The sequence below is a fragment of the Erigeron canadensis genome, chromosome 3, assembly GCF_010389155.1.
Source record: "Erigeron canadensis isolate Cc75 chromosome 3, C_canadensis_v1, whole genome shotgun sequence".
Taxonomy (NCBI): domain Eukaryota; kingdom Viridiplantae; phylum Streptophyta; class Magnoliopsida; order Asterales; family Asteraceae; genus Erigeron; species Erigeron canadensis.
The window spans coordinates 27,364,869-27,509,047 of NC_057763.1; the positions used below are offsets into that span (position 1 = coordinate 27,364,869).

Sequence of the window (144,179 nt, forward strand, 5' to 3'; positions counted from 1 at the left end):
AATAGGTCAAAGTCCACTAATACTAGTCAACCTAATGCATAGCTACGGCCAAGTACCACTTGGGTTGTAGCTCATCCTCTCCAGGCCGCAGCCCCTTGGTTGCTTGGTCATAGCTACGGCCAGACACCTAGGCCGTAGCCTTTCCCTAGCAAGCCGCAACCTTCCTGCTGCTGGTTGTGACTATAGCCAAGGCTTTAGGCCGGAAGTTCCAGGACGTCGGTTATAACGACGTCTAACAAACGCTGCAACAACTTTGTCTCTTTCTCACAATAGACAAATGCTTACTTATAAAACGACACACCGAATAAACGTCTACCTGCAGATCAAGCGTCACGATTTGGGACCAATGCACACGTCTACCTTCAGGACGAGCGTCATGGTTGGGGACCAACATGCTGACCTACCCTTGACCTCTATAAATACCCCTCCATTGTCCTACTTCTAGGACCAATGAACAACACACAAAAACACACACACACACACACACACACTTCACACTTGGTGGCGTGAGATCAACACCTTGATTTCACACCAGTTGGGAATTGCCAGCAAGTCCAAAGTATCTTTCAAACCCCTTTTTCCATACAAGATTAACTCTTAGACCTTAAGTGAGATTCCTTGCTTAAACAATGGAGTAATAATTAAGAGAGCTAGCTTTGCAATTGATTAATAATGCTATACTACTTGTCAAATTTCTGTTGCCGAAACGAGATGATGTGGGATTATGGGTTAATTAAACTTATTATATAATCGTATACGATGACTTTATGTGTATGTAAATTAAAGTACTCAAATTCGTGTTCTAACTTACATTCGATCATTCTATTACGTTTTTAGTTTTTGCTGCTTCTTTGTGTTTCTAATTTTTATTGTTATTGTGTTTCTTAACTTCTATTCTATTACAAGGTCAAAATTGAAACATATGATATTTACATGATAGAATTTTGTCCATCTTCTTTTTATTATCTGTGATCCATAAGGAACATATGGAACACAACCAATTAGGGTTGAGCATGGGTCAGTTTTAGTCGATCTAAAACTGAAACTCAAACCAATCTGTTTGGTTTTTAGAAAACCAAAACTATTGGTGTACCTAAAAAAGAACATGGATAAATTCTACTCTAGCGGTCAAGGTCAGAGCTTTTAGGGTTTATTTGTTTTTCTAACCATTATCTGACTCAATTAATAAAGTGATTGGATAGATAAATAATATCGGTATGGATTAAATTTTATATAAATGATGAAAAACACCTCCAATCTTTGCATAAGGTGAAAATTTAACCTTTTATCTCTATTTCTAGAAGTAAATGTGTTAATCATTTAATCAAGTTATGCTACTTTGAAAAACGACATGGATTGTTTCTTAATTTTTTTTATTTTACTAATAATCCCGTTACCAAACACATGTTACAATCTCGTTGTAACTTTATTTCAATTATTAAAAGTCACCATCATAATTCATACAACACGAAAGGAACCAAAAAGTGTGGAAATGGAGGGAAACCAAACCAAAATAAAGGGAAAAAAAAAAATCAAGATAAAATAAACTATAATTGCCACACACTACTCATATTAAAAACCTACTTTTTCCCTCATTCATTCATTCAAAACAACATAAAACAAAAAAGTCAAAATAAAAACAAAACACACCAACTATACATCCAGTCTACACATACAATGGCGACACCTGAGAAGACGGCGGCGACGGTGGCCGGAGAATACGAAAACCAGTCAAAACTATATGAAGCATACAATGAACTACATGGGTTAGCCCAAGAATTTGAGACACCATTTGATGCACCGGCGGTGTTGGTGGTGGGGCATCAAACTGACGGAAAAAGTGCATTGGTTGAAGCTTTAATGGGGTTTCAGTTTAATCATGTCGGTGGGGGTACGAAAACAAGGAGGCCTGTTACACTTCATATGAAGTTTAATCCTGAATGTGATGAACCTGTTTGTCATTTGGTCTGTGACAATGATTCTTGTGTTGTTCAAGAAAAATCTTTGAAAGAAGTTCAGGTATATTGAAATTTCATATTCTCCACACTGTCAAACTTGGTATATCAGTGTTCCCTTTTAATGTTCCCCTAAATGTTAGAAATTGGTTTTTTGTTATCTCTTTGGGAGCGATAATAATTTTTGGCTCAAATTTTCCTTCATCGTGTACTTGTCTCAGGTTGACCATTTGTGTTGGTTAGTTTGATTAATGTTCAATCAAAATGATGTAATTGGTATGAATGTTGAGACTGTGAGAGCCTAATCATTTATGCAACTTGTGATTTATTTGTTGAGGTGTGTAACTATTAGCACTGAGAGCAAGTAATGAGTCTTTTATATACTTTGCCCAGAAAAAATATGTTTATATTAAGACGTTTTTATTATTCTATCATGATAACTAAATCTTGTTTATTACTATCAGATTTTTTATTTTTATTTTTTATAAATGCCTAGTTAGGGAACTAAACTACTATGTCTTTAGTAAATATTCTCTAGACAATGGACTTTTTAACAGTTAGCATCTGTACATACTAGAGATCATACATGTAATTAATACTCATTATGTTGGCGATCATTATTTAGTCTTTTTGTGACATTACATAGGAATACATAGAAGCTGAGAACATGAGACTAGAGCGTGAAACCTGCCAGTTTTCTTCCAAGGAGATAATTGTCAGAGTTGAATACAAATACTGTCCAAATCTTACCATTATAGACACTCCTGGTCTTGTTGCCCCTGCACCTGGACCAAAAAACCGAGCATTACAGGTAAGTTTTTGATAATAATGGAGTATATGTGCGCATTTAATGCTCTTCCATTAAAAAGTAGAATTCTTGATCATTAAATGTCTTAATTATATAATATATATAGGCTCAATCTCGTGCCGTGGAGTCTTTAGTTCGTGCAAAAATGCAGCATAAGGAGTTCATTGTACTATGCCTTGAAGATTGCAATGACTGGAGCAATGCAACTACTAGAAGGGTAGTCATGCAAGTATGTGCTTTTGTTGTACCAGATTCTGCTAATTAGTCCTGACTGACATCTAATGATAGTTATGGAACCAGAGGTGGCAACATGGGTTGGTTGGATAAGCCAAATAGGGTTTGGGTTGAAACATGACATGTTTTAGTAATGATCCAAAGAAGCCTGGTTGGATGTGTTTGGTTAAATGCTGTCCTGGCAACTTTTTTTTTTTGTCCATTTGTGCTAAGCTATGAACTGTTATTACCAATAAGATATTATTACAGTGATAAGTTAAACCCGTATATATCACAAGAGCTATGCACTAAAAGTAGACTTTGGGTGACTTTAGTTTCAACCAATAATACAACCCAAATCAACCCAGTAATAAGTGATTGACTGATTGGGTCGAAATTTCAACCTCTAAATGGAGGATAAGGGATTATTGATTTGAATAATGAAGGTCTGCTACTTGTCAAGGTTAAATATTTATGTGACTCGTTTGCAGATTGATCCTGAACTTTCCAGGACTGTAGTTGTCTCAACTAAGTTGGATACCAAAATACCTCAGTTCGCACGTGCTTCAGATGTTGAAGTTTTCCTTTCTCCACCAGCTTCCGTACTTGATGGTTTCATGCTTGGAGATTCACCTTTTTTCACATCTGTACCATCAGGACGAGTTGGTTCTGAACCTGAATCAGTTTACAGATCCAATGATGAGTTTAAACAGGTATTCCCTTCAATTCTTGAGAATAATAAATTGGGCATATTTTCCTTACCTATTCTGTAAATAATATCAATATGAATGTTATGGTTTATCTAATCAAGTATGTTAGAGTTAGACTACATGTAACAAAAGGGTGGGTTGGGTTTTGGGTCAAAATGGGTAAGTAATTAGTGCGAGTTAGACCGGGACAGGTCCTGCTGGGCTTACCCATAAACACTTTGTTATATATGTATTACTATTATAAATAAAAATGTGTGGAAAATGAAGACGATACAAAAACTAAATCGATTAAATCACCCATAGTTTATGTGACGATTTAGGTATTTAAATACATTTCGGATGGCTTTGACCCATTTGATCCACTTCCTTTCAGCTAAATCTTTTGACTTGAACCTGTTTGAAACTGAATGAACCCAGCGCAATCAATCTTTGGGCAAATGGGATTAAATTGCTATTCCAAGTTTTACCTTGAAGTTAACTCTTAGGCAAATATCTCTTCAAATACATAGTTTGGGTCATAGCCATGGACAAATGCACAACTTAAATATCCTCTCTTACTGACAAATCGGTAAATTTAAAGTTATCAGCCCATTTAGTAAGGAACGGGTCGTTTCTGATCGTTTATCTCTAATATGTCAAACGAGTTATATAAAAAGAAACAGGTTCAACGGGTCAAACAATGCCAAAAGTCATTAGAAGTGTATTGTATTGCTGTACCTGGGCTGTGAGGGCTCTCAGCCACATGGATAATTCAATGTGCACCATAAATGATCATCTTGCCCAGAAATGACTTGGAAAAATAGGGAAATTCCAATGAATTGGGCCTTTGATATCAAATAGAGTGTTATCTGATCCCTAAGTTTTCTCGACCTACCCAGTCCTGTATGGTCTTAGATACAGGTACCCTTTTGTTTATTAATGTATAAAGCTTCTTAGGTCATTTTATTCAAAAAATTTCTCTAATCACATTTGATACACTAGTTTTTCACATGAAGTTCAAAAATTTTTACAGAAAGTGTTTTGAGTCAGTTACCAGACCTACCTAACCCACCCATTCGCCACTTCTACTTAATATGAAGAAATGAGAAAAGGACCACTGTAAGTATTCATATTCTCTATTGTTGTAGGCTATTTCTCTAAGAGAGATGGAAGATGTTACATCTTTGGAGGAAAAGCTTGGTCGCTCTCTATCAAAGCAAGAAAGAAGCAGAATAGGAGTTAGCAGCCTAAAGTTATTCTTGGAAGAATTGCTGATGAAAAGGTACCATGTCTTTAGTACACTTATCAGGCTAGAAACATTATTACTGAATTCTTCTTTTTTAAGTGTTTGACTTCTACTTGCTTTCAAGGTATATGGATAGCGTTCCCTTGATCATTCCTCTTCTTGAGAAGGAGTATCGAGGTACCACTCGGAAGCTAAATGATATCAATCAGGAACTCAGGTTTACACTTACTATGAGTTTTTAGCTTCATGTTTTTTAGTTTTTGAATATTATCTATACTACATTATAAAGCATTTACTCCCTCCTTTTTTTTCAACTAAATATCTGATAACCCCAAAATACCCATCTCGGTTGTTTACTAATTTACACATATCCACCTAATATACCTATAATACCCTTAATGAAATTATTTACAACATACATCCCTCAACCATAGCTATCAGTACATTACCCCTTTTACATCAATCACTTTTTTATTAATAACCACACTGCTACCGCCACCAACGCCGCTACCGTTGCATCGCACGTGCATTTGGCTAGTATAATAATGGAAATTGATAATAGTACCACATCTCTTTATAAATCTACCATTATTGCGTATTATATATTTGTATCGTCTGCTATAACAGTTGTACAGTGTGGTACATTAATAAAAAATAGTGCTACTAATATGGGCTCCCTATAATAATAGGAACCTGAGGTTTTTAAATTAAATCAGTAATTTTTGTATATATATATAGAGGGGACAATCAAATAAGAACAGTCTTAAAATAAGAACGGTGAGAACACTTAAAAAACATCACTTTTATGCATTAAAAGTCCATAAACTAACATAGTGCTTAACTAATTATCATTATTTAAGTGTATAACAACACATTGGCCTGTCAAAATCAAGAAAATCATGTTTTTTGTTTTGTGCATCCATCTTGGATGCATATTCTTCAAAATGATGCATCCACCAAAAAACGTGATTTTTTCGATTTTGACGGATCAATGTGTTGTTAAACAATTAAATAATGATAATTAGTTATGCACTATGTTAGTTATATGGACTTTTAATGCATCAAAATGATGTTTTTTATGTGTTCTCACTGTTCTTATTTTAAGACTGTTCTCACTGGAGTGTTACCCTATATACAGATATATGTATATATATATATATGTAGATGTAGATATTACAAAAAAAAAGGGTAATTGGATGGGAACTCCCTGATCCCATGTACCATTTGGTACCCACTAATCCCCCAGCTAGGCTAGTGTCCAGGTGAATCTCAACCACTTAATAATCCCCTGATTATCTCAAGTTTGCCTTTGGCAAGACTCGAACCCAAGACCTCTCCTGGAAAGTGGTGGCTGGTGGCCTATGTAGATATTACAAGTGATAAACTTCTTTTGCTTTTGATGTTCTTGTAGTGCATTAGATGAAGTAAAACTAAAGGAGAAAGCAAGAGCTTTTCATGTTCTTTTCCTGACCAAGGTTTCATTCATGTCGAATTTTCTTTGATTATATATTTCTGTAATGTTTGGTCTTTTAACTCTCTTTATTTGTATCACAGTTATCACTGTTATTAAAAGGGTCAGTTGTTGCACCTCCGGATAAATTTGGTTAGTAAATTTTCCCGGACTTACAAAGCTTTCCTGTATTTCCCATCCTTATTCCGTAAAAATTCTCAATATTGATCTCGGACATTTAGCATACATAATACTCAGTTGTTTTGTTTTTCTAATGGTTGTAGGGGAAACACTTCAAGATGAGAGGGTTAATGGAGGAGCATTAATCGGTATTGATGGCTCTCAGTTTCCACTCAAGCTGATACCTGTAAGCTTTGAAAGTCTATAATCCCATTTCCTTTTCGGGTTGCTGATGAATTTTTGTTGACTCATTACAATCTATGCTTAAAATGATTGTTTTGGAGTCAACATGCCTTTGCCCTTGCGGTATCAAGGTGGCCCATCAACCAAGAAGTTGTGGGTTTAAGTCTCAAACTCTCACTTGAGTTATAGGTATATTAAAAGTTGTGTAATTGTTTGTGAGCCTTTGCCTTTCAAAAAAAATGGTCAATATGGAAATAAACCAGCTATTCGTCTCGGTATCTATATGCACTTCTAGTGTGGATTTGAGGTGGCATCTGTGACCCACTTATAAATGGGTCAATTGGGATATGTTTTATATCAAAAGGGTCAAATATGGCATAATTAAAACTAGCCTTAAGGAAAAGGGGGGTTAAATAGCTAATGAAAAAAAGTTAACTTAAAAGGAAATGGACTTTGAGCTTCACTTAAAGTATATTGTGTAAACAAGTTAAATCTTTCATTATCAGATTATTATGCGAGTTATATAGTTTTTCACATATGGTTTATTATAAAAGACATTAATTATTTTGTTCAAACAGTGTTTCGGGTCAACCCAACCTGGCCTGTTTAGTCCCCACCAACATACACACCAGATGAAAACAAACAATTTTTTGCCATCACTACTTGTATCAAATGGGAAATTGTTCTCCTTGTATTCAGAATGCAGGCATGCGTCTATATGGTGGTGCTCAGTATCATCGTGCTATGGCTGAATTTCGGTTTGTCGTTGGAGGGATAAAATGCCCTCCAATTACACGTGAAGAAATCGTAAATGCATGTGGAGTGGAAGATATTCATGACGGAACAAACTACTCTAGGTCCCTCCCATTCAATTTTTTATCTTTGATAATCCTTCCTGATTTTCTATCTTATTAGCTTACAACTTCCTGTATATCTGTTAATCCTTTTCTGATTTTCTATTCTATTAGCTTAAAAGTTTCTGTATATCTGTTAATCCTTTCTTCCCTTGTTTTAAAACTCTAGGACTGCATGCGTTATTGCTGTTGCAAAAGCTCGTGATACTTTTGAACCTTTTCTTCATCAGGTATATTCATTCTTTTTGTTTTATTTATTAAATCTGCATGTTTTACTAAATTTCTCCTTTTTTTACAGTTGGGTAGTCGGCTTCTTTACATTCTTAAGAGATTGCTTCCCATCTCCGTTTATCTTCTTCAGGTAGGGCCTCTGTAAATTACAGTGATTTTTGGATATGGGTTTTGGAAGCTGGTTATAAAATATTAAATAATGAGAATTATATAGTCAAAATTAATAAAACGTGTTGTAATGCATAGGATATAGTTTTTTGATTTGCTTCGGCTGTTTGAAGTTGTAATAATCAGATAAATTGGCTATTTAGCTGATCGATTTGAGTTCAAGTTATCTAAGAAACTAAAATGTGACAAAGATTTCTCTATCAGTTATAATAATTTTAACATAATGTATATATTAATAATATTATTAGTTTTTTTATTTCAAAAGTTTGTCATTTAGTTTTCCAACTACCGATAAAAAATGTGAGTGAATTTTCTTTAAAATTGATGTAAATAAGAAACTCAGTTATTTAATCAGTGTTGTTGTATGTTTAAAACTGATTTAGTAGTAACAAGACAAGCGCAGTAACTTTATTCAAAAACTCGCAACCAGTAGTACCAACCTAAAGTTGCTATATCAGTAATCTGTTTCTAAACACATTCAAACACCTCCAATATTTTGATGCATTTCACTTCTAATACAACTCATTCACTACCCCTCACTGTTACAACAGAAAGAGGGAGAATTCTTGAGTGGCCATGAAGTTTTTCTGAGACGTGTGTCTTCCGCATTCAATAACTTTGCTGAATCCACTGAGCGATCTTGCAATGAAAAGTAACATATAATTACTTCGTATTACTCCATCTTGTTCGCTTCATGGTATTCTTTATAACTTATTGAACTATCTACAGATGTATGGAGGATTTAATAAGCACCACACGCTATGTGACCTGGTCCCTACACAATAAGGTTGTTATGAACATCAATCCCTAATTGAATTTGTTTTCATATCTTCTCAACTTTTAAATTGTTTTGCAGAATCGAGCTGGGCTACGTCAGTTTTTGGATTCTTTTGGTGGAGCAGAACAGCCTGGAAATGGTGGTAATTTTTTACGTTTTGCATTCTTGCTGTCGTTCTCTGTTGTCTTCATTTACTTTGGTACCATTGATGTGTTTCTAAAGAAATAAAGTTATGGTTATGGTTATGCAAGGATGAATGAGAATGTATGAAGTCCACAATAGGAAGAGAAGAGATAATTGAGGAGAATAGTAGATACTCAGCCAATTTGGAGTAGCATTATCTTTAACGGGTCAAATGAGAATATAATTTGGAGTATGCATTACCTTTAAAGGGTCAAATGGCTAAACGGTTTTACTTGAGAAAATGGTAATTGGGGTTGAAACTGAAAGGGTTTAAATATGACTGTTTTCTTAATGTGTAAAACCTTCTGAATCTTGCTCAAATGTCTAGATTGTTATTGTGATATTATAGTTTTGTTAAATTCTGTTTGACACTACGTTTTGATAATATATAAGGTTTGGGTAAAAAGTGTCTCAGGTCAACCGACACTGACCTGATTAACTTGTACCCAAAATACACGTTTTCACCCGCCTATTTGCCACCTTTTGGAAATATTTAACCAAAGAAAAACCTGGCTCTAAATTTAAGACCTTGTTTGATCTTAGGTACTGACTCGAGTACGAGTGTTCAGACCACAGAAACAAGATTGGCAGATCTTTTGGATAGCACACTTTGGAACAGGAGGCTAGCCCCTTCGTCTGAACGCATTGTTTATGCTTTGGTACAACAAATATTTCATGGCATCAGAGAATATTTCCTGGCTTCAGCCGAGTTAAAGGTGATTGTTTACATGCTATATGCCTATTTCAATCTTCTAATACTCCAAGGCAGGTGTATCATTCATTCATACCAGAATGGCTCATATATACATAAATATTAATGTTTCCTTGCAGTTCAATTGCTTTTTCTTAATGCCGGTTGTAGACAAATTGCCTGCACTCCTTCGAGAGGATCTAGAATCCGCATTTGAGGATGATCTAGATAATGTTTTTGATATTACTAATCTACGGCATTCATTAGGGCAACGAAAGCGAGAAACCGAAATTGAGATGAAGCGGGTATTTATACATATTATATCCATATTCCCAATGTGATTAGACTTTTTGACTATAGGTGGAAGAATGATCTGGTCAAAATTACCAGGGGCAGAGGGTTGGGTTGTCACAAGACTAATTGTTGTCCTATGTTTACGTAAACAATTAGTTTGTCAAATATGATTAAAAAAGTTACGTTATTTCACTAACACTCTAAATTCTTATATACAAATGTTAGGATATTCCAATAAGAAGTAAATTTAGGCAACTTGTGATCTCTTGACCTGTTCAACCCGTTTTTTAAGCTATAATTTGTGTTGTGCCACTGGAGATAAAACATAAACATAACTTACATTGGCCCATTCTTAAGTAAATGGGTCATAATCGTCACATTTGATCACAATGAATCACATTGTGATCTACTTTTATTTGATCTTGGCATGCTTGCAGATACAGAGGCTTAAAGACAAATTTAGAAAGATCCATGAGCAACTTAGTTTACATCAAGTAATGCCATGACCAGGACCTTTTCTATAAGATGCGAGTTCAGACTTCCATCATTTCAAATTATGGTAAATCGGCTAATCAATCTTTAGTGTTTTATGTATAAACATACAATAGATGACTAGATGTGATGGCTACTTCAATATTTGTTTGAATCATGAAGTTATGTTTGCTTTGAAGATTAATGAGCTCGACTAACAACTCATCTACAAGTACAAGATAGAATTATTCTTAGATCAGGGTAACTTACACATCTTCAATGTGGTTTCCTTGCAGATATCGTCCCCGTCGTGAAGACGTGAAGTAAATACAGACTGCCCCTATGGTGATTCTATTTTTTTTCCTTTAAATTTGTAGCCAAGTAACCTAAAATGATCGAAGTACCTTTATCTCTACATGATATCTATCTGGTAACCAAATATCATGTGTACAAAAGCCTATGTGATCTCTTGCTGCATTGGAAATTTGTTTTCAAACATAGCTATTATAGTTTATAGTTTATAAATTGTGTTTTTAGATGGCTGGCCGTTGTTTATTGACATAATCACTCAGCAATTATCCCAAATTAAACTTGAATTAATGGCTTAATGCCCACTTAGTAAAATAGCCCAATGATTACATTCATGTTACGTGTCTAAGCTCTCTTTTGAACCATCATTCCATTCTACACAATAAGTCAATAATGCAAGCCGTCGATTTGAATCAAGGTGCCTCATTTCAACTTTCAAGCGGTGATTAAACGTGGATATGTATATACATATAGCCATCAACCATCTCCAATGCAACCTCTATGCCTCGAGTTTTCGGTCTGTAGTGTCGGGCTCTTCAACATGATGTGTTTGAGGGTCAGCGATATGGCTATGGCATTGGTTGACCAATGTTAGTTTTTCTTAGTTTTGTAACGGGATATAATTTTTAGAACACATGAGGCTCTCTAGCGCAGACCCGGTTAAGACAATGTAAGCTAAATCTCCGGTTGCGAGCAAATGATTCACACCTTTCAAAAAATATATATATATATATATATATATTATTGTTGTCAGCATAACGACACAATTTTTAACACCCAAAAGATAAGGGTATTCGCGGTTTCGTTTTTGATGAATACGGGAACCGGACCGGTAAATATATTTTGTGAAATTTTCGAAGCATACCGGCCATTTAAGTGGAGGCGAATGGTTAGACTGGACCATTGAAAATCCGGTCCGATTTGTTGGTTTTGCGGCTTTCACATTTACGATAACTTTTTGATGTCTACAGTTACGAGATTGGATGAGGCCGCAGAACAAAAGCACACCCAGTAATCAAATGAAGCACGTGTCAAAATTAAAAGAAAGAAAATACAAAGGGTCTGTTTGGCAAGGGGCTTTTAAGGGCTTTTAGGAGCTTAAAAGCCCCGAGCTTTTAAATATAAGCTCATTAGCCCTGTTTGGAAACGCATTCAAATTTAAAAGCCACAGCCCCAAAAAGCCCCGAAAGGTCTTTAAAATAAAAGCTCGTAGGAAGAGAGTTGAAAAAAAGCCCCAGCCCCTAGCCCCAACCTCAAGCTCCAGCCCCAAGCCCTTAACTACAGCCCCAGCTCCAAGCTTTTGTGCCAAACATACCCAAACTTTGAATGCTAAGAATGTCTATGGAAAATATGCAACCACTTGACATGATATTCTTCTTTTTAATGTTTTCCTAATGTAGTGTTCTTTTAATTAATATGTGTGTCTTGTAATTAAAATTTGGTAGTAGAATGTGGTTGGGGGTAAAGAATGGGTTAAGCGTGATAAACATGTGATAGTAATAGTCATTTTTTAGGGTCATGAATATTACCATTGGGACCAATGGTTTAAGATTGAGGATATTTATATACATATAACCACCTTAAGATCGAGAATATCGCGGTTCATGGCGCAAAAGGAATACAAAAGTGAGAGATTCATTTAACTAGTTATTAAATTACAATATAAGCTCTATAAATTAATATCCGATAAATTAATAACTTTGACAAAATTAATAATTTGTTTGGTCTTAAGTTGGGACCAGTATAAAATTGGACACAAATCTATAAAATAATAAAATATTCCAAAGTTCTAATATTTTTTTTTTGTCTAAAATGAATCTACAGTCCCTTGTTTCTTTTTTTTTTAACTTTAAATCCATGTCGAATTTGTATACATCTTTAAATTTCTCCATTACACTTAAAACTTGATACATTGTCTTATTGTATGGTAACAAAAAGTTGTGAAACGTTGTTGTTGCCGCTTGCAATGCTTTTTTCCGAGTGATCTGTTTCAAAACTACTGTATCATCCTCAACTTTGTCATTAACTAGATTTTAAACAGTATCCGTCATAATTTCTTCAATGTTTCGAGCCTCATAACATTCTTTATTTTCACGAGGATAATCTCGCAATGCATTTACATCCGTTTTGTGCTAATAATGAATACCCGTAATCAAACTCTCAAGCTCCGAATGTCTTCTCCGGAGTTTACGTCGTTTAAATTACTTGAGCCGGTTGGATTCATCGAGCGAATTTTACCGTGTCGAAAGTAATTTGCTATGGACTCTTGATTCATTTAATGTGTGAATATATATTATACATGAAAATTTTGAAGGGAATACGTAAACCTCTTTAAATAAATAATTTATTAATTTATCGATATAATAATATCTCGTTAAGTTAATTGAATATTTTAGTCTCAACATTATTAATTTATACATGTTTTACACTACATTTATTGGATGATTTAACTTATTTAAACTTGCAAGCCTGAATGTGTATGTAAGTATGAACATGTCCCATTAAAGTCTATGAGAGTTTATATGGAATTTACTATTTTAAATTCATAGCCTTCGAAAGAGAATAATTATGAATTCACTCGATTTTAAGTTTTTAATCATCTTGACAATATTGGTGAGATTCTTCTTTGGACATGATAAAGTTTATATTGTTATAAAGCTAAGTTTATATAATGTAATGGTTTATAAAAAGTAATGACATAACGTTGCGGTGTTGTGGACTTAAAAAAAGTCCAAAACTGGTGCTCTTAGAGCATATGGCCGGTATGGGTTCGGGTTGGGGTTTGATGTGGGCGAGGACCGAGGTGGTGTTAATAATCAATGACACACCACATTGTTCAACATAAAGATGCATGCCATGAGGCTTCGTCCAAAGACCTCATGGCGTAGAGGATAAATGTAGGTCAATTTTCGTGTAGCTTGTAATTGGACGTAACGTTTTCTGATTTTTTTGAAATTAAATCATTCTCTTAATAGATCTCTTCTTGTCCTTCGATCTTCAAAGAATGCAGCATTGTATTATTGTAAGTTTCTTGTTCCAACATTTCTTTTTACAAGTTCTAAATTTTAATGCAGACATTCTTCCCTCCTATACATTTGCAACTCATTCTTTCTAAAATCGGTCATCCCCATATAGAGCGGTTTTCTAGTTCTCACACATAATATACAAATAGCGCCAGAGGTGGTTTGGGGACTTAAAGATAATTATGGGTATAAATAATGTATGTGTAATAAGATAAAAATGATGTAATGTTGATATGATATCCGTGGTTGTTGTGGGTCAAAACTATCATATTTAGATCTCTAATGGAACAAAATATTTGTAGCTAAAATAAGTAGTCGTCTAATTAATTGATAAAATCTTTAATTTGATACGAAGGACTTGTAATAACTAGATAAATGAATTAACTTCATCATATAGATCACTCTGATATAAGTTTCTGTCTTATGACGTGACAGTTTTTTTAGAATATAATTATCTAACTAACCTAATACCCGTATAATGTACGATATCTAAGTATATTTTATCATAAAGAAATTCGAATATGTTTCCATCCATGAGTTATATATAAATTGTGGGTTAAAGTAAACTGATGATCGAAACTAAGTTATAATAAACAGTATTCATAAATATAAGAGTGAATTTCATATTTCCCCTTCTTAAACCATACAAATATCATATATACCCAACTCAAATACATAATATCATATTTCCCCTTCTTAAATGCTATAAATATCATATATACCTAATTAATAATTTAATAGTATTTAAAGTTCTTTAATAATTGTTAACTCGATTTTATACATTAGCTACCATTATACTTTTTTCATTTTCTCTTTTAAACACCAGTATCATTTACAGTTTTACACAATGAGCTATCAAAATTAAATAATGAATCAGCTAATTTGTATAATCTAATTTACAAATAATTTCTAACTTCAAAGTTTATTAAAAAACTAAAATATAATTAAAGTTCTTGAATAAAAAGTGAACCTAAGACACACGAGAAATGCATGCGAATTTTTAGACGAACAAGATAAAACAATTCATTATTATTGAAATGGCATTAATGAATAGTTTGATTATTACAAATACAAATGTTATGAATTTGATCCAAAATATTACTATGACATAAGAATTTGGTGAAAACGTGAGATATAAACCATACATATCATGTTATGACACTCATATCCTAAACATGAATTTAAATACTATCAAAAACTACTCATTGCATTTTATCTGTCAACTACTCACTTATACGTATCACATTGCAAAAAAATTCACATATACTTGTTTGTCAAGATCAATAGATAAATAAAATAGTCGAGAGTTTTGTTTTTCTTAAGAGAAAGAAAGATTAAAATAGCCATTAACATAGTTACAAATAATTGTTAAGTGTTTTAATTATTTAAAAATTATTAAATTTATTGAATTGGGTATATAAGATATTTTTAGAATTGAAAGAGGGGAAATATGATATTATTTATTTGAGTTGGGTATATATGATATTTGTATAGTTTAGGGAGGGGAAATATGAAATTCACTCTAAATATAATATATGTTTAGTTAAAGTTTTGGATTTACCTTAGATTTTTACAACCACATCAAAATCAGAACCTGTAAGCATAGTGGATGATGACAAATAACCTTGTGACTTTCGATCGTAAACTTAAATTTTTGAAGTCTTCATGGTAATAAATTATTATAAGTAATATAAATATATGAGTTAAAGAATTGAGAAATAAAAAAAGATATTTTTATTAGTGAGAACACGATCAATCAAATAAGGTTATGATGAGTTTTGTATCTATAAGCTAATAATTAGACTTTAATTATAAGTTTATTAAGGAATTTGAATCTTTATACAATTAAAAAGCTGATTTAATATAATAAATAAATTAAAAGGACACGTATCGATCCAGTATTACGCTATGTATCGTTTCAATAACATCTCAATCTTGTTTTAGTTTATTTGTAGATGTTAATAATTATTTGGATAAGTCTAAGTTGGATATAAATTGTTTTGTTATTATTATCCACATACCAATATTAGTAATCAAACTATAGGTATTGATTATAGTTTGATAGAAAATGACATCCGATATTAACACTAAGATCGAGTCACATAATACAATTTGTCCTTTTGCTATTCTCTCTATCCAAACTCTAATTCCATTATATCTTAAACAACCATGATTGAGATGATTCGTAATAAAACATTTACCTAGCTTGATCAAAAATCAAACTTCCAAAAGTTTCATTTTTTGCCGCAACTTGTGAGAGTGACATGTAACTTAATTAGCTGCCCATATCAAGTATCATGGTTCATGATGGAACACCTCTATCAACTTGTCATTCCTCAACACCACAAATTTCGAATTCATTTAACACATGGCAACATCCAACATGTTATGATATTATTTAGCGTTTTGTAAATAGTTATATAACTTTTGTGTGTTAGCTATTGATATATTCGGTTGGAAAAAAAAGGTTGTTTAGCCCGACAAACTATTATAAATCGACTAAAATGAAATAAATATGATTTAATAACATATACTCTAGTTATAACATCAATTTTAGTATTTTATATGATTTGAACAACGATAAAAACCTAGAAAACCAATGATTGGTTAACCTTTAGTATTTTACTAATTGTTCAACTAAGAAAGATAGGATAAACCATTGTTAGTGTTGGTATGGAATTGAAACTAAAGAAATAGTTAGGCTAAAAGTACTGATAGGGAGATCACATAATGGCATGAGTAAGGATGAAGTTTGAGTCTCCTTACCACTAAGAATGAAGAGAAAGGACTAATCCACCATATCCACCAATTGCTTTTATGTATTCACGAGTCTTTTAAAAGTGCCTCTTTTTAAATATCTTTGCTTAGTGAAACAATTAAAAAATATTCAAGGGAAGCAAAACCAATAGATTAAAAAAAGTGTTAAAAGTAAGAGAATGTACAAGAATCAAGATAGAGATAGATCGACTATTATCATGATATCGTTAGCAAATTGCATTTTTTCCCCCTGTGTTATCACCCAATACGCAAGCGTAGTCAAAAATCACTTATTGTTGCAACAGTAGTCCTATTTTAAGCATTTGGTTGCAAATTAAATCCAAAGAGTAACAATCTTTAAGTTTTAAGCCGTTAATGGGACGGTGTGCTAAACACATGATGGGTATATGTGTAATTTAACCTCCCAACTACCTTTATACAGTAAATCTTTTTAACCTTATTGGATTTAATGGATGTCTAATTAAAGCAATATATTTCTCATGGAAGTGATAGTGGTGTTCTGTTCGAGGAAATCAAAGTGGACTGGTGGTGGTGAATTGCATCTAATTATTGTCTGGGAGTAAAATTGGGTTGATAATGTGGAAAGTTAATAATACAACACACATATATATATATATAAATTGAAATAAAAAATGTTAGACCATATTTATATATATTAGGTGATTGGGGGCTAAACTACATATTTACCCATCACGTGTATAGCACATGACCCCGCTAATGACTTAAAACTAACAGATTGTTACTTTTTGGACCCAGATTGCAACCAAACGTCTAATATAGGACCACTGTTGCAATGATAAGTGATTTTGGAGTGCGCTTGCAAATTGGGTGATAACACAGAGACCAAAAATACAAATGACTCTACTTGTATAAACCACTTGTTTAGAGTCATAACATTTAAAATTTTAGAAACATAATAAATATTAGATACTGAATTATCATTTTAGTTAAAACTATTATATAGTATTAGTTAATATCTAACAAGTTAATATTATTTTATTTTTTTAAACTAACGAGTTAATAGTTATTAATATTTTTGAACAAGTTAATATTAATTGATTAATTAATATGTAACTTTAGTATTCAGTTCGATATTTTGTTTTTGTTTTACATATGTTCAGTCAAAATTACAATATTTTAAATTCGTGAAACTACTATGAAGCCTTCAATTGTAGCACGACTCTAAATCCAGTAGGATAAGGTTGAAAAAGAAGAAAGTGTGAAAATGGTCGATGATAAGCATGGATTGAAGTTGAATTAATTCTAATGGAGAGATGAATTAATTTTACATGTAATTATTGCTTCTTTTGTTCACACCTTCATCATTCTTTGTCAATTCACTATTTTGGATTGATCTTTTACCTAACCATGATTTTTGGCCTACTTAATTACCTTTGACCTTCTTTTTTGTCAAATACTTGTTTACAAAGTCGGCTTCAATTGGATCCATTCTAGTTTCACAAATAGGATTGTATCATTCAAATAGGGTAGTTTCCTTTCCACACTATCGGCCCTAAAGTATCAAATTCAAAACCATGATCATTAAATGTATGTAGCTATGACTAAATTTGGCGGGACCCTTTTTGAGGGTTACTAAAGAAATTTGAAAATGAAGGATAACAACGATCTTATAAGATAAAAGGGTACTTAACTAGGTTGTAAATAAATCGAATTCTATACATGCATTTTTTTTTGGTAAAAGGTTTCCCTGGTTAGAATTATATTACCCACAACTAAAGTTCAGGCGTCTAGCTGAGTTGCTAGAACGACTATTACAGACTCATGCACATCATGCACCATAAAAAATAAAAATACCAAGACCAAGTACCACCACTTAGTCACGTTACAAGCTAACAAATACAAGCATCCACCATGATACAAATGAGTTAAGCTAAGTTAACTTAAGTAAATGGAAGTTCCCAAGCAGTTAGGAATCTTTCCACTCTTCTAGTCTTCCTAAATCAGAATGTCATTAACTTTAACCTCACGGTATTAATAATAGTCATCCCAAGCTGCGCTTCCGACCTTTTCTTCTTTTTAAATAACCAGATGTTTCTCTCTTGCCATAAGAAATATGTTGAGGCAACCAATACAAGTCTTGTAACAATACTATCCATAGAACGGGTACCACTTGCTAAAATTTGACTCGCCAATATCAAATCCCAATATATAGGTAGTTGTTGGATTACTGCTTTCCTTTGAACCTTTAGCCAAACCTGTTTGCCAAACGAACATTCAAAATATAAATGTGAATGTGAATCACGTTCCATCTTGCATAGTGAACAAACAGGCTCATATTGAGAAACTCCATTTATCTCCCATGATCTTAGTTGATCCTGAGTTTTCAGTTTGCCCTTAATAACGAGCCAAAGAAGAAATGCATGCTTTGGAATATTATGGTTAAACCAGACCACATGACACCAAGGCACCTTTGGCTCCCTAACACGAATATCCTCCCAAACAATTCCAACTGAATAATGATGATCAACGGCATTTTTATCTCTCCAAAATACGACATCCCTAACATTAGAATCAATACTTGGTATGCTTGCATTAGGAAATTTGTTATTCCGGCTTCTAGGCCAAGTCCACGAGCCATTAGAGATCAGATCAGCAACTTTAGTAGACGAATTGTAACCAGCTCGAGAAATCATTCTGGTAGTTAAATGCTCTGCTAAAGGACTATGCGTACACCAATTGTCATACCAAGCCGACACTGAATTCCTATCTCCCACTTTATACCACATAAACCTTCTTATCAAAGGGCGAATCTGAAGTATTTTCCTCCATCCCCATGACATATTTCTAGTACAAGTAACGTCCCAGAAGTTCTTACCCCTTAACTTATATGTATGAATCCAACGAACCCATAACGATTCTTTATGTGTTAGTATACTCCAAATTTGAAATGACATTAAAGCCACATTAAACTGAACCATACTGCGAATACTTAAGCCTCCTTCGTCTTTAGGAATACATCCGAGTCCCATGCAACTTTTGATTTTCCTCTTTTCATGGGACCTTGGCACCATAGGAACCCACGAACAATCTGCTCAATCTCTTTAATAACACGGGTAGGGAGAATAAAAACAGAAGACCAATACACATATAATGAAGAAAGAACTGATTGAATAAGCTGAAGTCGACCTGCAAAGGAAAGAAACTTGTTTTTCCAATCCAAAACCATTTTCTGAATTTTCTCAATGAGTTCTTTACAGTCTCTTGCCATTAATCTGGTCGACACTAAAGGAGCACCAAGATATTTCACAGGCAGCCTACCCTCCTGAAATGGTAAAATTTGAAGGATAGAAATCTTGACATGATTCAGAACGTTGGCAAAGTATGCTGTGCTTTTAGGAATGCTAGTAGCCAAACCAAAAACATTTTTAAATTCATCAAGAGCATTAGATATCACCCTAACCGAATCCACATCAGCATAAGAAAATATGAATAGATCGTCGGCAAAACAGAGATTGACAAGATTTAGAGTATCACAACGAAGATGATACCTGAATGAGTCGGACTGCTCAACATTACGCTTCAATATAAGAGTCAAAACCTCCATGACCAAAGTGAACAAATAAGGTGACAAAGGGTCACCCTGTCGCAAACCCCTTTTACCACTAAAAAATCCATACAAATTACCATTAATGCTAATAGAGAACGAGGTAGAAGCAACACATTCCATAATCCACGAGACCATTTTTTCATGAAAACCGTACCCAACAAGAATGTTCTTCAAAAAAAACCCAATCAACGGTGTCATAAGCTTTTTGTATGTCAACCTTAAAAGCACAACGAGGTCTACCTCTATCTAAATGATAGTTATGCATGATTTCATGTGTTAGGAGGATATTATCGGAAATTCTTCTACCGGGAATAAAGGCTGACTGGTTAACACTAACAAGGTCCCCAAGCGAATTTTTAATCCAGTTAGCTATAATCTTTGTGATACACTTCAGCAGAACATTACACAAAGAAATGGGTCTATAAGCAGTCACTAGTGAAGGGTTTTTAACCTTCGGGAGAAGTGAAATGATTGTGTGATTTAACTCTTTTAACAATTTCCTTGAGCGGAAGAAATCCTTAACGGCATCTACAACATCAGAACCAATCACATTCCAAGTTTCTTTAAAAAACATTGCAGAAAATCCATCCAGGTCTTGGAGATTTGTTATTACCCATAGAGTATGCATTTCCTAATACATAATTGAATTAGTTATACCAAGAAACATGGACATGAAGTGTACCAAAACACATTCCATTATCTCAATTTCTCCTGATTTTGCATTACATTTAAAGATCTACCGAATGCACTCGATTGATAGTTGGTGCATCCTTTCTTGTAGAGATGGAGCCAATTTTTTTTTTCGAGGATACAGTTTTAAAAGTTGTTTGTCATACTTATAAAAGTCAGATCCGAGAATGTAAAAAATAATTAGGCCTTAACTCGAGAATGAAAAATGGACCCTTAAAAGTTGTTCTCCACACCGGATATAACAATTATATTTAAAAGTACTAGTTTTTTAATAAATAAAGATCACACGTGTCAGACAAGGTCTTATTAAATGAAAATATAATGAATCATAATGCAGAAACCCGAAAAATATATTTTTTTAATGAAATAATTAGCTTGTATGTATTTCAAATGGAGCGATATATCTCAAAATTAATATTTTTGATGACCAATGACTTTTAAAAATAAACTTATGACGTTGAAGGTAACATATGTATGTATTTATTATTTATTTTTTTTACTTTTAAAAAAATTACATATGTACCATTTAAAATTTAAAAATTTACATTGTACTAAAATTAAATTGGGAGTAGCTGACCCCCACTGTCCATGTAGTAACTTGGTGCTTGATTGTATGTATGGCTATGGCTATCATTGTCGTGTTCGTCTATTAGAGATAGGGTATGTGGTCAAATTGTGTTTTTTCAAAGAGAAAGGTTAACATAGAGCCATAATACATAACCCATCATTTTGTTAGCATTTATTTGGGTAACTTTAGTATTTCGATCTCTTGTCTAAAGTCTAAACAGGGTTACTTGTAATTCTTAGAAATTACTACATACATGTGACCCAAAAATCTCCAGCATATGTTAAAAAGTGGCCATGTTTTTCTTACCATACTCATTGTGTTCTTCAAATTCAAGTCATGTGTGTTTTACATTGACTTTGAGAAGGAATTATAAGCAAGTGTCTCATATCACTTGGCAATTAATATTAGTTTAACTTTTGCTTGTCTCCTTAAAACTTATCACTCTACTATTTACATTTATTAGTTTCATTATATTGCAAACCAAATCATATCCCAACACAATCTACGGTAAAGCTTTTTAATTGATCGGTGTGATCATAAATAGTAAACTAATTTATAACTGTTAGAGCAATTTGACTCCGCATATCCAGATATTAAGCTTTAATCATTTTAATTACTTTAAAAGATCGACTTGTGTCATCATATAATCTAATCTAATCTAATAAATTAGAGTATATACCATGAATACGTTCTAACCTTAGTATACCTTCTCTTCTCCAAGTTACGTTCGAATCGTTTGTAAAAGCAAACAACCATTTAGCACTGTCATCCTAGATGACCACGTTTAATTAACTCGTCTAGGATGTAATCAGAATTCTAATCATATGCTTAAGAGTATCAAAGCTAACCATGCTCTTGGTCCTTGGCTAGTTGGCTTGATCCAAATCTAACCCCAATTTTTTTCTTCATCTTCTTCCTTTTTTTTTTTACAAATCCGTCTCACTTTGCAAGCCAACGAAATTTAAAGTGACCATGTGTTTTGTGGGTAGCCCAAGAGCATAGGTGGAACTACACTGAATTTAAGGGTAGTAGGGTTCCTGGGTCCTCTAGATTCATTTATTTTTTTTATTTTTATTTTTTTAAAATAGTATACATTTTATTGCTTTTATTTAATAGCCGTTAATGGAACTAACTCTGACAATTGAAAGACTTTTTTAAGAAAAACAAAAACTTATAAACGTGCTTGAGCAATTAATGAGATATGAAAACGACAAAAATTTTTTTGTCGAAAACTGTTAAAATTCGTTAAAGATGGCCAAAAATCTTTTAAAAAATTAGTAAAAATCGTAATAATCCATTAGTTATCATTACTTTACACCGATACAAAGTTAGCGATGAAAAATTTGTGCTACGAGTGAGTTTCAATCCTAGTTTCTGCTATGGGCGAACCTCCGTGATCACATGTTTTTTGTTGGATGCATCAATTTTGATGAATATGCATCCAAGATACATGTACAAAACAAAAAACATGTGTTTTCAATTTTGACGGATTAATGTGTTGTTAAACACTTAAATAATGATAATTAATTATACAATAAGTTAGTTTTATCAACTTTTAATGCATCAAAATGATTTCTTAAGTATTCTTACCCTGTTTTTATTTTAATGGTGTTCTTATTTAATATATATATATATATATATTATAGGGAAAAGTGAAGGTGGTGTTGTTATGCGCCCAACTTGGATGAAATTCTTCTCACATACTAATTTTTTAATATTTAATATATAATGAATAAATAATTGCCCCCCATGTATTTTATGGTTTAAAAAACTAACATGTGAGAGGGTTTTCACCCAAATTAGGTACATAACAGCACCACCTTCATTTCCCTATATATATATATATATTGAATTTTTAATATTCATATATTATATATTTTCTTAAGGGAAATGATAAACGTATCACAGAAAATGATACATCTACTAAAGTGTATAAGTTTCACAATATATAGTATAAATATGTATTGTGTAGCTGTGATAGATTTATTAATTTCTGTGATACGAATATCAACTTTTCTTTTTTTTAAGATGTGCAAAATATATGAATGCAAACATACAAACATTTCATATATAAGAATTTGATGACCTAAGCATGACTACAAGAGACCTCCAATGATGATCCAAAGTTCTCACTTTCTACAAACTCAAGTCTACTCTACAAAGACTACAACTACCATTATGGTATATTACCACAAACTTAAAAGATCAATGCACAACTTTAAAAGCACATAGTCCAAATACTTTATGGAGAGCGACTTATATGGTTCTATTGTACATCTGAGCATGACCCCATCTACTCACATATCAAACACTTATCACATTTTGGATGCTAGTCCCGCAAAAAACAATAGTAATGTACAACTGTTGATGCATAGAGCACATGACAATTACTTGACAAAAGATAGTGTGCTGTGTGGTTCTTTTATTTTAAAATTCATGTCGACCCACATATGATAATGTTACGATGAGAAGAATAAAGATTAAGCAACTTGAGACAACCTTAATATATAATTTAATGCATATATTACAAGTGTTTCTTGTAACATTTAAATGGGCTTTCTCATTTTCATATACTTATCTCAAACTATAAAAATAACACATTAATTTTGAAAAAAACTCGGTTTCACCCCTGAAAATATTATGTTCGCATCTGAATTCGAACTCAAAACCTTTAAAATGTTAAAGTTTCCCAAATACAAGCTAGTGTTAATAATTATAACATGGAAAGAGAGAGCCCATGACTTGTTAACTTTCCAAGCCTTCCGTTTTCCCACTGGAACTACATAGCCGCCTTAATCACAGATTCGAAACTTATATCTCACGTCAACTCGACCTTTTCATAAAAGTCATACACATACACACAACACATTTTCTCTTTTTATGCATACATGTGTATATATATATATATATATGTACACTTCAAACACTATATAATCCCTGCTCCATTCAAAGGCTTTTTATATATATAGCACATTATTAGCAACTCCTACTTAGCTTCTCTCAAAATAATTAAACAAAGAAAGATCATCGATCATGGGTGACAACAAGAATAATGTGAACCTCCCACCCGGATTTCGATTCCGTCCGACCGATGAAGAGCTCATCGTCCATTTCCTACAACGTAAAGCTTCTCTTTTGCCTTACCACCCTGACATCATCCCGGATCTTGGTCTTTATCCTTATGATCCATGGGACTTAGATGGTAATGATCTTAATTAATACTTTTCAATTCATTTGATTCTTGTTACTTAAGGTTGTTATATACAAAATACAACAGTTAATATATATTATGTTGCTATATGTCCTATTGGTCTTAGCAAAATAATAACGGGAAAAGGTTCTTGTGAGAACCATTTGAATTTAAAAAATCATGAGAACTTTTAAATTATAACTTGATGTTTATACGCGAATGGTATAGGTGAACATATTCGTTCACATATGAACTATCAGTTATACGTACTTAAATTTACACATGTTCATATGTGAATAGTTGTCATATGAACCTTAGCCAACAATAACATACAATTGTCCGTACGTGTATGTATATACATACACACACGTGCGTAAGTATATAATATATATAGTATGATGAATATATGTGCATGCATGGTTGCATGTGTGTTAATTCTGCAGGCAAAGCGATGGTAGAAGGGAAAAAATGGTATTATTTCAGCCGAAAGTCGCAAAATCGAGTAACTGCGAACGGGTATTGGAAATCATGTGGCGGAGATGAACAAATAACGTGTTCATCATCAAATGGTAGCAATAATAAAAGAATTGGTGTGAAAAAATATTATGTGTTTCATGTTGGGGAAGCTCCAGAAGGAGGTATGAAAACTAATTGGACAATGCAGGAATATCGGATTTCTGATACTAGTGCCAATAATTCCTCTGCTAGATCAAGAAGAAGAGACAACAACAACAACAACTCTAAACTTGTAAGTAGTGTACATGACCATCAAAATCTTATTTTTTAGCATTTAAGTTATAGTTATTTAGTAAAAGCCACGTACTTTGACCATGTATGATATAATACAGGGCATGTAATTAATTATCAAGCTCTAAAGTTACTGTTTCATGTAGGGTAAAGTTTCTCTTAATATATTGTTATGTCTTTAAGCAGACTAATGGAAGAAAAAATTTCGTACAAAACACATTAATTAGGTGAAGGAGCTATTTAGCATGGACCCGGTTAAGATAACATAATCTAAAATCTCAGTTGTAATATTTGATCCGTATTGAAAAAAAATCATCGCTTCTAACAAATTTTAAACTTAGCGAAATATGGCGTCTAACCACTAACTATATTGACGTGGTTAAAATATTTTTTTACGTAACAAAAGGAAACAACAGTAATTGGAGAAACTTTTTTATATGGAGTGGGGTTGGGATAGATGAGAAGCCATCAAGTTTAGTTATGGTTAATGTGAGATTAGCTAATTTGATGAGATTTATATTTTTTTTTTTAAAAAAGACCGGGGTTCAAGGTATAGATAGGAGTATTTGGGATAACTTAAGAGTACATTAAATATGATGTAATTGAGTTTAGTTGGGAGTTTGATTCTCCATTTTATAATGGGATTTTTTTTTTTTTGAAAAGTAAATTTTATTTCATAAATCGCCAACTTCAAAATGAGGAGTAGCCAGTAACTTACAAGTAATATTTACGTGTAAACATCGAAAGCATTCCAATCTAGCCAACTAAAATTGTAGTTTCTTGTTCTATTTTTGAACTAAAGGAAACTAGTCATCTTGATTTCGTGAAACACCTTTTCCACCTTCATGTTACCGTCGTTGAATCTTTTTTCGTTCTTTGCTTTCCATAGGCACCAACATGTCACAAAAACTATCCCTTTGAAAATCTTGTTGTTCCTCTTGCTTAAACCCACATATTTATTGACTTCGAAAATGTCTCTGATAGAAAAAAGGAAAATCGGTCGTACCTTACACCAATGACTGATTCTGTGCCAAGTTTCCATCACTAGCTCCCATGTGCAAAGAATGTGTTCAATTGTTTCCTCTTCCCTTCACAAAAACAACACTCCAAACTCCCGAATGTATAGTCTCTAGTTTTGAGTGCCGCCAAATTCGAAATTCTATCCATAGATACCCTCCACATAAACATATTACATTTTCTTGTGACCCACTTAGACCATTTAAAAATGAATCTGTCGCTGTAATCATATCGCTTCCTTAAAAATTCTTTCACTTGTTTAACCGAGAAAGCATTCTCCTTGCTATCATTCCACATCCATCTATCCCTTTGCTGCCTCAAAACAACCCCTCCCATCAGCCTCTGTAATTCTTCCCACTCCTGGAGTTCTTCCATCGAGGCTGGTGCATGTGTCCAACTACAATCAGACCCAAAACAATTCGAGTTGCTAAAGAACCTTTCTCTGATCACGCATTTCTTTGCCTTTTCGGGTCTAAATAAAGCGGGGAATCTTTCCTTCAATGTCTGATCAGCAACCCAATTGTCTAGCCAAAAACGAATGGAATCCCCCGACCCACACACACCTTTGAATAAACTAGTAAGAGCAGTTCCTTGTATTTTCACTTTACAAACACAAGAAACAATGGACTTCCACACCCCCGTCAATGATCTACAACAAGGCATCGTCTCCCAACATCTTTTAGTGTTATGCAAAGAGTCAATTACTCTTTTCCAAAGTATATTGTGCTCGTTATGGTATCTCCACAGCCATTTAGTCAAGAGAGCTATGTTAGAATCAGAGAGCTTGCAAAGGCCCAACCCACTCGACTCAATAGGCGAGGCCACCCTATCCCATGATACCCATTGGATTTTCTTGCAATCATCTGAACCTCCCCATAAGAATCTTCGAATAATGAACTCATGACCGTTCACAACTTTTTTAGGAACCTTAAACAATGAAAAGTAATACAAAGGCAAGCTTTTCTAAAACAGATTTAATGAGTGTAACCCTCCCGGCCATCGAAATTAATTTAGCTTCCCAAACCGCTAATTTCGACTTCATGATATTGAACAGGAAGTCCCAATTAGCAACTTTATCCATGTTTCCCCTGATACCGAAACTTGACATAGCCGTTTTATATCAATATCACTCTTATTTAATTTAAGAAAAATGATTATTATCATGCTTAAAATATATGCCTAAAAACATGTCTAATGAGTAAGATGTTTGATACATGTATCATGTGTTTTTTTCTCTTTTAATCTTTACCACTCATTATACAGGGACGGATACACTATGGGGGCAGCGGGGTCAGCTGCCCCCACTCCAATTTTGGTACAATGTAAATTTTTAAAATTTAAATGGTATATTTATAAAAAAAAATAAAGATAAGGAAAAATAAATAGGCATACATACAAATACGATCTTCGTTGCCATAAGCATATTTTTTGGAAGTCATTGCTAATCGAAATATTAATTTTGAGATAGATTTTTTCCATTAGGATAATAAAAACTTGAGTTATTTAATGTTTAATCGAAAAAATGAAGGAAACTATATAAAAAAAAAGCTTTCTTTGTTTGGATATGTAAAAGTGTAATACATTAATATAATAATCATAATAGTTATGTGGGAAAGATATGTATAAGCTGGTTAGTTCATAAAAGATAAATTTTCGTGTTTCATGCATTATGGTTTATTTTTTTATTTAATAAGACATTGTCCGTCATGTGTGGTCTATATATATTAAAACAAAACTTGTAGTTTTTAAATATGAATGTTACACCCAGTATGAAGAACAAAATTCTTTTGAGGGTCTATTTTCTATTCTCGAGATAGGACACAATTTTTTTATATTATTAGATACGACTCTCATAAATATGAAAAACAACTTTTAAAGTTGTCCCCTCATATAAAAATTTCTGGCTCCGTCTTTGCATACAATGTGTCATGATCTTATCCTTAGACATACTTTTAGGCATACCAATTAGGCCTATTTATCATTATCCTTAATTTAATGATATTTAATTAGATTGTTATTTATGTTTTTTTATCTAGTAAGCTGTAGTAATATATATATATACGAGTATTCTAATATTTAGTTTATATTGTTCAGGATTGGGTTATATGCCGTGTGTATGAGCAAAACTACGATGACGAAGATGATGACGGGATGGAGCTTTCTTGTTTAGATGAAGTTTTCTTGTCATTAGATGATTTTGATGATATTAGTTATCCAAACTAGAAAAGAAAATTTAACAGAAATTACATTCCTTAGTAAATTGTTAAATCTTTCATTATAGTTGATAAAGATATTTGTTATGGTAATGTTAAGCAAATTACACTATTGTAGTGATAAACAATGAGGTTTATAAACGACTTAACATTGTAACTACAAAGTGAATTTATTATTTTGGGACGTTGTACAAAATAATTAATTAATGGAAAAAGTATTTTGTGTAATTAGCATATATAATACTATGATTGTTAAGTTAGTTTAGTCAGTAACTTGTAACTTATTTTAAGCTTAATTAATTATAGATTTTTTTTTTTTAAGGTAGTCCATGTTTTTGTTTGGAACTATAGTTAAATGTTTTAAATTTAGTTTAATAAGAAAAAAACAAAGAAGCCAATAAGCTATTAATAAGAATTTCGCTCTTATTTTATAATCTCATATATATGACTGAACATTTTCATTGCCAATATTCTCATTGTTTTATGAAAAGTCAAAAGGTAGACTTTCTTTTTGTGGAACTAGTGACTTGTTGTTATTTTTGGGAGGAGATGCTCACGTGAAGGAAGATGGGTCCCAATTAGCAAAATGGACTCTTTTTTTTCCTTTTTTTTTTGTGGGCCAGACATATGGAGTAACATATTTTCCAACTTCTACGAAAAAGCCTTTTCGGCTTAAGTCTTGTGTCAGAAAGCATAGTAACATATAATTTTCAATATAAATTATAAATTTCATTTCATAGTATATTAAATTTTTGGGTGGTTTCTTAGTGTAGCATGTGTCACATCTGATGCAAGCATAGATACATGTACGATCAAGAATCGTTAATATATGAACTTTTGGTTTAATGATCAAAGGAGAATTGAGAACTTTTGTTTCTTTGAAGATCCCAAGTTTCAACACAAACATTGACGTTTGAACTAATTTAATGAAAACTAACCACTAGCAGCTAATATGTGTCATTTTGAAATAGTTACATGTAAGATTGATCTCCAAAACCAATCATTTTTTGACAACACATCTTACCTTGGATAAAGAACTTGACACGTATATAAGTTAATTTGAGTTTGTAAAAGGTTAGCTAGCTAGTTTGTTTGATTGAAGAAACAGAAAGCTTGATTTGATGCGAATCAAATGGAATTGCGTCTACTCGACGTATTGAATACATATCCCACTTTAATTTTTTTTTTTTTTTATAAAAAATGATTAATGTGCTTAAAAAATAGACTTAAAAGTATGCCAAACAGTGCCAAAAGCTAAGAAGGACCAAAAGGGTTGTGGTCCCTCTAAAATTTTGAACCATATTTAGTAATTATATATTATTTAAAGGTAAATAAAAGTTATTATGTGTTTTTACCCTAGAAAAGAGAAAACATAAAACCCCCAAAAAATTTTGACCCCTCCAGTAATGACATTCAAGTTCCGCCGGTGATGCCATATAAGGACATATGACAAATTCAATGGAGAAGATTATGAGAGAAAATATGTGGATACCATGTGTCAAAACTTGAATGTGTTAGACATACCTAATCTCCTTTATAAAGCATTTTGGATCTTTATTTATGGTATGTTTTAAAAATTTAAGCATATTTTTTTTCCCCAAAAAACATCTTTCAGCATATTTATGGTTCTCAAAATGCCCTCCACACTCTACAATACAAAATTATCATATCAAATCTTATAACAAATTGTCACTCCTAAAACAAAATTCCGCTGTAACGCGCGAGTATTATGCTCGTTTTTAATCACTTATCATCATTCATTTTTAAAATTAAAAATCCAGAAACTTGTGGAGCTTTGATAATTCATTTAACCCCAACAACAACATTCATGACCTTACCAACTTTAATTTTTTATGTTGATTTTATTTTATTTTTACAACAAATTAACCGTTTGTTCCCACCATACAAATCCTGAGGCTTTGATAAATCACCGGCAGAATTGCACCATACTGCGACTCGAACCGCAACACCACAAGCTAAAGACCAAAAGTTTTCTTTTAAACATTCAATGTTGCTTCTCTATTAATTAACATGTAAGACGCTTTTATGTAACATGCTAAAAAAATTAAATGACGCGGTGACATGATTTTGTTATCTTATGACCAATGGAAAACAAAGAGATTAAAAAAAGATTTAGACAATTATCGATGTCGATTATACTTATGTTTAAAGATATCCTCGTTTAAATAGAGAATTTACCTATTTCAATTTATATGATATAGACAATACATGATAATTGATAAATAATTTAGTTGTTTAAAAAAGATTATAAAGAAAGTTACGAAAAGAACAAGCGCGAAACTTCATGTGTAGTACTCAAGTCGTTCGGTTGATAGAGATAGAATTTATGTGTTCGGTTGCATATGTATTTGTTGCTCTTATTTTATTTGACAAAATTTTAGTAACTTTTGATTTTTGAACCCGTGCAACAAGATGGTTGTTTTCTCTTGGTCTTTTTGTTAGTGGCCAACAGTATGATCTTTAATGGTAGTGATGTAAGTAGGAATATGGGCACTACAAGAAAAATGTGCTAAATAATAAGATGTCTCATGCCTTGGAATCTTGGATCGCTTCAAACCCCAACTTTGTGTCAATTCATAACCTCATTATATGGACCGATCAACTACTCAGGAGTCTGCAGGACTCAACAAGAAATTAAACTGCACAATGCTTCGATGTCGCCATTCAATCGGCCATGTCGTGTATTTGGAGAAACCAATACCATATGGTAGAGAGTGGTTAGAGTAAATAATTGTAGACAGAGACTAGAGTAAATAATTTTCAAGTGTTTGATTCTTAGATAATAAAGTAATATCTTGTTTTCTACCACCAGAGTTGGATTAGACTTTAGACTTGATCAAAATTCAGCTCACCTGGAAAGTCATTTTTTTTTTATTATTGGCTCAAAGATTAGGACTTGTTAGTTATAAATTGAACTTTTTTAAGTTTTAGAAACCGGTTTATTTATAATGAAGATGTCTCTATTCATAGTTAACCGGTCTCTATAAGTTTAGAGACCACTTTTTTATAGAACAGGTCTATATTATTATAATCAGTCATATTTCCTTGTTTTTGTAGTGCTTGTTTTAATCTTTCTCTTATGAATCAAGATAAGAAATTGATGGATGAAACTATGCTTTTATTCTCCTTCACTTGGATTCATAACAGAAGATTAGAAGTGGTGCTAGACTGCTTGTAAGATTAGTTGGTTGGATTGGATTGAGTTACAACACCCACCTCTTGTTATTAGACCATCCTCATCCCCATTCACAACTCAACCCACAAATGTTATTCATTAAAAAACTAATTTTTCTCTCTTATATCTATCTGACCCAACTAAACTCAATTTGACACTCCCATTAACAACCCAATAAAATTATATTTTTTAAATAATTAATAATTTTTTTATATTATAACTAGCCATATAAAATATAAATATTAAAAGAGTACTACTCACACTTATGCATACCACAACAAGTTTTATATTAAAGAAAGGACCAAACATTGTTTGGCTGACCAAACAAGTCGCATGACTTTTGGATTAGGCCCACCAAAAGATTCTCATTATATCCAACCGAACGAACCAACTTCTTATCGATGGGAATGGTCTTATAGTGGCCTCACGACGGGAATTGATACCACTGGATGCATATATTTCCTTGTTTTTGTAGTGCTTGTTTTAATCTTTCTTCTTATAAATCAACCTTAAGAAACTGATGGATGAAACTATGCTTTACTCCTTCAGTTAGATTCATAATAGAAGTAGTGCTTGTAAGACTACACTACAAGATAAATGTCATTTACTGACGGAAGGTATTTGTGACTCATCCAATAACAGTCAGGAAAAGACTTGTGTTTATTAAAAGAATTATATAATTGAATTTCCTACCAAATTAAATGCCATCAAGAAAAAAAACGGTTACTCCTTCAGCGTTTCATCTCTTTATTCTCTCTATCGACTATTCATCTCCATCGCCCATCCATAATTTCCGACCGATTACTCTGTCACTGGTGAAACGATTATTCCGTCATCGGTCAATCTATCCGTCACCGGCCAATCCATTACTCCTTCCACGGCCCACCACTCCGTCACCGGCCAATCGATTATTCTTTTAACGGTCAATCACTCTGTCACCGGCCAATCGATTACTTCAATCACTCCGTCACCGACCAATCGATTACTTCAATCACTCTGTCACCGGCCAAACGGTTACTCCTTCAGTGTTCAATCACTCCGTCACCAGACAATTGATTACTCTGACGGTCAATCACTCCGGCCAATCGGTTACTTCTTCAACGGTTAATCACTCCGTCACCGGCGAATCGATCCGTAAACAGCTCTTCTTTCTCGATGCTTTTTGTATTATGTAGTACAGTATTATTTTATTTTGAAATTATTGTTTTTTATATTGTATATTGTACTGGAATAAATAAAATAACAAACTGAAAAAAATTTCAGATATTTACTGACTGAAGTAAAAGTCAGTAAAAGCATTCCTCAACTTTTCAGGGGAATATTATAGTGACTGAAACTTCAGTCACAAAAAGCCCCATACCTTTCCTGACTGATAATCAGAGTCACAATAGACCTTTAGCGACTCTTCCTTTAGTGACTCTTATTATTTGAGAAGGAGAAAGTCTGATGGGATTTAGTGACTGTTTTTAGACTTTTAATGACTTTTTTTTCAGTCACTAAATGGCAATTATCCTGTAGTGCTAGTTGGTTGGATTGGATTGAGTTACAACACCCACCTCTTGTTATTATATTAACACATGTGTCCTAACACTTTGCAAATATGTGTATCCAGTGGTATCATTTCCCATCGTGAGGCCACTATAGAGAGAACTTTGCTATAAAAGGTTTCTGGGTAACTTCATAGAGTGATACAAAGACAAGCGATCATTTTTTGAGGTTGGTCTGTCAGTTACTCAGTTGGGTCCAAATGACCAATATGGGTCAAGGTTTTTTTTACCAATCTAGCCGGTTTTTTTTTTTTTTTGCTAGAGATATAGAAGTTCATGTTTGTACAAAGTTAATTACAGAAAGTCTACACAAAAAATTGTGTAAGAAATAAGTGTTTGAAAAGCAATTCACACAATGACAAATCCTCTAATATTTATATTCTTGTCTATTAAAATGTAGCATTTGTATAACCAAACTGCCAAAAGGAAATGATGATTTGGAGCAAAGCATGTAGCTGTTGATTAAGGCTAATTATACTAAGACAAAAGAAGGTCAATGAAAAAGCCCAAAACAGTTAAAACCACTTGTGTGGCTTGAAAAGTGCATGACATAGTGTGTTTTTCTTTATTGTCGGATATAAGAGTATCCATAATCATAACCATTTTATATTTTACTTTAGGCTATGCCGGTAGATACATTACTTATCGTGTAAGTTTGGCATCCATCTTCAAGGTAAAGAGACGTCCTAATTTGTTTCAAGATCACCTCAGTACCTCATAAGGGTCAAACAAGTAGAAAGTCAACCATAATACATAAAACCTCCTAAATGTTATTATTCATAATTTTTAGATGCTTATCAAGATAAAACAGTTTTTTTGGTAAAACACTAACAACTTCAATAAAATCAGACAGCATGTCAACCCAACATGATCCGGTATGACCTGTAGCAAACATCAATCATTTGACCAGGTCATGTTTTGACTGGTTACCTGCCTCCACCAGTTTATCTACTGAAATTCACATGAACTGTTCATGTACGTATCATGTGGTTTTGGGGATTTAGAAGAACTCATAGAACCCTTATTCAAGTTTAGTAAGATTAATTCATACTGAAACTAGGTGAACGATCACAAATAAGTAACTACCTTTAAAAATAAATGACGCAGCCCGCCATCATGCCACACAAAAAGTATATTTCTATCTCGAGGATGGATGCCTGTAAGTCTCTCAAACCTCCTTCCTGGCAAAGTCCACCTTAGGAAGTTCCTCTCCATGGTAATGTACTGCATGTACGCAACAATCATAATTATCACACCAAATACATATAGCCGGTGCATGCCACATTATAGCACAAAAGCAACAACTTGGTTTAATAAGCCCATAACGCTAATTTAGGATTCATCTTAATGATAACAGGCCAAAGAAAATGTAATTTGAAAAACTAATAATGGGAGATGGGCCATAAGGGTTGAGTGTGTTAATAATTTTCCATGACATAAATGAATTATGTATATCACCTTCTAAATTGATTCATTCCAATGTTCCGGATCATTATTGCAACAGTTTATAGTATAGCTTTTAAAATTTTAGTATTAATCAATAAACAAAAAAATTTTACGAGCATAATAAAAACATAGATATTGGATCAGCCCAACCCGAGGTCTTCTTTCTGACCCTGCTTAGAACCGTTTTGACCTCAACTGTTACCCAGCCCACCCTTTCTTATTCTCCTATTGGAAGTACCTAATCTGCGTTTTCAAATCTTTCCTGTCTTATACAAGATTCTACATGTGTTGCTATAGTTTAAAGTTAAAATGATTTGCAACAGTTAACCTTAAAGATAAATTATGTTAAATGAAGAAATTAGGTATATGTTTTAGAATAGAAATCGTGACCTGCTGTCGCTGACTGAAACTTTTAGTTTGTATTCATTTCCCTCCATTTCCATTCTAGGGGTACCATCTTTACCAGAGAGTACTAAGGAGAAATAGACTTCATTTGTTCTTGCACTATACATATAGGACCTACAAAATGGATAATAACACTAAAAAGCCTGAATAAGACCTAAAGTTTAAAAAAGAACTTTTGAGCCTGAATAGAACTTTTGAAACAGTCAAAATAACTACGAAGCTGAAAATTGTGACTACAACAGAGTTTGAGCCACCGGACCTTGACGTTACAATATACAAATTGATACCACAGGGCTATAAGCCCAATGGTAGAAAAGAACGTTAATTACTTTTCTCTATAGTCATAACTATAAGTCATTGTCACAATGCATAACAAGAAGTTCTTTAATATAATGTTTAATGTCTAACTTCAATTGAAAGCAAGGGACTCCAATTAATATAAGCTTGTCAATAAGATCGATTCTGAACAAATTAATTACAGATTCTCTCTACAATTCATACGAATAATATGTTTATAACATTTTATGTATATTATCTCACCTTTGGCAACACAAGATATTGTGCGATTGACATTTGTCAGTGTCAAAAGAATGGGAGGCTGTTGCAACAACTGAGCCTGAAAATCCAGCTGTGCAAAAGGGTGTAATGAACCAATATCTTCATCAGAGCTGAACAAAACAAGAAACACAATCAAATCGAAGAAAAATTACACTTTGACACCAGGCTTGTTTACTTTAGTTCTATTTAACAAGTATAGAAGTATAAAATTATGCGGGTCTTACGGTTTACTAGCCAGTCAAAACTCAAAACATGTTTGATCCAGTATGGGTAACTATTTAGTAGCCAACCTGCCAACACTTATTTGACTTCCTTTTCTGAGTTTTTAATTTTCTATAATCCATGTGATGTATATCATTAAAAAGACAATATATGAGAATAAATCTTATATTCAAATAAATCCATTAAGAATATTTTATTGAATTGAATACAACTTGCGAAACTTTTGGCCCATATTCAATTTATCTAATCCTTTTAACTAACCAAGCATGACCATTTAAATGAATAGCATAGTCAAATAAGCCTATTACCCATAAAAGAATCAAACTAACCCACATTCAACCAGTTATTAGGTTCAAGAGTAAGATAACAATCTCCAAGTATCTATCAATAATAAACTAATTGAACTTATGTTTAGTCCATCCTTATACAAATTAAACCAAAAACTAACAAATTTACACAAAAAGTACAAAGACCTTGGAATCAGGTCCATCCAAACAGCCTTCAAAGTCCAGCAGTGCATGATGCAGAAATTTCCGGCTTGAGAAGAATACACCACCAAATACTGAATCATGAACTAACCGAGACTGCATATCCCTCCACAAGGCACCACATCCTTCTAAAGATATGACATAATCAGGCCTCCTAACCTGATACTCATTAAAAAGCCTGAACAAGACCTACGAAGATTTATAAAAGAAGGTAAAAAAAACTTTTGAAACAGTTGGATTAACTACGAAACTGCAAATTGTGACTACATCAGAGTTTGAACAATAACCCAACCACCCACCCCCGACCTTGATGTCGGTATATTAAAATTGGCAACGATGGTCTGCAAGCCCTATGGTAGACAAAAAGTTAATTACATTTTTCTCTATACGCCATTGTCACAGACTCACAGTGCATGACACAAGGTTCTTTTATACTGTCTAAATTCAATTCAGAGCAAGGTACTCCATTTACTTATGAACAGGTCGACCTGGGGTTGTGTTTTATCGATAACGTGTCAAACAATAGAATAGAAATGGTAGCATAAAACATATCAGTTAGTTGGATTCTCTTGAATACCTTGCCCTGTCAAGAAATGAGTTTTCCGGAACTCTTCTACTGTGGTAATTCTCAACTTGGCATACCTCTCTGCTTACCCAACATGTGTCGCTTCCACCTGAATACCTGATACAAATGCATGGAAAGAAGATGGAGATGACTTATGGAAATACTGTACTGCTCTTACTGCTGGATATTAGGGAACTTATGGGGCTTTATTTCTTAACCAGCAGAAAGATCTCTCTTTTATGGTTGGTAGGGTCACATGTACGATTGGATATACTCTTAACAGTGGATTTTCATGTTCGGATACTTTAGGAGGCCAGTTTAGAAAGCAAAAGTATCCATTCTTAAATCCTTGTATGACTGTTTCATATTAATTACTTCAAAAAAGTACGGACTGAAAGCTGTAATCTTTTAGTAGTTAGGAGCCAATTCAGAACATACAGTTTGTTTACTTGTAAGTTTGAGTCGACCCGAGAGTGTAATTATATAATGATGGCAAAGAACGCAGAAACAATGAGTCTGACGGGTTAATGGTAGGGGCTAACTTGGAATGAGTGCTACAGTAGTTGACATAGTGTTGTTAATAAACCATTAGCCATTAACCACTTATGTATGCAGTTTTTATTGCACCTTCTATAGAGATTGGCCACTATGCGTGCAGGCCCGTAGCCCTTCGAGCCTAACTCAAACAGCATCCCTAATTCAGAATTTAAATTCAATAACAAAATAGAACCAACAATAAATTACAAAATTGCAGACAACCCAAAAATAACTGAGCTTATATGTTATATATAATTCGCTGACAAAAGCAAAAGATTAAATTCACTACAACCACAAGTACCGATCTATTTAACTTTTGACGAATCAGCCTTATACCTCATCCTCCATGCATTGCCTTGCTTGCGTGCTCCAAAAAGCTCCACAGTTTCAAATGTCCCCAATCTCTTTGCCGTTGATATACATGGAACTAAAACACTACAATCTTAGTGATTAAGCAAAAGTAGTGTTTCCATGTAGGAAGCCGCATACCTTGTATATCTGATTCGAGAAGGCCATATAGAAGTGAATTTTTCCGAATCAGGTTCATAAACAAGAAGTTTATCAAACACACCAACATCCATTCGGAGTATAGGATGGCCATTGTTCCTGAATGCAAGTATTGAATAATCAGCTGCATATGGTCTAGTAATGGAATACATTTATGTAAAAGAATCTGAAACACCACCTACCATCAGCCATACATGATAAACTCGTCTGTTGACACTATAATTAAATGAAGATGCAACCACGGCGAGAGACTCCAATTCACTGTACGCGCCGTTCTCTGTCACAAGATGATCAGGGAGGTATATTTCCATAAACTTGTCACTTATCATATCAAATAAAATAATCATCTCTCGTTTCATATACATAGTTATCTGATAAGCAAGCCAAAATATATAATTACCTATAGCTACATGGCGATTTTCATAGAATGCAACCGATGAACGAGGCAAATCTTAAACTGTAAAGCTTAACTCGCCTAGGTTTTAAATCATCCGACACACTAACAAAGCTTTGAATGCTGAGGAGCTTAGGGTCACTAGAGTCGGGACTGACCCCAATTTAATTAGGCACATCAATAGTAACAGATTTTTGTATTCAAGGGTTCCAAAGAACGGCTATACCTTTTGGAGAATTAGTATAGAGAGCTACCGTAAACTTCGAAACCGTCAAGTGATTCAACAGAATTGGGAATAAGCTTGTGTTGGGCGAAACTAGGACTATCCCTGTCATTATCTACTACAGATACATACTTGTTCCATATACGACTATAATACCATACGAATATATGATGACGTGTTAGCTGGGGGCGGTAATCGGCGACAGACTTCACTTCTGGAACCCTTTTTAAGATTTCCCCTTGGATTTCGAAAGGCAGTGTTATATTCATGCATCGATTTTGATACTGATTCTGATTTCGGGTTGTTTTATAAATTAGGGTTTAACAACGAAAGGGGGTTTAACAACGCTGAGAATCTGGCTCGGAGGGTTAAGGACGTCGGCGTATTAGGCGGTGTATTCGCTCGGCGCGGTGGCCATCGCGCTGGTAGAGTTGGGCGTATGGGTTTTTTGTTTTTGCTTATTGCAGCTGCTATCCAAATATTATATTATATATATACTAGCAGAGCAGTGAGAAAAAAAGTTTTCGCTTCTGATTGGTCGAGTACTTTATTTTCTTGTATTCTAATTGGTTGGATTTATTTTTAAAAACTGTTTTTTATTTTCTTGTATTCTAATTGGTTGGATTTATTTTTAAAAACTGTTTTTAAATACCATTTTATATTAGGTAACAAGCGAATATCAAGAGAAACTACGACTAATATATTTAAATTCCAAAATAAGTTAAAAATTTTTAATATAACTTAACAATTACAAATTTTTTTAATAGTTTCAGGTCAAATTTCAAGTTAAAGTATTGACAGTCTACAATTCGTCCATAAACTACTTAATCATTTAATAGGAGCAATCTACATATTCCTAATACATATATAATAAACTTTTTTCAAATAGTAGAAGTTTAGTAAAATAATTTATAGTTAACTTTTTTCAAATTATAATTCAATCTTTTTTCAATGATCATGCATTTAAACTAGAAAAGGTCATAAAGCCGTCTTTATATATATCAAACCAATTTTATATATGTTATACCTGAAAATATCATTATTATTAAAAAATTTCTTAGCAGTATGTTCGATTTCATACTAAAGATCTTTTTAGCGGAGGAATGGCTCGACTACGCTCTTCTGGTCCGAGCGATGTTGGCCTTCTCTTTCTCTTTCCCCCTGAACCGTTGGCAGTCTGGTTCTGCTTTCTCCTATCTTAGTCAGTCAGTAAACTCGGGGATCGCACATTTAAGGCTTACCCCAAGCCCAAGGGACCGGGGACGGGGGCTCGTCAGGGGGAGCAAATCGAGAAGTCCTTCAAAAGATAGGGCTTCCCGGAGAATTTGGTGATATATGATAAGACGTATACTTTTTGTGATGTGTGATATATGTATAGGTTATTAACCCTCACCTACTGGTTATTAAATTAAGGTCCGAATGAAATTTAAGATAAGACCCTTCAACCTGGACCCGACTTGGGTCGACTCGGGTCAACCAAACCAAACTAATACATAGGTTGATGGGCTAACCGGAAACCAACTGTTTATTTTATTTTCAAGTATATATATCAAATCAACTTTCTTTAGTGGTTTACAAAAGGGGTGTGGATATGTAAATTAATACTGTTAAAAAGACTGTCAACAGGTTCGGATTCGGAATGGCGGGTTGACAAGTCAAAAATCTATAACCCTGACCCAACCCACTAAAAGTTTGAGGTCACAAAATTTAACCTTGAGAATCTGTCACTGAACTCAACCATCAACCTGAAAAAAATTGAGTTGGCGAGCTGACAGGTCGAGTTTCGGGTTAGCGGGTCAAATGGGTTGGTGGGTTGACACGTTGGCGTGTTAATTCCAGATTAAACAAGTCATATGGGTTATTGGTTGATGGGTTGATTTCAGGACAAATGGGTCGGTTTGGAGGTCAAATGGGTAAATGGGTCAACATGTTAAAAATATTATATAAACTTAAAACATTTTCAGGTTGGAAGCACCTATTAATCTAATAAGTCAACCCGAACCTAACTTGAAAAAAAAAATTAGGTTAGGGGCAGGTTGACTAGTCAAGATTTCACAACTTTAGCTTGGTTTTTTCAGGTTGGTTTCATGTCGGGTTTTGGGTTAAGTCGAGTATTGACATGCCTGATTGTTAGGGCTGTTAATCGATTCGGCCTGTACCGGGTTGACTTGGGGTCAAGTGGGTTGACGGGTCAAATGGATAGTTTCGGTCAAAAGGGTCAAATAGGTTGTTTTTGAGTAACCCGGTCACCGACCAGGTATTAAGCTAGTTGTTATATATGTAGAGAGTATATATATTTATTTGGTGTTGTTGAATGTTAACAAGATGATTTGAAAATTAAAAAGTCAAAGCATTGGAACTTTAACTATATATATAATATTGTACTTAATATCAAGTTTCATTTTAAGCCCTTAACTATTAACATATTTATGATATAGTTTTTTTTTTTAAAGGTGAATTTCGCTTGAGAACTTCGTGTTGCGATTCGACAGTGGGAGGTCTAACATACGTTGTCTTAACCGGGTCCACGCTAGAGAGCTCACTCGAAGTAAAAATGTCTATTTCAAATATCCGATGGGGGAAAACCTCTTATGAATCCGCTAGAAGGCACGACAATCAATAAGGGTAAACCCTGTCTACTCAGACTTGAACCTGGTATACCCAAATCCTCCTTCTTGTAAGGCAAGTGCTCAACCACTTGAGCTAACTAGGAAGTACTATGATATTGTATCTAATATATTAATTTGAACTTTGAAAAGAGCTTTTAAATCCTAGTTTTTTTAAATTAATATATGTATTTTTTTAAATATTAATAGAAATAATGAGGTGGCATCAATAAATTGGGATTTCAATGTAAGGGTTAATTGTAAAGTGTTTCAGTGTGGTGAGTAAGTGTATTGCTGATGTGGCATCAATAAACTGAGTTTCAGTGTGATGGGTTAAAGATGGTCTTAGCTTATTTGGCATAACTAAGTGATCATCGGCTCACCGCCCATATAATAAAGATTATTATTTTTTAACTTATGCTTTTGACTTATATAAGTTATATATACCAAAACTTTTTTTCTTGTAAAGGTTTTAAAAGACTCATAAAATTCATTTTTTTTTACAAAATCATTCTTTACCTTATCTTCATCATCTAGTCATTGAATAATTGCTAATGCTATTCAAAATATCATTCCAAAGGCTTTAAGAGACCAACTTTATTAAAAACTAGATTAAACCTGTACGATGAGCAGATAATTTCTGTCCATAACGAAAGTTCAAAAAATATTATTATGAGATATGATACATAGCCCAATTAAATTGCGATAAAATCAAAATGACAAAATAGAATTGAAACAGTTAGGAATCCACATATGTATAGATTCAAATTTTTCATGAAAAAAACTAATCAAACCTTCTAAACAAAGTGTATAAATTATTTTATTAAACCGTACAATAATGAGATATAGATATATAAATATGATAAATAATAATGATAATAAAATGTAAAATAAATAATACTGATAAATATGGTTAAAATTAAAAGTTAGTATCCTACATTACTAAATTTTTTAATATGTGGAAACTCATTATTTAAATTGGCTAAATAAAATAAAGAATAATAATTACATAATAATTACAAAATTACGGACACAATTCCATGTAGGATAAAAGCTTATCTGACAATTAAAGATTATATCCACTTAAGCCCTAATAATAATTTTTTTTATTATTAATTAATAATTAATGATGATTAGGATAAAGAATAATTTTTAAAATAATGCTTAAAATTAGAAATTAATGTAAATATGACACATAATGAAAAATCTTATATAACTTTCTTTCATAATTCAACTAATAAAAAAACTATCATCTTTTAGTTATATGATAAAAGAGATCCATCACAAGTTTAGATCCATTTCCAACTTCACAGAATGGTACAAAGACAAATGATCATCGCGTTGAGTTAGTCTTGGCAAAAAATGAATTAAATCTTGAAGACCACAGGATCAAAGTTTCCGTGTCGTTCAAAACTTTTTTTTGCTACGGATATAGAAGTCCAAATTTATAAACGAAATTAATTATAAACAGTTTTTTTCCAAAAAATGGGTATGAAATAAGCATTTTAAAAGCACTTCACTTGCTGAAAGTCCCATAAATCTTAACTCTCTTGTTTATTAAGACACTAGTTTTGGGTCCACTCCATCTTGCAATATATCGTTATAAAAGTAATTTAACAAATCGCAAATAAAGGAAGATCAAAGAAACATATTATATGTAAAGAACATTATTATTTAATACATCACTCAACAAAATATAAAACATTAATATGGTCAAAGAAACAAAAGTATTGTTTGATTGAAGTGTCAACTTTTATTCATTGCGTTTGGATAGAATGACTCAAAAATCTGCTTTTGTGATGTATATTGTAGTTCCAAAAAAAATCCTTGTGATCAAATATAATCACTAAGGGGAGACGGAGCAGGAGCGGGAGCGGGCTAAGGCACGGGTTGACCCAACCCTCTGAAGAACACCGCCGCCGGTCATACAGGCTGAGAGTGGGCTGGGGTTTGGCGGGTAGAAAGCCAGCCGCGGGTTGAATGAATGGATGAAGAATATGACCGTTCAACGGTCAAATTTGTGTGGGGCCAGCGAGATTCAAACAGCTAAAAAAAAAAAAACCTTTTTTCTTATTTAAAACCTTTATTTTTACACACAACCACAACAACTATATACACTACACAAACACTTTTTATTTAAATCCCTCAACCCAAATACTTCACTTTTATCATAAAATGGAATCATCTTCCGAATCATCTTCATATTGTGTTCCCCTTCTCTTTCCGACTCATCAAACGCGAGCACTTTTCAGTTTTTCCAAACAGTTTTAGACATGTACGAAGACACCGGAAGCTCTACCGACACACGTAGGTACATCGATCGAGATCGGGTAGAACCGCACGATAGACTAATGCGCGACTACTTTGTTGAAGACTCAAAATTCGACGGGCCATTTTTCCGTCATCGTTTTCGCATGAGCAAAATGTTGTTTTTGAAGATTGTTAATGATAGTGAAGCTAGGTTCGAGTACTTTCAAGTACGATATGATGGCCGGGGGAAAAGAAGCTTCACGGCTCTACAAAAATGCACATCGGCGATCAAACAATTGTACACGGGTGAACCTCCAGACGCGTATGATGAGTATTTGTGCATTGCGGAAAGAACATCACGTGAGAGCCTCGAGTATTTTTGTGATGTGGTCATTGCTTTATACAAACCGGAGTTTTTACGTAAGCCGACATCTCACGATGTTGCTCTCATCACACAAGCGCATGAAGAAAGACACCTCATTTCAGGAATGCTTGGTAGTCTTGATTGTACACACATCGAATGAGCTAAGTGTCCTAAATACTTAAAAGGGCAATACACGAGGGGTGATCAAAAGGTGCCGACTATTATGATTGAGTGTGTTGCTTCTTACGACTTGTGGATTTGGCATTCGTTTTTTGGTCCTGCTGGATCAAACAACGATGTCAACTTTTTGAATCAGTCGCCATTGTTTTATTCAGAACTTAATGGATCCGCACCAGACAGTTCATTTAGCGTAAATGGACGAAATTACAAGTGTGGATATTACCTTACCGATGGAATATATCCTAGGTGGTCTATGTTTGTTAAGTCATATCCGCATCCAGTCGAAGAGGATGAAAAGGAGTTCAAAAGACTCCAAGAGGCGGCAAGAAAGGATGTTGAGCGGGCTTTTGGTGTTCTCAAAGAGAAATGGAAGATTTTGGAGCGTCCCTTCCGATTCATGACAAAGGAGAAGATTGGGAAAATCGTCACCACATGTACTATATTGCACAACATGATAATAAAAGACGATGGGAGGGCAATATCACCGGTTCGTATTATGGATTCACCTGCCCTTATTGTTTATGACCGGAACGTGCTGAGGGAGTTACATGACGAAGAAGTCCATCATCGCCTCCGGTATGATCTGACAGCGCACGTATCGGGTTTGGACTTAGCATACCTTGACGACCCAGCGGCGCAGCCAACACCGATCGAGGCATTGATTTAGGTGTCTTTATTTTTTAAAATTATCGTTTTTGTAGTTTTTTAAAATTTTGTTTATGTAGTTTTTAAATTATGTTTATGGTTATGTAATGTTTAGTTTATTTTAATAAAATGTTTTAAATTTTTATTATAAATGTTTGATTAAATTAAATAAATAAGAAAATAAAAAAATTTGGGAGGGTTGAGAAAGTGATAAATGCTTAAGAAATAAGTTGGAAGGATTGAAAAGGTAAAATGAGTTGGAGAGATGTAATTGGTGAGATTTGGAAGGGTTGAGAAAAATCACTACATGACTCCTCCTCCCCTGGTGTTTTTTAAAAAAAAACAGTTATTCACCTTTTTTTACTCTTAAGTGTTATTTTACACTTATTATCATACAATAAAATGGTAAGAATCCAACTGCTACATTAACTGCTAAAAGGTGTAATATACCAGGCTTGTTTACTTTAGTTCTATTGAAAAAGTATAGAAGTATTAGAATATGCAGGTTTTACGGTCATTGGAAGTGGCGTTATTACTTGTAGCCTTGTACCTTGTGAACGACCATCGGTATTCTCATAACTTGTTTGCATACAACATTTTATTGCAAAAAATATGTCAAGCTGAAAACTTTAAAGAAGTATTGAAAGTCGTAATCTTTTAGTAGTTAGGGGCCAATTCAGAGCAATTAGTTTGTCTTCACTTTCATGCCAAATCCACTTTGAAAACTCACAATTAAAAAACAAGTCAGCAACCGAATCTTTTTTACTTTTACAAAACACACGCTCATATTTCTTGATTGGAAATCATTTTGATAGTTCTCAAGTATTCAATCTGTCTTTTAAAGCCATCCACACAACGAAGGAATGACTGGAAACACGCTGAGTGATACAGACCGTATTAACCCACCTCACCCTGCATCCATAATCATGATTAGCTGCCCAAACATTACATATCTTAAAATTTACCTCATTACCTATATAATTCACCAAACAACTTTGTCGACTTTTTAGTTATCTAGAGCAGAGACTTGTATATTATTTGAACCACCTGCCCTGTCATACCAGTCTTTAGGCCATATCCACTCACCATCTCTCATCATGTCAGCAACACAAACATTAAGACTGAATATAGTAATCATAATTTGTGTCACACATTCATTTAAAGGGCGCTCTTTGCACCATCTATCATTCCAGACAGAAGTTAATTGCCCATTTCCCAATTTGTTTATAAGTATTTTGGATAAAGAATACGTTTGTATTTGGTGGTTTGAAAAATATATGCAACTGGTTGACAAACTACAACTAAGAGGTCAGAAGGTTTGGGGCGTTTGAGCTGCCTAGCAGTTCATACTGGCTGCTTTGCGGCCGTCTAAATGATTTTAGTGCTGTTGACTGTTCAGCTGGTTGTTTTTGTGTGATACATATACATGTTTTGTGAATCGCAAAAGTCTACATATGAAAAAATAAAATAAAATTAAAAAATAATCCACCTTTTAAGATCTAACGTAAATGAAACACCCTCACTGTTTCAGAACGTAGATTAAATAACAAAATAGAACCAAAGATAAATAACGAAATCGCAGACAACCCAAAAATAACTAAGCGCATATGCCATATATATTTTGCTGACAAAAACAAAAGATTAATTTCACTACAACCACAAGTACGGATCTATTTAAATTTTGACGAATAGCTTTATACCTTGATCTCCATGCATTACTTGCATGCTCCAAAAGTCACTTGTCCTGAGCTCCACAGTTTCAAATGTTCCCATTCTCTTTCCTGTTGATATATGTAGAGCTAAAGAAAACTACAATCTTAGTAATCAAGCAAAAGTAGCGTTTCCAAGTAGGAACTCGCATAGATTGTATAATTACTTTCAGAATCCCCTATAGAAGTGAATTGTTCCGAGTCAGGTTCATAAACAACAAGTCCATCCGAGCCTTTAAACTTGTCGTCATCATCCATTCGAATTATAGGATGTCCATTGTTCCTGATTGCAAGTAGTGAAAAAGGTTCTTTATCTGGTCTAATAATGGAATACATCTATGTAAAAGAATCTGAAACACCACCTTCCATCATCCATAGATGATAAACCCCACGATAATTTTGTATCACAGCCACAACGAGATGTATATTTCCTTTGTCACAATATCCGGGATGTATAAATCCATAAACTTATCACTTATCATATCAAATATAATAATCATCTCCCGTTTCATACCCGTAGGTTTTTCATAAGCAAGCCAAATAAAGAAATTACCTATAGCTACGTGCTGACCATAAGCAAAGAATACAACTGATGAACGAGGCACATCTTCCCCCGTCCCTAAACTATAAATCTCAACTATTTTAGGTTTCATAAGAGTAGGGACTGACCCCAAAACCGATTAAAGTTTCATACGACACTTTAGGCACATCGATAGTAACAGTTTTTCTTATTAGTGAATCAACAGATCTCGGAATAGAAACTTGTGTTGGGCGAAACTATGACTATCATCATCATCATCATTATCTATTATATATACATAATTGTACCGTGTAAGATCATAATACCATACAAATATATGATGACTAATCGGCGACAAATTGGGGGCTGTCGATGAGAGATTTCCATGATTTGGAAACCGATCTAAATTGCAGCAGTGACTTCACTTCTGGAACCCTTTTTAAGATTTCCTCTTGGATTTCCAAAGGTAATGGAACATTCACATCTGACATTTCGATTTTGATTCTGATTTCGGTTTTTTTTATTTATTTATAATCTAGGGTTTAAAAACGAAAAGGGTTGGGAATGGAAAGGTTTGTTTTTATAATTTTAATGCCTAACCTAAATGAAAAATCCCGTGTGTCCCATACGTTTGGTAGATTGAGTGGAATGGAAATAGTTTCACTTCCCATGTTTTGTGACACGGAGAAATGATAGATTTCAAATGGCAGTGGTATATTGTCTGACATTTCGATTTTGACTCTGATTTCGGGTTTTTTAATATAGGTTAAAAGGGCAAATTTGCCACTCTAAATATATGAAAAGAGTTATTTTGCCACTCCTTTTTCTACAAGGCCTTATTTGCCACTACATCTAATACGTAGGGGCAATTTTGCCATTTCCTTAATGACTGGACTGCTGACTAAGATTTTGGAGTCCAACATGACATCTTATCTAATAATATTCACCATGTTTGCTGCGCACAAACACATTAGCACACAATCCGTATTGCCTTAAGTGTAACTAATTCCAATGGTGACCATAACATCTTTTATACTTTTATGAACCAACAAATTTGAAGCCCCACAAACATAGCAGCAACATCATCATTTACAACCACACAACGACAATATCACAATTTCATAGCAGCAGCATCATGATTTCAAAAGTCATTAAAATAACTATGTTCTCATAATTTCCATTACAAATTCATCTAACCATATTTCTCATAATTTTCACTACAACGACAACAAGCACTATTTCTAGATGTCGTCTTGTTGCTTTCTTGTAGGCAACTTCTGTCTAAATGTTGCACCCGAGGTTAGTACGGTGCTACTTCCGATTTTAACGGGGATGGTTCTTGACTGGTTCATAATTCTGACTTTAGGGATGGATCGTTCATGAGTTAGTTTTCTTTTCTTTTCTCGAACACTTTGGGTCGTTCTCTACAAACATGAATGGCATGAGATCATCCAATATTGTCATATTTCCTAGTAATAGTATATTCCAAGCAGAAAATAGTAATATGGTTATCTTTCCGGGTTGAGAACCAATCTCATTTGCAGCAATCCCCATTGGCATGGCAAGTCTTGTTCCCCCGAAAATGTTTCTCTTGTTTTGTTTACGCACTGGTGCATTTGCATGTTCCTGCGTACAACATAAAACTCCAAGTTTTTGTATTTCAAGAAAAAAAAAAGCAAGTGAAAATACCACAATACACAATGTAAACATGTAAATTCACTTGTTTAGTCTGGTTATTACAAGAAATCTTGTTATGTCCAAACTCTTTACAGTTCGAGCACTTGTTCTTCCTACTTCTTACTGAGATTTTATCATTACCCCTTTTTTCACCTTTTTCCAATTTCCTTTTTGTCTTAGGTCTTCCAGGTATTCTCCTTTCATAATGCGGTGGCACAATAGGAATCAAATTGGACTTTTCCCATTCATTCGGTCCACGAATGGGAATGATAGGGTAGTTATATGCTTGGAGGAATTTTTCCTTGGGCATTAATAAACCACTCAACATTACCATCCCAGTCATTTAGGATATTTGAACAATATCCCACACTTTTTGACTTCACGAGAAATCCACTTTAAAAACTCACAATTAAAAACAAGTCAGCAACCAAATTTTTTTGACTTTTACAAAACACGCTCATATTTCTTGATTGGAAATCATTTTGATAGTTCTCAAGTATTCAATCTGTCTTTTAAAGCCATCCACACAATTAAGGAATGACTAGAAACACACTGAGTGAACCAGACCATATTAACCCACCTCACCCTGCATCCATAATCATGATTAGCTGTCCAAACATTACTTAATTACCTTAAAATTTATGATTCCCTAAACAACTCTGTACACTTTTTGGTTATCTAAAACAGGGACTTGTACATTATTCAAACCAGTTGCCCTATCATATCAGTCTTCAGGCCATAATCACTCACAATCTCTCATCAACTGCGTATCATACCAGTCTTTAATTAGGCCATATCCACTCACAATCTCTTGTCATGTCAGCAACACTTGCATTAAGACTGAATTTGTGTCACTCATTCATTTAAAGGGCACTCTTTGCACCATCTATCATTCCACGCAGAAGTTAATTGCCCATTTCCCAATTTGTTAAGACTTGTATAATCTTTGTACTCAGTAAATGTTGCTTATTGTTTAGTTTTTGACCATTGTGATTGGTGGATAGTAAGACATGGACAAAGGAAATGTAGCCAAGAATATATGGTTTATTTATAGCGTTGGAGATGAATATAACTTATGTTACCAACCCGCCCATTGTGTCATAAATGTTTACAAGTATTTTGGTATAAAGGATAGGCTTGTATTTGGTTGTTTCAAAAATATATACAACTGTTTGACAAACTGCAGCTAAGAGGTCAGACGGTTTGGGGCGTTCAAGCTGCCTAGCAGTTCATATTGGCTACTTTGTGGCCCAGGTCTAAATGATTTTAGTGCTGTTGACCTATGTTGTACAAGCATCCAGTTTTTGTGTGATAGATATACATATTTTGTGAATCAAAAAAGTCTACATATGAAAATAAAATATAATTTAACAAATAGTCCACCTCTTAAGAGCGAGCTTAACTTAAACACCCTCAATATTTTGAAATTTAGATTCAATACTAAAATAGAACCAAAGATAAGTAACAAAAGGGCAGACAACCAAAAAATAACTGAGCATATATGTTACATAAACTTCGCTGACAAAACAAAATACTAATTTCAATACAACCACAAGTATCAATCTATTTAGCTTTTGACGAATCAGCCTTATACCTCGATCTCCATGCAATGATTGTGTGGTCTACAAGTCACTTGTTCTGAGCTCCACACTTTCAAATGTTTCCATTCTTTTCGTCGATGATATATGTAGAGCTTAAAAAAACTACAATCTTAGTGATCAAGCAAAAGTAGCGTTTCCATGTAGGAACCCGCATAGATTGTACATCTACTTTCAGAAACTCCTATAGGAGTGAATTGTTCTGAGTTAGGTTCATAAACAAGTAGTTTATCCGAGCCTATACACTCGTCATCATCGATTTGCATTATAGGATGGCCATTGTTCCTAAATGCTTCTAGTGAAAAAGGTTCTTCATCTGGTCTAGTAATGGAATACATGTATGTAAAAGAATCTGAAACACCACCTTCCATCATCCATACTTGATAAACCACACGATCATTTTGTATCACAGCCACAGCGAGAGACTCCTGTATCTTAAATAAACACAATTCATTGTATGCATCCTTTGTCACACTATCCGGGATGTATATTTCCATAAACTTTTCACTTGTCATATCAAATGAAATAATCATCTCTCGTTTCATAGCTTTCTCATGAGCTAGCCAACAAATGAAATTACCTATAGCTGCGTGCCCATCATGATTATAGAATGCAACTGATGAACGAGGCAAATCTTCCGACAATGTCCTCCACTCACCCGTGCTTAAACTATAAAGCTCGGCTTGCCTAGGTTTCAGATCATCCAACGCATTACCAAATCTCTGAATCTTGACGAGCTTAGGGTCATCAGACTCGGGACTGACCCCAAAACCCATCGTATATTCATAAGATGCTTTAGGCACATCAATAGTAACAGATTTTCGTATTGTAGGATTCCACAGAACAACTCTATCTCTATAAATGTGCTCATAAAAGCAGATCAAGCCTTTAGAGCTGCTACCGATAACTATGAAAGAGTCAACGCCATGTGATTGAAAAGAACTGGGAATAGGAAGGGGAACCTTGTGTTGGGCGAAACTATGACTATTGTCATCATCGTTATCTATCATAGATACAAAAGTGTCAAGAATCTGAACATGGTACCATAAGAATATATGATGACGTGGTGGCTGGTTTCTGTGATACCCGGCGATAAATCGGGGGTTGTCGATGACAGACTTCCATGATTTCGATACGGACCTAAATTGAAGCAATGATTTCACATCTGAAACCCTTTTTAAGATTTCCGCTTGGATTTCAAATGGTGGTATATTGTCTGACATTTTGGAGTTGTTAATTTATGATGTTGTGAAGATGCAGAGTGTGCAAATTGAAGTTTGAAGGTGAGAGTACGTTTGGATGATGTGGTGAGAAGCCGAGGAAATGAGATGATTTTATAATGAATTTAAAATTGAAAAAATGTTGAAGGTTGACGGGAGAAAGTGAGAAACCGTATGAAGACAGTGTTTTTTTCTTTCAAAAATGGACCGGTCCTTGTCTCTTTTGCTACAGACCAATTCAAATCTTTCTATTTTACTCAGCTCGTACTTAACACCTTTTACTATATAGCACTTTAAGTCAACACCCACGACTCTTTCTTCTTGTTCCAACATATATAAAAAAAAAACATATAAAAAAGGGATGATGACCAGCTGTCTACAATCTCATTTTGGCCTTAACGTTTTGTTCAAATCGAATATTAGAGGATCTGTATAAAATTAGACACAATATCTATCCCCAGTTGCCAGCTGCGCGCCTTGTTCCGACTCCTGCCATGACATAGTAGATCTAGCAACCGTATTTTATACATCTGAATATCTGCAATAATCAATCACTATTAGCAAACCATATTACATCCTTTGTGTGAAATGAGTAATCAATAAATTAAAAAACATAAAAAAAAAGTGCTTATAAGTGTGATCATTTAGAGTTTAGAGGGAATTTCAGAGTAATATTCTAATACAGCTTTACACTTGAATCAGCCTATAAAAGTGCAATGCTCCATTTTATTGAGACCCCAATGACGGATAAAAATCTAATTAATTTTGAAAAGAAAAGAATTATCAGAACATAAAAAATATCTTAATATTAACATCGGGAATTTGGCATAAGAAACTAAGAATATACAAACTTGTCTTATCCATTTGAGCCCTCACATTCCCGTATAAATGAAGCCTGCATAAGCTAAGTCAAGCTTCAAGCCACACAAAAACTGAGAATAAGCTTAAAGTTTCTGATTTGATAAAGCCTGGGCCTAAATACACTTTCACAAACCAAGCTTCAGATTGAGAAGGCTATATCGGCAGACATATCGACTCCACTCAAATTCACCATTGTATGCACATGTTATTTTGTGTTTTTTAAGACAATTAATAAAAAAAATAAAGCTTTACCGGCCAATCATCATTTCATCCTTGTGAGGTAACATAGAGTGCCCCAGACTCTCTCCACTGCTGCAATGTCGGTTTATTCTTCAAACTTTTCACACGTCCGCTGTGTAGAATGACAAGAGGTAACCTTTTTGATGGACTCAATCGACGGGTCAGGTTCACGGCATTTTTTGCTACAAAGATCTACAATTATTATGTGTGCAACATATGATGTGAATTGGGTTTATAATAACGGTAGCACTCAAGAAAGAGTTTCTTTTAAGCCATATGTGACATCACACCTGATTGAAATCAAATTGACATGACTTGATATGAGCCAAATTTGCACCATCGACAACCGCATCAAAAGGGCCATACTTTTCAAGCCATTCCTGCATTGATTGGATTAAATAGTTACAAACATCCACCTTTCACCAATCACCACCGCCTCCTTAACCTTACTCACATCCCACTTCACCGCCTGCCTCACACTACTCAACCTCTGCAACATTTCATAAACCTTAACCGCTTCCCTTCAATACTAACCCATAAAAGCATCCCAAGTTTAGCCTCTTTTGCAGCCACCCCATTCTCTATCATATAAAAATCAAACTCACATGCCTTATCAGCCAACCCTTTTTTACAAAACCCAACAAAGCAGAGACATAAGACCTCAATCTCTAGACATAAGACCTCAATCTCTATCATTCTCTTAACCAAATCAAAAGCCATTTTCGGGTCTTGTATATTCGCGGCTAACCTAGCCATAGTAGTAAAAGTAGCTTCGTTGTTCTAAGCCCCACGTACAGTTTCAAATGTTTCCAATCTCTTTTCCATTGATATATGTACATCAAAAAAAAAAAACACTACAATCGTAGCGTTTCCATGTAGGAACCCGTGATCGATGTCGAAGTACCGATCAAAAATAAATATCTAAATACCTTATACTAGATAGGGTAAGTGGATATCGTTCCCACGAGGAGCTTCTGTGGTTATAGTCAAGTTGAACAGTCACGATTGATTTTGAAGATAATACTAACACTAAATTTGATCAAAGAAAATGACAATGGAATTAATTCGCTAGACTTATACTAATTAAACTAAGCAATAATATAAAGAAAGTTGTAGACAGTAATAAAAAGGGTGCATCCCTCCCGGCTCCTGGATAATTGAATAAACTAGTTCAACAAACCCTGTGAATCATTTGTTCCAAATAACATAGACATAATTTGTTAAGTTGCAATGAACTATTTTGGGCACAACCTATGTTTACCACACAACTTGTCTTAATCCCTAAGCTAGTTGGACTCGGCACAAATTGTTGACTCGCAATAGACTGTCTTACGATAATCAGATAACAACTTAAATGAACAAATATTCAAGTACATGCATAAATCACCAACAAAGAATCAATGTTCATACAAATAAATAAATGGTTTGCTAAACATAGTTAAAAAGGAATCATTCACTGGAGAGATAACAAGAGGTTTAGCCAGACATCTCCATCTTCAGATCTTCAATGGTTGATGAAGAAAATCCTTGATGCATGAATGGATTGATGGTTGGAATGATTACGAATGATTATGGATGGTGTGGGTGTTATGTGGATGTTGCTAAGGGTTTTGATCAGATGAAAATACCCTAGAAGCAGCCCCAAGGGCGGCTGGAATGTGTGTGTTGTGGCCCTAGGGTTTTAGAGTTAGTATTAATAGGTTTAAGGCAAAACCCTAGCTGAACCGACTTTTCCAGTGGCGCTGGTGATGCTTTCTGGGTGAGGAGCGGCGCTGGTTATGTACCCAGTGGCGCTGGTGAGCTTCAGGATGACTTCCAGCGGCTCTAGAGAGAAATAAGCGGCACTGAATGCTTCAGGTTCAACAAAAAAGTTGTAGATCTTTCGCTTGCCTTTCCGTGGATAGCTTACTCGTCTGAAACGGAGTCTGTATGAAGAAGTTATGCCCAAAATACTAACACTTGGTCACAGGCTTCATGTTAACACAAGTTCCTTCATCTTAAGTCTTGAATCTCGACCCAAATCTTCATCGAACCATCATTTATCTTCCTTTAAGTCCTTTATCACCATTTCGTTACGTTTTCCTTCATTCCACAAGAAATGAACCTGAAATCACATATACATGCCATTAAGTATCATAAATTCACTCAAAAGACTATAAAATGGCCAAAACTAATGCGGTAAAGGTCTATGTAATTATCGCACATCAACCCGCATATGTTGTATATGCACTTCGAGAAGCCTCTATAGGAGTGCATTGGTCCAATTCAGGTTCATAAACAAGTTTATTTGAGCCTTGCATTTGAAGTATATGATGATGTAACACCCGTGATAATTGACTTTTGTTGACTATATTGACTATGTGATTAATTGTGAAATGAAAGGGAATGTCAATGCTTTGGAACTTATGTGATTAATCAAAGTCGGGTTTGATTATGTGATCCTTGGTATTTTGTCGTTATTTTAGCATTTACGTGTTTGGACGGGATATCATTTGGTAACTAGCTTTTGGTATAGTGTAAGAGTTGTGGGTAGGGGTGTAAACCCTTCCCACCTCCCATTCATTTCCTTCCTTATCTTCTTACACACACACACACACACATACTCTCTCCTTTCTCTCTACCTCTCAAGAACACACACCAAACACACTCAAAATCATCTCACTTCATTTAATTTCGGATCTAAAGCATTTAATAGCATCAAATTGTTAGAAACTAGTTATATATCATTTCCTTATCTTCAAACTTCAAGAATTTTGGTTCAAATCAAGTGCTTTCATCTTCAAAGCCCCCAATTTCGGATTTGAAGCATCAGGTTGTTGTGGTAAGTGATTCTTATCTCAAAATCATCATTATGTATTGTTGAACACGTTTTTTTGGTCTTTTAAATTATCAAAAATCGGATTTTAGTAACCTAGGGTTTTGGTTTGAGTTTTAGGGTTGGATTTGTGTTGGTTTATGTTATGGAAGAGTTTGGTGTTGGGTTTTGTCAAAAATAAGTTCGTAACATGTTTTCTAGCTTCCAAATGATCTGATGTTCAAAAATGAGTTTAGTTTGAGTTTGGGTCGATTTGGGGTCAAAAGGGATGAGTTCTTGGCAGACCTGCAGTTCCTCGTGTCGCAAGGACTTTCCCTTGCGTCGCAAGTTGTGCCAGGTCGAGGTCAGGGGTTTTTCTCGCGCCGCGAGGTTCATGACTCGCGCCACGAGTCTGGTATGTTTTCGCGTCAGTTTTTCAAACGTCCATAACTTTTAAACCGTGTGTCCGTTTTTAAAGTGTGAGCTGTTGTTGGAATCGTGAGAGAGTCTAGTTTCTTAATATTGCATCCTTTTGGTCTGGATCAAAACTCATTTTCAAAAATGTTGGTCTAAAGTGTTCTTGGTCTTAGTCGGGAAAACCGTAAAGCATTTGTGGGTTTGGGCATGACTAAAACAAGTTAGGCTTTATTATTTAGCGTATTAAATGTTGACTTGATGCTTATGAAGTAGGTTGGGATTGTTGAAATCCTTTGGATTCTCTCACTCATTCTTGGAAGCGGTAACTCTTGTTTGATTGCATCGAGTGAGTTTCGTAGCCCCAATCTCTTTGTGGAACTTTAGGGTGGAAAGTGTACTCGTTTTTGCAAAACTTATGTCGATTATCAATGTGATGCATGATATGAGAACTGATGTATTTGCTTGAAAGGTAAACATGATGCTATTTGTGATTATTTGGTTAGAATAAAGATACTTGAACTATCCGCACGATTTGGTGTCCCGTAAGGACTTGTGAGCTTGAGTATGTATACACTTCGCCAAATTGTGTGTCCCTTGGGACTTCTGAGCTTGATGAACATTCATTATGGTGATTATGGATATGTGATCTTGTGGTTTTGACTTTGTTGTGCGTTTATGTGATCTTATAATTGTAAACATTTCTATCTAATAATTATAGATAATTGTAAACATTATAAATTACAAATATGGTCAAAACTAGTCCCTGTAAATATGTCGGCTAAGAGATCTTATATTATTGTATGACTTGTTATCGACACTTTTGGAACTTGATACTTGTTTTGATGCTTAAACCTACGAACTCACCAATCATGTGTTGACTTTATTTAGTACACTTTTCAGGCGAACAGATAGAACCAAGGCGTGCCGGTTGATTGCATGTCTTTGCTAGGATTGGACTTGGACTTTATTGGATCCGCGATCCATTGCTCCCATGTACGGGTTGTGCTTAGGATCATTATCCATCTTTTGAGACTATCTTCTGTAAACTTTTGATAGCGTTGTGCTCCTTATGCTTACTTTGGAACTGAAACTTGTACTTATCCTGGGTTGTCCAATCTTTTGTTGCATATAGTTTTGACTCTACATAATCTCCATGTCATGATGTGCTTTTCTCGACGCCCCATGTTTCCGCCTTGTTGGGGTGTTACAGATGACCATTGTTCCCGAATGCAAGTAGTTAAAAAAATTATATGATGCAAGTAGCATCAAAATCTAATAACCACCTCAGCACTTGCCCAATAAGTGTATTTTGGGTTATCGTGTTTTCATATCATTTTATATGAAATATACATTCTTTTATTTTTAAACAATTTAAGGGTCGTATGAAAAAACAAGCCATTGAGATGGCTAAATCAACCAAAGAGAAGAGAAACGATGATAAGGGGGACAACAAATCTAGAAAGAAAAAACAGCATAAGAAATCATCAAAGAAGTAGTTGTTTCTGTGACTTATCTTCTTAACTTTGTTATTATAAATTCATCTTCTCCTAATTTCTGATGTGATTTGTATTTCTTTGGTATTTAAAGTTATCATGATTCATGATGTTTGTTTGTCTCTGATAATTCTTTTTTTCCCTCAAAAATTGTCATATGTTATGCATTCAATAACTTGTTTAGTTATGATTGAAAATTTGGTTCCTGTTAGCGAGTATCTTAACCTCCAAGGTACCATCTTATAGTTCACTTTTTGAATCTTGAGTTTAGCTTATCGGACTTGTGATTTGACTGGATTATATGGGTTGCAATGGGTTTTGAAATCCATTCGGTTTGGTCTGGTTGGTTTGACTTCTTTGTAGTAAAAGAATAGATGTGTTGTAGTTTATGATTTCATTTAGTTATTTATGTAATCAGACTCTATAGTTGGGTGTTGTATGCATTATCTTGCTACTTGTTACTTAAAATTGATATGTTTTTTAAATCACGGAAAAAGTTGTGAATGAGGAACTATGGCTTACACGAAGTGTTGTTGATTTATTTGATGCTCTTTGAGTTTTTGCTTGTTGGATTTTTGTGTTAAAATTTAAAGAAATGAATGTCTATTACTATCACTAAACATGAGGTAATTGATGTATAAATTGAGTCAACATTAGATTTTTCGTACTAACATGGCTATATCTGACATATATATATATATATATACTCTTATATATTATGAAACATACCAACAGTGTATATAGCTTTTAGTATGTTTCTAACGTGTATATATATAGCCATGTTAGTATGGAAAATCTAATATTGACTCAATTTATACATACACCTCATCTTTAGTGACACTAATAGACATTCATTCCTTTAAGTTTTAACACAAAAATCCCAACGAGCAAAAACTCAAAGAGCATCAAATAAATCAACAACATTTCGTGTAAGCCATAGTTCTTCATTCACAACTTTTTCGTGATTTAGAAAACATATGGATTTTAAGTAAAAGTAGCAAGATAATGCATACACCACCCAACTAAAAAGTCTAATTAAATAACTAAATGAAATCATAAACTACAACACAGCTAATCTTTTACTACAAAGAAGTCAACCCAACCGGACCAAACCGAATGCATCCCAATACCCATTGAAACCCATATAATCCAGTAAAATCACAAGTCTGATTAGCTAAACTCATGATTCAAAAAGTGAAGTATAAGGTGGCACTTTGCAGGTTAAGATAGGCGCTAACACGAACCAAATTTTCAATCATAACTAAATAAGCTATCGAATGCATAACATTTGACAATTTTTGAGGAAAAAAAAATTATCAGAGACAAACAAACATCATGAATCATGATAACTTTAAATACCAAAGCAATACGAATCACATCAGAAATTTGGAGAAGACAAAAATTATAATAACGAAGTTAAGAAGATAACTCACCAAAACAACCATGCATTTCTTGTAATGAGAACTCCCCGGAACGCCCCGTACATTTCTTTGGAGAAAGGGGTAGGCGTGAGAAATGAGACGCTTCTTTATAGCTTACTTTTCAATGGGTCCCCTTTTTATTTTCATTGGCCACTTTTCACTTTCCTTTACTTTTTATGGGGCCCCCTTAATTAATAATATATAATTAAATAAATTGTGGGTCCCTTGGAAGGGCTTTAATATGTAAAGTCTTGCTCCTACAATAAGTAAGAAACGCCCCTTGCTCCTACAAAAACAACCATTTACTAGTTAATCCCAACGACCTGTCAAGCGTAGTTCTCATTTCTCACCAAAGCTATGTACGGGGCGTTCCGGGGAGTTCTCGTGCGTTAAAAGTGCAATTTCACACCTTTCTCCGTTCAGTCTAAGAGGTCAGAAGGTTTGGGGCGTTCAAGTTCCTTACAGTTCATATTGGTTGCTTTGCGGCCCAGATCTAAATGATTTTAGTGCTATCGGCTGTTGTACAAGTAGCTAGTTGTTTTTGTGTGATGCATATATATACATGTTTTATGAATCAAAAAAATTAATACTCAACCTTTTATGATCGAGCCTAACTAATTAAACACCCTCAATATTTCGAAATTTAGATTCAATAAAAGAAATAAAAAATTAGAACCAAAGATAAGTAACAAAATGGCAGAAAAACAAAAAATAACTAAGCATATGTGTTTATATAAATTTCATGGACAAAACAAAATATTAATTTCAATACAACCACAAGTACCGATCTATTTAGCTTTTGACTAATCAGCCTTATACCTCAATTTCCATGCAGTGATTGCGTGCTCTAAAAGTCACTTGTTTTGAGCTCCACAGTTTCATATATTTCCATTCTTTTCGCCAATGATATATGTGTTGGAACCGCCTTAATTGTGACCGTTATTGATTATTTATCATTCCTAATATGATAATTGATGATAACTGAAATCCGTATGTCTAGTAAATATACAATGGACGTATCTACTTTATAAAGACATATTATAGGGTTTCTTATCAGGCAAATGGAATTTCACGGACTATTAACACACACATTAAACACCAGGGTTAAAATTGTAAGTTCTCTTATTATAAATAGAAACTCATATTCTTCATTTTAACCTCCTAATCTTCCATCTCAATTTCTTGTGTGTGTTTTTTCTCTCCTTAATTTCGGCTCTAATCATAGCCAAATTCTTCACTCCCATTATTATCCATCAACTTGTTTTAGGAACCCGACATCAATTGCAAATATGTTGAATACTATTACAGAATCCACATGTTTGTCAGGTGGGTTTATTATGGTCTTATTTTCATTATTTATCAAATATGAATCATGTTTATTTCAACAATATGTAGAGCTAGAAAAACTACAATCTTAGTGATCAAGCAAAAATAGCCTTTCCATGTAAGAACCCGCATAGATTGTAAATATACTTTCAGAAGGCCCAATAGGAGTGAAATGTTTCGAGTCAAGTTCATAAACAACAGGTTCATCCGAGCCTTTAAACTTGACATCATCCATTTGAATTATAGGATGTCCGTTGTTCCTAAATGCAAATAGTGATCCAAAAAGCATATTAATTCATCAGGTCTAATAATGGTATACATCCTTGTAAAAGAATCCGAAACACCACCTTCCATCATCCATATATGATAAACTCGTCTGTTAACACTATAATTAAATGAAGATGCAACCACAGCAAGAGACTCGTGTATCTTAAATCAAGACAATTCATCATACGGGTCCTTCGCCACGTACACCATCAGGGAGGTAGATTTCCATAAACTTATCACTTATGATCATATCACATAAAAAAATCATTTCTCGTTTCACACCCATACCTTTCTCGATCATTACCAAGCCAAAACATGAAAATACCTATAGCTCAACTAGCCTAGGTAAAAAATCTAACACATTAACATCCCTTTGAATCCTGAGGGTCATTAGAATAGCTAGGGATTGACCCCAAAACCAATCAGTACGTGAAGCTATGATGATCATCGTCATTATGTGTAATAGATACATAGTTGTAGTTGTCATATGTATAGTATGATCATAATTAATACCGTACAAATATATCAGCGATAAATTGGGGGCTCTCAATGAGAGTTTTCCATGATTTCAAAACGGATCTAAATTGAAGGGGTGACTTCACTTCTGGGACCCTAGCTTGTTAAGATTTCCCGTTGTATATCAAATGGTACTAGTGGTATACCGCCATTTTGATCGATTTCGATTTTGATTGTGGGTTGTTAGGGTTTTAAACAAGCATGAGGAATGAAAGGGACTTTTATCTTATTTTTGGAGGCTAGCTATTTCAAAAAGATCTCAATTATCGACGTCATCATTTTACTCTAGTGACAGTAATTTGTCTTTCCCATGATCTTAAGTTTTGAGTGGAGAAGGCCTAAAATTGTTGTATTATTGGGTATATTTGTCAACAACAAAAATTATGTCTCGGGTATTATTAGGGTCTTTTATTTCGAATTGGATAAAAAAAAATCTAATTTTTCTCCCATTATTCATATTCAAATTACTATCATATACATAAAATATAGGTAGTATCTAACAAATAAAAGACAAAAATACTTATGAAAATACCGTTGAAAAATGTGTGTTCAAAGTAGTAGAGATACAAGTGAGGGGTGGTGGAGTGTAGAGATTAAGACATCAATCTTGGTCATCACCTTACGGCCTTCAAGTACTGTAAAATCATCCTCCAACCTTTGCACTTCCAATCATATTCCATCAGTAACACTCAGTTCAGCTATCACACCAACCTTTTTATGTTTGACTTTGAACCTATACTGTTTATCACCGCCCAGATATCTTTTCCACTTTGATGACCATTTTTGTCGTTTGAGACTGATCAATTCTGCGCCGAGTTTATCCGACAAAAATTGAATATTCTTTTGAAGCCTGAAGGAGTTTGAATGTACATTGTAAATTACAACATCACTCAACCCATCTCTCACATTGTATCCGCCAAACACAAACTGCCGCCAATCTGCCATTGCGTGTTCATAGAAACCTAATTCTCACTAACTGAACACGCAATGGCAGATTGGTGGCAATTTGTCTTCGGAACATCTGCTGTTAGAGATGGATTGAGTGGTATTGTAATTTACAATGTACATCTGAACTCCTTCAGACTTCAGACGAATCTTCAACTTTTGCCAGAAGAACTCGACGCAGAAGTCATCACTCTCAAAGGACCGAAAATGGTCATCAAAGTGGAAAGGAAATCTGAGTGTGATAAACATAAGAGGTTTGAAGTGAAACAGTGTGATAGCTGAGTTGAGTGTTACTGATGGAAAAGGTGTGGATTTGAAATTGCAGGGAAAGAGGATGAATTTACAGCAATTGAAGGCGGTAAGGTGATGGCCAAGATCAATGTCTTAACCTCAGATAATGACAACGATAGGAAATTCACAGTTAGAGTTTTGAATCCTACTTGGCAAGAGATTCTCATCGGGCCCTGTGCTGCAGTGTTGCTGTGAAGTAGTACTCTTTGTTGTTGATATATGTAGAGCTAATGATAGTACAACCTTAGTGATCAAGCAAAGTGTTTCCATATAAGAACCCGCATGGCATGTTTTTATACTATCAAATTCCCCTATAAGAGTTAACTATTTCGAGTCGGATTCATAAACAACAAGTTCATTCGAGCTATCATACTTACCAAGATTATTCATTCGAACTATAGTTAGTCTGATGACATACCCCTATCGGTGCACTAGACATACCGCTAGGAACTGCGATACGAAGGGTTGTCCGTAACGAAGGCTTCCGCTATAAAATAAGGAGATAGGGGTTGTTCCCCTATAATTAAGGGATTTAGTCTTATGTCTTAGTCCATTAAAGAAGGAAACGATCCTCCTGGACTCTTATTCCCTAAGACTTAGGGAAACCCTAGAAAGTCTTTAGCTTTTCCTCCAAGATAAAGTCTCCCTATAAAAGGAGACTCATAAGACCTCACGAAGGCATTCAATTCATTATTCACACACACGATCAATCAGGTCTGAAACATAATCATCGGCACAATCCCAATCGGCCATATATCAATCATACTCGAATCGGCGTAAAGAGATTAACTCTACCTTCGGGGAATCGCCAACAAACAATCAAAAACACCTATCATCCCTCCTTTCTAAACCTAATCTCGGTTTGGTGTACAACCATTTGGCGCCATCCGTGGGACCCGCTAGCTCTATAAAAAGAATTCTGTACGCCCACTAGAGATGGTAAAGAAAAACAAATGTGGACCCTTGAGCCGCAGGAGGCCCACCCTGGCAATCGGCCAAAGAGCCGCCCGCCACTTAAGCCCAGTATAGAACCTGAAGGTTTTTATTCCCCACCGTTAGGAGGAGATAAACCTTCCAATGACCCACTTATCATCCAGGCCTTAATATTCAATATCGAAGTAGGAAGGGTTTATCTGGATAGCGGAAATGAATGTGATGTGATATTCGAACATTGCTTTCTCAAACTTCCAGAGGCTCTAAGGGCCCGACGAACGGACCCCCACGGCCCCTTGGTCGGTTTCTCCGGAGAGCATGCATGGCCACTAGGAGAACTCGATCTAGTTGTCACTATCAAAGACGGGGAATACGAAAGGACCGAAACACTGGACCTATCGATAGTACGATCCCCCTCGCCTTATAATATCATTTTGGGAAGAACAGCGATGCAGAAGATGGAAATGGTCCCCTCAGTGATCCATAGGCTTGTCAAGTTCCAATCAAAGAACGGGATAGGGAGATACGAAACTCACATGACGCGTGCAATACAATCCCAAGATGAAAGGAAGTAGATACGACGCCCACGATAGCCAAAACCTATCATACACGTATCACATTAATCCTAAACCATCTCAAAGTTAAGGTCTCCTAAATATTGATCTAATATTGCTATAAAAGCTTTGTTATGTCCATTTTATAAGGCTTTGATCCAACCAAGGTGGAATCATTACATTTTGTTTCACAATTACTAGTCGGGACATGACCACTGTTTCTTAATCAAAACTTTTGAATTGTTCAATCTATGTTTTGGACTCAGAGGCTTATACCATTAGAAAATAGACTCATTTACGCTTTTGTGGCCACTTGAATCCTCGAAAACGGACTTACGGTTCAAAAGTTATAACCATTACAAAAAAGTGAGTATTCTTGGGCAAAATATGCAGCGCATGAAATACCCATGCGGCGCATATCGAGTCTGTTCATAAAAAAAACGGGTCTAAACACCAAAATTGACCAATCTAAACCCCAAATCAAATCCCTAACTCATAACACAACATATTACTAGTATAATCAAGCATATATATCATCTTTAAACCAAAACCCACTTCCAAAATCATTAGCTCCATTCATAACCCGTTTTTAAGCAAAAACAACTATTTTACACTCGAATCGACCACAAATCGCTTAGATCTATAACAAGGAAGTATTCTACTAGTTAAGGGGAACATTTTGAGCCATAGAACACTTACCTATTCGACCCGAAACCTCAAATCTGAGTTTTAGAGCTTCAAAAAGGATGAACACTTGATTATACCCACAAACCTTGAAGTTTTGAAGGAAAGGATTATTGTTAAACTAACTTCTAAAACTTTTAAAGTTAACCCTAGTCTTAGATCTGAAAATTAGAAGAAAATAAGATGAGTGTGTGTTTAATGTGTGTTATTACACTTTGAGAGAAAAGGGGGAGAAGAGATAGGGTAGAGAGAGTGTGAGTGGAGAAATGAGAGGAGAAAAGGGAGGGAGGAAGGTTTTGTTTCTCCTCATGAGCTCTCGCGACTAGTTTCGGTCTCTCCCGAGAAATGATTCATTTTGTTAAGACTTTTAACACGAGACTCATTCAAATTGTTCGTTGACATATTATTAATTATCTATTTCAAAATTACGTTTCTAATGGCTATTCATATGCCTACATTTTGATTACAAGTGTTTATTTACTTCAATTTAACTAATTTATGTTTTGCGAGTTCACTAGCGTTGACCGGTCAAAATGGCGGGTGTTACACTAACAGAAGTCAGGCTCTTCTGATGAGCGAAGCTATAAAAGGGGTGCGAGTAGGATGTTGAAAGCCATAGGATCGAATAGGGTCTCTACCAATCCCTTGTAGCCGTTACCCGAATTCGTGCAAGTGTGTTCACACCCCCCAAACTGAGTAGACAAGGCTTGTTTGTACTATACTTACGAGCTCGTGTAGTACTCCCCCTTATGTTTTCTCTAAAGGCGTGCACACTTGCAGTCTCGATTAAGAACGACGAGACCTATGTCTTACACGACACATGGTACAAAGCGGAAGGTGTAGCCGCAAAACACTAGTTTTAATATGTCTGTTGGCTTTACCTTTTTTTAGAAGTATATATATTCGTAGTATCCGATAGATATAAGTGATGGTCGGCATATGCCTTCATAAGCGTAAATAGGAAGACGCACCTTTCAATTCTCCATTGACTAGGTATCCACATTGACGATGAAGAAAAGGGTAACACGAAAATATAACAATAGGTCTTCGAGGGTTTCGCTCGTTATAGGACTTGACCAAACATCTCACGACACGAGCTAATGGATTCCGCCTAATGAAGACATGAGTCATCGAATTAGAGTTGTAGTGTCTCAATCGGTCTGTCGCAAACAACGATGCAAGTAAGAGGAGTTCAAAGTTGGCGAAGTGAATTGATTTCTTTAGCAGCAAACTGAAGCAAGGACCTCACTTCTAGAACCCTTTTAAAGATTTCCACTTGGATTTCAAAAAGTAGTGGTAAATTCATATCTGACATTTTAATGGATTTTTTTTCTTGAAGAGGGGAAATAAGCCTTTCATTATTACTACAAACATAACAGATTGTCAATCCATAAACACCAATATACATGTTGTACTATAACTTGATCCTTTAACTTACACCATAAAAGACCAAGTAAGCTAAGAACATAGGGTATGGGCAACTCACGCCGAACCCCGAACGTGACCTGGCAGTCGGTGCCGACCCTCCCACCATACCAGGTTCGTGGTTCTTGGTTCTTGGTCTGGGATTTGAATGTCGTTGTGCGGCATCTACTTTTTTCTTCTTCTTTTTTGGCTTTTAGTGAATAAAGAAAGAGAATAATGTAATATATCTATATTAAAGTGGTGAAGTAATGTTTGTGTCTATCTATATTAAATTGTGAAGAAGATATATAAATAGTAACTTACATTGGGAGAAGTTGGGAAGAAGATAGAAGTGGAAAAGAAGATAAAAGATTTATTTCTACTTTTTTTTTGTATGGTGGAGACTAGAGACTTCAAATATATGTACTGTATATAGTATCATTAAATTAAATTATAGATAAGGGAAATGATATTCCTATAACACATTTTTGCCATCTACAACAATACCTACATCATGCAGTTGTATTTTGTGCATAAAAATCTATACATTCGTTGTAGAAGGCAAATTTCTGTTGTAGAAATATCACTTCCCTATAGATAAACTATCTAGACTGGCCGCTATATCTATGATTCCTAGAAACAAGTGTCATCAAGGATAATTTACAAACGAAATGGTAAAACAAATGTATAAATCTATAATTAATTTGGTTATCCTTGTTTTATGTTTAAATTTACAAAAGTTTTTACTAACGAAATGCTAAAACAAATGTATAAACTTCTAAATAATTTGGTTATCCTAGTTTTATGTTTATCATGGATAATATTTTGTCGTAACAGTTATATTTATTACTAAAACATGTTTATTTTTATTTTTGAATAGAAAGTAGTTTTAAAATAATTTATTTGAACTTATTAAAAAATAAAAAAAAGTATTGTTCTGCGTTCTGGGTCATTCTGCCTCCATAACGCTAAAACTTGATAAAATAATGAAAGCTGATATGGCGTTGATGTGGTGTTCTGGATGATTCTACATACTGCATCTATATCTGATGCTCTAACTATTAGTGATTATAATTTAAAAAATAACATATTTGGACAACAATATAATATGAACATGTACCTAAAATTAAATAAAACGAAAAGATGTAAATTAAAACGATCACCATATTGGATCCATATGTAGTATATGAACAATATAATAAGTATAAACAAATATGAGATGGAAAATACCTTTTTGGTTGATCACCAAAATTAAAAGGAAAAGAAACCAACAATCAATGCGTGATTATCTATTTGGTCGTCCATATCACACTTCATACAACATCAATTATATGCTTATCTTTCCAAATATCAAAACCTAAAAAGAATGTGAGAAGTTGAGTTTGACATTTTTAAGGGTGTTTGTGTTTGCGTTTCTAAAATAAATTATGCGTTTAAAAATTGCGTTTTGAAAAAACATGTCCCTACCTGCTTTTTCAAAACTGCGTTTTCTTTCTAATTAAACCCAGATAATCACTTATTTTGCCAAACACATTTTTTGATTATTTGCTTTATATAAACGCAATAATCAGATAATCAGCTCAAAACTCAATCACAAACACCCCTTAGTTGGCTTAAAGTGAAAAAAACAAGTTTTGCTTTTTTTTTGTTTTGTTAATTTCTGGTTTTGACGGCAAAAGAGAAATAATAGGATATTTGATGACGAAATTTAATTTGGAAACGTATGAAAGGCAATAGATATAGATTATCCCAATTTTGTTTTGGTTCAACTAGCACGTTACCCGCGCAATGCGGCGGTGGTCGTGAGAATGCCGTTGTAGTGGGAGGCCGAGTGTTGGTGGTGGAGACGACTTCGAGTGGTGTGGATAATTGATGTAAATGGTTAATGAAAATATATTTAAGAATAAAGGATTGATAGTGTAAATTAATCATTAATGTTATGGGGTAGTGTATGTTGAAATATTTTAAGGGGTGCTAAGTGAAAATATTACATATTTTCAACACTTTCATAAATAAAAGGGGCTATTTCTTTTATAATATAATATAGATATTTGATAATAAATAGGTTAGTTGGTATCAATGATAAGTTGGCATAGTAGTTTTTCCCCGGTGGCTTATATGTCTCAGGTTCGAATCTTCATTCAACCAACTTTGAGATATAGGTAGTACTTTTATGAAAGCTTAGTTTGGGTATACTCATGTTCAAGTCTGAGGGGGCAGGGTTTGCCTCTATTAATCGTTGTGCTTTCGGACAGATTAATAGGGGTTTCCCCCCATTTTGTATTTGAAATAGTAATTTCTACTTCGAGTGAGCTCTCTAACACAAACTCGGTTAAGACAACTTATGTTAGACCTCTCGCTGTCGAATCGCAACACGAAGTATCAAGCAAAATTCACCTTTCATATAAATAAACAAATAAAATAGGATAGTTGGTATATGTAGATTAACTCATAATAATAAAACATTTAATAAATTAAAAAGGACACGTGCCGATTAAAAAATATGTCAAATGTCATTTAAATAAAACTACAATTTTGTTTTAGTTTATCAGTAAATATTAATAAAATACATGACATACTGTTTGACATATATATATATAGAGAGAGAGAGAGAGAGCCGTTCAAAAAATTGTATAATATATATATGTGTGTGTGTGTGTTTTAGGTAAAATAAAACAAGTATTATAGTAAAACATGTAAAACAATAGGTTTTCTTTCACTAGAAATTATCGTGCATCAATATATATGAATCTCTGTGCGTCAATTTTATCATGATCTAATGGTCAAGATCTTGTCTTATTCAGTTATTTGTTTTACAATAACTAACCCCTATATATATATATATAGAGAGAGAGAGGGGGGGGGGGGGGGGGGGAGAAAGAGAGAAAGAGAGTGAGTAAAGAGTTTCATTGTTTCACAATTATGTATTTCTAAAGAGAATGAGAATTTGTCATTTAGCCTTTAGGTACAAATGTGAGTATATATTACACGTAATGAGATATTGACGTGGAGTGTTTTTATTGGAAGATATGGATTTCATTTGGATGTCCTATAGATAAGATCAAATATCTATAAGGATAAAAAATGTAAAAGAAAAAAAGGTGGTAGGGCATTGCTGAAAAACACCTCAGTCAAATCGGAATTTAGAGTATTCTAATCCGTCAAACCAACTCTTTTTTCAACTCATTTTGTGTCTTTTATTATATATTTATTATATATATCATCTAAATTCTAATATATCACACTAACTTATATATAAATAAATAATGTACATTTATACTTTTAATTAACAATACGCGATGCGCGAAATATCATTGTTGGTGCATGTTTTCTGTAACAATAGCATTTTAAATGTGTCATGTATTTTGTTATCAAGTCTTGTAATTTATATTATAATATGGTTTCATTGCACGAGAGACATTGTTATCAAGTCTTGTAATATATATATATATACTAGTACTAATACCTATGCGTGTTGCACGGTTCACTCATAATTATTTATATTTATATTTTATTTTATGTATAATAAATTTTACATTTATTTATGATAGACGTTAACATAACATCAAATAAGTAATAAAAAAATTATAAACATCAACAATATAGTTATTATATATATATATATAATACAATCTTCTTGATCAAGAAAGATAACTTCAAATGTGCGGGGCAATAGTATATTGAAAGAAGTAAATAAGTGTTTCCCACGTTTGAGTTATGCGCAGCAAACAGATAAAATGATCAATTGTATATAAAGAAATACAACCATTGTATTTGGAAGAAAGATATATTAAAAACTTTTAGTTAACATAATTAATAGAAACAACTTATAGTTAAAATAGGACATGTAATTAAAAAAAGAGAGTATTTATATGTACCCCAATTTACTAAATGTACTTTTTATTAAAATCTATTAATTAGTCAACTTTCTAGTTTAACACTAATCATTAATAATGTCATTAAATACCTCTTTATTTTTCTTAATCATTAAATATCTCTTTAAAACCACCCCATTTATTAGTTTTTTTTCTTTCTAATCATTACATAAAACATTTTTTATAATTTATTTCATTAACACAATATATTTCATAATAAACTTATTTTTCTTAATAGTTTATAGATAGTTTAATCTTTATATAAGTGAAACCGCTTGCATTTGCTTTAGATCTTTTACTGTTAATGACATAACCAAAAGAACGAGTCGTTGTTTGCACCCAATTTGTCAAATCTTCACGTGACATGAATACCCTCGACAATAATAATAATAATAATAATAATAATAATAATAATAATAATAATAATAATAATAATAATAATAATAATAATAATAAATTAATAATAATAATAATAATAATAATAATAATGTGTAAATAAAATGTCTACCTTATTAGTGACAAATTCACTAGAATCCGACATCTATAAAACGAAATAGTGGTCGGAGATTGTGTATGCGGTGGTGGTCGGAGATTGTGTACGACGATGGTGGTGATTCCTTTGTGTTTTTATAATTTACCTATACTTTGTACTTAAATTTTGTTAATGATTTGCTTATGAAATTTGAGAAAAAGATTGATATTTATATATAAAGATAAATGTATTGGCATTTAATATGATATATTAAATACTTGTTTGAATACATATAATTAACTATTAATATGGAAAGTTGACTGATTAGTGTTAAAATAGAAAGTTGACTAATTAATAGATTTTAATAGGGGATACGTTTAGTAATTGGGATACATATAGCACATCCCTTAAAAAAAAGCAAAACAACAACTGTATCTAATCCTTGAGCGGTGTATGGGAGAAGTGAACTGTAGACAGTCTTATCTCTACCCAAAGGTAGAGAAACATCAAATTAAGGATGATCGTGTATACTTTTAAAGATTGATATAGTTCAATCAGATCAAGTTTTTCCACCAAAATTCAATTAGACCACAATAATTGTCATGCTGATAGTTCACAAAGTGGGTTATAAAATATGCTTTTACGAATTGATTGCTGAAACGAATAATCAATAGTATGAATATCTTACTGTTGTTAAAAAAAAAGTATATGAATATTTTTACATATATTCCACATAAACACGTTAAACAAACTTCAAAGACTTAGACATTGGATCACCAAATATTAAATTCCAAGCTTAGTCTTCTCCCTTTTTTTTCCCGGGTAGAACAAAACACATCAAATTCTGTTTATTTGAATGAAAACCTAGAAAATCACTGTTTTGTATAGTAGCTAGGATCATACAAACTTACTTTTGGTTTCTTTATTTTTATTTGTTTCGATGGATGGAGCTAAAAAAAATAAAAATCGGAAGGATTATTATATTTATATATATTAAAGAGGATTTATTGTGAAGAATAATAAATTCTTATTTAAATATTTAGAGGTATATAAGTAATACAATAACTTAATTAAAAATTAAAAAACTTAACTTATACTTTTAATAGGACACATGTCGATTAAAGGATGTGACACATGTTGTTTTAAAAAGAGCTTAATCATGTTTTAGTATATTAGTGTATATATATATATATATACGATCAAATAAGAACAGTTTTAAAATAAGAACGGTGAGAACACTTAAAAAATATCATTTTGATGCATTAAAAGTCCATAAAACTTATATAGTGCATAACTAATTATCATTATTTAAGTGTTTAACAACACATTGATCCGTCAAAATCGAAAAAATCACGTTTTTTGGTGGATGGATTATTTTGAAGAATATGCATCCAAGATGGATGCACAAAACAAAAAACATGGTTTTCTTGATTTTGACAGGTCAATGTGTTTATAACATCTGCGAATTTTGACACCTTGACTTTTATGTAAAATGCTTAGTAAATTCGAATAAAGAATGATTTAGCTCCTTTGAGATTAAATAATGGGCAAAACGCTTAATGGATCACTTGACCACTCGTTGGACGATATGATTTTAGACGACAAAAGGGCAACGATTTATTTGAGCTAGTAATGTGTGAAGCGGGTCAAACCATGATCCAACCCCATCCCCTTATCCTCACCTCCAACGTCCACCACCCTTTCATTTCCCCCTATCTCTTTCTCTCTCTAATTCTCTTCCAAGAACACACACACAATCTCAGTCTCTCTCTAAATTTTCTTCATCAATTAGTGTATCTCAAGTTAGATTAATGCAAGATTAAGCTTCATCATTATCTCATCTTCATCATATCAAAAATTCGGGTTTTGAAGTCCAAGGATTCTCCCATTCGGGTTTGAGCACGAGGTGAAGGTTTTGGTAAGTCAAATTCATCCCATAATTATCATTTCATGTTTATTTACATGTTTCTAGTTGATTGCAAACGAATTCGGGTCACAAATCGGGCAAAATCGAATTAGGGTTCAAATAGGGTTTGAAATGGGTCAAAATGTATATGAGCAAGGATTTGATGTTATGAATCGAAACTAAGATGTGGGTTATGTTTATATATGTGTATTTATGCTTAAAAACAAGTTGTAAAGGTCCTTGGGTCGATCTTGGGTCAAAAATGGGGTTTTGGGATGTTTTGGATCGTTTTTGGCCAAGTTTCTGCTGCAGATTAGGCTCACTGCGGCGCAGTGGGAGGTGCCAGACCCCACTGCGGCGCAGTGAAAAGTTGTTGAACCAGGGATTCTTCGCCAACTTCAAACGCTTATAACTTTTGATCCGTAAGTCCAATCGAGTCATATGACCTATCGTTGGAATCGTATAAGAGTCTACTCTCTTGTAGTAACATTCATTTTTCATGAATCTTTCTCCATTTCTAAAATGTCGAGTTGAATGTGTCTTGTTCTTAAGGGGGAAAGCAGTTAGACGTCTAAGAGTTGTGACTCGACCTTAATCTTACTAAAACAAATTGTTTAGGACTATAGAGTTGACTTTGATGATAATACGATATTTATTGCTAGGTTGCGGACTCGTAGCGGTTGTTGAGCGTTTGTAACTTTTCATTAACTCGTTATCGTAGCTTGGAAGCCAAGGTGAGTTCCGTAGCTCCCTACTCAATTGAGATTCGGGCTGGAAAGTGCACCTATACGTGTTTGATTGTTTGATTGACTTATTGATGTTTTGTTGGTTTATTTGATTCATGATGCATACGTTTATGATTGTATATTGTGTGATTAGATGATGCTTCGAGTTGTGGTTTGATTGATGGTTAGCTTGTAACTGTTGATGGATTGCGCTTTTGATTGTGATATGATGAATATTTAGGATAGATGTACCTACATGGAAGTCGGTTATACCTTCAAGGAGTTTGAGATGTGGAGGGTTAGCCGCTGGTACACCCTGTATACAAACATCGAGAACTCGTTGAAAGTAGAATCCTCTTAAGTGTATGTACGTATAGTTTTGGTTTGTTTGATGATTGACGGATTGTCTGATGGATTGTTTGTTGGATTATGCATATGTTTGGTTAATGTGATAATTTAGGATAGATGTACATACATGAAAGTCGACTTTGCTTTCAAAAGGTTTGAGATGTGGTGGGAAGGTTGCGGGTGACCCTGTATACAAACATCAAGGACTCTTTGAAAGCAAGCCCTCTTAAGTGTATGTATGTATAGTTCGATTGCATTGGTTGTTATTGATGAGATGTACGTAGCCCCACGCTAATGGGAAACGTGAGCGAGAACGTTCGCACCCCTGCAGGGAATCGTGTGTGGGGCCGTTCGCTCCCCGGGGTACGTAAGCATGCATTTGATGAGATGATTGTCTGTTGAGACAAATGTTTATCCGGGGGTATAGACGTATACACCGGTGTTGATCTGGTATATAGACGTATATACGCCGAATGCATTGCATAGATGGCCATACATATCATACGCATCACGACATTGGCATGCATATCATACACATTATGACATTGACATGCATACGATTCCTATTTGGCATTGGCATTATATGTGTTTACCATTACACGCTTGTTTATCTTTTTGAAATCTTGATGTTTGATAATGTGGCACGTGAAGGCTACTGGTATGCTTGATCTTCCTTATATGTATTGTGATTATTGACGATGGCTTCATGTGATCCATCACTACGAACTCACCAACCTAGTGTTGACTTTGTTTAGTGCACTTTTTCAGGTATTCATGTGAAGTTCGAGTATTGATTGGCTGCTTGTCGTTTCTGCTAGAGCTTGGACTGGGACTCCCATGGATCTGTGATCCGTTGTCCACTTAGGTTTCATGTTTAGTACTTATGAAATTAGTTGAAATGATCCGTTTTATTTCTCATTCATGGCTTCTTGTTTACTTTGTATCTTGTACCTTAAATGTTGGCTTGGATTCATTGAATCCTTTATTTTCATGTAGTTTATGTTCTACGATAATTCCACCGTGTGCTATATAATTTCCGTAATATTTTGAGCCCTATCTCGGGGTGTTACAGTGTTGTTATACACTTAAATAATGATAATTAGTTAAGCATTATGTTAGTTTTATGGACTTTTAATGCATCAAAATGATGTTTCTTAAATGTTCTTGCCGTTTTTATTTTAAAACTGTTCTCACTGGAGTGTTACCCTATATATATATATATATATATATATATATATATATATATATTAGAAAGGCCATAAGATCAAAATTTTCATGCTCATTTAAACCTTTTTATACTAGAGTGTAATAAAAGTTCATGGTTGTACAAAGTTAATTGCAAACAGTTTACGCATAGTATTGGGTATTAAATAAGTTTTTTTATAAGCATTTCACACTATGAAAGTCCCACAAATGTTTATTTTCTTGTATACTAAGCATTTCCAATCATAATAAGGTTTAATAGCTTTTTTGTTTACCACATCATTTTGAATTAAAATATTTCACAATAGCTTTTTTCATTAAACGAATATAAATCTAAATAGACAGGTGTTATTGGGGATGAAATTGAATCTTAAATGTAAATAAAGACTTAAAAGGAAGCCTAGAAGGGGGTAAAAGAAACATTAATGGACCAAATCAGAAACTTGATATTAAAAAGCTATTGATGGAAGATGTTCAGCTTCTTTAACCTTTCGGAAGAAAAAAAAAAGCTTTCCTTCATATTAACAAAAAGCTTTAAATAGTTTTTTTTATATAATATAAGTGGCAACCTTTCATTGTGGATATCATTATAATTGGTATCAATACATTAAATATGGAATGTTACTCGTTACCAATAAAGTTTAAGCTTACATTTGAAGGCGAGATGCTTGGTTTCAAATTTTCAATCCTTTTGGATACCCCTTATCAATTAAGGCTAACTAAACTAGTACAAATAGAAGGTCAATGACAAAGCCCCAAAACAGTTAAACCTAAAAGCCACTTGTGTGATTTGAAAAGTGCATGACATAAAAGTGTTTTTCTATACACCATATGGTAGTAGATCATAACCATTTTATAATAAAAAAGAAATTTATTCTACTTAAGCTTCAATGAAAGAGCCCAAAACCGGTAAAACCACTTGTATGGCCTTCGTCTTCAAGATAACTAGATATTTAAATTTGTTTTAAGAAATTATACGTATAATCTCGATTTTCAGGTAATGAAAAGTTTTAAGTTGTTTCAAGAAATTACGCTATTTGGTGTTCTTTTTCCATTACATTCTGAATTCAGTTTTCTACTCATTAACGATCGTGCTCATTAAACCATCTTGTTTGACACTTCATTTACAGTACATTATAACGGCAATTAGACTTCCAACGACCAAGTAAAACATATAAACTTGTGAATTCTACTCAAAGGCAACGCCTAAATGTAACAAAATAATTTGTTTCGATAGATAGACATATATAGGATACTAGATTAAACTCACACGTTGTGCATGACTGACTGAAAACATAAATAAAAATACAATAACTGATAGTTACATTATTATTCATAATTTATGATATAAAAAACTGTTAAATTAAGACTGATGTAAACAATAAAATTATACTTTATGAAATATATGATACACGTCAAATATTTTAGCATGACTAATGAAACATAAATATTTATAAATCATAAAAAAAATTATGATATATAATTTTTAAATATAATAAAACAAATACTTTTTAAAAAAATAAACATAATATAATAAACAATCTCATTTGAGAAAAAAAATAATTATTATTGAATTAATAAAAAAACATAGTATAATGTATATAAAAAATAGAAAAAATAAATATTAATGGTTAGATTATGATTGATAATAATTAAGATAAGAATTAATGGTTAATATGGCAACATAAATATAGTTTTAAATGGAAAAATGACACCTCATTAAAAATCTAATATAACCTAATCTAAAAATGACAAAGAAAAAAACAAAAATCTAATATAACCGAATCTAAAAATGACAAAGAAAAAAACATATCCGAGATAAATCAGATTTTCCTTGGACCTATTTAAGAGAATCGTTAGATGCCAATAAACACGTTTTAACAATGAAAAGAACGCCAACAAATCCCAATTTCATACATATATACTAGACATTGAATGTTAGAAGTTACAATTTTGACTCATGTACCTGTGATGGGAAAACTCTAGTTATGTTCTATCATTTTAACAATTTCCATTCAAAAATTAAGTAACACCTTAACTTTTATTATTCATAATTTATAGATGATTATCAAGATAATACAACCGTTCAGTTATATTTAACACACTTGACTACTTGCAATATAATTAAACCGCATGTCAACCAAACATGATCCGTTATGACCAGTACCAAATATCATCATTTGAGCAGGACATAATTTGACAGGTTACTTGCCTCCAGTTTATCTACTGAAATTCACATTCAGCTTGTGGCATAGATTTAATACATGTTGACAAAAATGCACCATTTTTCTAGGCATAAGACTTGTTCATGTTACATATCATGTGGTTTTGGGTTTTCGAAGAACTCACAAAACCCTTATTCAAGTTTAGTAAGATAAATTCATACTGAAACTAGGCGATCGATCACAAAAAAGTAACTACCTATAAAAACAAATGATGCAACTCCACTGCGAGCCATTCGCAACCAAATGCCACGAAAAAGGATATTTCTATCTCGAGGATGGATGCCGGTAAGTCTCTCAAACCTCCTTCCTGGCAAAGTCCACCTTAGGAACTTCCTCTCCATGGTAATGTACTGCACGCAAACAACCAACGCAAGTATCAAACCAAATACATATAGGTATAGCAGGTGAGTGCCACATAATCACACAAAAGCAACTTTGTTTAATAAGCCCATTAACGCGAAAAAAATGTAATTTAGGATTCATCTTAATGATAACAGACCAAATAAAATAAAAGTTTGAAAGACAAAGGGTTATGGGTCATAAGGGTTGAGTGTGTTAATAATTTTCCATGACAATGTATGAAGTATACAAGTAATATAACCATCTAAATTGTTTTCTTCCAATCTTAGGGATCATTATTGTAACAGTTTTGAGTTTAGCTTTTAACGTTTTTAGTATTAATCACATAGCAAAAAAAAATAATAATACTATAGCTTCTGAACCCCCTAACCTACATGTTACTAAATGCAATTTGATACCCCAGGCTACAAGCCCAAATTGCTACCACTGGGCTACAACCCCAATGGTAGAAAAGAAGGTTAATTACTTTTTTCTTTATATATATATATATACAAAGTGTTTCCTTAATTTGAGAACCATTTTTTTTGTAAGAACTATGAGAACTCTTAAAATATGTATTTGTTCACATGTTTTTTTTGTTCATTCACATGTGAAATAATATAAAAAAGTATGTTGTAGAATAAACTTTTTTAAGAAATATATATATAGGGGTAAGATAAAATGAGTCCACCTAAAAAAAGTCCATTGATTTTCGTAACTTACACACCACCACCATCATCTACTACTACGATATACAAGACTTTTTTGTAAAAACACTAAAACTTTCAGGCGACGGGCCCACCGGAAAATCATGTGTAAGTAACTTACACATGTGTAAGTTAACTTACACATGATTTTCCGACGACGCGGTGGCCGGAAAATCATGGTGGTGGTCGGAGTTAACTTACACATGTGTAAGTTACATGGACTTTTTTTGGACTTTTATTAGGTGGACTCATTTTATCATTTTTTTGGACTTTTTTATAGTTATATATATATATATAACTATAAGCCATTGTCACAATGCATGACACGAGGTTCTTCAATAATGTCTATTTTCAATTCATAGCAAGGACTCCATGTAATAAAAGCTTGTCAATAAAATTGATTCTGAACAAATTAATCACAGTCCCCTTTAAACACAGAACCTCTCTATGTTCATAACATTTTATGTATAGGATTATACCTTTGGCAACACAAGACATTGTGATCGACATTTGGCAGTGTCAAAAGAATGGGACGCTGCTGCAGCAACTGAGCCTGAAAATCCAGCTGCCAGACTAACAGCTAAAGGGTGTAATGGGCCGATATCTTCATCAGAGCTGAACAAAACAAAACGTACAATCAAATTAAAGAAAAATTACATTTTGATACCAAGCTTGTCTACTTTAAGTCTAAGAAACCAGTATAGAAGTGATAAAATATGCAGCCATGCAGGTACTAGCCAGTCAGAACTCCAAACATGTTCGATCCAAAATGGGTAACTATTTGGTAGCCAGCCTGCCAACACTTTTTTGACTTTTCATTTTTCTATAGCCTTAAAAATACAATATATGACAATAGATCTGATTTTCAAATTAAACTCATTAAGATTATTTAGTTTGAATTGAAAAACTGCACATGGGCAACTTTTGACCCATATTCAGTTTGACCATTTAGAGGAAAAGCCTAGTCAGATCAGCCTATTACCTGTAAAAGGGACTAAATAACCCACATCCAACCAGTCATTAGGTTCAAGAGCAAGATTTCAAGCTCCAAGTATTTATCACTAATAAACTCACCGACTTATATTTGGTCCAAACTATACAAGACTTCTCTAAAAGTTGATCGAAACACAAGTTAAAGTGTTACACCAATTAAAAAAATTCTATTAAGGGCCAGGGTATAGAGACCTTGGAATCGGGTCCATCCCAACAGCCTTCCAGTCCAGCATCGCACGATGCAGAAATTGCCAGCTTGAGAAGAATACACCGCCAAAAATTGAATCACGAACTAACCCAGATCGCATACCCCTCCACAGGGCTCCCCATCCTTCCAAAGATATGACATCAATAGGCCTCCTAACCTGATAAACGGGTGGAGCCCGCCCAGTCCCAGTCATCATCCACGGGTACTCTTTTAGTGAGCCAGTCAAGTTTGCTTGCTTAGTATTCAGGGCAGACAAAAGACCAACAGAATGGTTCAGTGCCTTAACATCTGGAGAATACCCACGTAGTAGTTTTGCAACTGAAGATGATACAGAAGTTTTTTGTAAACCCATGGAAGAGTTCGATACACGAGAAGCACTCGTCACTTGTGCACGAACTGTGAGAAGCTCAAATGGAGAGCTGATAAGTGATTCCACAGCACCGGCTGCAATTCCTGCCATAAGAGCCTCTGAGGCATACACATAGTTGTCTTTACGACCATCTGCATAAAGTTGGGGGCCACAAAAATTATAATGTGTTATCCATTATGCAAAAAATTTGATCATCCACTCATCTGTAAATTACAAGTTTAAGATACTATCCATAACCAAAAACAATAAGTTACTCTACTAACCAATAGGTATAATGCCAAAAGGATGAACAGTCCACCTTTATAGAAAGCTGTCAACATTTCATATGTGCCAAAGCGTGCTCCCACTCCCAAAACTCTCCCCAACGCCAACCACCCAAAGCCATTGTACACCCCTGCAGTAAGTTTAAACACAGACTATGTTATGAGAAATGAGTTAATCGGTCGGTTGTAAATATATATCTCAAAAAAAGAAAACTAAAGTAGAAAAAAGTTGTATACAAGAAAATGGAAATGTACAACTATTCTAAATTCCGTCAATGAAAATAGAAAGCTTTCTATTACTTGTAACCTAGTTTTCAGTCAATAATGATAAATATAACAAATTCTTCAATAACCATTGGAAATTCTTTCCCTTGTAACGAGTTTTGTAAGGAAATGTTCTACAATTGCTACTCTTATGATTCTTAACATAGTTACTTTATATCACAGGGCATTAACAAAACTTTCTCTATAGCTCTTAATAATATATGCTATAAACCATTCCCTGCCATTGTGCAGTGCATGTAGATTAGTTCCCATGGCCCTTTGTCTACTATAAAAGTTGAAATTCCGATGCATAGAACTGTGTTACGTTGCTCATTTCAAAATTTCAGTCAATACCTTTCTACAATAGAGAGCCAGTACCCAAAACTTATCTATAATGTTTAAATCATAACTTTAGGCATTAGTCATTAAATTTTAAGGCACACAAAACATATAAACAAATATTCACTGTACTTGGTTTGAACAATCCTTAAGTAATTGGGCATAACTTACCCACAACAAAAATCCATTACTGACAATTTAAAGTTGACCTCTCAAATACCAAATGATCGAACTCTTTATCGTTTACTTAGTCAAATCTTTACAGCATGTAACAGCCATCATGTTAAACGCCCTCATCCATCATTTTAACAAAACCATAAATTCAACAAAGCTACATTACAGAACTTTGCCCTGAAGCTAAAACTACCTGGACATGACAACTACTAACACATTTCATAATTGCATAACATATAAACATGATACAAAGGCATATAATATATATATACATATATATAATTGGTTAATCGGCAAGAAATCATACCAGAATCTCCTGATAGTTTGCGAACTCTATCAAACACCTGAGCTGCAGTCAACTGTTTATCTGGACCTGATCCAACCTGTAAAAAAATATACAAAAAATATTATACCAATGAACTAATAAAGATGAAATAAGAAAAATGAGCAAATGGGTCAAGACCAAAAATGAAAAAGGTGTAAACTTTAACATGAAAAAAAGTACAAAATTGAAATTAAAAAATAAAAATAAAAATTGGGGTTTGGATAGATGACCTGAATAAGGGTTTTGATAGTATCAAAAGGGTAAGTGGAAAGAGTGCCTAAAGTTAAGGCTGATGCACCTGCAAATGCATGGATTGCAAATGTTTGATTCTTTGAAAAATCTTCCATCTTAATACAAGAAATGAATAAAGTGAGAATAGGGGTTTTTGATTTATGAAATGAAAAATAGGGTTTTAGGTTTGGAGTTTGATTTGATTTCAGGGGCAAAAAACGGGGTTTACAATTGTTGTTATTGTTGGATGTAAATAAAGTTCGAGGATAACTTTGATGATGTTAACATTATTTTGGTTGATGATGTTGTTCTCACAAACCATTAAAATTATGGGGGGTTTTTTGATATGTGTAGAAATTGATTTAAGTAAGTTTGTGAGAACAACATCATCCATAAAGTTTATGCTTATGACTGGTAGTGCCGTAAACGGTTCGGTTCGGTTAGCTAGAAATTTTGAACCGTTTTTCGGGTTTTGGTTTGGTTCGGTTAGTTAGAAATTTTAAACCATTAATTTCGGTTACCCGTAAATCGGTTACCCAAAAAAGTCGGTTAATTGCGGTTTTATCTTCGGTTAACCATTTATTAAAGTTATGGTAATATAAAGTTTAAGTTTTCAATTATAATAGTCAATTTACATTGTATTAATTAAGTTTTCTATGTAAAATAGTTATTTAACTACATTAAAATTTTGTTTTATAAATAAATATCTAATTTTGAATTACTTTTTTGTAACATTATATTTATACAATGCAAGTTTATATCGAAGAGTATTATGATAAACTACTTAAAATGTCTTTTATACGATATTACTAATATTTTTAATAAATATTTTAAACAAAGTTAACAACTTTTTATTAACAAGAGTATATATATATAACAAAATTAGTTAAAATATCCAAAACTAATCATAGATTGTGAAAGAAACTTAATAAAATTGTTACAACAAATACAAAAAATTAGTTAGATAGATATGTAAATGATGTATTCATGTAATACATATATGTGTAAATATACATATATATAGTTATATGTAGCCATATATCAAAATTCGGGCCGGTTTTGTTAACCGCGGATAATGAATATTGAAAACCGTAACTGAACCGTTACACATCGGGTTTTTTGTTTTCGGTTTTTTTGGTTTTCGTTTTTTTTTGCTTCGGTTTTTTCGGTTTCAGATCACGCGATTCGGACCGATTTTTCGGTTTTCCGATTCATTTTTTACACCCCTAATAGCTGGACTACTGGAGTAAAATGATTGTTCTACTCTAATGAGTTTTTCTTTTCTTTTTGGAACATAGACTCAATTGATCTACTTTGTTAAAAGGCCGAGATCATGTGGGTAACTTTTTTTCAAACCTAAAACTCTAAAAGTTTATTAACTTAGGGTCAAATGGGTCTGAATGTAACTAATTATGCTTGAAAATTTATAGTGTGCACAAATTTAAGTTACCTTTATTGTATGTATGAACTTTAAAAAAATGTTATCATGTAACTTTTTGTGACCCAACCAATCAAAACTTTGCATGTAGCCTGTTAAAAAAAAAAACGTGAAAACGTGCACGTGGCAGCTCACATGACCTGTCACGTATACCATGTTACATGATTGAATATTTTTACCAAATTCATGCATACAATAAAGATCGACTTGAATTCGTGAACATTATAACTTTTCAGGTATAATTAATTACATTTCGGCATACTAAACCCATTAATTTTAACGAAGCCACGCAATGAGCACAAAGCGAACTATTCTTTCGCCTTTTACTAAAGAATACCATGTTAAAAAAAAGCGTGCACGTGGCAGCTCACATGGCCTGCCACGTATACCATGTTACATGATTGAACATTTTTACTAAATTCATGCATACAATAAAGATCGACTTGAATTTGTGCACATTATAACTTTTCAAAGTATAATTATTTACATTTCGGCGTACTAAACCCATTAATTTAAACTCATTGCATGGCTACGTGGGTACTGGGTACTAGACCTAAAGTTAGTTAATTAAACTCAATACCTAAAATCATAATCATAGATAAGTTTTGGGTAGTGGACCTTTATAACGCTAGGGTTTTAGATTTTTATCCCAATTATGTTATAAGTATGAATGTTTATTGTGTTTATATATTACATGTTAAATATCTACTACAGAACAAGCTGTTTTGTTAAAGTTAGCTTGATATGTTTAAAACTGGAAGTTATGTGATTGGATAAATTGAACACATTGCCAAGCCAATTACAATCTAACTAGATTTTAGATCCGTGTTAAATACACGGGTTTTATAACATTATTAATATAAAAATTCATATATACATTAAATGTAAAAAGAATTGAGATATTAAAATATAATATTGAATATTAAATAGAAGATTTTGTATCCAATTACTAATAATAAGAATGATTATCCTAATTATAATTTGATCACAATTAATAATAACACTAATGATATAATATAATAAGAATGATAAACCTAATTATAATTTGATCACAATTAATAATAACAACAATGATATAATATAATTACTAGATTTTAGACCCGTGTCCAACACTGGACATGAGACTTACGACATTATTAATATTAGATATTAATACATGTAACTCATTATAAGTTCAATGTTGAAGATATAAGTAGATACTAAGTGTTTAGTTCAAATGTCAAGAATGCTAAGCTAATATTAAGAAAAATAATGTAATATTGGAAACATATACCCTCCTTCATCATTTGAAAGACTTCTTTATAGATGAAATTTGTTATAGTGTTTCTTGTCTTCTCATCTTTGTCACATATTAACACCTTAAAGCCCCTTCTCGACTTAACTCAATATACTGCAATGTACAATTGTTCGGGTGTGAAAACCGGGCTTTGTAGATAGAAATCAATTTTATTAACATTTTAAAAATAGTTATTTTAGTTATTTGTTTTTTATTAATTAAATAAAATTATGTAAAATCTCAAATGATGACATCAGCAAAAGTCAACTTGATGAAATCGAACGATATGATTGGTTAATAAGTCATTGGTAAAATAGTACAATTATTATTAAGATATTAATATATTTACATTAAATTTAATTTATTTTTAATTATATATATATACATATGATAGAACATATTATTGGAAATATATTAGTTATTATTCTATCAGATATATATTATATATTATTTTTTATTTATTATAGTAAAATTATTAGGTAAAAAGTGTAAATTTATGATAGAAAACAAAAAAATGTAAATTAAAGTCAAAATTGAAAACAAAAGTCAAGATTAAGAAATCGAGAGCTGTGATTGGTCGATAAGTTATTCGAACAACTGTGCTTTAGTATAATAAAATATGCAATTAGTATTAATTATTTTTGAATTGGATTAAAAGTGTAAATTAGTGATGGAAAACCAACAAGGGTAAATTATATTAATTATTTTTGAATTTGGTTAAAAGTGTAAATTAGTGATGGGAAATCAAAAAGTGTAAATTAATTGAAACATGTGTTGATTTAATTAATTTTGAGAAATCGAGGGTTGTAATTGGTCAATTAAAGTTAGGTCAATTGTCTTTTAGTATATATAAAGATAAAGATAAAGATTATAGATTCCAATCATGTGAGTGTATAAATTGAAAATACTTCATAAAAAATCAGGTAATACACTAACCAAACCAACCACAATGTGATTATAGATTCCAATTACCATGTGATGTTAAATTCAATCACATTGTTATTCCATAAACTAAAAGAATTTCCAACCACATTGTGATTATAAATTCCAATTCAATTCAATCACATTGTTATTCCATAAATAAAAGAATTTCCAACATGAACCAAGTAATTCACTACCAAGCAAATCACACTGTGATTGTAGATTTTAATTTGGTGATCGGATAAATTAAACAAATTTCAAGATGAACAATATGATATAATAGATGTAACACCCCAATATTTTAAGGGTAATCGAAAATTAACCCTCTTTATAGTTTTGACATTAAATTAATTTCCTAGTATTTTGTTTTAAGATAAAGAGTTAATTTATTTGAAACTTTAGTGGCTAGCGGGTATAATAACCACTAAAATTAAATAAAAACGTGGCAAGTGTGTAAAATGTCCAGCCTCTTTGTGTTGATGATTCATAACTTCACTATCTCCTCCTTCTCTAAATCATTCCTTTCTCAAATCTTCCATTTCCTTCAAACCCATCAAAGGATTACATGCAATTCACCCTCCTAGATCAAATTAATCAATTCAATAAAATAATAAGCAAAATGAGGGCTAGTGGTGGCTTAGTAAAGGGCCGAAAATTATCAAGAAAGAAAGGAAGAAAATTTAAAAATTTCAATTGTGTTGTAGTTATCTTTTGAGGTAAGGTTTCTCCAAATCATTTCAATATTAGGGTTCTTGATTTTAAAAGTTAGGGTTCTTGGCTAGTAAAATTGGGAATTTTGATATTTTGGGATTTTGATAAAGAACCCTAATGGGGTTATAAGAAGAAGCATGGGGTCAATGCAATTGAGTTTTTATAATGAAACCCCATAGTAATAAACCTTATGTTTTTGGGATGTTTGGCTAGAGTTATATTGTGAACTTGAAAATGGAATTTTGGGGGAATGTTTTATGAAGCCAAAACACCATAATGATAAAGTTTATGATGAATTCAAGTAGATGATTGTGAAATAGTTGAGTTTATGTAACTCGTAGATATATAATTGTTGTTTTATGTATAGGTGGTGAGAATTATCTAGTAGAGCCTTTAGCCATAGTATCTAATAGCCAAGTTTGAGGTGAGTGTATATGCATATAATCATGTTCTTGTTAATAGAGGTCATAGGTGGGTAAATTCCTATGACCCATTTGTTGTTGATTGTAAGAGTTAGTAGGTGGGTAAATTCCTACTAGCCAAATTGTTTATAAGAGCTAGTAGGTGGGTAAAATCCTACTAGCCAAGTTGTCCATGGCAATGTTGAAAATGAATTGTGAAAAATGCTATGCTTGTAATTGATATGAATGAAATGGCTATCTTTGATAGGCTATATGTGGTGCTTGATGCACATTGTTACGGTAGCATGATTATGATTATATGTATATGCATTCACTAAGCGTTGCTTATGTTTTAGTTATTTAATATTTTATAGGAGTTGGTAGTAGTAGCAAGAACAAAGAGCCGATCGTGTGAAGTTAGCGGAAGATATGATAGTCTTGGAAGGTTGGCAACTTGGGTAAACTTTGGTAGATAATTTCCTTTGGACCCATTTGGCTCTTGATACACATTTTTGGCTGACAAGTCAAGTTTGGTATAAAGCTTTGACAATGTCAAGTTTTGGTTCTTTGAAATATAAATGGTAATGTAAATGTTTAGTAAGTCAATGGGTTGGATAAATGACCCGTTTTGTAGTTCATGTATCCTTTTTGATCAAGACATGGTTGTAAGTAGAAGTTGTGATATTATAAGTTAATTTAAAGGGGGATTGATGTTTTGATGTATGTACGTGAATATGCAAATGGTTTTATGTGACGAAATGTGATTTTGAAGTAAAAACCTGAGCAGATTTCTTCCACTGCGCCGCAGTGGGGGCTTTTGGACGATCTGGGCAGAGATCTTCCACTGCGCCGCAGTGGGAGGTGTCAATCTCCACTGCGCTGCAGCGGGGATCCACTCTAAAAAAAAAATTGGTTTTTGATTAAATGAGTTTGGTTCTTACAATAGCCAAGCCAATAACAATGTGGTTAGACGCATAAAAAGTTTCATAATAACATAAAAATTTAAATTAACATCTGAGTGTAAAAATTACTCATACATTTGTTTAACTGTAAATAATAAAGTGAGCCATTGTTAATCATATAAACGCATATGAATTCAAAAATCTAGTACTCATTGTTCACAACTGCATCACAATTCGTATTTTGATGTATTTTTTGTTTATTTTATTCTTGTTGTCTATCACAAGTTCTCGAATTGTGATTTGTATCTCCACACTTGCTAGAAATAATCTTTCTCTTATTGCTTTCCTTTATTCCAACCTCATTGCTCACAACTGCATCAAAATTCGTATTTTGATGTTTTTTTTGTTTATTTTATTCGTTCTCAAATTGTGGTTTGTATCTCCACACTTGCTAAAAATAATCTTTTTCTTATTGCAATCTTTTATTCCAACTTCAATATTGTTCACAAGTGCATAAAAATTCGTATTTTGATGTTCTTTTTTGTTTATTTTATTCTTGTTGTCTATCACAGGTTCTCAAATTGTGATTTGTATCTCCACACTTGCTAGAAATAATCTTTCTCTTATTGCTTTCTTTTATTCCAACTTCTTTCCCGACCATGAATTGTTTATCTATTCCGCATCCTTTGTACTTTCTTGAAAAATAATCAATAGGCTTAATTGATGTGCTTAAAATTTGGCCATATATAAAATGATAACACATTACATGATGAAAATTAGAGATTTAGAGAAAAAATATTCATGATACATGTGTCAAACATGTAAAACATTAGCCATATCTTTAGGTCTATGTTTTAGGTCTATTAATCATTTTTCGACGGTTTTGTACTTCAATAGTATAAGGCTTCTAGGTGTTTGTTCATGTACATCCTTAATTTTCCATGGATCTCAAGGGCTTAATCTTAGCCCTTGGATCATTCCCATGAATGGTTGAGATTAATATTTACCCTTAATTAAAAATAAAACACAAAGGGGTATATTCGTAATTTACACTAAAGAAAAGAACTCTATCTTCCATTTCTTTTCTTCTCTTTTCTCCTGATCAAAACACACACACGCACACACAAACACACACACACTCTCCCTCTCTTCTCCTCCTTGGACGGTGACCACCACTACCACCATATCCGACCGCCGCCACCACCAACACCACCACTACAATCTGGATCTTCATCTCAAACCACTAGCAACAACAATAAATGGAAGATGATGTTTTAGATATTATTAGAGTGATATTTTACGTAGTTTAAGTTTTTATATAAAAAATGGACAAACAAACCATTTTTATCCCTGATTTGTAGTTTTTTTCCTCTTATTTTTGTTTTTTCAAATGATAAGAAGTTGTATCGTTGGTTGTTGTTTAAAATTTTTATAAATAATATTGCCCACAAAGTGTTTGATGAAATGTCTAAACCAAAGTGTATGTATTAAATCAAATTTGATTATATACGTATTTACTGATTGTACAGCCAATCATACTTGATTGTACATAGATTTATTCTAAATTTTGAATTTGTTAAATTTGTGTTTTGTAATTTGATCACTATATATTTGTGAAATGTTAATAGTTAATTCAACTTTCCTAACCCTGAATGTAGTATTTGTTGTAAACAATGTATATAATATAATGAATATATAGTCATTTAGTAAATAAGCTATTGAAAATGATAATTTATTTTACCTATACAGTGTGAAAATCATAAATGATTTTGTGTAGCACATTGAGAAAAAGCAAAATGAGTTTCATAAAAAGAAACCTATTCAATATCAAAAATGATTTTATGCATACATTGTGGAAAAAGTATACAAAATCATATATGATTTATGATTTTGTGTAGCACATTGAGTCAAAACCATAAGGAGTTTCATAAAAAGAAACCCGTTTAAAATCATATAATATGATTTTAAAAATACAGTGTGAAATACCGATACAAAATAATATTTGATTTTATTCATACATTTAGACAAGACAAATGAGTTCGGTATCATTAAACATATTCAGAATCACATATGATTTTACACATACATTGTTAAGGAAATATACAAAATCATAAATGATTTTGTATAAGACAATGAGACAAAGCGAATGACTTCCATACAAAGAAACCTATTCAAAATCAAAATTGATTTTACGCATACATAGTGAAAAACCAATACAATATCACATTAAAAATCATATATGATTTTGTATATGCTTCTGTACAAATAAATTTATTCAAAATCAAAATCGACTTTAAGCATACACTATGAAAAATTTATTCAAAATCATATATGATTTTACGTATAAATTTGAGACAAGGCAAATGAGTTCTATACAAATAAACGTATTTAAAATCAATTTTGATTTTATGCATACAGTGTGAAAAACTTATACAAAATTATATATGATTTTACGCATACATTGCCAAGAAAATATACAAAATCATATATGATTTTGTGTAGCACATTGAGTCAAACCAAATGGCTTCCTTAAAAAGAAATTTATTCCAAATCATTTTTGATTTTACTCATAAAGTCTGAAAACCTATTCAAAATCAAAAATGATTTTACGCACACATTAGGGAAAACCTATACAAAATCATACATTGAGACAAAACAAAATGAGTTACATACCAAGAAACCCATTTAAAATCAAAAATGATTTTAAGCATGGAGTGTGAAGGCCCTCGTGATCATACCTCCCCCTCGGATTAGCTTTTAGACCCCAAGGGTTTAGTGTTTAGGGTTTTAGATTGCAACTTTTATAAAATGTATGCATAAAATCAAAAATGATTTTGCATTGCTTTTTAACATTATACATGTGAAATCGACTTTGATTAGCAATTAACCTTTAGTTTAGTTTAAGTTAACCCTACGACTTCAAACCCTAAACTAAAGCACGGGTCGCAGGCCCCCGTGATCACACCTACCCTTCGGATTAGCTTTTAGCCCCCAAGGGTTTATAGTTTAGGGTTTTAGAATGCCATTTTTCTAAAAAGTATGCATAAAATCAAAAATGATTTTGCATTGATTTTAGGGTTTAGATTTTGCAGAATTTTTACATTGTAGCTTAGGGTGTAGGGTTTGAAGTCGTAGGGTTAGCCCTTAGTCGTTAAGGCTAACCCTACGACTTCAAACCCTACACCCTTAAGCGTACCGTATACATCTGTCCCCTCTTGTAGGCTTTAGCATTTTAGGGTTTAGATTTTGTAGGGTTTTTACATTGTAGCTTAGGGTTTAGGGTTTGAAGTCGTAGGGTTAGCCTAATCCTACAACTTCAAACCCTAAACCCTTAAGCGTACCGTATACATCCATCCCCCTCCTGTAGGCTTTAGCATTTTAGGGTTTAGATTTTGCAGGGTTTTTATATTGTAGCTTAGGGTTTAGGGTTTGAAATTGTAGGGTTAGCCCCTACGACTTCAAAATCAAAATTGATTTTACGCATACAGTGTGAAAACCTATACAAAATCAACTATTCAAAATCATAATTAATTTAACTCATAAAGTAGTGTGAAAAACCTATACAAAATGACTATTCAAAATCAATTTTGATTTTATGCGTACGGTATGAAAAACATATACAAAATCAACTATTGAAAATCATAATTGATTTTACGCATATATTGTGAAAAACCTATACAAAATCATATTTGATTTTGTAAATTACATTGAGACAAAGGAAATGAGTTCCATACAAATAAACCTATTCAAAATCAAAAATGATTTTACGGATACAGTGTGAAAAACCTATACAAAATCATATATGATTTTAGGGTTTTAGAAAGAAACTTTTCTAAAATGTATGCATAAAATCAAAAATGATTATGCATTGCTTTTTAACATTATACATGTGAAATCAACTTTGATACAACTTCAAATCCTAAACCCTAATGCGTACCGTGTACCCGCTTTAGGGTTTAGGGTTTGAAGGTCAAAGGTTAGCCGATAAGCTAACCCTGAGGCTTCAAACCCCAAACCCTAGAGTGTGAACCCTTATCCTTTTTAGCATTTTAGGGTTTAGCATTTAGGGTTTAGATTTTAGGGTTTTAGAATGTAGCTTTCCCTTATGATTAGTAATTAAGCTTTAGGGTTTAGGGTTTGAAGTTGTAGAGTTAGCCGTTTGGTCAAATTTGTATATAATGTGGAAGATTATTAATTTTTTAAATAGTAAACTTGATAGATAGGGACAGTTATCTTGAGGAAGAGTAATGAGTAGATGAGTGTTTTGATAGACTTACGGGAATGTAAGAAATGTGATGTAGAAATGCCAAATAAATGAAGTACTATATGTAATAGTTGTGAAATAAAAAGTATAATAGTTGTGTTGAAATAAAAACTATGAAGTAGTTGTTGTAATAAATCTTCCATACATTTCGTTCTTGCATTTACCATCAACTTCGAACCAGGCTACATCAAAAGTAATGAATTATTTATTCCATTATACCCTATTATATTCCCCTTAACTTCTCTCGTTTTTTATTCTTTGATTTGAATCAAGCACCACTCATATATACATGAATTAAAAACACTTAACCTAAAAGATAAATACCTCGGAATGTAATGAACTATACACAAATATTTATGTTATGTAAAAAACTACTAAAATGTTTATTATATGCAATGAACTTTCAAATCCCGGTTATTGGATGTATTTGGGTATATGTGTCAACCATATACACTACCACTTGTAAATTTTTGATTAGTCAGATAAATCAAATAACTGAGATTTGAAAGTTCATTGCATACAATAAACATCCAAGTAGTTCATTACAGAACATAAACATATATTTGTGTATAGTTCATTACATTCTCAAATACTAATTCCTAACCTATATTATACTTTTTATTTTTGTGATGTGCATAATAACTGTTTTTTTTTTTCTTCTTTGCGTTGCTCCTTTATTTTAGATGTATCATTACACTCATATTGTAAGTCCCCAAATCAATCAATCTAAATTAAAAAAGCAATAAAAACAACACAATCATATAAACTGATATTATGCACATCATAAAAATATAGTTAAAATATTTTTAAAAAGCAGAAAATATACACATTGTGACTTCTAGAATAAAAAAAGTATCAAATTGATTCTCAATTTAATCATATATTACTAGTCTCAATGTGTATAAAAAAATATTAGTTTACAAACATATGAATATTAGTCTCAAATGAATATGTTATGCCTAAATGTTACAATCATAATTCAAAATTTTAACATCAGATTCATCTCCCTCTCTCTTCTCCATGCATTCTTCCTTCCCAGTAAATTGAAGGGCAGGCTTGATACATGTGATAGGAGGACACAAGCCGGATCCAGCTTGTGCAACCACAGAATCAACTGGTCCATCAAAACTAATGCTTGATCCGGTTGGCACAAACCCACTGCCTACGTGTCTCAAAGTCATCCCCGGTCACAGTTGGTATATGCCAGCTGCCATGTTCCGACTCCTGCAATGGCATAGTTAAGCAACCATTACACATGCATAAGTCGCAAACTTTGGGGCATGATGAAGGGTCAAAAGGTATCTTTTCAATTCGGTCCAAGATTGACTGACCATCCAACACCTGTTTTGCCCACTTTTCTGACTTTTATACAGAGATAAGGTACTTAATAATAATTTTAATAAAAACAGTGTTGGTTTAATTATATTATGTTATAGAAACTACATTGACAAAAGGACATCAGTTTTGACCTGTAAGATATAGAATTCCATAATAAATTACCCATTTAAGTAATCAAAATGGTCACCTAGAGTCCTAGACCGCAATATACCAGTAAAGCGAAGTAGTTGGAAGCAGGCACGGAGCAAAAAAATCTCTAAAGGGTAATGTTTCGTTTTCTATAGACTCTTCCAACAAAAGTTTTGGGTGTTTGATGCATTTTTGCATCTTTTTTGTAGAGGTTAACCTTCTTAAAAGAGAGATCAGCCAAACATACAATTATCTTTGAGAGAAACAGGAGGCAAACCAGGAGAACTTCAAACTATATCACCTGTTTCCTTTATGATTGAATACTTTTCTATTTGACCCATTATCAATAATAAAAATACTGTAATATGGAGCCTGAATATACAAGTTCTAATATGAGCAGGCCCATAAAATAAAATTTTATGCCACCAACAAGAACTAACCTGAATGACATTTGAGTATGGTGGAGGCATGTGAAATTTAAGTCCTTCTCTAGTAACCGACAATCGAACCTGGCAACCAATATAAAGAATATATGATTAATAGAAGCTACTTGAGAGCAATTAAGGGTAAAATACAAAAGCATAACACATTATGTGCACATGGAAGGATGTCAATTCTTCTCCCAGAAACCTTTAAGATTGACATATTTCGCCTTTTTAAATTCTACCACAATCATGTCAAAGTGCCCAACAACTACATCATGTCTTGGCATCTTATCGAGGTCAAACTGATACTGAAACTAAAACTAGTCAAAATGTTGACGTGATCACTTTGACTCACCAAGTACTCTAGAACCCATCTCATAAAATTACATAACAGCAACATCTTGTGTTTTTTTTGGCAAGCTTTCGAACAAAAATTACCCGATTTCATCATTGTCATCATTAAAACTTATTGATGGTAATAATTGTGGTTTACAACTTTCCCCCTACTTTATCATTGTTACATTGTATTTTATAGATCTAATAGAGTAGCAGTAATCAATCACTATTAGCAAACCATATTACATTTGTTATGTGTGAAGTTAATACTCTATAAATTAAAATCATAGCTTCTGTAAAGAAAAAAATCACCAAAGCAGAATTTGTGCCTGAAATGTAATAAGAAGCAGTCATGAAAGTGCTTCTAAAGTTAAACAATAAAGTAATCCTCACCCACAGAAAAAGTGTCGGCATTTAGAGCAGAGAAGGAATTTCAAAGTAATATTTTTATACAACTTTACACTTATCTAATTCTAGAAAAAGTGCAATTTTTGAGACCCCAACGACGAATTAATATCGAATTTTGAAAACAGAAGAATGATTCAGAACATCAAATCTATCTTATTCCTAACATCTTGAAGTAATTCTTCGCCAAAAAAAAAAAGAAACTAGGAAAGAAGAATATCTTCCGGGATAACAATACCTGATGTTTTTCTTTCCATCTTGGGAAGAAGCTTGTGCCCAACAATGCGAACAAATGATCTCTCATCTCATCGTTCGTCACCAACAAGCATTTGCTACTTATAGCAGCATATAACCAATACCTGGGAAAGAATAATAAACGTTGTGCAAAACAAATGAATTATGATTGGATATTTGGATGACCGGGTCAGTTTTTTTAATAGACAAACTACAAGGGACTGCATTCAACTTTACCCCTTGTGGTATTGTATGTACTGGACAAAAACTCAAAAAGATGTCCTGTTGTAGATATTAAATTTCCAAACTTGCTATTGTGTATAGCCGATTACATTTTCATATTACGATGTGGCAACCTATATGCTGCCACGTCATCAGAACCGGTGCCAACACCAATTAATATGTTATAGGATATCAAATACCTATGATAGCAATATTTGAATGTTTCGTCCATTACATGCACAATAGCTGAAGGTGTAAAGTAAAACACATCCCTTTTAAAATTAGGCAGCCTGTTTTGTTGCTTTTTGCAATGTTTTGGTGGTTTTGGATACATTATCCCTTTTTAACCATATACATAACAAATTAGTTAATTATAATATTCAAAAATCTTGATACAAAAACAAGTTTACTGGTCGGCTCAACCCATTTAAGCTACATTAATTGGACCTATCATCCATTAGTCTCACTTCAAGTTACAAGTTTTTAACAGCTTCATTATGATTCTGGTTTGAGGTACTATTTTAACTTTATACAAACTTGTCTTAACCATTTGAGCCTTCATAATTCTGTATAAGCGTATAGATAAAACCTACATAAGCTAAGTCAAGCCTCAAGCCATAAAAAAGCTGAGAATGAACTTAAAGTTACTGGACTTGGTAAGCAACTTACAAAGCCTGAGCCTAAATACTCTTTCACAAACCAAGCTTCAGGTAAAGAAGGCTGGCTCAGCTCGACTCAAATTCACCATTGTATGCACATACTGTTATTTTTGTGTTTTTAAAAAATAATTAATATTTAAAAAAAGGTAAAGCTTTACCAATCATCATTTGATCCTTGTGGAGTAACATAAAGTGCCCCAGACTCTCTCCACTGCTGCAATGTCGGTTTATTCTTCAGACTTTTCACACGTCCGCTATGTAGAATGACAAGAGGTAACCTTTTTGATGGACTCAGTCGACGGGTTAAATTCACTGCATTTTTAAGCTACAAAGATCTACAATTATTATTGTGCAATATATGATGTGAATTGGGTTTATAATAATGCTGGTATTCAAGAAAGAGTTTCTTTTAAGCCATATGTCGATTTCGCACCTGATTGAAATCAAATTGACATGACTTGATATGAGCCAAATTTGCACCATCCACAACCGCATCAAAAGGACCAAACTTTTGAAGCCATTCCTGCAACGATTTGATTAAACGATTACAGCTAGCACAGGTATGCGCTATTTTAAGGAGTTCAGATTTGTGTTAAAATCGATGTACCTTATTATTACATCTTTGTTGCAATAACAAGTTTCCAGTGTCAAGGCAAAGAAATTATGACCTTGTCACCTTATGATTGATCAATGTTGCATAATCAGTTATACTACAACAAAATATGTAATTATCACAGGTAAACCTAAAATTACTCATATATCCATTTATTTAATCTATTTAAAATACTTTTCAACGACCTTATTGTTTTTAATTATGCAAGAGACCTAGCAAAAGTTATTTAAAGTTATATGTACAATCTACAAATATGTTGTTATTGGTAATATTATCTGATAACTCGTTAATTCCTAGAAAAAGCAAATTTGTACAAAATTAAAAGCACAACATGTGAATACCAATTTGTACAAAATTAAAAGTCTTAGATCATACCTGAAACTGCAAGAAATCCGCCCGTGTCTCTCTTTGGCAAGCCAAAGTACTCAAAGAACTAGCAAAATTATCGGTTTCCAAAGGATCAATATCAACACTAACAAGCTTTTCACCACATGTTTTACAAACACCTGACTCATCCATTTCCGTCCTCGTCACTTGCCATTTCCCATTCCCAAGCCACCCTACTCCATGCCACCCACCTCCACCTTTCACCACCGCTTCCTTAACCTTCCCCACATCCCACTTCACCGCCCCAACACTTTCCGCAATATCACATCTAAACCAATCCTCAATCAACGCAGCAGTATCCTCACTCACCTGCCTCACACTACTCCTCAACCTATGCAACATTTCATAAACCTTATCCACCCGTTTCCCTTCAACACTAACCCGTAAAAGCATCCCAAGCTCAGCCTCTTCCGCAACCACCCCATTCTCAACCATATAACAATCAACCTCATACGCCTTATCAGCCAACCCTTTTTTACAAAAACCCGACAAAGCAGGGACATAAGACCTCAATCTAGGCGAAATCCCACATCTTTCTTTCATTCTCTTAACCAAATCAAAAGCCATTTCCGGGTCTTCCTTATTCGCCGCTAACCTAGCCATAGTAGTAAAAGTAGCTTCATTGGGTACTACATTACTATTATCCATATCATTATATATCTCAAACCCTCTTTTTAAACATAATTCACTATCACTAGCAGAACACAAATACAATAGCTTATTATAATGCTCTACATTAAGCGGTACGTTATCGTTTAAAGCGTCTTCGTATAATCGCAACGCTTCATTCGTATCATTATCTTTAGAACAACGGCCAAGTAAATAAAGTAACTTACCAGATGGGGATTCACGGCGAGCTCTTTTTTCAGCTTTTCCACTCATTTGAAGATGTGGGTATTGTTGGTTAGTGACTGAAGAATAATGGGTCGTCGTCAGAATTGAGCCGCCGTCATCGGTGGCGGTGGAAAAGGGGAACTGGGTTATGATGCGGTGGTTTAAGGGCTTTAGTGACCGGAATTTGGTGGTGGTGATTAGGGTTTTGAGAATGTAAGGAGAGAGATTGAAGGTGGGTTTTAAGAGCATTGTGATGGTGGGTTTGGGAGATAAGCATTGAAGAAGGTGTTTCAACATTCACGATTCCGGACAAATTTTTTTCATATATATGTAGATAAAGTTTAGGACCTATAATTTGTTTGCTTAGTTTTGAGTTTTTGAAGGTTTTTTCCTAATCAACAAAGTTAATGATATTTCACCAAAGTCTTAGCACATACGGTAAACAACGACTTATTGACTGTGGACCGTTTCAAATATATGAAGGAAAAAGATCTCAAAGTTTGTCGTCCCTAAAGAAGATATATTTGGTAAAATCAGAATGACTTCGATCAACCGAGCTGACTACCATTGACAAATTAACGTTCAATCAACAACCAAATTTGAAGAAAAAAAGTTTTACGAATAAATGACTCAAGTCATTATAATCACTTTGTATATCCACTCTTTAAAACCAATTGGATTGGATCAGTGGTTAGAGGAAAATTTTTTTGAAATAATCATATTTAAACCACCTTTTGTCAAATAAGTTTTGAACCAAATATTTTTACGAAACAAGGGAATCCGGCATTGCCACTGTCGGACTCGCGATTTCAAAGCGAGACCGGTAGTGGCACTACCAGTCTCGTGTGTGTGCACAGTAGACGCAGCAGACGCAGTAGGTGAGTTGACAAGCCATTTTGAGTCCGGGGATCCCACTTCCGGTCTCAAACGTGATGACAAAAATCACATGCAACTTCAATAATTTGGACCGAAAAGTGGGATCATTTTCTGCTTCGAAAGTGTGGACTTATATATACATGCATACTATATTTCATGTATAAAATCACATGCAACCGACGATAGATATTCACACAACCTAGTTTTCTGGTCCACCGCCATGAAACTATTCTCCTTATCCAATGCAACCTTTCAACATTCCAAATTCTTCTCAAAACCCAGTTACAAATCTGGGAAATGACGAAAAACAACAAGAAGGACAATGAGAAGAAGATGTGTGTCCGCGAAGAAGTCGCAAACCACCAAGATGTGGAACGGGTGGCTTTAGATAGATTCTATTTGGTATTATCTTGTATGTTTTGATTAATAAATATATGTTTGTCAATAAAGTAAATATTATGTTTTTTTTCGATAATACATATTAATGAATCATAAATTAACATGAAAATAATACATATTAAATTAACATCACATTAACTGATCAAAAAGTTACATGAAACAAAGTAAAAACATCATCAAGCTGACATAATACGATATTAAAAAAACTATATAAACTTTTTAATGGAAACCGTCTTCAGTTTGCAATTTATAATATGTCGCCAATTCGATTTTTCTGTCAATCAACTTTAGTAGATTCTCAAGTTCATAAGTTATTTCTTCGAAACCTGGTAATGTCGTTTCAAGATAATCGCTATGCATTTCTTCACTTATAATGATTTCGCTGCCCTTTTCCTTATTTATTTGATTTCCTTCTTATGTTCGAGTTTTCTTTGTTCCATAAGAAGCTTACAATCATTAATTTTGTGGTTAAGTTCATACCCGTCGTCTGTATCCTCTTTACATTGCGCTTTCAATGCATGAAATGTTACCATACGAGGTGATGAAGGATCGGATGACGACGAAGAATCCATTATCTGTTTTTAAAAAATTATAATTTGACTTGTATATAAATTGTTTGAAGGTTATAAGTGAATTTGGGGTATACAAATTTAGATGTGGATTTTTTTAAAAGTAACACATATCATGCATATATATATACACGACACTCAGACTTTATCCCACTTTTCAGTCCAAATTATTGAAGCTTGCATGTAATTTTTGTCGTCACGTTCGAGATCGGAAATGGGATCCCCGGACTCAAAATGGCTTGTCAACTCACTTGCTGCGTCTTCTGTTTCTACTGTGCACACACGAGACCGGTAGTGCCAATACCCTTGGACCGTGACACCGGTAGTGCCACTACCGGTCTCGCTTTGAAAATCGCGAGTCCGACAGTGGCAATACCAGATTCCCTTGTTTCGTAAAAATATTTAGCTCAAAACTTATTTGACAAAAGGTGGTTTAAATATGACCATTTCAAAAAAAAATTCATGGTTGGAGCTTTTCATTTTCTACCTATGATAGAACCGGAAAATATTCACTTTATCGTTAGCAAGAGTAAGACTGTCTCCAACTCAACCTTACCCGTACACAGTAAATATTGTTGTATATCCGCTCTTTGTTTATTTTAGTTGGCGGGCAAGGTTTTTCTATAACAAAAAAAACCCCTTTTAGGCCATAAGTGGTGAATATTGTGCTAGTTAAATATAACTAAAAATTATACTCGTACTAGACTACCTTTCCGGCGTAAAAGAATCAGATATACCCTGCATTCATCAATCATCATCTCCATAGAGAAACCGTAAATGGGGCATGGAAGTTCAAAATCGAACTCGATCGCCGATTCAAAACAACAACCACCACCACCAGCGCCGTTGTCCTATCGCGACAGATTAAAAAACAAATTCCATCTTCACCGTCGCACAACCACCGCCACGTCACACAGTTCTACTAATGTCGATGATTTCGCAGGCATCGCTTTACTCACTCTCATTAATGTACTACTACTATTAACCAACTTTTTTTATTTTCATTATATATATAAATATCTCTAACTAATCACATATTATTTATTTATTTACTTATATGATATATTTTTCTTATTTTTAGGCTGAAATGAAATTCAAGGACAAATGGCTTGCTTGTATCTCAATTGGTGAACAGACTTTCCGTACTCGTGTTTCTGACCAGTTAAGTTATTTTTAATTATTATTATTATTATAATGTAATGTGTTATTATTATTTGTAACAAATCTTATAATTTAGGGTTATTTATCGTTTTACTTTACATTATGAAGACGTAAGCCGGTGAAGGCGAATTTATGACGTAGATTACGTGGCCTAACTAGGGAATCCCTCCGAACCTTTTCCCCGGCCACCTCTTAGATGCTTAACTAGTGAGTTTTAGAAATGAGACCTATTTTGAAGACATCGGGATGCCTGACCACTTGCATAACGGTGACCATTTGAACATTAGTGTTGGTTGATATCACGAAGACGGATATATTAGGGTGCGTAGTTGAAGTGTGTATAGCTTTTAGTCTATATTAAGAGGAAACAAACTTATTTTAAGTCATGCAAGTGCTGCTTCTTTTGAACACAGTCGTAAAGTCATAAGCACTTAAACATATTCCCCTCCTGAAATTATGGGGCTTGCAGAGGGAATGCCAAGATGTAGTTGATAATGTGATAAATCGCACCAAAAAACTAGAATTGTTTTTACAGAACATCTTTTGCTTATGGATGTTAGATGTTGCTTACATAGTATATATGTTTATTTTATGTTTTTTCTAAACTTGCTGCTTTTCGATAATGTGCAGGACTGACAAGCCTGTATGGAACTCAGTGAGTGAATTTCTACCGTTTATCTATCTATTTGATCTTTGTATTATTTTTATATGTTAGTTGTACACAAAGCTTATTATACTTTATATTTACGGTTAAGAAACGATCATTTAGGAGTCTTGATAGGATGACTTTAATACGAACTGATTGATAATAGAATATAAGCAAGAAAATAAACAAGATAAACCATTTATGTTAATGATATAAACCAACCCTCCAATTGATATGCAAATCTATAATACATAATATTTATCATAATGTAAATTACAACCCATGCTCTATATATACTACTAGTAATACTATAGGTTGTTAGGAAAGCTATTATTACTAAAAAAACTGAATAAAGATAAAGATATCCTAATACATATCTAAAATATTATATCTCTCTATATATAGATATAGATATATATCTAATAAATACAATACTAGTCTATAATTATTATCTCCTTAGGATCATGAGTCATACCAATAGTCCCTGACTAAACACAATTCTTTTCCTCTAGGTGTGGCTTTGGGAATTAATCTAACCTGGGGTGGAAGCTATTATGATTATATCTTAGTCCCTTTACTCAATGTATTCTGCCAAGAGATATAGTCTCCTTTATGATTTCTATCTCAATGTACACACAATGAAATTACACCCATCCTTCTTGTGTAGGAGAAGAAGTTTCTTTTGGAAAAGAATGGGCCACACATCGCTAAAGTATCTGTTTTTGAGGTTTGTAACACATTTTGACACAACTGTGAATTATTCTTGATGTTCTCTCTAGTCTCTATTTGAACTATATCTTTGAATGCAGACCAATAGAATGTCGAAGAACAACCTTATTGGGTATTGTGAGATTGATCTTTTTGAATTCCTCAGCCGAGTAAGCTATTTATTATTCTTGTTTTAAGTTTTTCTTTATTTTTTTGGGTACATCTGCTTTGTGGCATTGGCTGTAATTTGTTTCCTTTTTTTTTTTAATCGTTTTTATAGTAGACTTCATTGAATTCTTGATGCTCTGCAGGTTTCGGTTTCTGACATTGAGGTGTGCCAGTTATTTGACCCAAAATCATCAGATTTAGTGGTTGGCAAATTATTTGTTTCATGTTCTGTCGAGGTGAGCTGTAATGTATGCAAATTTTTGTTCTATTAGTGGTTGCTTATATTTGATCTAATCTGTTTGTGACATATCACTTTTCCATCTGCAGGACCCAATTGAAACAGAAAAAAGTTTTGCCAGGCGCATCTTGTCCATAGTTGTATGTCTCAAATCGTCTTTTTTCCTCTTGCTAATTAATGTTCCTAGAATAGTTTTGATGTTTATGACCTTGCAGGATTACGATGGTGATGGGAAGTTGTCATTCTCTGAATTCTCAGAACTAGTAAATGCTTTCGGTAATCAAAGCGCAGCTAAAAGGGTTCGGACCAAAGTCTCACCTCTTAATTCATTTAGAGTTTTAGAGATTTTTCTCTTACATATTGACTTAATTCCACAGTTCTGTAAATATGTTTGGCTTCACATGGCGAGTTGATTTCTTTTTATCTTTCTCGCTTTTTGTGAATAATTTACACATTCTCTACTAGAAAGAAGAGCTCTTTAAAGCGGCTGATGACAATGGAGATGGCGTTGTTAGCATGGATGAGTTGGCTGCACTTCTGGCCCTACAACAAGAAGAGTATGTTCACATGACATGACTTGATATCGTGCTTTTGCATACTTTTTTTGCACATTTAAAAATTTTTCTACGGGTGTCATAAATTCTTTAATATATAGTGTTACTTGAAAACTGAAACATTGTGCATACTTGGATGCTCATTCTTATTTTTTGTTCAATGCAGGGAGCCGCTTATCAATTGTTGCCCTGTTTGTGGGGAGCGTCTAGACATTTCTGATAAGCTGAATTCACTGATTCACATGTCACTCTGTTTCGATGAAGGCACTGGAAATCAGGTTATGACTGGAGGCTTCTTAACTGATACACAAGCTTCTTATGGGTAAGCTGCTTATACTATCAATTCAGTTTTTAAACAAAATAGAAATCTACAGCAAGACATTTTATTTCAATTGAACACTATTGTAATAGCAAATGTGTGTTGTTTGGAAGGTGGATGTTTAAGCTATCTGAGTGGGCCCATGTATCGTCATATGATGTGGGTTTGAACTCTGGTTCAAGTGCTTCACATATTGTGGTTTTTGACCGGCAGAAAAAGAGGCTTGTACATGAGATAATTGATGGAAAAATTATTTTGTCAATGAGAGCCATATATCAATCTAAACTAGGGCTTGGCATTATGGACAAAGGTGATTATTTCCGTTTTACTTTATAATTGAGTTATTATTTCATTAAATAACTGAATACGAGCAATCTATGTACTGCTGGTTGTTATTATTTCATTGAATAACTGAATACGAGTAATCTATCTACTGCTGGTTTTGGGGAGTGCAGGAGCAAAAGAAATATTGCAGGGCTTATCAGAAAAGCAGGGAAAGAAAATGAATTCAGTTGAATCTGCTAAAGATATACCTGCATTTCTTGAATTGTTCAAGGCATGATACAATTTCATTTGTATATGTTTAGTTTTCTTTTTACAAAACTAGTGTTGACAGTCCTATTCAATTTGATGTAGTGGTGATGATTTGTACACCACCTATTTTTAACCGTACACCACCAAATGTGCTTTAGAGTGTTGTACTGTACAATTTTGTGAAGCACGTTTGGTGGTGTACGGCTAAAAGTAGGTGGTGTACAGATCACCACTTAATGTTACATTCAATTTCTATTTAAATTCATATCAAGTTTGTTTCTGATATGACAGACTTGTTTACTTCTTATAGGATCAAATCAATATGACCGATGTGAAGTACCCTATGGATCATTTCAAGGCAAGTCACCGCCACTTTACTTATACATTGCTGATAACTATCGTTCCTCTAATAATTTTGCTGAGTTTCCATATGCAGACGTTTAATGAATTTTTTATAAGAGAACTAAAACCTGGAGCACGACCAATTGCCTGTGAGGGACATGATGATGTTGCTGTTTGTGCTGCTGATTGCCGTTTAATGGCATTTCAGACAGCTGAAGAAAGTCTCAGATTCTGGATCAAGGTGTCTTTAACCACTTGTCCCACAATATGCTTACAACAAAATCACACACACACACACACATAGTTATGTTGGCCGTGGTTTGTTGAATAACTCTAATGATATTTAAAATGACTCATGGTGGCTCTGGGAAAATAAATAGTAACCAATGTTGCAGGAGGGTTATAGTAATATTTATTTGGTCAGAGTTAGATGTGGCATTCTTTGGGCTTTTAGTTTTGAGTTGACCGATTTGACGATTTGGCTTATCAGATGAGAATGAAAAATACTACTGAAAGCAAACGGATCAAGTAGGTCAAACAAGTTGAAAGTTGCTCAAACTTTTTTTACTGCATAAAAGCTGCTAAAGCATCAAATTGGGACAACTCAATCCATTCTTACACATACCCAAAAAGCACCAACTTTGACGCGTTAACTCACCCGTTTTGCAACTTCTGCTTGACATTTCCTATGGCTAAATTAACATTTTTTCTTTTTAACTTGTAGGGTAGGAAGTTTTCAATCCAAGGTCTTCTGGGTAATATTCCGTGCTCTGATGCTTTCATGGATGGGACTCTGGTCATATTTCGATTGGCACCACAGGTACATGATTGCAGATTTTCATAGTAATAATCAGAATATAGTTTGAATTATCTTTTCTTCCCTGGCCTTTTACATTGGGCACTCAACACAATCTCTCCCATTTATTTATTGCATATCAGAAATTAGGTGCCTAAAGTTGTACAACATGTGGCAGGATTACCATCGTTTCCATTTTCCAGTTTCTGGAACTATTGAGCAGATTGTTGATATTCCCGGTAGCTTATATACGGTGTGTACAGGCTAAAATAAAATGTGTGCTTCCTTTTTGCTTTTATTTTCTGATTCACTATATTTCCGGTAAATAAATTAAAGTTATTGTTTTGGTTGATCTTTCTAGGTCAATCCCATTGCCGTGAATAGCAAATATTGCAATGTTTTCACCGAGAACAAGCGGGCTGTATCTATTATCTCAACTGCAGATTTTGGCAAGGTTTGTCATATACTAGTAATAAGTGTCATGTTTAAGCATGCAAGTATTCTTAAACATTAAGTGCTTTGATGTATAATGTGAATACGTAAGAAATCATTCTTTGTAGTATTGCTTTAAGAACTTGACCAATCTGACTATACTCAAAACTCGATGCAGGTAGCGTTTGTGGCAATCGGAGCAACGATGGTTGGTAGCATTACGTTCACTAAAAAGGATGGAGACTATGTGCGGAAAGGAGAAGAGGTGCAAAAATAGCATTAATTGCTAATTGCTGCTTACTTTTCCTCTATCTTTCTTCAGTTAATTTACTTGTTGGTTTTGTCCATTTATATTACAGTTTGGGTATTTCTCCTTTGGTGGAAGCACTGTAATTTGTGTCTTCGAAAAGGTTAGAGTTCATTAGTTTTAAATCTATATCTATGCTTTTCCTGCCTTTTTTGATTTGTTGGTTCATAAGATTGGCTTGTTATCCTTATATATTGTCAATGATCTTGCAGGACTCAATAACACTAGACAAGGACCTTTTGGCTAATAGTGCAAGATCTCTAGAAACCCTAGTTTCCGTCGGGATGCAATTAGGGGTTTCTACAAAGAAGCATGCCAAACTTCCACTGCCAGATATCAACAAATGTGTTTTAGGGTCTTAAAAAAAATGTGAAATCTCACTGCACCGTGTAGGTACCAAAAACAATATTGAACTTGATGTCTCTACATATTTGATAATAGGTTACTTCTTGTTGACTTCTCTACCTTCTTACTCTGTAAAATGCTTTTATGAAAATATGTATTGTTTATGTGAAGTTTCACTAAAGCTGTACTACTATAATCCATGAATTGCATCAAACTTAGTTCAGAGTCCAACAAGAAGTTTCATTATAACTGTTTTACAATAATACTTGAATTGTTTCAAACTTAATGGTTAATAATTTAATATCTTGGGATATTTTCATAAGGTTTTACTGTTTAAGGTTCTAATCCTACTAGACACAATCTTGAGGTGTCACAAAAGGGTTTGGAAACTGCAACAGTGTACTGTGTACCCATTATGCTGCATATATTTGAATCAAAAGACGTGCGCTCCCTAATAACAAAAGCATTGCACTATTTGTAACCTGGCTATGAATAACTCAACAAAATGTTAGTACGTATAAATAACCGTTTACTATAATTTTCAATTGCTATGTAATGCCGCAAGGGCTATGATTAGGAAACTCTTTAAAAAATATATATATTTTTTTGAACTTTAAAACTCTACTAAAGTAGGGAACTAGGGATGATAAATTGATGATCATGTGTTTGGGTTAACGAGTTACAAATTAATGTGTTTATATAACTCAACCCAGGCCCAACAGTTTTCAACGGATTTATCATCACCTACCAAAAAGAAATTTGACACGAAACTAGCACAGGACGAAATGTGGTCACTTTTGTAAGTTAATGGATTTATTAAATATAAGTAAATAACTCCCAAGAAGATATTATAAAAGAGAGTTCAAAATAGGTACATGTATATCATTACTCAATAGCACATAATCGAATACAACGGTTTAACAAACAAAACTAAACCAAATTGCGATGCATTCTATATAAATGTTTATCCGTACGGCACAAAGTTTGAGAAGTATATTGCATGACTTTGAGAGTACAAAGAATGTCCTTTTTTGGGACATATGTCACCTCAACCACATATACAAACAATTTCATCTTTGAAACCATTTCTAGTTAATTGTTTAATTTGTTGATCAGATAATTGAATCATCTGGTTTTATATTGGAATTTGGAAGTGGAAATTTGATCCTTAGCAACCTTAATAATACCATGCGTGGAGGCCTCAAGTGGTTTTATTTTGGATGTCTTGGTAAAAAAACTAAAATTATAACAGGATCCAGTTAAAAATAGCTAATTATAAAATTTGGACGGACCCTCATTTTTATATGGTGAAAGCAGAAAGCATGTTCTATTTGACAATTCGATTCCATTAAAAATCTTATTATGTAATCGTTACCTTTTTAACTTTTCTCTAAACAAAATAACAAACTTCCCAAGTCTATAAATGTTCAATAATATCACGATGCAACGGGTATTCAGGTTTAACCATGGGAGATCATTTTGTCACCGTTTCGTTGGGATATCCTTTATATACTTGGTATTTTTCGTTATTTTACGTGATTGTATTTCATATAGTCACGTATAAATTTTTGTTTTGTTATCTTGGATCGTATTCTATTGTATTAGCTAGTTTCTCACTAGAATTTATTATCTTAATTAAATGTTAATGCCGCAATGAGTACATTTTCTCCGGTAGAAATCCCTCAATTCATTATGCTGTCAAAAAAATCAAGGATACAAGCTTCTTCTAGATAACAAATAGATCAACAAAAATACAAATAGATTGGCTTAGCTGGTGTAGTTTTAATTTCTAATATGTTGTAACCTCTTTTTGCTATCTCTATATGTTTTTTACTAGCTCCTCGCTAGTCTTATTTAATGAATCGGTTTTTGAATGTTAAAAAAAAAAATTTAAATGTTAATGCCGTTCGAAAAAAATTGAATAACATCATAAGATATTTGCTTAATTTCTTTTTGATCATTTTTCCTTTTTTCTGAAAGTTAACATCCACCACAAAAAACATAAAGTGACATAAACATACAACAAACACACATTTAAATTTACTTCCATTTTTCCCAAGAAATCGCACAATGCTTATTTCTATTATTATACTCCATAAAAAACCACACGATTTAATATCAAGAAAGATGTTGTCAACATTTATGTTCAACAAAACTCTTAAACAGGATATAACAATTATACATTATGCATAAATTTCATCCAAAGAAGTTTATATAAAAATAAAAATTAATATATATATTGTGCTTTGTAATTGTAATTTCTGAAGGAAGCTATATAAGTTTTACCCAAACAAGTTAATTAAGCGCTTTACATACACGTCTAATGTTTCCATTCGAACTTGTCTTGATACCGATTCTACCCATTCGAACCATGGAATTAACAAAATCCGCCTCAAACGATGGACCAAATGCTCCAAAATACGAATTCACGATTCCTCTTGTCGTCGGGTCAGCCATTAGTTGTGCATCCGATTGTAGCACTGCAAAGCCGCTCCTAACGTTTTGTAGTATTTGCTTGTCGAAAGTCTCTCCACTTCCACGATCCATTGGTAACCGGACATTAACATCCCCGTTTTTAGGGCATGCTGATGTCAGTTCGGGTAGGAAACCGGGGTTAATACTTGGATCAGGACGTCCACTAGACGCAAAGTTGTAGAGCCGATCCTCCATGAAGAAACATGCGGTTGTACCAATTGTGTGTGCAGCTGCAATCACACTCGACCAAATTAAATTAATTAGTACACATTTATGTAACAATTTATATAAACCCCTACTAATAGGGAAATGCTAAATACAGCCCTAAGGGCTGTATTTAACGTTCATTAAACAACTTGTACTTTCCATATTAAAAGCTCACCTCAAATGTACAAACAATTAATGCACCTTAAACACAGCCCTTATGCTAGAAAACCCCTAATAATATATACACATATTCAATTTATACACTTCTATTTGTATATTGACTTAACCAAATAACATCTTTGACACCCTTGTGACTCCACTATTAATAAATTAATTAGTACACATTTATGTCAATTCACTTTGCTAAATAAATTTGAAAACATGTATGCATCTATAATAATTAATGAAACTAAATATAATGAACTTAATTAATTAAAATGTCAAACATATATATACGATGACGATGAAACCGTGGTTAAATTGAAGAACTAGGTGACAAATACTAGATTTTAAATTATCATTTAATGCAACATCAAATTAAGTACTTCTGGCAAGAAAGAACATTCAGTTAGTTGTTGGTACGATTACAGATAGAGTAAATACTATGATGATCCAAATGATCCATGTGTCTTTTAATATATACAAGAAATTATAAACCTTTGTCATTTAAATCAATCGATCAATTCAATTCCTATTTCTTCCATCATCGATCACTATTTATTTAGTTTCTATAGCCCTTGTTAAACCTTTCTAAAGATATATATATATATATATATATAGAGCTTTTAATTCCATTTTTCTTGTATTAATCAGATTTCAATTAGATCGACTCCAGAAGGCAATGGGATAACAAACTCTTTCAATTGGGACGACTTTATTTCCAATGTTGACTGGAAATAGGAAAGCACAATCTTTTATACTCGTATTTTATTTTTATTTTTTTTTTAACATTAGCAATGCACAATATATGTTGATGTATTAGGAATGGAAAGTGATATTTCTACCATTTATTTTGATGGATGTATTACAACCGTGCATTACTGCAGTTATATAATTTGTACATATAAAAAATGATGATATGAATATAATTTCCTATTTCCTATTAAGAGTTCTTAAAGTGTAGTTAAAATACATTTAATAGGACATGCATGTGTGAGACCCACAAAGGTTGTCTCATATACTCTATATCTATTTGATATTTATTTTGTTCTGTGGCAAATTTTAGTCCAAACTAGTCTAGAAAACAAATTAAAAGCTCTTGTAGATATAAATGAATCTACTTCGAACATACTGATATGACCAACTCTCCCTTGGGTGAGTTTTGTGTCTCCTTAAGCCAGAGTTCACATGTTCGATCCTTGTTGCGTTTAAAACATTCTAATTCTGTATAATTTATACGATTTTCTAAACTACAGATATTCACACACACGTTTCAACGAGTCTTGAACCCACAACTTATAACCGTTAAAATACCTGCTAATCTAATATCCGTAGGCTAAAAAGAGAGAGAGAGATAAAAACGAATAGATCGATAAACTAAGAAAAGAGAGAGATGGATGTTTATAAATTACCACTTAGAAGCACAAGGTCTCTCTCATTAAGACCTTTTTCAATAAACCTTTGCTTCAAACTCTGAATTGACTCTTTGACATCAGGCATTCTATCAGCCAACTTTATATCTGACACCAAACCATCCTTCCTTCCTGTTTCAATCTGGTAAACTGGTCCATGACTCTGTCGATAAACAATTACAAAAAGGAAAATGATTAATCAACCTAACTCATATGCCTAAAAATCAACCTAAAACCTTAAGAATTTGACATATGTATTCTACTAATTCTCTTTCCTAATCTTGCCCCCTGATTTTTCCACATGTCATCATCTTACTATTAAGCATATCTTTAGACACACCAATTAGGTTGATTTATCATTATCCTTACAAAAAGTCAGAATCCCTCCCATGCAAAAAAAAAAAAAAAAATTTACTCTATCTCTTTAATTAATTAATTAATTAACTAATAGGGTACTTACAATAGCAACAGCATCTCTTGCAGCCATGGCAACAATATCAGCACAAGAAACAATGCCAGGACACATACTTTCCAACTTTGCTTTTGCATTCTCTATTATGTCAAAACCTTGTACTCCTTGATGCCCAAATGCACCTTTTTCCGGTGCTGCCACATTATCTACCAATATCGATCCATCACACCCCTACAAAATATAAAAAAAAAAATCCATATTTTAAATCATCATATAAAAGTGAAAATGAAATGCATATATAGTTCCAAATAAATCATCAAATGCACCGGTGCTTGAAATTGCTTCTAATAATATTGGTTTTACAAACTACTACTACTTCTCTTATTATTTGAAAATGATCAAATGCATAGTTCCGATCGAATAAACACTTGAGAGTTGGTTATTCAAAACTAAATAAGCAAATTTGTCATTTTGAATATGTAAAAGAGAAAATTTGGTCTTGTTGTGTATGTCATTTGGTGGCCAACAAGTTCGTCTTAAAAAGATTGGTGGCAAATTTATCATATAATGTAATACTTTTAGTGGCAACTGGCAAATAAGAGCCTTTACTGAAAAAACAATAACATTAGAAGCAAATTTGCTTTTTAACCTTCTAATAACTAATAACAGAGAAACAATTTTTAGAATTCATATATAGGAAGCATAAAGAAAAAAAAAGGAGAGATATAGAACCTCAACAAAGCAGTCATGGAAGTGAAGCCTCAGCAAGATAGCAGGAAGCCGAGAATCGGACTTGGCTGCATCTCTTACGATATTAGCAACGACCGCTTCGGCATTGGGACACACTTTATTGTAAAACCCGACTTGGAGTACTTGTGCTTCTGTGAACTCATCAAATAGTACTATCATCATAACCATCACCACCAATAATAATAGTAGTCTCGTTTTGATCATCATCAATTTCTACCAATTAATGTTTATAGTAACACAATATATAATCTTGAAATTGATTTCAGAGCTTCTATATGTATATATGCTTGTGGTCTTGTGGAGAAGGCTGGACACTTGATATTAAAGCTTTTTCCTTGGTATTTATTTGTTACTAGCCAGGTTGGTTTTATACTTTTGTTATTATTATTTTATTTTTTTTGGAACGGCGTGTTTTTTATTTCTGGTTTTGTTTCGACCTGCTTTATTAGTATTATTATTATTCGGTTGTTCATTAACAAGTGATGCACGTCAAAGAAATGGTGACATAAAAGATAACATATTTATGGTTTTTTGATCAATTTTGGCAAAACAAAATGAAATTTTGCTTATTTTGGAACTGTCTTCATGTTGATATATTTTTCCTATAGGGGGTCTCTTTAACACGTCTAGAAGTGTAAGTTTCTTTGTATATCATTTCCAAGTGGTATCCAGGTCATCAATTCGTAATATGTTTCGGTTGAAATATATAACACTGTCTTAGCATCGTAAAATAGCAAAATTTGTATTGCGTCACTGGTTTATTCATTTCCAAAACACGATAGAAGGATATATTGTTTTCCCCCAAAATCCGCAATAGGTATTGTCATTATCTTTTAAGTTAGGGTTTTGCTAAACGCAAAAGATTGTAATTAAATTGTTTTAATAGTTGTACATTAATCATAAAATTCAAATGTGATTTTCAAAAATCATTTTTGATATGGATGTACAAGTTTTTTATGCATGTTAAGGCTGCATTTACCATTTTTCATCTTTTAAAAATTATAATTAAAAATGATTAGGAGGCCAAAAGAAATGTCTTAATATTCTTGATTAACGTTTTCTTCTCACTTCAATAGGACAATACCTGCTTGGCTGCTTCAGTTGAATCCTTGAAGCATCTTATTTGGGCCGGCCGGCCTAGCCTGTAGGATTAATTTGCATGGGTTGATTGGGCTTGTGGGTCTGTAATTTACGTGTCGCAAATATAAAATGAAATTATTATTTTTTTTGGACACAGGCTGTCGTCACAATATGTTTTTGCTTTTCTTTTCGTTTTCATGCCGCTGTGAAAAAAAAAAAATATTCATGCCAATCAATTTGCCTAATTTTCTGACTTCTATATATGTCTTATCATGATCTTAAAGGTCTAACCCAAACCATGTTGTGTTTCGGTAATTACTCGGTACCCATAGAAAGTTGAATGCGAAGAATTGTGACTCAACAGTGCAAAGTGTTCCGTAGGTTGAATAAAAGATCATTTGTTGCATATCTATACTATAATATGTATTGAAATGGGAAGTGTGTATACTAATTAAGCATTTGTTTATAAATTGATTGTGGTTTCCACACGCATTTGGTATTAAATTAAAATGAAACAATTAGTTTATAAAATAATATTACAAGCCACTGAACTGGAAGGAAGTGTGTGATCCACAAGGAGTTGAAGATAACTTAAAGAATAAAAGGAGTGTGGAATCCACACGACCATCATATATACATATATTGATATATATCAATGTATCTACATAAAATGTTTACATATATCCTGTCGTTTACTAGTCTAATTTTTGGAGACTTTAAACCATAAGCCCAATTTAAAATTAAATGGGTCGAAAGATTTTGCTCTCATGTACGTACCTAGAACGCATATCATGTCCGCTAACTCACATCACCATGTATGAATCACAAAATATAGTTGCTCCCTTACTTTTGACAAATTTTGAACCTGTGTTATTTACTTTTCATATGTGGGCTCATTTGGGCCTATATATAGATTAAACTCTTTTTTTTCAATTGTAATTCTGTTAGGAAATATACATATATGAGGATGCTATTATTTCTACTTCCTTGTCTAGATGCACCCTCAATGTATGTATAATAAACAATGCATACTATACAATTGTTTATTGCACACAAAAAAGATGCATATAGGAAAAAAGGAGGTGGAAATAGATACCCCCCATATATGACTCGTACTTGTTAGGAATCTCACATGATGGCTGGACTCGCACGGTGTAATTTTCACACAAAAAGAAAAACACGGATTTTAGAATGCACCATACTTTCTACGTTAAACGTTGCTACTATACGACACTTCACTATTGTAACGTTTGTAACTCCTTGATAAAACCAATTAATACCAAGAAGGCTAGATCTATGAATCATGAATGTAACGTTTTGACAAAGGCAACCAAAGATGCACCATAATAGAATACTCTTTGTTCACATTTAGTTTTACATACATTTAGAAATTTGATGAATCATAACAATTTTCACACCGGTAATAGGTAAATGTTTATAAACGTGAACAAATACTAAGGTTGTCTACACCTAAAAGTGTGGAGATTAAGTTATACCAAATTTTCCTTATGCAAAGCCTAGTTTCAAATGCTTATAGATACTTTTAAGGTAAAGACTAAAGACAACAATACATGTTTGATGTTACATAATTACATATTAGGACATTTATTACATAAAAAAGAAAGACAAACATTTTATTATCACAAGTAGTAAAACAAAAGGACAATGAACCCAATTAAAAGTTAAAGGCCACTAGTGCCAATCAACTTAGTCAATCCAAATGTGATGGCCATAGCCATCAACCCTCCAAACAAAACCCTAAAACAAGACTTCACCACAGGAGTTCCTCCAAGAATAGATCCAATCCATCCGAAGACGACTAGGGCCAAACTAACCGCCGCTACCACGACACCCAACCTTACCTTATGGTCCCTTATGAAGGACGCGGCAAGTAAAGGAACAATCGCTCCTATAGTAAATGCAAGAGCTGAAGCTATAGCAGCTTGCATAGGATTTGGCAACTGTTCTTTATCTTTTTCTTCTTCGTCTTCTACCGTGCTATTTTGTCTCTTCTTTTGAGCCAATTCTACATCTAGCTGAGTGTATACCGAAACAAATTCTCCTATTGCCATGCTACATGCGCCCGCAACTAGACCAGCAAAACCAGATATAACCATGGTCTTGGCGTCTTCCTTCACAGCTCCAACACCCATCATTAGAGATGCAACAGAAACCAAACCATCATTAGCTCCTAATGCAGCTGCACGAAGCCATTGTCCCCTGTGCGTATAATCAAAATTCTCTTCAGACAATTGGCATTCTTTTGAATTAGATTGATCTTCAGGGATTGAAACACAAAAGTTATTTTGGTTTGCCATGAAAGATAGAGAAAGGAAGAGAATGCGCGCTATACACGAAAGATGAAATGGGTTTAAGAGAACAAGTTATAGTAATTTGTTTGTGAAGATTATAATTGCACCAAGAGGCTATTTATAGAAAGGAACTATCAACCTTTTAGATGATCAAATTAACAGGGCTTCATAGTGGGACTTGCACTTAGAAATAAACTAATCATGATTACACCTTTTATTGTTTCTTAAACTTCCAAGTTCCTACGAAATCATATCATTGGGATGAGGATTTTTACCTTCCATCAATAAACACATTTTAATTAGTTTTATTAGTTAATATATATCTATCCAAATCCGGGTTTCTCCAAGTAGACTTTACTAGCTAGCAGAATTAGCTTCTTTCATAGTGTTCCTGCTGCGCTGCTAATTATACGAGTATACCTCGATCTGGTTCACAATGAACTTGTATTTTAGTTTCTTAAGAAAAAATTGTCCATGTTCAAAAGCAGAGCTTGTAAACGGGCTAGAGGGAGCTTGGTCGCTTTCAACTAGCTAGCACAACTTTGGGGTTAGTTTTCATCCCATAGCCCAACTATAAATGGATTTTTTCAATCCAACAAATCATGAAGCTATATCAGAAAAATGGAAATAACAACCAAGCACACATCATTTTAAAATCGACGATATATCGTTCCCAATAACCATAACTTGCTAGGCATTGTTTCATACTTCCATACTTCTACTTTCTTAATTTTTTTTTACCCTTTTTTTACTTATTTAGTGTACTTTTTTGGTTGCCTCTGCCCATGTTTAACCTAGTTAAATTATGCAAAATGAGTCTAAGTTGATTGACCAACCCAAACAACAAAAAGAAATCTAACCTAGAGCTCCTAAGAAGGTGGTGGACAGTATAGGGATATATATACATAACACACTCAGCATATCATAAGAGATTTGGTGGATGTTCTATAATAATAATTTTAAATTCAAAGGAGTGTGCACTTCACACTAAAGTTGCAAATATCTATACTAATATAATCTTAGGGAGCGTGGAATCCACAAGAAGGCCATCACCACCTCCATAAACAATGGAAATTAGTCCATTACTTTCTTGTTTCTACTTTCTAGTGGGATATATGTATGCAATGGTGATTATCTTAATCTATTTCTTCAAGCTGCCAAACTAGACATAAATTCCTACCTAAATACTGCAAGCTCTAGGCAAATCAAAGAATGACTTGATCATTACTTCTACTACTCCCCCAACAGTAAAAAAATAAAAATCCTACGATAATCAATTGGCATATACAATTCAAGGGTTCCTCTTTGGGTTTGTTCTGTTCCTGCATGTTTCCTGTATGTATGTGTGAGTTTTGTATCGCACAAAAGTCTGTGAAAGACAAAGACCCTTCACAGAACTGTGAATATTGAACAAGAGATGCAACTACTCAATTCAATATACCATCTGATCAATAACCAGACCCTCTAAAAGACACGATGGTTTGTTCGTAACTGATTGTAACCTATTCAAACTTGGAAGTTCGACTGTCAATAACCTACACATATGACCAACCCTATTGTCTTGTATGGGCGTATGGCCTTTGGCCAAGCCAAACACTAATACTTAACACAAACCGAGCCTAATACAATTAGAGAAACGTTTTGATGGATATTCTATTAATAGTTTAAAACTCAAAGGAGTGTGCACTTCACACTAAAGTTGCAAATATCCATAGTTTTATAAAATCTTAGGAATGTGGAATCCACAAGAAGGCCATCACTACCTCCATAAACAATGAAAAGTCGTTTACTTTCTTGTATCTAGTGGAATATATGTAATGGTGATTACTCAGTATTTTTTAGAGGACCCACAAATCCGAAACCCAGAACTCCTTCCGGGGTGACCCATTGGCCAAAGGCCATCGCGTAGTGGCCCAACCCAACCGTACAGAATGTACTGTTGATTATCTTGTATTTCTTCAAGCTCCCAATTTAAGACATGAAATCCTACCTATATATATGACATAATTTAAAAGGAATGCCTTCACATTGTCTTTTTAAGATCCTTAAATAGTTTATTGCAGCTGGAATGCTTTTACTAAGATAGAGGAAAGAATTAAGGCTAATTTAAATTTTTGAGATCAAACTTAACATGTGCTTAACTTGTAAACTAAATCATGGAAAACTTAATTAGTTCCGGTATTACTTTTAACAAGAATTTTACCATACTTAGAGGCAGTCTACCAAATTACTACTTAACTGGGCAAGTATATGCAGAAAACCATTGATATCTCTTCAAGATCAAAATATAAAGAAGCTAACTGTATAATAACAATCAATAAGTCAATATATTAGCAATTAAATTCCAGTATAAACAATAAGGCTGAACCAAATTTATGTGTTTGTTTAAAGACTATAATTATTCACAAAAGATTAATACTCGTAACATTTTAGACTGAGAACTTTTTGTGTTGAAAATACATCAGTGATCAAACTCAAGATTTACATATGTATGTTTATGAAGCCTTAACCAAAGCTCGGTCTTTTAGTAAAGCCTCGGCAGCCTTCCTACCCGAAACCAAAGCCCCATCAAACGTTGCACTAGTTCGATGATCTCCACACACATACAACCCGACACCAACTTTTGGGTTCTTCATTAAATCCGTAGGCGGGCATTGGTTTGGTTGTGCAAACTTAACCCGATAAGTCCTAAGGTACTTCCACGACCTAGCCACTTCCGGGCCAAACCAACTACTAAGCTCCTCAATCACTTTAACCCGTAATTCCTCATCAGACTCGTCCTCGTACAACCCAATAAGGGAAACTGACACCAATACTTTCCCAGGCGGGCCATACGAAGGAGCTACATTCGTGGCAAAAAACATATTATTCACAATACCACGACCTGACCCGTTTATAAACAAAACCGGGTCAGTCACTGGAACTTCACTTCTCTGTGCAGAGAAATACAAACAAACCGTGCTCCGAGCTGGTCGGGCCGGCTGTTTAAAATCGTTTAATTCTCCTGCCAAAAGCTTAACAGCTTCTGGCTCCTCAACCGCAATTATCACTCCATATTCGGCTCTCAAAACCTCACCATTGCTCAATCTTATATCATAATTTGAACCCGATTTCTCAATAGATGCAACCCTTGTATTTAAAATAACCGAATTCTTAGGCAGTTTGGCTGCCAACTGTTCAGGTATTGCAGAAATTCCTTTCGCGGGCAGGGTATTATCCCCTAAAGCTAAGCACTTGAAGATGAAATTGAAAAGCCTGGATGTCGTTTCAAGTTCTCTATCGAAGAAAATCCCACCGAAAAACGGACGAAAAAACCTATCCACAATTGAATCTGAAAACCCAATTTGTTTAAGCAAACTAAGAGTAGAAGTCTCATCACCAGAAAATATTTGTTCATCAGATTGAGTCAAAACCCTCAGTCTAGTAACAGCAATTAAAGATTTATCAACAATAGTTCCAATGGGGTTTGTTAAAGATTGAAGAGCATCAGCCAGGTGGCGTAAAGGGTCTGCTACAGTATGGAAGGTTCCATTGTAATAAACTTTAGCACCTGAGTAAAATTTTTGGAGGTCTAAAGTTTCGTAATTTAGGATCTTTTTGGCTTCTGGGTATCCGGTGATGAATATTTGGAAGCCACGGTCGAGGAGGAAGCCGTCGAGGATGTCGGTGCGGACACGGCCACCTACGGCGTCAGAGGATTCGATAAGGAGAAAAGGGGTGTTATTGGAATGGAGATGGGTGGCTGCAGCTAAGCCGGATAGACCTGCGCCAATTACGATGACTCCGGTTTTAGTCGGGTTTGGTTGGGATGATGTTTGCGTTGGTGGGGTAGTTAGGGATATTTGGGAGGTTATTTTGGGTGGTGATCGGAGGTGGTAACGGCGGTGATGGTGATTCAAGATGTGGTGGGGAGTGAATGTGGAGGAGATAAATGAGGGAGTGGTTATGGTCATTCTGTTGGCATTTTGATTGAGTGGTACACACTGTTGGTTTTTGTTAAAGGGGCTTATCCATATATCTATCTATATATACAATTCAAAAGTTGGATATCGGATCATTGAAAAAGTGAATGTATATACATAAAAAATACTATCAATCAAATAAAGAAAAATACAAGTAGGTAAAATCTCATTTTTGACACAACTAATACCCATTTTATATAACAAAGCGACTGATTTCTGTTCAAATAACCTAATGACCAAACCTTAGCAAAAGAAGAAGAAAAATGCACTGATGGTTAACAAAAAGCTGACTTTTATAATCGGATAAACGAAATATGCTATACACTCGTACTCGTTTAGGAGTAAAGTTTTGCTACAAGCATGTGCCAAGCAAGCAGAATACACAGTTTTACTTGTAAGTATGCAGTTCTGTCAAAAGGGCGTTAACCCCTCAACCAAGTATGTTTCTTTAGCTAAATCATTCACAAAAGAATAGAAGAGTATGCATATAGTAATGGGAGTTTGTTGAGATTGTAAAGAGGGTTTAGAATAACCGGCTACTCTGGGCAAATCTGACTGAATACTGGCAGCCTCTTATTTCTTTTGGGACCATATAGAACCTTGTTCACGCAAGCATCGAAATCTTCATCTGAAGTTTGAATGTCAATACCATCATCTGCAGGGGCCCAATTTATGCTTTTAAGTTTCGCAATGCTGCTGCTTGTGGGCTCGTCCTGCTTAATAGCTGAAGTGGTCACTGTTGGAGATGATGTTGTGGATGATTCATAGTGCAGAAAGCGGCACTTGGAGCCAAAAGAACAAGTTCCTGCGCTGTAATTCTTGCAAGGGGTCTGTGCACATTTGCCAAATAAGATGGAAAGTTAGGTGTGCAGTATTATAATTATTGCCTGATGGATTTTATAAATCACACAAGGATGCAGTTGAAATAATGGTTTGTGTACCTCATGTGGGCTCTTGTAGGATACTGGTGATGGACGCAGCTCCTTATTTCCATGTGCGAACTGTGACAAATGAAGTGGCAGTGTTATAATTTACATTCGATTTGCCTATGCAACATAAAAATTAGAATAATCTTTTCAAAGAGAGGTCACATGAAGCACCAAGGCATGAAGTTCAACACTTTCAATCGGGGTTTCAAGTCAAACAGTTAAGCTTATATAGCAGTATATTAAGCTGTATAATGGTTTAGTTTAGATTCAAAGTCAGGCGTGCAGATGGTTACACAAGAAAAAGGAATGGAAAGAAACGTTCAATGTCAAAGGCTTTAAGGAGTAACAATATGCCTAATAGAATAACCCTATATGTATGTCGCCTATGTCCAACACAAATGTAGTGTGATGGACTGATGGCAGAGCTCCAACAGACAGGTCTAAATGATGATTGATTTGAATCTTTTTTCGTAACTCTGACTTTAGTGAGATCTAATATGTATATAGCTCACATGACATGTATGACTAACCTGTTCTTCAAAGTTTTATAAACACAAAAGTGAGGAACTGTTTAGTTCCGGATTACCAACACAAGTTAAAGATATTATGCAGCTTGATACAATATGACTAAAGATCAAATGGCTTTACGCGGACTAATCTAAAGCTTTGAATTTTATTCATGGCATCCAGCATTTCCAGGTTGCAGATTAAACATATTAAACTAGAATATAGTGGTTCAGTTGAAATAGTGGTTATGGAATACACTACCCTACTTATTCTATTGAATAGTTCATTTTAGGAGTTCCATCTGAGGCTATGGGCTCAATATGATTGACATAAATGTAGTTGATACCTCTTGATTTGTATAGGCCGTACGGTACTACAGTGAAAGTTGCGCCATATATCGAATTCATCAATGTTACAAAAATATAAGTGATGAATTTGTGGCTTATAGATGACAAAGATAAGTTGCAGTAATTGTAGTTTGGCTACACTTTAACTATTAATCAAATGCTTAAGATAGAATAAACATTTGCAAAGTACAGATATTTTTTTCCATGAAACCCTGCTGTTTCAGATTGCAAATTACAAGATTTAACAAGATAATCATGGGTTATTATCAGATTCAATCATTCAAACATGGTTACACAGAATAAAGGGATGGAAAGCAACGTTCAAGTCTGAAGGCCATGGGTTATTATCAGATTCAATCATTCAAACATGGGTTATTATCAGATTCAATCATTCAAACATGGTTACACAGAATAAAGGGATGGAAAGCAACGTTCATGTATGACTCTTTTGTACATAGGCTATGTACAACAGGAATGTGCTGTGATGGCAGAGACCCTGACAGAGAGATATACTAGTGATTGACTGAAATCCTATATATAACTCTTATTTGGTATGATCTAATACGTGTAGCTTAAATGGTACTGCAGTTAGGACTAAACTGCTTTTCTGAAAAACTCATAAACATGATGAGCTACTTAGTTACGGATTACGAACACAACTTAACAATGTTGTGGCTACACTGTGCTTAAACGTTACTTCTAAAGTTCAGATCTTTATTCATGACATCCTGCATTTTCAGGTTGTAGATCAAACATGTAAAACTAGAAAAGCTGTGGTTCTATTGGAACACTGGTCATACATTATACCACCTACTTGGCCATCAAATTATACATTTTGGGGTTCCATTTGAGTATAGCTCACATGACACTACATTTAATTAAAGACTATATCATTAATCAAGTACATCGAAATTTACATACGAAAAAGTGAGGAACTAGCGACTTATGGATGACAAAGACGAGTGAAGATATTCTGTAGTTTAGCTACACTATTGTTAAGGGTCAAATGCATCAGATAGAATACATAAGGTGCAAAGTTCAGATTTTTATTCATGGCACCCTGCAATGACAATTTGCAAATTAAGGTTAAACTAGAAGAGCATGGTTAACACTAATTATCTATAATGCTACCTACTTATACCATCAAATAGATTATTTTTTGGTTTAAAACTTGCATAATCTATCTTATATGTTGATGACTTTATCCTTTTTCTGGTTTTCACTACTCAGTAGTATCACCTTTTTACATATCACTTAAATCCTGTTTAAAAACCAAAGCAGGAATAGTGAAAAACCTGGCATTTTGCTCCATGACGGCAATAACCAGAATTCTCTACGTAAGACACACAGAGGTCCTGCTTATAGTTCTTTCCACTGGATGATGACGAAGATGCGCTACCAGTATCTGTCAAAGACAATGACGACAATCTACTCCTATCAGATGATGGCTTCTTCACTAGAACACCATCCATCACCAGCACACCTTCCTCCCCCTTTGCTGGAGTAGTGTTACCAAAAGGAAATGTTGACCTTGATTGATGTGGTGGCTCCAGTCTTGCTAAGTTTTCCCCTCCCCGGATACCATTGCTGCGATGATACTTGTATTCAACTACAGGTGGATAATCTCCAGCAGACAGAGGTGACGCCATAAGGGACCTAGCAGATTGCATATATCTGTGGTATGGGGAATGCAAACTCTTTATAACAGAGTTGCGGCCATCAGGTGACGCATATGGATCAGTCATATAACCTGGTTGATGGTAGTAACGATTCGGTGATCCATAGTTCTGTATTGGTGACAGGCTACTGCGTTTAGGAAAATTTGAGTTGGGAATCCCATAGTAAGTATCCATCTGTACCTAATTTTAACAATTCACAAAAGAAAATGTCAAATATTTTTACAACATACATCTCCCTTTGTTCCTTACTGTTACAAAATCAAAGTTTTGACAAAATTATAACAATTTTCTAATCATATTGTACAAATCAAATACTGTGTTTAGCTTAACAAACTTACTTTAATAATTACTTAATTTCCTAATTTGTGGAGATTTACTTAATTACTTAATTTCCTAATGTAATTCCTATGTATACATTCTGATCACAGTCATCATATAGGCGTCCATACACTGTCACAAACACATTTAACAATATAACGTATGTTCTGATCGCGATACTGAAATCATGACTAAACTTCAAAGGCAGTACACTTTTGTTCCTGAATATCAAAATCGATACAAAATTTTGATGCGCCAAACATACTTCCTTAATTATATAATTCCTCTGTATACGGTCTAATCACAATATATAAGATCGAATTTCCTGATATTATACAACTCCTCCGTATACATTTACAGTCTATGACACACTTAAACAACGAAATTATCAATTCATCACTATTAAGCATTTTAATAAACTTCTAACTGAAATATGAAGTTCCTAAACATGCATAATTAATAACTTTCTCGCTTAGTAATGAAACTATCAAATCGATACAAAATCGCAAATATCTAGCTTAATTATCTCCTCATATTATTTATTTCTTCTGTACACAAACACTTTCACAGTTTCACTCAACAACATCATATACATACATACATATATATATATATACGTATATATCAATTCACATTCCAATAACCTAAATAGAACCTAACCGAACTACAGGATTTCCCGCCAAAATTCAAAATTATACCGAATCGATGAGAACGATGCAAAATTCGATCACTTTTTCCGTAAATCGGAGCGTAAAACTCGTACACCTAAAGAAATCAACGGAATTTAGAGGAAAATCGAACTCGATTACCTGAGAGAACGATGAAATCGATGAAAGTGTACGGATCAGAGAAACGGAATGAGATGAGATTAATAAGAATGGAGGAAATGTGATAGAATCGATATGTATATATATATATATATATATATGTATATGTGTATAGCAGTTAAGTGATTTCCACCGCCATTGATTATGTGTGTGTTTTTTTTTTTTAGTTTTTGGCTTTCTGTAACTGAAAAGAAAGAAGAAAGTGATGTGGAGGTTGTATTTATAGACGAAGTGGTTTGACTCGTGAGGTAAAAAAGTCAAAAGGTGGAAAGTTACATTTTAGTCCTTTAAGTATTGACAGTGTTTCGATTTTTTCCAATTTTGTTGTTTTTATTATTGGGAGAAAAATTAGGATCGAAAAGTTGGTCATCTTTATTCAATTATTCCCTGTCGATGTCGAGAACTTTTTTATGTAGGTCCGTTGTGGTTGTAATTATGATGATTTTCAATAAGGTAGTTTTTTCTCGTTTTTTTGCTTGCATCAATTAAGTTATTTTATAATATAATAATGATGTAAAATACGTTATTAATTACCGAAAAAAAAAAAAGGTTTGCCTGCAAAAATGAAATAAGTTCACAAAGATTTTAAAAACTGTAATAAGAAAGAAAAAAAAGAGTATGATTGTCTCCTCGATTTCGCTATTTCCTAGAGGGAAAAACTTAAAGTTTAATCACGCTAATGGTTTCAATATATAAATGTTTAAACGACAATTTTAAAATACACAGTAATTCATAAACAAGTCGTCTCATAGTATAGTTAAACCTTAAACAATTAAGTAAAAGATTTATAATATAAAATCATACATACATGTATAAACCACTAAACTAAAGCAAAATTTCTAATAAAACTATTTCTAATCATTAAGTTTGTTCTAAAACGATTTTAATCATCAGGGTGAATGTTGAAATCAGTGAATATTAAACCCGACTATTTTGAGAGCGTGAAATTTAACCAAATATATATATCAATTTAAAGCTAAAAATGAAAGTTACCTTAATCGATGTTCTCTCGAAGATGTATATAAGATTTTACACTAGGGTTTTTGCTTTTTGCTGGTGTTCATTAGAATTCGAAACGGAGATTATATAATTTTTATATAGTCGTCATACATTGAGGATAAACCTCAAAACTCAAAAGGTATCCTGATCAAAAATTAATTCCCGTTTCCTTTCATCCATTGCACAAAATTGACCCTCCATTTATAGTTTTGACATATCTAATCCCCAAAACAAAATAAGTAACTATTTTCTTTGTATGTTGCTATATAATAGTCGTATAAAAAGACACATTTTTAAGGTCATGAAAGACCTTACAGAAAAATAAATCACCATGTGAACATAAATTTAACTTATGACTACTAAAGTTGTAGACTAATATGATTGAAACCATTACATGTCATAGTTAATAGTGACAAATTTATAATCCGCATTGTCTCCTCATAATATTTTTTTGTGTTGAATGATAACTATTAGCTGTGAAAGATCCGAACAGTGATATCGGATTTGTTCACTAGTTCCCCTTTAACAATAAAACGATGAAAAGGGTGAGAAAGTCACTCGATAGCAAACAACTTGGTAACTTCACTATCGATCTCATTGATACCTTAGTGGCTCAAATATGTGAAATTCCAAGACTGGTTTGGTATCATGTTAAAAAGAGAGACTCATTTGTTGGAGTTGGTTAAATTGAAAGGCATTTGTATGTGAATCTCAAAAGATCCAACAGAAAAGAAACTAGTTTTACTTTTTACAAGATAAGAAGGAAATAACAAACCTTTTTGCGTGTTGATCAATCATCTTTTATCATGTACAATTAATTTATTGAATTTTTTATTAGCATACTCTTTCATTAATATTTATTTTTCAGAATTTGTTTAGAATCGTATCACGTAAAATGCTGACGTTTTATTTTGATAAAGATATTGTCAAGTGTCATGTGACAGGTGACAAGTACCTATTTACATGTAATCATCAAGAGTTTTGTAATACAATTTGCTTTTAAATTGTCATCTAAAGACTATAAGTCAAAACTTAGGCAGACTTTACTTGTAACTATCAGAGGATCAAAAGTACACTAAAAACCAAGCTGATTTCAGCATTACAACTGAAATTAGGAAGTGATCCGAATAACCCTTATTTTTAGCCATACATCCCTAAAACAAACTTTGTAACTATTTTTTGGTTTAAAGACAAAATAATCAAAATATTCGTTTTAGACTTTTAGTGGTGTATGATTAAAATGAAGAAATTGTCATCCAAAGCACATATAAGCCAAGTTGTACAATAAAATTTGTATGAAGAAAAAATACATCACAATTTTATCATACAACAACATGAATATGAAATAGTCACCAATGAAAGGGCATTTATACAAACACACACAAAATTAACTTTAACAAATCAAATACATGTCTAAGTTTCAAAATCTAAGTTTTCCATTACACCCCATCAACGGTGGCATTCTTCAGGTTTCCTCCTAGCAAGGATAGCAGACCGCCGCCATGAACACGCCCTTCTGGAACCGTGAACTCCAAGCTTTTCTTACTGCTGCCATTGTCATGCCCGTCTCTGATCTTTTCTGAGCTCATTTGCGTTGTATATGATGAAAAGGCAGATTTCATTGATGGGGGGACTAAAACCTGAGGAGGAATTAGTTGTTGTCTTTTGGCCGGCCTTTCTAGGGAATCGATGGAATCTGAAACAATACTGACTCCTGATGAAGAGTAAGTATTATCAAAGCTGGTTGCAATGGTTGATGCTGGAGCCGGGACAAGTCCATGGAAGAGCCCTGGTCCAATTCCCTTTCCGAAACTGCCCTTTTTGCTTGCATTAGATTCTCTATCTTGAACCATGCTAGCATGCGCCGCACATAATCCATTCTTTCCCCTAGCGAATTTCTCACAATTACCTTCTCCGCCCCAATTGCATCGCTTCCCACCACCATGAGCCTTACAGAAGTCGGTACTACCTTGGGCTGACTTTGTACAGTTCTCGGATTTGCACCGCTTTCCGCCGCCGTGCTTCACGCAGCAATCGGTTCTGCCACGGGCACTTTTGGTGCAACCAGGAACAGAACACCTTTTCCCACCACCGTGAGCAACACAAAAGTTGGTTCCGCCGTGCACACTTTTAGGACATATACCACCACCGTCATAAAGGCATCGTTTGCCTCCACCATGGGCTTTACAAAGCGGCGTGCTACCTTCAGCACCTTTGGTACAGCCAGCAAAAATACAACGTTTTCCACCACCATGAGCCTTACAATACATAGTGCTTCCTTGAGCTCCCTTGTTGCACCCTTGGAACTGGCATCGCCGACCTCCACCATGAGATATGCACAAACCAACCTGTCCTTCAGCACTACGAGTGCAGCCCTCCACTTTACACCTCTTTCCCCCACCGTGTTTAATGCAGAGGCCCGATTTGCCCCTAGCTGCTTTACTACATCCAGAAGAATGGCCACACCGTCTCCCACCACCATGTGCTATACAATACTCTGTCCTACCTTCTGCACTTTTAGTGCAGCCGAGATGCTGACACCGCCTTCCACCACCATGAGCCTTACAATACGCGGTTCTACTTTCAGCACCTTTGTTACACCCTGGTTTCTGACATCTCTGCCCTCCACCATGACCAATACAAAGACCTGTAGCTCCTCTAGCCCCTTTTGTGCACCCCTCAAACTTACATTTCTTAGAATTGCTTGTTTGGTGGTCAGACATTGTCCCCATAGAGTAATCTGACATAGCCGATAGTTCAGAGCTTAACTGCGGGACATGAGACGAGTTTTCACTAGGCTCCAAAAGGTTATGCATTTGCATCCTAGGAGCCAGAAGAAGAGACGGCATATAGCCACCTGATTTCTTTGCTGACGTTGACCCTTCGTCAATAGGTATCTCAAACCTGTTATTATTACCCTTGTGAGTAAAACTAAATGTATTCGTATCCAGATCGCTCATTGACATGACACAATGATCAGATAGGCCAAGTTTAAGAACAGAATCACCCTCACAAGACAACCCCTTGTTAGATTCAGAGACGGGTTTTTTGCTTGTGGAAAAATAATCATTAGAATATACAGTTGGTGTAGGTCCCAACCCGAGGACCAGTCTGCAGCCATCATCTGGTGCTGCATTCGTAATATTTTGATCTCTAGATTTTTCTCGGTTTCCTCCATAACTAAAGCAATCCAAGCTTAACGTGGTATTACTACTACCACCGTGGTAACTTTTATTCAGTTCAGCGTTACAAGAAACAAGTGCAAGACCATTACTGAGATCCATTTGTGGGTTATTGTATACCATTTTTGTGAACGAAATTGAAGAAGTTGGGGGATTAAGTTTTAGAGAGAATACTTATCACATCTACAGATATCTGTAAATCAAAATGAACAGAAATAGAAAAGTTTCCAATAAGCTAGTTCCACCACTTACAAAGCCAGATGTATCCGACCTATCCATTCAGTTGACGGCGGCCCAATTTGGGACTCAGCCTAACCGCCTAGGCGAACACCATCTGATAACATTTCTGGCATAGAAGCCGATTACATTGTCATCAGAGATTGGTGGCGTTTTCAGGTCGGCAAACTCTCTAAAACTCTTTATACGTAAGTCTTTAACCTTCATTCACCTGCCATTTAACCAAACAGATAGACATAAACACCAAATAGCACACATGAATCAAACTTGAGACAACCAAATACGATGTTGTGTGTGTGTGTGTGTATATATATCTATGAGCTGAAATTACAAAGGTCTAACATTCAAGTATTTCGAAAATTTTTAACAACCAATAACTTATACCTGCCAAATAAGTTAATACATTAATACCCCAACAAATTGATACATTAAAATCTGAAAGTGGTTTGAAATTTAAGCTGATATTTTTGCGATTTCGATTTCGATTTCAATTTCAATTTCTAGTCCAAAAACTGATACTATATGTATGTGTGTATACACTTACAAATATCATTTGGTTACATTCAAACTTGAAAAACATCTTTAGTTTTATTATCAATCTATGTGTGTAGCACTATAAGTATTAGCTAATACAATTTTATATATATATGTATATATATATAATATACCAATAAAATAAAAACAAATAACAATATAAATAAAAAGACATAATATTTATACTGCAGATAATAACAATATACATATATATATATATCGAGAAAAAATATGAAACATATTCAGTGTAACAAGAAACTACATATTAAAATTAAAATAATATCCAAATTATGGTAACATGAAAAAAGGAAAAATTATCTCAGCTCATATCAAAGTCTACCCAATTAACACACAAGTAGATAATCCTTCACATAAATAATAAAATTCTTCAATATGTAAAAAACAAAAGATATATTATATATAGAAGTGTGTGTGTGTGTGTATATATACCTGGAGAAGAAGCAAATCCAAAAGAAAGAAGAAGAGATCTAACGACAAGTGATTTAAGACATAAATAAAATACAACCAGCAACAACAGTTGACAGATGGATATGGGAAACTGATGATGATTTGGAATTAATGAATAATGAATGAATGAAAGTTTTTTAGAAAGACAAAAAGATGAGAGAAAATATAGAGATGAAGATGATGTTTTTTTGCCCAAGTGGAGTATTTCTTTGGTAATGAAGCATAAATAAATAAATTAATGATTGATGACACAATTTTTCATTCGTTTATTCATTTAGTCCTTGTGTTTTACTTGGATGAACATAATTGGTCTCCTTTTATTTAATGATTGTGTTTTATTTTTGATTCTTTTAAGTACGTTGGTAACATCGACTTTGTATAATTTCATTTTGTTACGTCATTAATTAAGACTTAACATTTCAAATCATGTATTTTAGTTCCATATCACATCAAATCTTGGGTAACGAAAATGCAGTTAAGTATAAATAAAAAGCATTGCAAAAAAATGTAAATTATCGAGGAAATAGCTCCAAACTTCCTTTAACACTAATGAACAAGCTAGAAGCACAATTTAAACCCAAAACGTTGTTGTTGTAAAGAATAAATTAAGTCAAATATCATAGATATGTTGTTTTATTTATATTACTAAAAAAATTTATATAAATTGTATTTTCAGCATAGAAATACTGACACTTTATCTAGATATATATCACTCAATAAAAAAAAAAAAATTCACAACAATACAAAGGTGTTAAAGTTAAGGGAAAATTTCATAGATGGTCAATTTTGAAGCTTTATGTCCAATTTTAAACACTTACAAAAATAATTACCAGGTTAATCATAAATTCTTTACTACCTAACATTTTTAGTAAGAAATAAAAATAACCAACCAAAATATGACAAATTTCATTAAGTGAGCTACACAATATTATATTAGTTTTGATTTTATTTTTTGTTAGTATAAATGTATATATTTAGTGTAATGTACTCACTTTTTCATGTATTTATTATTATTTATTAGTATTTTCGAGACAAATGGTGGATTAATTGGTTAATATTTGTTAATATTCTATTTTTATATACATACATATATTTTATCACTTGTTTGTAAAAAAAATTACTATTTATTTTAGTTTCATGGGGTTCATTTCTACCAAATATATTTATTTTAAATAAGTTAGTCCAAAAAATTAAATAGGTAGTAATACAAGAAAAAGTTTGAAAAGTTCAAAATGAAGTTAAAAGTTTTTAGGATTTTTTAAACTATTCGTAAAATATTTGAAAACATCTTTTTGTATCATCAGAGACAAAAATACCTTAATTTCATTTATTCTTTGAATATGTCAATTTTGGATTTTTCTTTTTTTTGGTAGTAATTAAAATTGAAATAAGTAAGAGTTTTTTACAAATAAGCGAAAATATACATATAAAAATGATACTTAGAAATTCTAACCAATATATGGACTTGTTTTGCGTACGTGAACTATTCGACTGGATACAATTATTTATAGAAAAAAAAGTGAACAAAAAGATTAGAACTTTTGTAAAAATGAAAGAGAGTAAAAAGGAATTATGAAACCAGCAAAAATAGATAGAAACATCGTAAAAAATATATGTATAAAAAGAAACTTTATAAAAAAAATTGTAGATTTTCAAAAAGGTGAAAATGACAAAAACTAGTATACATGTGGGTTCAACAAAAATATGTGTCATCATGTAATTGGTTATTGGCATTTCCTACTAATATGGGTAGGTAGTAAGAATGTTTTGATCATTGTGGTAAAAAAATTTTACGTGTCCATATTTGGATATAACCCTTTAAATTTTATCATTATAGTATTTTTCCCAAAAGTTAAAAGCTAAAAGTGTTAAACCACAAATGAGTAGACACGAAACACGGATGTTTTTAATGTTGAATAAATAGGCTTGGGATGTCATCTAATCCATTTCCAATAGGTCACCCATTTTATAAAGGATGATTTTTTAGAGAAAAAAAAATATATATATATATATTACTTTATTGTTTCTTATGTAGTTATGTTGAAGCCTACTAATAATATGCGTGTCTTTTTTTTTTTTTTTTTAAGGTGTGGATCATTTGCTTGTAAGGAGATCTAGCTTACGTTGTTTTAACCGAGTCCGTGCTAGAGAGCCTCTTCGCCCTCAATATCTAGTAGGAGAAGAATCTCCCAACTAAACCCCCCGAATGCACGACATTTAATTGGGATAAAACCATGTGCTCAAACATGCTTCACTGGAGGACTTTATTGTGAAATTCCTTCAAATGTCTTTCCCATATTTCAAACTCAAGACCTCCAACATGAAATGCCGATGCTCAACCAATGAGCTATAATGGCTATGATATATATACTCGATCAAGGTATATCTCGCTTTCTAATTCTTGCTATATACTCGTATATCTTTTTATTCAAGTTCATATATCTTTGAATAGTTTTGGTGCATGACCAAACAATACATGTGCTTTGTCGAGTTGTCCAATACCTTTTAATGAGATCTTGATATTATTGATTTGAGTATATACATTATAAGAAAACAATGATTAAAAAGAATAAAAGCAATTAAGGAATCTGCATTTCAGATGATAGGTTTGTTGACATAACAAAGGATTATCATTGATAAGGAAAAACAAAAACAAAAATGATATATATGACGACTTAATATAACTCGTAGGCTTAAATATGCTTAAGAAAGAAAACAATACACATATCATGATAAAAGGTTGTTTATGCACCAAACCGAGATTAGGTGATGAGTGTTTTTGGTTGTTTGTTGGCGATTCCCCGAAGGTAGAGTGGACATCTTTACGCCAATTGTATGTATAGTTGTGTTGTTGTTGTCTGACTATATTGCGTATCCCTGGTGCCTTCGTGAGGTCTCTTTTTATAAGGACGATATTGGCTTGGAAAATAAGTCAAGATTTAGGGTTTTCCTAAAAGAATAACTTCCATAATTGCTAGCCCTCTTGATAAGAACAAATCCCGATTTTGTAGGGAAGCAATTCTTATCCTCTTTTATCTTCTATACGACCTTTGTTACGTACAACCTTCGTGACGCGCTTCGTACCTCAGGCAGGGTGTGTCATCAAAGGTAGTATCGAGGAAAGATATAAATAGTAAAATTCATGTGTTAATATTTTTTATTTTGTTTATTTTTAAAAGAAAAAGTTGATTAGACATGTTTAAACTTAATTATAAGTTTAGGCATATACTATCATTGCTCAAAACGAAACAAATTAGTCAATTCTATCCACTTTATTCTACAAACTTTTGAAAAGTGCGTAAAATTTTGTTAAGTTTTTCACCCTTAAAAATGTATATAAAATAGTCCACATTAAAAAGTACGTGCAAAAAAAGTTACAAGTTTCATATTCAGAAGTGTGGAGAAAAAATGTTCACACTAATAAGTGTGTACAACTTTTATACTTTATGCACTTATAAGTGTGAAGATCATTCTTCCCGAGTGACTTCTACGCACTTCAGTAGAAATCACCCGCAAAGAAATTATTTTTCAGTGCATATAAATCACGCGCAAAAAAAGATGATCTTTACATTTAAAAGCGCGTACAAATATAATATTATATACACTTATTAGTATGAACATTTTTTATTCACATTTTTAAATGTGAACTATTTTGTAGACATTTTGTAGTGCGAATAACTTCAAAAAATTTTACGCATTTTTAAAAGATGCCTAAAAAAAAGTCCATACAAACCACAAATTTGTTGTAAAGAAATAACGTTAACTACTTATGGTGTGTTGATTTAATTGACTAAGTACTAAACAATAGATAAAGTTGCGAACACAAAACGGTCAAAGTTATAAAGTGCACGAGTATTGCGCAGTGAAAAGTGAGCGAAAATATTTCGATTTGTTTCTACTACTTTCTTTACTAGCAACTTTTGGTGATCTCCATGATTGTTCACAAAGATTAACAGAGATGGATATTTTCCCATCATGTGTATGTTATCAAGCATTATATATAAAGACTATTTTGTAGATTTAAAAATGAGAGAGTGAAGTGTGGCATCCACACCCCAACATGTATTGTTGTAAATAGTATATTTAAGTTATATTTGAGAAACAAATAATACTCATAAGTCGTAACTCGTAATTGTTTTTTATGAGTTTTGTGTCTCAATATCATTTACGACAATGTATGAGATTGATATGACGGTGTATGATATTGATTGAGATACACATATATATATGGTCTTACCAACATCTTATGTAGTTATGTATCTAAAGTAAAAAAGACTACTTTTAAAATTATAGGTTCTATACAAGGTAAAAAAAAATCTCCAAACGTCTATAAAAAGTGATAAATGAACCCTTAATTTCTATTTGACAATTAAATCTAAGCAACTAAGATAAAAGGCCCGAACTTTTAGAATGGGAAGTGGGCTGTATACCACTAGTTTTTGACAATACATCACTAAATGTGTTTTACAAGGTTGTATTGTACAACACAATAAAACACATTTGGTGGTTTATTGTCAAAAGCTGATGGTGTAAAAATCACCACCCAAAATGTGATACGAGTATTATAAAGCATATCAATTCAATCAACCGAGCCCCACTTCAAAAGTTCATTTTAGACCTTTAGAAGATTTGAAATTAATTAGAGCATCTCCAATAATAACTTGAGCAAAAATTATTTTTTTTATTAAAAAAAGTCTTTGAAAAGCTTTTTACCATTAAAGAAGATGATTTTTTTAATGAATGATTTAAAGTTCTTCAACCTATTGATAGAAATAAACACTCTCTTTCATTTATATTTAATTGTAATATGATGTTTTTTTGTTAAAAAGTCTTTCAAAAGTTTTTTATCATTGAGGCAAAAACTTTTCAATAGCTTTTTATAAAAAGCTTTTATATAACAACTTAACCATTGGAGATGTTCTTATAGATGCTCGTATATTACAAGTTTCAGAGAAGTTGATATTTTAACCACAAAGTTTTTTTAATAAATGTCATGAAATATATAAAAATAAAAATAAAGCATATAAAAATATTATCTTTATAGAAAATACTTCTAACATTGTTATATTTTAATTGAACTATTTAGAATATTATGTTTAACCTAAGAATAATATATTATTTCTAATAGTATAGAATAAGAAAGTAATATACCATATGTGACAATAAAACATATAAAATGATATTGAACTATAATATTTTTTTAATATTTAAATATGGTGAAACATGTCAAAATTTACAATTTTGATTGACATATTATAAATTTATAATTTTATAGTAAGTTCAATAAACCAACTTATTAATTGTTGTTATTATTGTGTTCGACAAAGGTTATTAATGGGTGATCTTATGAGGGACGAGAAATATAAAACCAACTATTGGAGGACCTAAATATTTATTATGAACAATTACAAGGATACAAATATATAATCACAATTTCCAAAAGTTAATTATAATTAAAGAAATTATTTGGAGTGTGCAACACATTGCCATTCTACTTCTATCTTTGCACAAAATACCGAAAATAACCCAAGATACACAACTGGCTTTTGGACCATTCGAAGCGAAGACCACGACGGATCGTTTGATTACTTTTTAGTGACAATGACATTTTCATGTAAATACAAAATTACCCCTACTTATGGTGTAGATCAATTCAACCTACCGGGACAAAATTGTAGTTTACTAAATAATGCTGACGCAATATAGATGGAAAAAATTAGTGGAGGAGATGAACCGATGACGTGGCAACCCCGTGCCATCGACCAATTAAAAGTGCATCTTGCTTAATAAAATATCTTTTGTCTTAACTTTCTTTGGCTTCGAGCCGCCACTTATTTACCAGCCGCAGCTTTCTTTATATGCGGCTCGCCGGCTAGTGTAAGCACATGCTTTTCGAAGATATGTCTTTTTGTGTTTGTTTGTGTTCATCATCATTCGGTTGTTTTCTCGTAGTAATATATATATTTAAAGTTTTACTACATGCCAAGGATACCAAGAATTGATAAATGGAATGTCTAGAGGTACATTTAAACAACATTTTAATGTTTTATAAACATGATAGTAATATTTAGTCAAAATTCTGCCGTTATAAATGACGATTAATTGAACTAATAATACAATTCAAGAACCAAAATCATATCTAGATTTATATAATTTAATGGCTTTCATATTCAAGTTATACCATTTTGATAACTCTTTAACATGAATTACACAATATAACACGCGTTTATAACTCATAACATTTTACCGCTTGGTCATATATGAATATGATCTTTAAATTGATATATATAGGTTATTACAAGAATATTAGAAGACCATTAACTAACCACCTTATTATTTATAAATGCTAAACTACAATAAATAATGGTTTATAACATTAAATAACAAGTAACGTTACAGATTTTTGTATTGTCTCAAGAGATGTCATATTCAACTTTGCTTTGTATTTTATAAGATGATAACTAATAAAATTTTAGTTACGATCACAAAGATATCTCAACTAAACGACTTTTATATATATATGAGTTAGAAATTTGTCTTTCATAAATACAATAAACACACAGAAAAAACTTATATTTATTAAGATCCGTAATCGTTACTCGTGTGTTATCATTATTCGACAAAAAAAATTAACAAGGTGATTTAATAAAAAAATAATATAATAATTCAATCATTTTGCATGACATCACACAAGAAAAATTCCTTTGGAAGCGGCTCAAAGCTTCAAAGTTGGTCACTCGCCGACACACCCAACATCCAAGTACACGTGCCTCCCTCAATTTCTATTCGCTGCATCCGATCTGGAATCATCTACAACGTGTCATCGTTTGATTGGGTTTTAATCGAAGTAGTTAGGTCTCCTAGGTATCACCAATAAATCGTACGTCAGCCCTATGAAAGGCTTGTTGGCGCCGCGTTTCCAAATTCCAAGTTACAACTTCCAATTTCCCAAATTCAAACAATACTAACATTTTAATTTGATATTTGTAAACTTTTATAAAGGCATTGGGTAACACCACCAGGTCAACGGTCAACCCCACCAGGTTATTAGCGGCGACGTCGCCGCTAATAGTGGGACCCCCGACCGGGCTGACACGCTGACTGACTAAGCTGTGGTTGATGAAAAAGAGGTGTCACGTCATCGGCATTAGCGGCGACGTAGCCGCTAATGCCGATGACGTGACACCTCTTTTTCATCAACCACATCTTAGTCAGTCGTTGCCATACTGTGTCGACCTCGGGAATGAAAATTTGCCATAACGAACCATTGATATCCTATCAAAGAATGGTTTGTTATGGCAAATTTTCATTCCCGAGGTCGACACAGATGGTAGCCCATCATTTTTAGATAGTATATATGTTACGGAACTATATTGAAACAATATAAGTTTCTGAAAAAAAATTCTTGAGTATAGATAGCGTATTGTTTCAACCGTATTTTTTCAAGCGTATTGTTTTAAGCGTTTCAAGATATATATTTTAACAGTATTTGTAGTTGATGGTATTGTGTATCTTTCTTTTTCAATCGTTTTGTTTATATATATATAATGAGTATAGATGTAAATATATATATATATATATATATATATAGTATGGACACCATTAATAGTTAATGAGGTTGATGTTTACTTGAATTGTTTCAGATGGATAGTTTGGAGGATATTTGGGCAGACCCAGAAAACGTACGTATTGAAGTGCCGGATAATGTGTTTGAGCAACCTGATGCAGACGGTGAATATGAATGCGAAGCTGGGGACTTTGAAACTGATGAGGTGTTCGGTTCCTTTGAAGAATTAACGGAGTGGGCTCAAAGAACAGCAATGGATTTGGGTTATGTTCTAGTTATACGGCGGACGAACAAAAACTCAAAAGAGGTGGTGAATAAAGTGACACTTATATGTCACCACGGTGGAGCGCGCGATGCAAGGTTAATTGGCCCACCCAAACGGTCCAGTAAGATAGGTTGTCCCTTCACTTTAATAGGCCGCCCTGGGCGTGATGGTGGTTGGAGGTTAACTGTTAAGGATTGGAGACACAATCATGATCCAACTACCAATCTGCAAGGGAATGCATACGCCAGACGGATGACGGATGAAGAAAAGGAATTTGTGGGGACCCAATCGGATCGCGGTTTGTACCCACATCAGATCCTGGTAAACCTCAAACTTGAATTTCCAGGAAACTTGACTCGCAAAGGAGACATTACGAACTTCCTAAAAGCGAGAAGAAGGTCGGGGCAAGCAGGGCGTACTCCAATGCAGGTACAAACATTAAATATTTTATTGTACTACGTTGTTGGAATTGACTTATTTACTCTATCCTGGTCATTAATCGCAGGTTATGTTTTCACTGTTGCAAGAGAAAAGGTAATTTTTACCAGTTCACCACAAATAACAAAAATGTTGCAAAAAAATTCTTTCTCCAGGATTTGTGCAAGATCTTACATAAATGGGCATAACTGCGTCCTGCACCATCCCATCTCGTCTCGTGTGGGCCCGCAAATAAAACTCGGGCGGCTCCTCACGTCGCCCGTCATTATCTTCCTGTATATACATTAATCAAAGTTATATATTTGTATGTGTATCTCTGTATAGATATATGTTTAAGTACGTGGATACAAATAATTACGTATAACTTACAGCGTAACGCCATTCACGCTGAGCGTATGACTGCCGACCGTGAGTACTGACAAAAGTATTTTGTTGCTGCCTGTTTGTCGTGTTTCTTTGGGCAGCAATCATCCGGGGCTCGCTGGTCCAGTAACCCAGTAGATAACTCCACGCCTGTGGAGGCATCCCATACGGAGGTTGACCCTCCAGTTCTGCCAGCCTCTGGGACCCACCCCTGTCAGTGAACCAAGTCTTCTTGAATTTGCTTTTTTATCCCTGTAGATCTTCAGGGCATCCTGACGTATCATCCTGGTCACGGCCTCTCGTAACGGGTGATTTTCTGGGTGACCTAGATATGGTTCTAAGTAGAACCGTCTCTGCAATAGTACCAAGTAATAGTTAGCATCTACCATTTTTTTTAAATAAAGTATTTAAAAAGTAAAAAAAAATTAGTTTTATACCATAAGCCAGTCAGTAAGTTCATCCTTGATGGGCTGGGGCACCTGATCCCACGACTCGTAAGTATGTGGGACGGTAGCGACATAGGTCCCCAAATAGCTCTTGTACCACTTGGCGTGGTCCCCGATTGCCTGCCACCTACTTAGATCGTTATTCAACATAAAGCGAGATTTGGCGTCCCGAATTCTAAAACTCGCGCTCCAGATCGTTGATAGCAGCAGCAGCTCTCCCTATGCTAATACCTGCAAAACAAAATAAAATAACAAATATATATATATATATATATACACATATGTACCATATATTTATATGCATCGTACATTAATATATACTTACCACCCGTACGCCTACAACCCCATTCGGGATTCCACCCCTAGTTTGGAGGGTCGTTGCCACCATCTCCGCCGTGAAGTGCAGCCATTTTAACCTACATCAGCCGTCCGAATTTATAAAATAACATAAACAAACATAAAAGTCATAAAAAAGGTGCGACCTAAATTAACATATTTTGGACACAAATTTGTTTTCCAAAATTATTATACCTAAAATGACCACTTTTTGCAACTTTTTTTCAAACCTTCGTTTATAACATTAATACTAACCTAATAACAACTATATTAACAATTACAATCATACTAAAAAGTGTTTTCTAACTAAGAATCATACTTTGAACTATAATAAACAATAATTATAACTACAAATGTTTTCTTAAATATTTATGAATTTCTAAAAATCATATCATTCCTAACTATAATAACATAAGTAATCTTTCCTAACTATAAAACTATAACATTTCTATAACTAATACTTTCTAACATATATTTACTAACACTTGTTCCTAACATATATTTTATATAACATTAAACTATAACATTTATATAACTAATATTTTATAACACATATTTTCTAACACATATTTTTTCTAACTTTTTTTTTCAACATATATTTTCTAAAAAAAAAATATAACAATTCTATAACTAATAATTTCTATAAGAAATAAAAATTTGATAACATTATTATATATAAAAAGGTAAATGAGTGTTACCTCGTCTAAAAAATGGTTTACCGGAAAAAAGAGTAGAACAAATAACGGATGGCTGGCCGGCAAAAATATTAGTCACCGGAAAACAATATCGCCGGAGTAAACCGGAAAAGTTTCAAATCTGTTTTCCCGTATATCAATGGTGGAAAATAGGTTCCCCGCAAAACTGGTACGCCGGAAAATATAATCGCCGGAAAAATGTCGCCGCTAAAAATACGCCTGAAAATGGACTCCGGGAGGCCGGAAAACGTAGGTGGTGTAAAAAAGAAAGTTGATAATGATGATGAGGGGATAGATGGTCGGATTTGTGAGTTATAGTAATGGAGAAGAATGGATTTTTTGGAGAAATTAAAAGTTTTTACGGAGGAGTAAAATGGAGAAGACGAACAAAGAAGAAAACAAGAGGGCTGCCTTGTTTATATCGACGATGGATCTGTAATGGGAGGGACCCACTATTTGCGGCGACGTCGCCGCTAATAGTGGGCTCCACACCCACGTGATTCGTCCAGTTAAAGCCGTTGATTGACAGATGGGGACCCACTATTTGCGGCGACGTCGCCGCTAATAGTGGGTGGTCGGGTTACTGCTTTTTCCCTGGTAATCAGCATTTTTTTATATCTAAAATACAATTACTTTTTAATTCTAATTTCTTTATACATCTAATCTATATTTTTATACTATTTAATAAATAAAAAAACCCTTTCTTTGTGAAAAATTATCTAAAAAATGATTCAATTACAATATCAGTCATTTATCTAAAATATTTTTATTAACCTTCTACGTCAATTACCTTTATATCAATTATCTACACCACTAGACGACGTCTTCACCACCAACAGTCGCCTCCACCACCACACCGTTGCCGCCACAATCACTACCGCATTACGCGGGTACCATGCTAGTATATATTATATAACACTAGATCGAACCCCAATATGAGAAAATTTATGTTTTTATTTTTGAGAATATGTTACTTGCATCAGGATTTAAATTCAAAATTTTTAACTTTTCGACTCTCGTATATTTATACATCAATTAAAGGAAATGACATGGTTTTTAGAAAATAAATAATGATAACACCTCCAATTAATGTTCTTAAACATCTTGTTAAATATAAGATCAAGCCACATAAAAAATTATCAAATCAGATCAACTTGTTATGACGAGGTATAACACTTTATATGAGAATTGAGTTCCTATGAGTGTGTTCTGTGTGTGGACCTTTAATGAAAATTTGAAAATATTAAACTATGAAGAATAAGAGTTTAAAAGTTATAAATACTTTATGTGCTTAATTACATAAACGGGTACACATTAAAGCTATTTCCAAATTATATTTGTTTCTTTTTGTCCATATATAATATTAAAGTATGTTCATCCTTACTTGTCCACAGTCAAGAGTTTTTGGATATTATTAGAATATTCCTAATATTTCGTTTTTGTATACGAAAGATGTAAGCAGTGGCGGATCCAAAATTTTAATAAGATGAGGCCGAAAAAAAAGTTTCACTTAAAATTGGGTTGGTGCTCGAACCTGGTTACGTTCTAGCGAGACGATTTTAAAATGCGTTGGGACCAAACACTTGTCATAATATAATATAGAAAGCTTATGTAACATATATACTATTATTGTTCATAAATTTTTTTTAGAACGATACCCTATCCTAATCTTACTCTTAAATTACACGTATGTTTGAAATGAAATTTAAGACTTTCAAAACCCTCTCAATAATCCATCCTTATAAATTTTGTAAAAACTTTTTTTCTTAATTTGTTAATGATTACCAAATATGACGATTCATTATTTACTCTAAAGTTGCGCATTATTTGGGGTTTTTTTTAACCGGTTTTCATCTTTTTGTTTATGATATCATTCGAAATTGAAACCTTTTGTAAGAAAATAAGACTCTTTGTTACTAGAGTATTTAGAGGTTATTAATTAATGCTAATATTAACACGGACAAATTGCGATAATGAATGTTGACATATAATATACTCGGTATACAAAACGTAATCCTCGTACGTAGAAAAACAAAAAAATAACTTGGGTTATTTTGTCAATTCTTGACACGTTTCTAGAGTAGAGGGTTCAACAACTTGGACTAAAAAGGTAAATTCATAAGTTTTATTCCTATTAGGGTGGACGGAGCGCATAGGCACCTGACCGGTATCGGTACCAGTTTGAATACAGTTCCAACCCTCCGGTATCGGTAGGGTGGGGAGCGAGTTGGGGATAGTGATGTCCGTTATGGTGCTTAAGTTTTGACCGTTGAGCAATTAAAAAAAAAAGGAATGAATGGGGCCCACATGCAACGGCTACAATTCCATCATTTTCTTCTTTCTTTCTTTCTTTCTTCTTTCTTTCTTCTTCATACATTCTGCAAAAAAAAAAAAAAAATTCAACTAGTAGGTTTAGCAGCAACAAACATCCAACAACCCTTTATTTTCTTTGCTTTTTTCCTTTCTCTCATACAACACACATACTAAAATGGACCTAAGGGAAATTAAGATGGCGATGCAAGCCCACATGCTCAACGACGACAGACACCGATCTCAAATGAACACCATCATTCAGAGTGTATCCGACGAGAAGGCGGCTTACCAAGCTGAAATCAACCGAATTGAATCTCCTGATCAGGCTCGAAACACTGTCGAAGATCAGTATGTTGTATATCTTCAACAGAAAATCGACTGGCTGAACCAAATTATTTTTCAGCTTAACGCTGTCTTTTTCCACTTTCACAACCACACTTGACCACGCGTTATTCACGCAAGGCAATGTTGGTGGTGGTCATCATGTAGATTACTATTCTGACCCGGAGAAGGAGTACGTATGTCGTCAACCCGACAACGCTACTGGGTCTCCTGAACCGTATCGTTACATTCATCGTAGCAACGGCGACAGTACTATGGACTCGGACTATTCTGAGTGTTAAGTTTATGTAATGTTTTTAATAATTTTAGAAATATTATGTAATGTATTGTTTTAAATTATTTTTAAATTTAAAATTAAGAATGTAGTTTGGTGTTTTATTTTGTTGTTTTAGTTTAATATTGTATTAGCTTTAATTTATTAAATAAAAAGTTTTTATTATTTTAAATAAAATAAATAGAAACTAAATTAATTAGAAAATGGTGGGGAGGGGTGGTGAGGCACTCCTACCATTAGGGAGCGAGTGGGGAGGAGGAGAAAAACCGGAGAGGGAGGGGTGGTGAGGCGGGTGGGGGAGCGCTTCACCACCCCACCCTGCCATCCCCGCCTGCTCCCTAAATGCTAGGAGTGCTTCCCTACCCCTCCCCACACTTTTCTGTTTAATTTACTTTCAATTTATTTTTATTCAAATAATAAGTAAAACTTGTATTTAATAAATTAAAAATACCACAAATAAACTAATACATTCTCGGTACTGTCTTTTCGGTAGTGTCTTTTTGCGAAAGAGAAGGTGGCATAACATTGCGATTGTTTGAAGGTGGTTGGTTTTTGCGACGTTTTGGTAGTTGGGAGTAAAGTGTATCTTTTTGTTTTGAATTACCCCTCTCAATATCATTTTTGTGATTGTTTTGATTGTTTGATTGAAAAAATAAGAAAGAAAAATGGTGGAAAGAAATCGGCAGAAAGAAGGCTGAAGAGAAGAAAGAAAGAAAAGAAAAAAGAGGAGAGGAGGAGGCTAGTCGTTTGATGAGGGGCCCACAATTTTTATTTTTATTTTTTATAACCATCGAATCACAACCGGCACCACCCTCCCCAAAACCCTCCCCACCCTACCGATACCGGTTGGACGGGGTGGTGTTCAAACTGGTACCGGTTCGGTACCTACTCGCTCCCCACTGCGCTCCATCCACCCTTAAATACTTGGTAAACAAATGTAAATGGATGGACCACCCTTCTTCCCCATCTCCCATCTATCGTTCTTCCCCACTTATTCTTTCTTTCCCATTCTCTTGTAACAATTTTTCTATAGATCAAATAATCTACAACATAATATGATATGATTACCTATTTGCTTCTAGATTTGATGGTTGACTCGGTTGGGACTAGTATTTTTGGGTCCTAATATACAACTCAGCATTGGGTAGTCGGTTGTCTAAACCAGATCCCACTACATCCAAACTGAGTTGGCTAAGAAAAATCCACATGCATACACATACCTAGGTAACCCACAACATCCAGTAAACTGTCCTGGGTTTTAATAGGGGCCAAGAAATGCTCCTTCCACCCGCCTAGGGAGAAAACCTGGATGCATCTAGCCACTGAGTTGGCCATAATAAGTTTTTATTTTGTTGCAACTTTTACATAAAGAAAGTCAAATGACACTTATTTTTTTAATAATTAGCTTTTTTTTAATTTTCATCATATAGCCATTTTATCTGTTCATAAATTTGTGTTTTTGGGGCATTTAGAAATTAACAACAATTTCCTACAGTATAATATTTTAGTTTTATACTACTTTAAATTTAGAAGATGCATTATTTATGTTAAAAAGAGTTTTTCGATAACAATTATTCATCATGCAACGTATGAGTTTAATCTATTTAAAAAATATACAAAGAGAAAAAGCATCAATCATTCCATGATATTAGTTTTTTTTTTAATCCAAAAGAATGCATTAGTCTTGATATGATGTCTTGGTAAATTTTATACAACCACATGTGTTTGTTATAAAAAATGATATCATTTCATAATTCCTGAGTGCTCCAAATCGTTGTATGAATTATTGTATACTTTTATATTTTTTTCGGAAATCTAATTGTTTTATATCCCGTAACATAGATCATTAGGCGATAAAGCACTAGAGGGTGTTTGATATGATGAAATGGAATGAGTGAAAAAAGAATGAGAAACACTTCTCTTGTTTGGATTCATAAATGAATGAAATGAAATGAAATGAAATATGTAGAAGATAGAATCACTCCCCTTCTCATCATTCTTTCCAAAATGGTGAGAAATGATGAGAATGAAAACAAGTTACTTTTTTTTTTCCTCATGGGTTTTTATTCTAGTTAATATTAAATATTTATATTATGATAGACTAATTATATTTTGTTATGTTATTTTTTCATATTAACTTCGTTTATTTTTTATATATCTTTAATTTATATTCGTTATCTATTTGTATCAAATCATTTTATCTTTATGAATACTTATTCTCTTTTCTAATATTTTCTATTCTTTATTTTATTTTCTATAATTTCTTCTTATCAAACACCCCTAGATTAGGAGGGTCTTCTTGCATGCAGTGGAACAAAAATGATTCAAATCTTTCATTTGGATCATAAGGAAATCTTTGGATAACAACACCCCTAGATTGGGAGGGTCTTCTTACAAGCAGTGGAACAAAAATGATTCAAATCTTTCATTTGGATCATAAGGACATCTTTGAGAAACAATTCAGAATATTTCATTATAACCTAATATGACAATAATTTTTTTTAAAAATTTTTATAAAAATTTTTATTCGATTAAATTTCTAGAAACTATGAATACCAAATTGTTGGGATTTCATTGACTGAATAACATAAAATGGGTCAGTTGACCGACCCGGTTTAGTGACAAATCAAAAGTTAATATCAGAGTAAAAACAACGGAAGCGTGTTAATGAACCGCTAGCATCTTATATAAAAAGGTGATATCATTAAGAAACAAACATTTAATAAATCTAACGTCCGGTCCAGATCGCCACGCAATGCAATATAAGTAACTTAAAGTAAATATAAGAAAACTAACCACGTTGCGATAGACGAACTCCTCCATGACGTAGAAGATTCCGGAAACAAAGATTCCAAAGTAGAAACCCTCCGTAAGTGCGTACACGAACAATGTCTAAACCAAGGATCTGCTAGACACCTTTAAGCTTACGACCGCAATCGAACGAAACTCTAACTATATCCCTAAGGTTGAATTCGAACTTTCTCCAAGAAGAAAGTCGAACTCGAAATTCTCCTTCTTAGGGAACTTGAATTCAAACCTCACTAGCACAAAAGGTGAGAAACCTTTTGTAGAAACTAATTTAGGGTTTAACTAAAACTCAAAATAATTAAACCTAAGACAATTTTGGGATTTGCTTTCTTTGGTTTCTTGAATTTGACACACACACAAGAAGAGGAGAAAAAATTTTGATCCCTTGTATGTGTGTGTGTAAGGGTTTTTCATGAATTAATGAATTATAGGCATGAAATCCTAATTAGATTAGGAACCTAAAAACCCTAAACACCCTCCCTAAATTTGTCCACCACATTCCAAGGAAGGTCCTAGAACCGTCCTTGGTCCTTGGTGGGACGAACCGAGCTTTCCTTATTTTAATTAATTAACTATTAATTAATTATGGAATTTCAACTATTAATTATCCAACCCATTAACCCATTTAATTAATTAAACTACTTTTAATTAATATATTTATTTGTCAATCAATTAAAGTAAACTTTAATTGACTACTATAAATAATATTCGTCTGTTAATCCATTTATCGTTAATTAACTCACGTTAATTTATAAACGGATAATAATTTAATTAAATGTTTATTTAATTAAATGTGTAAATGATCAAGTATCATTCCGTAGCTTTATGGTTAAACATTATATATGTTCTATTGTGTATGATCCTACGGGCTAAAAGAATCCGAAGACATACGATTAGTCGGGTCTATGAAAGTACACACAATTTCAACAAAAACACCCCTAGAGCTCTCATAGGAATTAATTGTTTACCTCCATTCTCTATCATCCACGTTGCACTTCGTTGATTTGTTTCACTTAACTGGTATCTTATAAGTTTTTTTTTAACAGTAAATTTGACAGCGACTTGTCTTTTCATATAACTAACTTTATTTCCATAGAAAGCTTAATTTTAAAAAACATCTATCTTTATTATTGGGAGCAATTTGCTCATATCAAAATATGAATCCAACATCTGAAATATG

General features: G+C 33.5%; 13 protein-coding genes, 3 long non-coding RNA genes and 1 pseudogene across 20 annotated transcripts; 6 read left to right on the forward strand and 11 right to left on the reverse strand.

Moving 5' to 3' along the window:
- Positions 1 to 1,603: 1,603 nt before the first annotated feature.
- On the forward strand, positions 1,604 to 10,932 carry LOC122593633 (dynamin-like protein ARC5). 2 transcript variants are annotated; one of them, XM_043766059.1, is made up of 19 exons: positions 1,604 to 2,019; positions 2,602 to 2,766; positions 2,870 to 2,992; positions 3,468 to 3,689; positions 4,814 to 4,947; positions 5,036 to 5,128; positions 6,323 to 6,386; positions 6,466 to 6,514; positions 6,646 to 6,728; positions 7,424 to 7,581; positions 7,748 to 7,808; positions 7,877 to 7,939; positions 8,529 to 8,629; positions 8,707 to 8,764; positions 8,834 to 8,897; positions 9,482 to 9,654; positions 9,770 to 9,934; positions 10,361 to 10,482; positions 10,691 to 10,932. In XM_043766059.1, exons 1-18 carry the CDS (start codon positions 1,678 to 1,680, stop codon positions 10,427 to 10,429), a joined length of 2,187 nt encoding a protein of 728 aa, XP_043621994.1. In that variant the 5' UTR covers positions 1,604 to 1,677; the 3' UTR covers positions 10,430 to 10,482; positions 10,691 to 10,932. The 2 variants fall into 2 exon arrangements, with proteins under 2 accessions (XP_043621994.1, XP_043621995.1); XM_043766060.1 differs by having other exon boundaries at positions 8,834 to 8,894.
- Positions 10,933 to 18,613: 7,681 nt separating this feature from the next.
- On the reverse strand, positions 18,614 to 19,305 carry LOC122591810. Its single transcript, XM_043764043.1, has 2 exons — positions 18,768 to 19,305; positions 18,614 to 18,720 (listed from the first exon to the last, which is right to left on the reverse strand). Exons 1-2 carry the CDS (start codon positions 19,303 to 19,305, stop codon positions 18,614 to 18,616), a joined length of 645 nt encoding a protein of 214 aa, XP_043619978.1.
- Positions 19,306 to 24,285: 4,980 nt separating this feature from the next.
- On the forward strand, positions 24,286 to 28,738 carry LOC122594254 (NAC domain-containing protein 104-like). The gene is made up of 3 exons (XM_043766727.1): positions 24,286 to 24,532; positions 24,964 to 25,268; positions 28,379 to 28,738. The coding sequence occupies exons 1-3, from the start codon at positions 24,364 to 24,366 to the stop codon at positions 28,505 to 28,507; spliced, it is 603 nt and encodes a 200-aa protein (XP_043622662.1). The 5' UTR covers positions 24,286 to 24,363; the 3' UTR covers positions 28,508 to 28,738.
- Positions 28,739 to 33,990: 5,252 nt separating this feature from the next.
- LOC122591174 lies at positions 33,991 to 39,029 on the reverse strand. Of its 3 annotated transcripts, none has more exons than XR_006322682.1 (9): positions 38,369 to 39,029; positions 38,151 to 38,245; positions 37,798 to 38,067; positions 37,552 to 37,618; positions 36,937 to 37,041; positions 36,345 to 36,548; positions 35,632 to 35,759; positions 35,077 to 35,205; positions 33,991 to 34,464 (listed from the first exon to the last, which is right to left on the reverse strand). It is a non-coding gene; the product is annotated as an uncharacterized LOC122591174 (long non-coding RNA). The 3 variants fall into 3 exon arrangements; XR_006322680.1 differs by having other exon boundaries at positions 38,147 to 38,245; XR_006322681.1 differs by lacking the exon at positions 37,552 to 37,618 and having other exon boundaries at positions 38,147 to 38,245.
- A 4,435-nt stretch (positions 39,030 to 43,464) lies between these two features.
- On the forward strand, positions 43,465 to 43,965 carry LOC122591811. The gene has a single exon (XM_043764044.1). The coding sequence runs from the start codon at positions 43,465 to 43,467 to the stop codon at positions 43,963 to 43,965; it is 501 nt and encodes a 166-aa protein (XP_043619979.1).
- Positions 43,966 to 44,028: 63 nt separating this feature from the next.
- On the forward strand, positions 44,029 to 44,652 carry LOC122591812. The gene has a single exon (XM_043764046.1). It carries the CDS (start codon positions 44,029 to 44,031, stop codon positions 44,650 to 44,652), a length of 624 nt encoding a protein of 207 aa, XP_043619981.1.
- A 1,468-nt stretch (positions 44,653 to 46,120) lies between these two features.
- Positions 46,121 to 51,424, reverse strand: LOC122591173 (putative F-box protein At1g32420). The gene is made up of 2 exons (XM_043763394.1): positions 50,499 to 51,424; positions 46,121 to 46,622 (listed from the first exon to the last, which is right to left on the reverse strand). The coding sequence occupies exons 1-2, from the start codon at positions 51,355 to 51,357 to the stop codon at positions 46,603 to 46,605; spliced, it is 879 nt and encodes a 292-aa protein (XP_043619329.1). The 5' UTR covers positions 51,358 to 51,424; the 3' UTR covers positions 46,121 to 46,602.
- Positions 51,425 to 76,153: 24,729 nt separating this feature from the next.
- LOC122593646 (mitochondrial tricarboxylate transporter 1) lies at positions 76,154 to 80,662 on the reverse strand. The gene is made up of 6 exons (XM_043766075.1): positions 80,467 to 80,662; positions 80,219 to 80,294; positions 79,170 to 79,265; positions 78,486 to 79,002; positions 77,780 to 77,915; positions 76,154 to 76,604 (listed from the first exon to the last, which is right to left on the reverse strand). Exons 1-6 carry the CDS (start codon positions 80,581 to 80,583, stop codon positions 76,410 to 76,412), a joined length of 1,137 nt encoding a protein of 378 aa, XP_043622010.1. The 5' UTR covers positions 80,584 to 80,662; the 3' UTR covers positions 76,154 to 76,409.
- A 1,541-nt stretch (positions 80,663 to 82,203) lies between these two features.
- LOC122594724 lies at positions 82,204 to 82,247 on the forward strand (annotated as a pseudogene).
- An 8,993-nt stretch (positions 82,248 to 91,240) lies between these two features.
- On the reverse strand, positions 91,241 to 96,267 carry LOC122594151 (proteinaceous RNase P 1, chloroplastic/mitochondrial-like). Its single transcript, XM_043766623.1, has 6 exons — positions 95,117 to 96,267; positions 94,562 to 94,651; positions 94,287 to 94,453; positions 93,252 to 93,372; positions 92,288 to 92,356; positions 91,241 to 91,604 (listed from the first exon to the last, which is right to left on the reverse strand). Exons 1-6 carry the CDS (start codon positions 96,257 to 96,259, stop codon positions 91,509 to 91,511), a joined length of 1,686 nt encoding a protein of 561 aa, XP_043622558.1. The 5' UTR covers positions 96,260 to 96,267; the 3' UTR covers positions 91,241 to 91,508.
- Positions 96,268 to 98,486: 2,219 nt separating this feature from the next.
- LOC122591264 (phosphatidylserine decarboxylase proenzyme 2-like) lies at positions 98,487 to 104,537 on the forward strand. Of its 2 annotated transcripts, XM_043763501.1 has the most exons (20): positions 98,496 to 98,775; positions 98,888 to 98,967; positions 99,598 to 99,622; positions 100,281 to 100,340; positions 100,423 to 100,491; positions 100,633 to 100,725; positions 100,817 to 100,867; positions 100,943 to 101,026; positions 101,193 to 101,284; positions 101,448 to 101,603; positions 101,714 to 101,910; positions 102,056 to 102,156; positions 102,445 to 102,492; positions 102,571 to 102,717; positions 103,201 to 103,296; positions 103,451 to 103,525; positions 103,634 to 103,726; positions 103,883 to 103,969; positions 104,064 to 104,114; positions 104,224 to 104,537. In XM_043763501.1, the coding sequence occupies exons 1-20, from the start codon at positions 98,584 to 98,586 to the stop codon at positions 104,371 to 104,373; spliced, it is 1,947 nt and encodes a 648-aa protein (XP_043619436.1). In that variant the 5' UTR covers positions 98,496 to 98,583; the 3' UTR covers positions 104,374 to 104,537. The 2 variants fall into 2 exon arrangements, with proteins under 2 accessions (XP_043619437.1, XP_043619436.1); XM_043763502.1 differs by lacking the exons at positions 103,883 to 103,969; positions 104,064 to 104,114; positions 104,224 to 104,537 and having other exon boundaries at positions 98,487 to 98,775; positions 103,451 to 103,548; positions 103,634 to 103,722.
- A 2,068-nt stretch (positions 104,538 to 106,605) lies between these two features.
- LOC122594581 (peroxidase 43-like) lies at positions 106,606 to 109,978 on the reverse strand. The gene is made up of 4 exons (XM_043767017.1): positions 109,754 to 109,978; positions 109,070 to 109,252; positions 108,610 to 108,772; positions 106,606 to 107,061 (listed from the first exon to the last, which is right to left on the reverse strand). The coding sequence occupies exons 1-4, from the start codon at positions 109,976 to 109,978 to the stop codon at positions 106,652 to 106,654; spliced, it is 981 nt and encodes a 326-aa protein (XP_043622952.1). The 3' UTR covers positions 106,606 to 106,651.
- A 2,481-nt stretch (positions 109,979 to 112,459) lies between these two features.
- On the reverse strand, positions 112,460 to 113,169 carry LOC122594521 (vacuolar iron transporter homolog 4-like). The gene has a single exon (XM_043766967.1). The coding sequence runs from the start codon at positions 113,167 to 113,169 to the stop codon at positions 112,534 to 112,536; it is 636 nt and encodes a 211-aa protein (XP_043622902.1). The 3' UTR covers positions 112,460 to 112,533.
- Positions 113,170 to 115,526: 2,357 nt separating this feature from the next.
- Positions 115,527 to 117,153, reverse strand: LOC122591755 (15-cis-phytoene desaturase, chloroplastic/chromoplastic). Its single transcript, XM_043763999.1, has one exon. The coding sequence runs from the start codon at positions 117,114 to 117,116 to the stop codon at positions 115,659 to 115,661; it is 1,458 nt and encodes a 485-aa protein (XP_043619934.1). The 5' UTR covers positions 117,117 to 117,153; the 3' UTR covers positions 115,527 to 115,658.
- Positions 117,154 to 117,495: 342 nt separating this feature from the next.
- LOC122590519 lies at positions 117,496 to 120,379 on the reverse strand. The gene is made up of 3 exons (XR_006322525.1): positions 120,204 to 120,379; positions 118,067 to 118,126; positions 117,496 to 117,955 (listed from the first exon to the last, which is right to left on the reverse strand). It is a non-coding gene; the product is annotated as an uncharacterized LOC122590519 (long non-coding RNA).
- Positions 120,380 to 123,999: 3,620 nt separating this feature from the next.
- On the reverse strand, positions 124,000 to 127,323 carry LOC122591310 (loricrin-like). Its single transcript, XM_043763565.1, has 2 exons — positions 127,135 to 127,323; positions 124,000 to 126,361 (listed from the first exon to the last, which is right to left on the reverse strand). Exon 2 carries the CDS (start codon positions 126,034 to 126,036, stop codon positions 124,171 to 124,173), a length of 1,866 nt encoding a protein of 621 aa, XP_043619500.1. The 5' UTR covers positions 126,037 to 126,361; positions 127,135 to 127,323; the 3' UTR covers positions 124,000 to 124,170.
- An 8,256-nt stretch (positions 127,324 to 135,579) lies between these two features.
- LOC122590511 lies at positions 135,580 to 136,347 on the reverse strand. The gene is made up of 3 exons (XR_006322523.1): positions 136,223 to 136,347; positions 135,792 to 136,138; positions 135,580 to 135,695 (listed from the first exon to the last, which is right to left on the reverse strand). It is a non-coding gene; the product is annotated as an uncharacterized LOC122590511 (long non-coding RNA).
- Positions 136,348 to 144,179: the final 7,832 nt, after the last annotated feature.

Bases quoted from the DNA above. Each gene is read 5' to 3' on its own strand.
- LOC122593633 (XM_043766059.1), top strand. From the start codon at position 1,678: ATGGCGACACCTGAGAAGACGGCGGCGACGGTGGCCGGAGAATACGAA. The intron at 6,387-6,465 runs GTTTCATTCATG...TTTGTATCACAG, and splicing joins ATGTTCTTTTCCTGACCAAG to TTATCACTGTTATTAAAAGG. The intron at 8,630-8,706 runs GTAACATATAAT...AACTATCTACAG, and splicing joins GAGCGATCTTGCAATGAAAA to ATGTATGGAGGATTTAATAA.
- LOC122591810 (XM_043764043.1), bottom strand. From the start codon at position 19,305: ATGTCATGGGGATGGAGGAAAATACTTCAGATTCGCCCTTTGATAAGA. The intron at 18,721-18,767 runs GTGATTCACATT...TTTGGCAAACAG, and splicing joins TTCACTATGCAAGATGGAAC to GTTTGGCTAAAGGTTCAAAG.
- LOC122594254 (XM_043766727.1), top strand. From the start codon at position 24,364: ATGGGTGACAACAAGAATAATGTGAACCTCCCACCCGGATTTCGATTC. The intron at 24,533-24,963 runs GTAATGATCTTA...TTAATTCTGCAG, and splicing joins TGATCCATGGGACTTAGATG to GCAAAGCGATGGTAGAAGGG. The intron at 25,269-28,378 runs GTAAGTAGTGTA...TATATTGTTCAG, and splicing joins ACAACAACAACTCTAAACTT to GATTGGGTTATATGCCGTGT.
- LOC122591811 (XM_043764044.1), top strand. From the start codon at position 43,465: ATGTACGAAGACACCGGAAGCTCTACCGACACACGTAGGTACATCGAT.
- LOC122591812 (XM_043764046.1), top strand. From the start codon at position 44,029: ATGATTGAGTGTGTTGCTTCTTACGACTTGTGGATTTGGCATTCGTTT.
- LOC122591173 (XM_043763394.1), bottom strand. From the start codon at position 51,357: ATGTCAGACAATATACCACCATTTGAAATCCAAGCGGAAATCTTAAAA. The intron at 46,623-50,498 runs GTGGTGTTTCAG...ACTTGCAATCAG, and splicing joins TCAAGTATGGATGATGGAAG to GAACAATGGACATCCTATAA.
- LOC122593646 (XM_043766075.1), bottom strand. From the start codon at position 80,583: ATGGAAGATTTTTCAAAGAATCAAACATTTGCAATCCATGCATTTGCA. The intron at 80,295-80,466 runs GTCATCTATCCA...ATTTTTTTACAG, and splicing joins CTATCAAAACCCTTATTCAG to GTTGGATCAGGTCCAGATAA. The intron at 77,916-78,485 runs GTCTCTATACCC...TGTTTTGTTCAG, and splicing joins GGGATGGACCCGATTCCAAG to CTCTGATGAAGATATCGGCC.
- LOC122594151 (XM_043766623.1), bottom strand. From the start codon at position 96,259: ATGTTGAAACACCTTCTTCAATGCTTATCTCCCAAACCCACCATCACA. The intron at 94,652-95,116 runs GTATGATCTAAG...AAATCGTTGCAG, and splicing joins CGGATTTCTTGCAGTTTCAG to GAATGGCTTCAAAAGTTTGG. The intron at 91,605-92,287 runs GTTAGTTCTTGT...ATGCCATTGCAG, and splicing joins CATACTCAAATGTCATTCAG to GAGTCGGAACATGGCAGCTG.
- LOC122591264 (XM_043763501.1), top strand. From the start codon at position 98,584: ATGGGGCATGGAAGTTCAAAATCGAACTCGATCGCCGATTCAAAACAA. The intron at 99,623-100,280 runs GTGAGTGAATTT...CTTCTTGTGTAG, and splicing joins ACAAGCCTGTATGGAACTCA to GAGAAGAAGTTTCTTTTGGA. The intron at 103,970-104,063 runs GTGCAAAAATAG...TTTATATTACAG, and splicing joins ATGTGCGGAAAGGAGAAGAG to TTTGGGTATTTCTCCTTTGG.
- LOC122594581 (XM_043767017.1), bottom strand. From the start codon at position 109,978: ATGATGATCAAAACGAGACTACTATTATTATTGGTGGTGATGGTTATG. The intron at 109,253-109,753 runs GTTCTATATCTC...TATATTTTGTAG, and splicing joins TCCATGACTGCTTTGTTGAG to GGGTGTGATGGATCGATATT. The intron at 108,773-109,069 runs GTAAGTACCCTA...GTTTATCGACAG, and splicing joins CAAGAGATGCTGTTGCTATT to AGTCATGGACCAGTTTACCA.
- LOC122594521 (XM_043766967.1), bottom strand. From the start codon at position 113,169: ATGGCAAACCAAAATAACTTTTGTGTTTCAATCCCTGAAGATCAATCT.
- LOC122591755 (XM_043763999.1), bottom strand. From the start codon at position 117,116: ATGACCATAACCACTCCCTCATTTATCTCCTCCACATTCACTCCCCAC.
- LOC122591310 (XM_043763565.1), bottom strand. From the start codon at position 126,036: ATGGTATACAATAACCCACAAATGGATCTCAGTAATGGTCTTGCACTT.